This window comes from Adiantum capillus-veneris, chromosome 7, assembly GCF_014529385.1.
Source record: "Adiantum capillus-veneris isolate H3 chromosome 7, ASM1452938v2, whole genome shotgun sequence".
Taxonomy (NCBI): domain Eukaryota; kingdom Viridiplantae; phylum Streptophyta; class Polypodiopsida; order Polypodiales; family Pteridaceae; genus Adiantum; species Adiantum capillus-veneris.
Genome location: NC_140937.1, coordinates 158,496,353 through 158,640,531, shown reverse-complemented (window position 1 = coordinate 158,640,531; position 144,179 = coordinate 158,496,353). Strand labels below are relative to the sequence as shown.

Sequence of the window (144,179 nt, the reverse complement as noted above, 5' to 3'; positions counted from 1 at the left end):
ACCAACACGTGCCAAATCTGCTTCTTCCACAATGGGAAATTGGTTCCATCCAGCTTCTTGATATTGTAAAGAGCAGTGTCCTGTGATCTAGCCATAGCTACGCTTCACAATAGTTTACTTTCCTGGGAAAAATTCGGCAGAGTTTCCCCTGTAAATTGACCTCTGAACCAATATCAACCTATCAAATGAACCAAGAAAGCTTCAGATTCTGCAGAAATTTTGGCAGAGTCTCCTTTGTAAAATGGCTTTGGTGTACTAAAAACAGACCAAAAAACAGCTCAAAAAACCATTGTCTCTCTGACACTGTAAGCTGCGGGTAAACCTGTCCTGCACCTGTACTGTCTCTCACTGTCCTGTCACTGTCCTATAAGCATAGACTGTGACAATGGCTCAATGGCAGTAAAGCAAAGACGCAATCCCAACTGTCTAACTCACAGTCAATACATCCTAGCTGCCTATCTAAGGGTGCTGGAGGGATCGCTCCAAGACCTGTATCACCGAAAGGATCTCAACATTCGAGAATCCCCCAGCTCAATAAAACCTCACTCAACCCTCAACAAATGCTGCAGTAAATCTGACAGTACATAGAATTTCCACAAAGTCATACATCCACAAATTTCCCACTGTATGTTGTAACTGCTGCGGCGGTTGTTTGTTGCGTGACTCACAGCCAGCAAACCCTCAACAAACATACATCATCTCTAACAATACATCCCATGTGGAAGTACCTGCAATGTCAAGATGAAATCTGGAATATCAAGCAGCAAACACAAGCTACCTGATCAACTAGTGGATGTCACCTACAGACTGTGTGTAGATGCGCCCGTGTCGTATGTGACACGCCTCCAAGAACTGTGAGCCGTCCTTCGATGTGTAGACAGCCACAAATCAACACTTTGGGAGTGTCGATATCCTCAGCACCTACAGTCGTAGGCCGAAAACCCCAAATTTGCAGAGTCGGATCTGCACCCGTCGAGACCACGTAGTCGAAAATGGCTTGCGCAGACCTTTGGCCAAGCCGAACGGTGGCCGAGATGACCTCAGAATGAAATTCTGACAACACCGAGCCCTTTGGGCTCACCCACGAGATTTGGGGCCGTGTCTTTGCCTATCGAATTTCACTCCAATCTGAGCTGGTGACTCTAGCCTCCTGCAGTGCTGCCCCGAGCCTCCAATCTGAGCTCTGATACCAGTTGAAGGAGTACGAGCGGAAGTGCGACGCGAGAGAGAGTGCGAGAAGAAGAGCACGACGATATGGTGAACTCGCTCTACTGTAATGTGTAGAGCATAGTGAGTTCTTATTAGGTTTTTACAAAAGAATATGTGTACATACCTGGCGGCCCGCCCACTTACCTGGGCGACCACATTGGGCTTTATACCCCAACAAGAAGTTATGTGATCTGTATGAGAAGCAAAGTTCAGCGTCACATGTTCATTGGCTGAAAAAGTTAGTTGATGTGAAGATAGATGAGGGCATACCCATGTGCAACCATTTCAATGAGTTCAACACAATTTTCAGTCTGCTTTCTGTGTAGGGAGTCAATTTTAACGAACATGTTTTTGCCAGACAATTGGGATACTTTTCACACATCCATAAGTAACTCAGTACCTCCTAATGGTTTAACATGTGTTGATGTTGAGGACAATTTGCTCACTGAAGAGGTTAGCAGGAAGAATGTTGACGCTTCTTATGGTACGAGCAATGCTCTCGTTGTTCGTGGTCGATTACAGGAAAAAAGCAAGCAGAATCAAAGAGGAAAATCTCGTAGCAAATCACGTGGCCGAAAAGACATTGAGTTTTATCATTGTCACAAAAAGGGTCATATGAAGAAAGACTGTCGAAAGTGAAAACAAGAGAAAGGTAAAGACAATAAGCTGGAAGAAGGCAAGACTAAAGAAAGCAATGTAAGGACATAAGAGATCAACAATGTTTTTCTTGAATATTCTGATGGAGACATTTATCTCGCATTTTCCATGGATTCAATATTTTTGGTTGCCACTGATGACTATGCTTTATAGGATTGGGTTCTTTACTCAGGTGCATCGGTTCATGTGACTCCTCACAGGGAGTGGTTTAATACATATGATGTAGCCCGTAAAGGCCGTGTTCGTCTTGGAAATGATTTTGCTTGTGACATAGTTAGTGTCAGCAATGTGCAGCTGAAATTTCAAAATGGTTCTTCATTCATGCTCAGAATGTGCGACATGTGCCGAAGCTTACCAAAAGCTTGATTAGTAGAGGACAATTGGATGATGATCATGCACATTTGGTGATAGTTTGTGGAAGATCACCAAAGGTTCTTTAGTGGTTGCACATGGTTCAAAGTCTGGGACTTTGTACATGCAACATGTATCCAATTTTAAAAACCGTGTAATTTGTGTAATCGAGCAGCCGAGTGTCTCTTTGTGGCATCGTCGGTTAGGACATATGTCTCAAAAGGGAATGAAAATCTTGTCTCGCTTGTTTATGTTTGTGGCTTCAATTTCTTAGATTTTTTATTTTGTGAGCGTTGTCTTTATGGTAAACAAACACAGTCACCACACAAAAAGGGAAGCACTCAAAAAAGTGATCCGTTAGAGTTAGTGCATAATGCTGTGTGTGGACCTATGCCTAACGCATCCATGGGAGGCTCATTGTACTTTGTTACATTCATCGATGGCTTCTCAAGAAGAGTGTGGGTATATGCTCTTAGGAAGAAGGATGAAGTTCTTTCAAAACTTTAGAATTTTGTGGCATTAGTGGAGAATCAGCCTGGCAAGAAAGTCAAGTGCTTAAGGTCAGAAAATGGTGGTGAGTATGTTACTAAATCCTTTCAAAATTTCTATGATTCCAAAGGAATCATAAGAGAGTTGATTGTTCCATATAACCCTCCACAAAATGGTGTTGCTAAGAGGATGAATCGTACCATATAAGAGAAGTTGATAGCATGTTGTCTAATGCAGAGTTGCCTAATGGTTTTGGGCAAAAGCGTTAGCAACGACTGTCCATCTTATTAATAGATCTCCTAACAAGGCTTTAGATGAGAAGCTACCTGAAGAGCTTTGGTCTAAGAAGCCACCTTCTTATAAGCATCTTAGAGTCTTTGGCTGTGAAGCGTATTGCCATGTTTCAAAGGAGTTTCGAAGCAAGTTGGCTCCTAAGTCAATGGTACCATATACATGTGGTAGTGATGTGTGTGAACACACTTAGAACTGCCGGGGCATTTTTTCCCTCACTAGAAGGTTTTTCCCGTTGTCTATTGTATAAACGACCATTACTCTAGGGCTATCTATCTTTCCATTGCACACTAAGTAATATACTCTCTGTTGTGTGCCTTGAGATTCCTTCGTCTTTTCCAAGATTTGTGTGTTTTCCTACAACCCTAATTCCAACAATTGGTATCAGAGCAGGTTGCATCCTCCGCGGCTTAGTCGCCAACAGCTCCAGCACACGCCTGCTCACTTTCTTCAATTTCTGTAACCTTTGGCGAGCGTCCGCAGGTCGATAAATATTTTGGGAGATTTTTTATTCAGGCTCATTTTGGCCTCCGTTTCTACTACAGACAGTACTGTGCAGGCTGTTTTGTCATTTTGTACAAATTTTTTGTTAGTGCCATTTTCTGCATAATTGGTCCCTTACAATCTTCAATAGTTTTTGCTATATAGTACATGTTTTTCCTGCTTCATTCCTCCTCTTTTTGAGCAGTTTTCACATCAGGTGCAACATTTGCCATGGCTGTCAACAACACAGATGTGTTCAAGATTTTTGATGTTGAGGTTGGATGGGGACAATTACCCTATGTGGGCTTGTATGATGCAACATGTCCTTGTGTCAAAGGGTGTGTGGAATATTGTGCAGGGTATTGATGTACGTCCTGGTTTTGAGGATGTAGGCAATGTTGAGGATGTTGCAGGTTTTGGTGGCAGGATTGTTGCTCTTAGAGTTGTTTTGCCTATGGCTGAGCAAGCTCGTTGGGATGTAAAAGATACGTAGACTCATGCATTGATTGCGTTATTCGTGAAGAGCACTATTACTCCTCACATTCATTCAACGAAATTTGCAATATAGGCTTGGGATATTCTGGTTGGTCTCTATAAGTCGCAATGAGGCGAAAATTGCATTGTTGCGTAAAGAGCTGGAGTCGAAGATAATGCATGAGGAAGATGACATGGACACTTTCCTTGCTGGTATTAAGGATATCAATGAGCAACTTATTTCTGTAGGTGAAGTCATTTTTGACATTTCCCTTGTGCAGACTGTTTTTGATGTTTTGCCAGATTCTTGCTAGACTTTTGCTAGTACTTGGAGAATTAGGACCCAGGGAAATCCAAAAGTTGTCAAGTTTGATGCATTATGCACAATCACTTTCCAAAAAAAACAAGACTAAACAGCGTGCAGTTGAACGGATGTTTATTGCTGCTCAAAGACCCTAAGGTGGTAACAACAATGTAGCCACTTCTCATGGTTCTTCTATGAGTGGTAAATCACATGTTCCTAATGCTTCTGATGGCATCAATTCGTCTAAGAATTCTGGTGAAAAGGGCAAAAAGAAGATGTGTTTCCATTATTGTAAAGCTAATGATCACTTGATCAAGCAGTGTCCTAAGTTGAAGGCAAAAGAGGCTAAGAAGAAAGAGGTTGGTTCCACTTAAATACTGGTTCCGCTACAAATGCAGATATTGTTGAGTCTTTTGTGAAAAGAGATTGTGATACTAATGTTGATGCAGAATCGGATTTTAGTGTAGAGTGCACTTATGATCCTTCTGTCCATGATGCATGTTTGTCAGTTGCTGCAGATGCTCATGTGTGGTACTTTGACAGTGGTGTTACAAAGCACATTACCTCTCATCGGGACTTGTTTACCTCTCTCGAGGATGTCCCTCATGGGAATTCAGACACTTGTGCCAACAATGCCTCTTATTCGGTTCAGGGAGTTGGAAAGATTGTGCTTACTGCTGGAAATGGCAGTTCTTTCACACTTGTTGATGCATTGTATATACCTGGGATCAAGAAGAATTTTTTGTCTGTATCTGCATTTGCTAGACTTGGTCTTGTAGTTAAATTTATGGCTGACACATGTATAGTACATGATCTCAGTTTTGGTGACGAAATTGCTACATCTGGCATTTTATGTCATGGGCTATATATGCTCACTTTGTACAACAAGTGTGGGAAAAATTTTGCAAATACAATTGTGGATTATAAGGTTATTTCAGATGCAAAACTTTGGCATGCACGTTTTGGGCATCTAAATTTGTCCAGTTTGCTACATTTGTAGAAATCTGATATGGTTGCTTCTTTGCCGCCTCTTGAAGCACCTGTCAAACATGTTTGTGAAGGCTGTATTTTGGGTAAGATGTAGCATTTGAAGTTTCCAAAGGATGGCTTAGTTAGGGCTACATGTAGGTTGCAGCTTGTGCATAGTGATGTTTGTGGGCCCATGCAAACTCCGTCCTTGGGCAATTATCTTTACTTCGGGACTTTCCTTGATGATTACTCCAGGCATGCATGGGTATATCCGCTTAAATCAAAGTGCGAAGTGTTTATGTGCTTCAAACAATTCTTGGCTAAGGTTGAAAATGTCTTGAAATCTACTATTGGCACCCTCTATTCAGATCGAGGGGAGGAGTATATGCTATATGAATTTAATGCATTTCTGACTAGTTGTGGGATAAATATGTTCGAAACTAAAACGTAGCTAAATAGATTTTTGAGTAGATTACTTAATGGAGAGAGATAGATTTCACACACAAGAGATTATAGAGTAGAGAGAGAGAGAGAGAGAGTACACACGATATACATGGTTCACCCAATGTGGGCTACGTCCACGGGAAAGCAGCCACTCAATGGCTTTAGCACTTCAAAAGAAGAAGTAGTTTACAAAGGGATTAAACCCTTGATAGAGCTCCCGCCTTGCTTCACTCTCACCACCTCACACTCACCTTGTTGCATCAACTTCACACTCTATAATGTGTGTAGAAATGGCCTCCTTTTATAGGCCAAAAGGGTTGCCCTCTCTTATGAGAGACAGCCATGTGTAGCCGCTCTTGTGCGAATAAGTCCAAATCGGACCCTCCAACCCGTCCATGTGTGGCCGCCCTTGAGAAGACAAGTCCGCTTTTAAATTTGGCCACTGGCCATTGAATTCAGCCACCGGCCACCGGCCATTGACTTCCGACCACCGGCCACCGGCCATTGACTACCGGCCACCGGCGAACCGATCGGTTGTTTTCCGACCACTTTCCGGCCGCCGTCCGGACATAATATTCCGACGAAAAGGAATATTCCCCTGATTCTTGTCCGTGAAAATTTTGGTTTCCGGTGAGTGATTTTCCTTCACGCACGATGGCTTCTCCTCATAATGGGGGCCTTACAAATGTGCGCTTTTACCACAGAAAATTACAAGGGTAAATCAAGCTCCATACTTAACAATCTCCCACTTGAAGACTGATCTCCAAACCAAACTTGTGACTGCTTTCCATTCTGGCTTCTTATCCTTGAATGCCGATATAAGATGAGCAAAAGCTCAACTTCTCCTTGTTGACCACCTTTGTAAACATGTCTGCAAGATTTTCACTTGTATGCACCTTTCCTAGCTTTAGCTGTCCCTCTTCCAAAAGAGTGCGTATGAAGTGATATCTCACCTCAATGTGCTTTGTCCTTGAATGAAAGGCTGAGTTCTTCGCAAGATGGATAGCGCTTTGGCTATCATTGTACAAGACACAATTGTCTTGTTTGAATCCAAGCTCTTCTAAGAATCTGTGAAGCCATAGAATTTCTTTGCTTGCCTCCGTCATTGCTACGTACTCTGCTTCCGTGGTAGAAAGTGAAACCACTTTCTGCAGCTTTGAAGCCCAGCTTATTGCTGTGCCTCCAACCGTGAACACATAGCCAGTAGTGCTCCTTCGAGTATCTTTGTCACCTGCCATATCTGCATCAGTATACCCTTCTAGAAAAATATCAGTTCCTCCAAAATACAAAGCATTTGTTGTTGTCCCTTTTAGATACCTAAGTATCCACTTCACAGCTTGCCAATGCTCTTTACCTTGGTTGTCCATGAACCTACTCACAACTCCCACTGCATGTGCAATGTCTGGCCTTGTCCAGACCATAGCATACATTAGAGAACCTACCGCTGCAGCATATGGAACTTTAGACATATAGGCTATCTCCTCTTGTGTCTTTGGACACATATCCTTCGTTAGTTTAAAATGACCAGCCAAAGGTGTAGAAACTGGTTTTGCATTTTGCATTGCAAACCTTTTTAGTACCTTCTTGATGTAATCTTCTTGAGATAGCTTTATTGTCTTCTTCGTCCTATCCCTTGATATTTTCATACCAAGTATCCTCTTTGCAGCACCTAAATCTTTCATTGAAAAAGATTTGGACAGCTCCTCTTTTAGGTCTTTGATGTCCTGCATGTTAGCACTTGCAATCAACATGTCATCAACATACAACATTAGGATGATGAATTTTCCATCTCCCAAATTCTTCGTGTAGACGCAGTGATCCGAGTTGCATCTTGTGAATCCATGATCCAACATCCATCGATCAAACTTCAAGTACCATTGTCTTGATGCTTGCTTTAAACCATACAAGCTCTTCTTTAATCTGCAAACCATTTTCTCCTTACCTTTTACTTCATACCCCTTTGGTTGAAGCATGTAGATTTCCTCCTCCAGCAATCCTTCTTGACGTGGCCCTTCTTGCCGCAGTTCCAACATTCAAGAACTGACTTTGTGCGTGACTTGCTCCACCTTGAGCGATCACGACCCTTTTGGTTTTTGAACCTCTCCTTAGGCCTTCCTCTTGTTTCCACTGATAGTGCAGCACTTGATGATTCTCCTGTGCTTCTCCTTCGCATTTCCTCGCTTAGGAGAACACCCACAACATCATCAAACTTAAGAGTATTTGTGCCAGAGATAGAATTACTTACAGCCATCACAAGGTTGTCCCAACTATCCGGTAGAGATGATAGTATAAGGAGAGCTCGCACTTCGTCATCGAAATTGATTTTCACTGATCGAAGTTGACTTATGTTTGTGTTAAAGTCATTTAGGTGTTCTGCAACTGAACCATTCTCTGCCATCTTTAGATTGAACAAGCGCTTCATAAGAAATACCTTATTGGATGCCGATAGTTTCTCGTAGAAGTCGTCAAGTGACTTCATCAAGTCCTCCGTGGTCTTCATCTCCGAAACATTGAAGGCCACCATTGACGCCAAGCTTAACCGGATTGTTCCCAGTGCCTTTCGATCAAGGACAATCCATGCTTCATCTTCCATTGTTGCGGGCTTCTTCGCAAGACCGCCTAGTGGCAAATAGAGGTCCTTCTGGTAGAGATAGTCTTCAATCTGCATCTTCCAATGTTGGTAGTTTTTGCCGTTGAACTTCTCAATCTTGAGCTTCCCTTCCTCCGCCATAACTGCCACTCAATTCAAGGAATCCTTTCCTTGAGATAATTTAGCTACGAGCAAACCTTGCTCATATACCAGTTGTTAGAAAATAAGACGTAGCTAAATAGATTTTTGAGTAGATTACTTAATGGAGTGGTGGAAGTTTGAATGTAAATTCCAATGAGGCAATTGTACAGCCTATGGGGGTTTCTGAAAATATTAGAGATCAGTCTATTATTGATGCAGATGTACATGATGTACTTGATGAGGAAAGGGTTGAGAATGAGCAAGCTAGAGGTATGCCAAAATGGTTGGTGCATACTTTGTGTGACAGTAAATTGGATGCACCTTTGTCTAGTCGTACTCGTCCAGGTTCTTGACATGCATCTTATACATCAGATTGTTATGCTTTGGCTGTGTGTAGCTTATGTGATGTTGAGGAACCTCTATCTTTTGATGAAGCACAAAATTTAAAAAAAATGGATGGCTGCCATGCAATCAGAATATGCTACATTTATAGAAAAATGACACATGGACTTTATGTGATTTGCCTCCTAGGCAAAAGACCATTGGTACAAAGTGGGTTTACAAGTCGAACACAAGCCGGATGGTGAGATTGATTGCTATAAGACTCGACTTGTTGCAAAGGGTTATGCACAACAAAAAGGCATAGATTATGAAGAGACTTTTTCTCCCACTTGTCGTATGACTACTACTGTGTGTATGTGCATTGGCGGCTCATTTTGGTTGGGATGTACATTAGTCAGACATTGTTATTGCTTTCTTGAATGGTGACATATTTGAGGAAGTTTATGTAACACACCCTCGCGGTTTTTTCATTGAAGGACATGAAGATAAATTGTGCAAATGTAAAAAAGCTTTGTATGGGTTGAAGAAACCTCCTCGTGCTTGGTATGAGAAGGTTGACACACATTTGGTCAATGAGGCTTTTGTAACAGTCCAACAGAATGCAAATTGTATATAAAGTGTGAGGGTGATGTACTTCTCATTGTGGTTCTCTATGTGGATGATTTGCTGATCACTGGACCAAATGAGAGACATATTGCTAAATTTAAGGCTGACTTGAATGCTACTTTCAAGATGAAAGATTTTGGGATGTTGCATCATTACTCGGGCATACAATTTAAGCTGTGTGATGGTGGTATTGCCTTGTTTTAGACAAGGTACATAGAGACATTACTATGTAAGTTTGGACTTGAGGATTGCAAACCTATTGCCACTCCCATGGAAACAGGTTTGAAATTGAATCTTCATGATGCTGGTGATCCTACCGATGTCACTCTTTACCAAACTACTATTGGCTGCCTTATTTATGTATGCAACACGAGGCCAGATAATTAGTTTGCAGTCTCAGCATAGCCCAGGGTCTAAGCATTGGTAGTCTGTCAAGAGGATTTTTTGCTACTTAAGTGGCACTTTACATCTTGGCTTGTTTTAGGGGGGATCATTGATGCTAGACTTACATGCTTTTTTAGACTCAAATTGGGCTGGTTGTTTTGACACATGAATGTCCCCGAGTGGTTTTTGTTTTATGCTCAGCAGTTCATGTATCTCATGGTTGAGCAAGAAGCAACCTACTGTGGCCACTTCTAGTTGTGAGGCTGAGTACATGGCAATTTTCACATCTACGGTTGAGTGTATCTGGCTCAGACGCCTTATGGATGATTTGGGTGTTGGAGAGGACACTGCAAACACTATCTACAATGACTTGCATAGCACATTAGCAGTCGTGAGGAACCCAGCTTTCATGCTCGTACAAAGCACATTGAGGTGCATTACCACTATGTCAGAGACAGGCTCTCTCTCAACAGAAGAGATCAACTTGGCTTATGTGCCGAACAACATAGGACAACTTTGTTGATCTTTTCACAAAGGCATTGTCTTGTGAGAAGTGCAAAGCTTTCCGCAAAGCTTTGGGCTTACTCCTCTTTGTGGACTGATCATGTCCTCAGGGCATGGCACTTCCCTATACTCTATGTGACAGCTCTCGTTCCCTGCATCACTCCCAGGGGGGATTTGTTACCATATACATGTGGTAGTGACGTGTGTGAACACACTTAGGACCATCGAGGCATTTTTTCCCTCACTAGGAGGTTTTTTCCCCCCATGCATTTTATATACACCTATCACTCTAGGGATATGTTCACAATAGGGTTGAAGTGCCTAATGTTAGACAACAAGGCAAGAATCCTCCTGTACTACAAGATGTTGCTAAGGGACAACATGCTCAACCAATTATTAGAAGGTCAACAAGAGTTTTAAGGCCTCTTGATAGATTTTCTCCCTCATTGGACTACATTATGTTGAAAGATTGTGGAGAGCCTTCCTGCTAAAGAAAGCCATGTCCATGGATGACAAGGCGAAGTGGGAGAAATCTATGCAATCAAAAATGACTCCTTGCATAAGAATCAAACTCAGAAGTTGGTTCAGTTGCCTAAAGGTAAAAAGGCAGTACCATGCAAATGGATGTATAAGCAAAAAAATACACCTCATGATAATAAACCCAAGTACAAGGAACGACTTGTTGCTAAAGGATTTAAGCAACAGCAGGGTATTGCCTTTGATGATATATTTTCTCTTCTTGCCAAGATGAATACTTTGTGGTGTGTACTTGTGTTGGTTGATAAAGAAGACATGAAACTTGACCAGGTGAATGTCAAGACGGTGTTCTTGCATGGTGATCTTCAAGAAGAAGTGTATATGCAACAGCCATAAGGTTTTGTTGAGAAGGGAAAGAATTTTTGAGAACCAATTCATCAATGGTACCTATTTTTGAAGTGGATGTGCAAAAGATAGTAACTAAGTATATTTTGCAGCATCAGGATGATGGGTTGAAGTCTTTGACTCAAAAAGCATTGATTGCTCACGGTGGTAAGCAGTCAACTACCAAATTGGGTAATGAGTAGTTGAAGAATTTGCAGATTGGAAACAAAGAAGAATTGGAAGCTATTGAAGCAGTAAAGAAAGCAGAAAGAGCTTTTCAACATCCGATGGAAAGAGCTGCTCTACGGTCACTCAGGATGAACTGCGGGAACTGAACCTGAACACTCAGGAGGAACCACAAACAGTGAAGGTGTCAGTTAAACTAGATGAGGAGTTTGGGTAGAAACTAAAGCCTATTCTTGCTAGAATTCAAAGATGTTTTTGCATGGAAATATACAGATATGAATGGAGTAGATGCTAGATTTTGTCAACACAAAATTAACTTGAAAGCAGATGCAGTTCCAGTTGTACAAAAAAGGTACAGGATGAATCCTAACTATGCCAAACAGGTTAAAGAGGAGATTGATAAACTGTTGGCTGTGGGTTTCATTTACCCATTGGATGAGGTTACTTGGTTGTCACTAATTGTTGTAGTTCCCAAGAAGAATGGAAAGATCAGGGTGTGTGTAGATTACAGGAAACTGAATGCTGCTACAGTAACTGATCCATTTCCATCACCTTTTTGTGATACACTATTGGATGCTGTAAACAACTAGACATGAGATTTATAGTTTCCTGGATGGTTTTAGTGGATACAACCAAATCTCCATGGCACTTGAAGACAGGGAGAAAAAAACTTTTTTCACTTAGTGGAGAGTTTATGCTAGCAATGTGATGACATTTGGCTTAAAGAATGCTCCACCAACATTTCAAAAGGTGGTACAATATGTGTTTGCTGAATTCCTTACAACATTTATGAGGGTTATTTTTTTGGTGTTTTTGGAAAGAAGCAGGAGCATCTTGAGCACTTGAGGTTGTGTTTTCATAAATGCAAGGAATTTATACTATCATTGAACCCAACCAAGTGTGCACTTGCAGTTAAGAGAGGAGTTCTCTTGGGACATGTAATTTTTGAAGAAGGAGTGTCTATAGATCCAAGGAAGGTGGAAACAATCAGTAAAGCACCAGAACGAAGGACAATTAAGCAATTGGGTAGATTTTTGGGTCAAGTGAAGTGGCATAACCGATTTTTCAGATATTTAACACATGTCTGTACACCACTAGCAAAGCTTACAAAGAAAGATGTAGTATTTGAATGGGGAGAAGAGTAGGGTAGAGCATTCAAGATTTTGAAGAAGATGTTGACTGTAGCAATTTTAATTGTTCCTGATTGGAAATTACCATTCCATATTTTTGTGGATGCATCTCATGTGGTAGTGGTTGTAGCATTGATGCAAGAAACCAAAAGAGGTTGGTTTAGACCAATTTACTATGCAAGCATGGTATTGACACTTGCAGAGAAGAATTATACAGTGACTGAGAGAGAATGCTTGGGAATGATCTATGCATTGCAAAAATTTAGACATTATCCTTTTATCCAATAGGGTAATCTTCCATGTAGATCATTAGGCTCTTTCTGTTTGGTGAACAAACCACATATGTCAGGAAGGTTGGGCCAGATGGATACTACTCTTGTAGGAAGTTGAATATGTGGTACTCCTGGGAGACTTCATGTCTTGGCTGACTATCTCAATAGATTGGATATAGGTGAGGACGATTCCTCAGGAGTAATTGATCAATTACCTAATGCAGAATTGTTTTTAGTTCAAGTGAATGACCAGTCAGGGGATTGGTATGATGATATGTTTCAGTTTTTTATTGAAGTGGTGTTACCTGAAACAATGATCAAAGATCACAACAAGAGAATGGCATTGAGGAGTAAACCATTTATAGTTATTGCAGGACTCTTATATAAGAGAGGAATTGATGAGGTGATAAAGAGATGTGTCCCTCAGTTTGAGCAGAAAGAAGTATTGGTAGAAGCTCATGCAGGTAATGCACGATGACATTTTTTAGGTGAGGTAATTGCAAGGAAAGTATTCCAAGCAGGACTTTGGTGGCCAATAGTAATTAAAGATGCTCAGGAGTTCAGTAAGAATTTTTTGTTGTGCCAAAGAGATGGCAGGCCATTGAATGTGGATAGAATGCCATTGTAACCTATTTTGCCTTTGGAGCCATTCCAAAAGTGGGGAGTAGATTTTGTTGGTCCAATCAAACCACCTGCAAGATTTACACAGAGCAGGTATATATTAGTTGCAAATGAATACTGTACAAAGTGGGTAGAATCAGTTACTTTAAGAGATAATAAAGCAAAAAGTGTAGCCAAATTTTTGTACAGAAACATTATGACCAGGTTTGGTTGTCCCATTGAGCTAGTTTCTGATATCGGGGAGGACATATTAGTAATAAGGTGATCAGTAAATTGACTGAACTGCATATGATATTCCATAAGAAGTCAACAGTGTACTATCCCCAGGCCAATGAACAAGCAGAAAGTACCAATAAGATTTTGGTCAAGATTATCAAAAAGCTGGTCAATCAAAACAAGACAAACTGGGATGAGAAATTGGACTTAGCACTATGGGCTTTTAGGACAGCATATAAAGTGACTACTGGCATGACACGATTTAAGCTAGTGTATGGGTTAGAAGCAGTGGTGCCTATGGAATTTATAGTGCCGAGCCTCAGGGTTGCAGTTCAAGAAAAATTATCCCCTGAAGAGTCAGTCAGTTACATGAAGGAAGCTTTACTAAGTTTGGAAGAGGACAGAATCCATAGCCAGTATATTGAAGATATTATCCAACAAAGAAGACAAGCTTGGATTAGCAGAAATATCAAGTTCAAATTTTTTTCTTCAAGTGATTGGGTGTTGGTCTATAACAGTAAATTGGGATTGAGTCCAAGCAAACTCAAACTCAGGTATGTGGGGCCATTTCAAATAGTCAGGCCAGTGGGACCAAATACTTTCATACTGTCTGATCAGGAAGGTAAAATGATTGAGAAACCCATTAATGGATTTAGACTCAAACCATTTTTTGGACAAATTGTCGGGAATCAATGGGGACATCCTATTAATGACGAATTTGGGATAGTGACTAGTTATGCATGCAAAGGGGCGTAATCACCACCCTGTGTACAACCAACCTTTGCATTTTATGACGAGGGTGAACATGTCGATAGTTCGTAATTCATCTACAAAAGCTGGTCCAAATACAAGAACAGAGGATACACCTGCACTAACGCGTTTTTCAAGGAAGACCCGCTATCAAGGTCCAATGGTGCCAGACCCAAGTTCGGATGATGAGCCAAAAATGATTACTCCTACCCGCATGGTACAGCGTGCAAGGGAGGAAGTATTTTTTTATTACACTTTTCTCGACTTCAGGTGATTTAGAGAATACTGAAGCAAATACTGCATGGCTTAGAAGGATTGACTTGCTTGATTTTTCAAGATTGCCTTGGGTAAGTTGGAGAAATCACCAGATGGCCACAGTATTCTTGAAGCACCTGCAGACAAATAATGGACATGTTTTCAAAGAAGAATACTTGACTGAAGATTAGTTGCCAAGGTGTTCGATCTTTCTAATGCAAATGACAATGAAGTCAGTAAGGCAACTAAAAAGGATATGACCAAGGCCTTTGGTCAGTCTCAGGGAGAAAGGCATTATTATCAACTCTCAGGCATGAAGAATTCAGTCAAATTACAGCAGGTGAGGTGGTTTATAGAGAGAGTCTTTTTGCTGGTGAAATCAGAATACATCAGTAGGGAAAACTATGGCATTTTGTTGGCAACTGAAAGTGGTAGAAAAATGGGATGGGCCAATATCTTATTTGATATAATCAAGTTTGAGATCTATAAAAAGCAGAGAAGGAAGGAAATAACTACTAAATTTGGGCCTTATCTAGCTGCCATCTTTTAGTATGTTAATATAAAAAGTATTCTGCAGGGGAGACAATCCCAAATTCCAGCACAGATGACTGAAGATGTAAGATCTACAATGAGAAGGGAGAAAAGACAAAAACTGCAATTGGTTATAGGTCTTTGCAAATGACTAAAGATATTCAAGATCTTTTATCTGCAAATTATTCAAAACAGGATTCTTTGGATGCACTGAAGGATAAAATGGATAGAGAGTTTGGGAACTTGTTTACAGACATTGCAGTGGATTTGATTGAAAAACTTGTTATGTCTACAAATGCTAAAATAGGTTTCAAGATTAGAAGATTAAAGGAAAATTTGGTAGGGGAGGAACCTGTAACAATGTATGGGGATCCTATTTTGGAGAGGCCTACAATTTCTAAGGCTCAGTTTTCTATTGTGTCATTAGATGAAGTGCAAACTGCACTAAAGCTGGTTAAGGAATATGTCGATCTCTTGACCTTACATTCTTGAGTAGAGAGAATGATGGTCTGCATATTGAACTAAAACAAATTAAAGAATGACTTTAAAGGACAAAAAGACACAGACTAAAATAGAAGTTTTGAACAAGAAGGTTCAGGAGTTGACTATGACTCAAGAACTCATGCGAGAGGAGTTGGACTCTTATAAACAAGTGGTGGCATTCAAGGAAAATACTTTTAGTCAAAATTTCTCAATGGAGGGAGGAGTGGTTTCAGGTACTGCAATCATAGTTAATTGAAATGTCTACTGTCAATGCTACCTTGGAAAGCAGTAATAGGGTGTTGTTAAACAGGGTTTTAGTTTGCAGGAAAGTTGAAGAAAAGATTAGACACGTGTCTAATGAAGAGCTAGATGTGGATGGAGCAAGGTAGCTACCACTTTCAGATTAGTAGTTTCCAAGACCACTCTCAGCACAAAGTGGTGGCTACTAGTGTTAGGGTGATAGCTACCTTTGGTAGACAATGTAGCTACCACTATGAAATTGGTAGTAGAGGTTAGATTAGTAGCCACCAGTACAAGACTGGTATGTACCAACCTCACAGTGGTAGTTTCCATGCTATTACTAGTAAAGATAACTACTAGTTTAGTAGTGGTAGCTACCAGTATGGTAGTGGAAGCTACCATACTTGTAGCTACCAACCTCATAGTGGTAGCTACCATGCTATTAATGATAAAGATAGCTACCATTAGGTAAAATTCTCCCATGGAAGTTCTACTGATAGTAAGGTAGTTACCACTATCAGCAAGGTATCTAGTAGTCTAATAGTGGTATCTACCCTTATGGTACTGGTTAGTTCCCTTATGGTAGTACTGATAGCCACTATTACACTAGGAGCTACCATGGTGATAGTGGTAGCTACTAGTCTCATAATTGTAGAGCTTCCAGGTCTGTCTTGATCAAGGTAGTTACCAAGATGATAGTGGTATCTACTAGTTTATTATGGTTGCCTTGGTAGAGTTACAACCACTACTAGCTTGGTAGCCACCTTTACACAATTAGTTGGCATGCTACTCCTTGGAAATGTTACTGTTAGGCTCTGATTATGTTAACTACCACTATCAGCTTGGTAGCAACTAAACTAGCAACCAACTAACATGATAGCATTGATAGCTATCAAGATATGATTGGTAGCTTCCAAGATAGTATTGGTAGCTACTTGCATATACTGGTAGCTCTCAATGTTATCCTGGTAGCCTACCTTTGTCATGTTGTAGCCATATATGTAACTTGAGGGAGTGTCCTTAATTCCTTAATACTTGTAATGACTATAGAGGCTAATCTTGCCAGAAATTTGGAGGTTGTAGGAGGTAACAATTGTGAAGAACAATTTTGGAGGTGCACGTACAAGTTGAGAAGAAAGGTGTGTGAGACAAAGATAATTTTGTTATGTCCTTATGGTTTTGTTATGTCCTTAAGGTAGATAATAATGCTTGAAGTTAAATCCTACTCATTGTTGCTTCTTTCCTGTAGATGAGGATGCCAAAAAGCCTACAGAGGATGGCCAAGATACATCAAAGGACCATGCGGAGGAAGAAGCAACAAAAAACATTTCCAAGGAAGCTGGAAGAAAAGGTGCTACTTCCATAGTGAGAACCCATTTTTGGCATTTTTCTTAAATCCTATCACCCTTTTTGTTGTTGTAATAGTTTACCATTTCCTATGTATTTTGAAAGCCAAAATTCAAAATTTTTAATGTCCCTAACTATCATTGTTTTTTCTCTCTTTTTTATTGTTTTTAATGCTCATATATTGCCACTAGCCTCAATGAAATCTAAATCACATAATTGGTGTGGTAGTAAAGGATACAATATAAGACTATGGTAATTGTGAAGAACAATCTCCGGAGGTGCACGTACATGTTGAGAAGAAAGGTGTGTTAGAAAAGGATAAAGGTGAGAAGGAATATGAAGCAAAAGATGATCCTTCACCAAAGAAGACTATTGTTGTTGAAGCCATAGACACCAGTCCTTCCATCTTGTAGACCATGCGGATGATGAAAAGGAAAAGAAACAAAAAGATGATAGGTGGTAATTTCCCTTTAAGGCAGATAAGAGTATTTAAAGTTCAATCCTACACATTGTTACTTCCTCATTGCAAATGAGGCTACTATAAAGACTACATAGAAGGTAGAAGGGCCAACAAAGGCATCAAAGGACGACCTGGCATAGACAGATATAAGAGAAAAAAGTTCCAAAGATGTTGGAAAAAAGGTGATATTGCAACCAGAGTTAGAAAAAGACTCCAAACTTAGTCTCTGTATTTTTGCTTTGCTACCTGTCCCCATTTTTGGCATTTTTCCTAAAGCCTAGCTTTGTAATAACTCTCCATTTTCTATGTATTAAGAAAGCCAAAATTGAATTTTTTGATGTTCTGTCTATCATTTTTTTTATCTTATTGCTATTTTTTATACTCAGATGCTGCCAAGATCTTAATCAAATAATAGATGTAATATTAAATTCTATAACATCAGTGAAAGACCCTCCTTATATAGATACTTCATTTAGGGTTGAGGAAAAAGTTCCATGTGCTAGCACTCTTGAGGAGAAAGAGGATAAGGGCACGAGTTTTGGTCTAAGTTGGGATTGTTGGAAGCTCACAGTATTGTGTTCATTGCATAAGGCACTTAATGAGGTGGGTCATGGGCTAAATATGGCCAGTATACGTGAATTATTGAAGGAAATCAAAGCTTTCACTGTTGGAAAGTCTAAAGCTACTTAGGACAGTGATGATTCATCTGTGGATTGGTGATAAAGTAGTGGTGATACATTTGGGAGTGATGGTGATGCAGGTTGTGCAAGTGGTGATACAGGTGGTGATGCCTTTGGGTGTGATGCAGTTGGTGATGCATCTGAAAGTGTTGGAGAAAGTGAAGCACTTGGTGCAAGTGGTGATGCCTTTGGGGCTGATGAAGTTGGTGATGCATGTGGGAGTGTTGCAGATAGTGATGCAGGTGGGGCAAGTGGTGATGCATTTGGGGCGAGTGGATATGTGAAGCACAAGGCTGGGACGGTGTATTGACCATGGGAGGATCCAAAGAATACATTGTTTGAGTAGGTAGGTGCCAAGCTAATAATGTTAGCTACCAATCTTCCATTGCTTCACTACCATAAAAGATTTGTAGATACCATTATAAAAAAATTACAATGATGGCTATCACTATCATAGTGGTAGCTACCACTCTGTTGGCGATCAAGCCAAACGGGCACCCTTCGAGTCGACCCCTTCTTCCATGAGCCTAAAATTTCCATATCTCTTCATTTATTTTTCGAAAAGCCTTGTAATTACTTGTAGCCTCTGATTATAAATGGGAAAGCTTTCGGAAGCTAAGTTGTAAAGTATGCAAGAGAGTCTGAGTCTTGTAAATTCAACCATTGGCCAAGAAATGCCTATGTATAAAGCCTAATTTGTAAAGTGGAAAAGGAACACCTTATCATTATCAAGTTTTGAAGTGAGCACACAATTAAGAGTGACTACTCTCTTGCAACTTGTAATCATCACATCTTGATGTAAGGTCTCCGACCCCGAGCTAAAAGAACACCATTGTACCATGAAACAATCATAATGGAAAAAGTTACTATTTTTAGCAGTTTTTCAAAGTCTGTCAATGCCATGATGTTTAGAATGTCATAAAGCTTCCAAAAGTGAATTAAAATATTTTTTGTGGAAATTTTCCAAAAAATAGTAAGTTTTTGGTCACCCAACCCATCAATTTTGACTGTCTCGAAAAACTGCACCCGTACCCCAAATTTGAAAAAATGCATTTTTTGGACGCCGATGGGCTGCTAAATATGGCAAGTACCCACGTTAATACGCCTTAGTTAGAGCTTAGTATAGCAAGTTCCGGCATTAAATTTTGATTCGTATTGCCCGTCTTAGGTTAAAATTAAATTTTTCTAAAGTTGTGCAGGGAGGCACCGGGACTCGGAGGTTGTGTGGGAACTGGCTCCAGGCCACTGCAGACTAAGTTTGGCAGTAAGAGGGCGCCCTCACACACTCACACGGCTCGTGCGCTACTTTCCCAGCTTGAGAGATAGTGAGTGAGTGAGTTAGAATAGCAAATGGGACACTTTGCAGCCCATGCACCCCATGCAAGTAACCCTGCTCATGAAGGCTTGAGTGGACTCCAGACCAGCATAGCAGGTGATTTCAAAATTTTGAGCTTGTGAGCCTATATAAGAGCATGCTCACACACACACAAGCACATATATATGCTCACACACACACTAAGTACACACACACAGAGACACTCCTACACACACACACACACACACACACACCTTGAGGAGGTGCTGCTGGCAGACATAGTCTTTGGAAGAAGAGCTAGGAAGGAAGGTGCTGCCCGTTTCTCGTCTCAAGGAGGCCCTTGCATCAGAATTTCGAGAGGAATTCAGCCATAAACTCGGTAATTTTCGATTTAATTCATGCTTGTTGTAATTCCCTCTCTAATATCCTCTTAATTCCGCATCTAGTATGCATAATCATAGTCAAAATACTCATTAGATACTCTCTAATTCTCCGTATCCATGATCTATTGCATAAATCTTAATCTAATTAGTAATCATGCAAGCAATTATCACTCTCAATCATAGTTTAATGCATGTTTAAGGAATCATCCACTAGTCACCGTTATGATTAAAAATCAAGTCAGCTTTGAGGTGGGAATGGTCCATTGCATTCTATTACTCCATAATGTGTAAATAATTAAATTAGAATCGATTGGATTTAATTAGGGGAAATTAATCCATCATTAATCATTAGGAAGGGAGAAATCCTCTCATCTATGCATACAGTAAATATGCAATTCTCTACTTGCATTAAGAAGTGATTAAGCACGTCTATTTCATCTCTAGTAGAACTGATTAAGTAAAAATTTGAATTATTTAGGCCAAGTAATTAACCTTAGGGCCTATTCCCATAGAACAAGTATGGTGCTATCGGGATTCTCTATGTCTTGAAGTAAGTCTAATCTCTCATACAATGGGATTTGCATATTGAAACTAATCTGTCATCATGGTTGTATGTTACTCTCGAATGTTAGCTCTCTTTTTCCAAGTTGTCAATTAAGTAGTGAGTATAAAATGGCCTCGGTAAAGAGAACTCGTTTCGGTGGTTCCCACAACCGCGAGGCGGGGACAAGCAACACTAATGGAAAGGGAAAAGCTCCCATGGTCGACCAAGTACCGGCCATCTCACGAAGCAATGACGAGGAAATTATGGAGGTAGGTCAAGTTTTAATTCAAGTTTGTTAAAGCAACATTGCATTCGATAAGGTAGGATGAAAAACACATTTCCCAACATGTTGGAAATCAACGAAAACCACGGCATTTAAATTAATTGTATTTTATATTCAAGTAGGAAAGAATGCTTTGGAATATACTGTCTGAAGTAGGAAAGATTGGTTGCTAGGGAAAATTTAGCTCAGCTAGTTCATTTTCAATTCCAATGCTGATCTAGTCCGAACCCCCTCTTGATCACAGGGGGCAGCTCGCGAAGTTATTTGCAGGAGCTAGAGTTCCTGGTTAAGGGCTCTTGAATCCACGACTGCTGGTTAAGCGGTGGACAACCTAGTTGTATGGGCAACTAGGCGACAACGGGTGGAGTAAACACTCGCTGAGGGATTTCCTGCCTCTAGAGCATTGGAACTTTAAATGAATGAGTTTTTGAGTGAATTTTTACTAGAATTATTGTCTTGGTGCCGCTTTGCAATACTGGTTGAAGGGTTGTATTAAAGAACTTGTGAATCGAAAAAATAAACAAAGAACTTATATGTTGAACAACCATTGTGGTAGTAATTAGGTAACAAAGGAAGTGTGAGTATGGGGTGGAAAGTGGGGGCTTGGCTTGGGTTGCCAATGCCTACGAGAAGGGTGGTCCCGATTGGTCGAGAACTCTCCGTCCCCATAGTACTATAAATTGACGCTAGTATTACTCATTGCCCCAAGAGCGGCAAAGTCTCGAGTGTACGTGCCTCTGAAAGCTATGTGGAAAAAGGCACTCGAGACTTCTCTCCTCTTGGAAGGTGGGTTTGACGATCGATAATTGATTAGACACGCTTCCCCTGCGAGGTGGAACTAGATCTCGATGCTAGTAGGCTCGAACTTGATTCACTTGGTGATCAGAGATCGTCGGCTAGTTGAACCCAAAACCATGTTGTTTGTTTCTGTTGTAGATCTAGTGACCATCAGGTTTACCATCAGATCCATCGTTTGAGATGACGGGGTGGGGACCTCACACTTGACCTCTGGTAATGGCATTTCAATTTTGAAACTTGCAGTATGCTCCTTGTTCTATGCTCCTTCATTTAAGTACATTCATTGTTGATTTTGCTAAGATTTTAGACTACACATATATTCTAATTTGAGTGCAGTAATGATTATTTTTTGACATTCCGACCATATGAGAGTGTTCCTAGACCCTAGGGCGACCTTTTTGGTATGTTTTGTTGCAATTTCTAGGATCTTGATCATGATGGATTCTTATTTTGGTACCTCCTTGGTATGTGACCAAACTTGGTAGGTTAGTGCCTCTAAGTGTCTTGGGTATCACCCTAAAATTTTATAGCATTTGGATTCCATTTGAGTGTCGAAACAAGTTGATGATTGAGTGCGGTGACATAGGACATAGGCAAATTTCCAAATTTGAGAGATCGATAGATTTGCATGTGCTAGAGATAGTGTTATTTTGTATGTTCACTTCTTGAGGTTGACACCCTCAACGAGTCTCCGTGCCCCATCTGAGTCGCTTCCCTAAGTATTGGCATTATGCTAGTGCCAGATAGCTATGCTACAGACGCCCGTCTTACGGTGACCCAGTAACATCGGCACGTCGTTGCCGGGGATAGTGATCCTTAGGTGGTGAGTGACCTAGGCATAGCTTTTTTACTTTGAGACCTTGATTTTGATTTCCAATTAATTAAACTTTAGCAGGCAGGCAGCTAAATATGGGGTTTTGTGCTTGGCAGAGTCTAGAAGCTGAGGACTTGCTAGATCTACTCTCGAGAGGTAAAGAGGGTTATGAGTGAGGTAGCCAAAAGAATTTCATTTTTTTATTTTCTCATTACTTTCAGAGTACTGTATCATTTTTTGTTTCGACTCAAATTTGTACCGTTTTGTCTATTTTTGTTTTCTGTTTCAATTTAGAGTAAGGTAAGTAGAAACTACCTCCATCAAGTTTAGGCAAAAAGATCATAGGAAAAAAGGGTGAAAACCATATTTTGGGCAAAGTGACCATAAACTCTGAAAATTTGAGAATTTGATGGTGAGAACTTCAAAGCTGATCTAAACTCAAAAAAAAAAAAGCAAAAATGGCATAACCAAAACTTAGAGAGTGAATATGGAATTTTTCATGTTGTTTGGTGCAGGAACATGGATTGTGATCCATGGCCCCCTGACACAAATTGAGTAGAATTTGATACCAAGGAGTTATATTGGGTTCTAAATCCCTAGATACACCCTTTTGGTAGAAAAATTGACACAAAAACTAAATCAAATCAAGTAAATTGGGCAAAGACTCCAAAAAACTTTGGAAATAGACAAAAATTGAGGCCTTTTGACTTTTTGGTGTCCAAAGTAAGTGAATATCTGACCTCTACAGGGTCTGGACATACAACTAACTAAATTCCATGACCAGATGTTGTAGAAGATGGATCGTGATCCATGACCCCCTAAAGCATTCGAGTCTAAGATTTGAATGGTAAAGATTTGATACCATTTGGAACAACTTTTGTGAAGGCCATCATAGCAAAAAATAACAAAAATTTGACCAAAACACTAAAATATAGGTTGTAAGTCAAAATACTACAAGCATCCACAAAATTGGCTTTTGTCAAGGTGAAAGGGCCTCAAATCCAAAAATAAATAGATATGTGGACCCCATAGACTTCAAGTAACAAACTAACCAAATTTGGGATCCATACATGGTGGAACATGGATCACGATCCATGTCCCCTTGCTAGATTTTGGGGTTGCAACCTCATAGACTTATAGCAAAGACCAACCTAAACATTTTATCCAAAAACAAGGATAGCAAAAGACATCCCAAAGAGGCTCAAACAAGGAGAAGTCTGTTGTGTGTGTGTACTTTTGGTACAAGTTTGTTAGGAATAGCATGAAAGTTCTGGTTTGTTAATCTTTGTTCAGTTCTGTTAAGCCTTGTTAAGCTATGTTCACTAGTTCTATCAGCTCTGTTTTAGTTTTGTTTTGTTAGTTATGCACTGTGTTAGTTCTATTATGTAGTTTCGTTATGTCCTAGTTCTGCTAGGTCTACACGCACGAACTCAGTTCTGTGTGCAGCACACAGATCTATGCATGGACATAACCATACGCACCTTTGTGCGCCTACGACAAATGACCACGAAGGCATATCTAAAAACCTTATCCCCAAATTTAAAAAATTAAAAAATTAAAAAGAAATTTTTTATAAAAAAAAAAAGAAAAAAGGAGAAGAAAAGAAACATTTTTTTTTAAAAGAGAAGAAAAGAAAGAAAAGCATGTATTAAAAGAGAGGAAAAGAAAGCAAAGCATGTATTAAAAGAATGGAAAAAGCATGTATTAAAAGAATGATTGGGATCATTTCCCAAACCCAAGCCCAAGTCAGGCCTCAATCCTCAGTGTTATGATATAGTATAGGTCCATGACTATATATATATTCTCTCCCCACAAGAGGGAGTGAGGGCATATGGGACAAGTCCTCCACCCTCCCCTTCACACTTGCACCCTTGGACTTTCCATTTTAAGCCTTGTTCCCAACTAGAAATAGAATATTTTGAGGATTTCAGGGGGCAAAAATCTTGGGATGTAAAGTGCACCACATCCCTTTGATCGAAACGCTCGTTTTGAGCTATCACACTCTATATTCCATAGCTTGGTCAGAAAAAAGTACCAAAAAATCAAAAATTTGAGAGTAAAATCAGGTTGCAAAACACCCAAAAAACTAGGTGATCAACCTTCACAAAAACTCACCAATACTTCTAGTGTGTCAAGGTCACATGCACCTACGCTTTGGTCGTGTGCTAGAGCACGAGCATATAGAGAGTGCCTCTGTTTACACGGGCACCCATTATCCCTCTACATTAGGCTCTAGGTCCTCACAGGGAACCCAAGGGAGTACTACTCAAGACCCCCACCTAGCAGCTAGTGACTCTTCCTCTAACTCAGACGTGATGGAAGGTTATCCTATACAAAAACTTGAGGAAGAAGGACACGCGCCCACCGGGGCTCCACAACCTAGTGCTAGCATGTTTAGTCGGTTTATGGAGACATTTAGTAGAGCTACTCGCTCTGAACCCGAGGCTAATGAAGCGTATGAAGGGGATTGAATTTGGATTTGGGTTTGGACTTGGATTTGGATTTTTGCTATGATGATTTTTTTTGTGCTAGTGTTTATGAGATTGGATTTTAAATTAATGAGAATTGATTACTAAAAGATGACTATGAACAATGATATCTTGATACATCAGGATATGACACATACTGTTTATTCTCGTGGTATGGGACACTAGAATCTATAGTATGTAGATGAGAATTGATGACTGAAAGATGACTATGACCAATAATAACTTGATACATCAGGATATGACACATACTGTTTATTCTCGTGGTATGGGACACTAGAATCTGTAGTATGTAGATGACACTACGTAGGCATAAGCAAATGCATTTGTTTAAGTTATGATTTTTTTACATAATACTTTTGATACATAATTTTAACCATTGTTTTTTATAAGTATGATTTGCAGATTCTTATCTTAGCAATTGAGGGCAATAGCTTTCCTAATGGAGACGTATGTAATGAAAATGGATAAATATGTATTTACTACAGCTGACGGGGGACAAAAGCTATGGACTATGTGAAAGGATAGCAAGTTTATGGACATTTTATTAGTAAAGTGCTCTTTATGAGCACTGGTCAATTTATGTCTAAAGGGACAAGTTGTAATTTCTTTCAGCATTCAAGAAATTTTTAAGTAAACACATGCAAGAGGAAAATGCTAACTCTTGCACGGGGAGAGATTACACCCAGTGTCTGTGTCTTTCTTCTCCTCTCTTGTCGTGCTTGTGGATCACTCGACTCTAAGAAGTGCACTTGCAGGCACTCTTATGCTCTATCTCTCTCTCTACCTCTCTTAGATCATATATATTCTTGATTTGGTGTATGTGCAATCTGCCAAGTATGCAGATCCATTGATTTATTATTATTCATAGAATGCTATTTTGTGTATCTGACAAGCACGCCTCATTTTTCGTCTATAGCAAAATCAATTCAACAAGTGTTCTCATCTTTTGAGTCTTAGTTTAGTCTTAGTATGAAGTTTTTGTCTTAATTCTAGGATTAGCACCACCAATCCTCACATGATGAACCATAAACTTCCTCGGCAATGCTCAATTGTGCTGAGTAGAATCTACTATCACAAAATGATAATTAAGCATAATTATCACTTTACCGGATGGAGCATAAGAGAGCAAAGTCAACCAAAGAACAACAAGGCTGACTAGACCTAAGCAGAGCACAACTAATCCAAGTGGGCTATAATGCACTGCAATTTCCTCGTGAATCAAATTAACATGGCATTTGTATGGATGATGATGTGGCAATGCCAATTATTCTTAAAATGTTAGTGCTTATGAGCACTTGGTTGTAGAAGACAATGACTTTTGAGTTTCTTTTGGCCCAAGTGCCTATAAACTAGAGGCAAGGCCCTAGTCATACACAGATTGAGTGAATGGTCTCACACACAAAGGGCATTTTTAACAAGATAGTTCATCAATATGATAAAGGAATACCGCTTGGGTCACCTATTTGGGGACCAACACTCTCCAAAGGGGAACCTCTGTGTCACAAAGTGATGACATGGTATTACCTAAAGGAGAGACTCTGGTAGAGAGGGGTCAAAGCTCTATTGAAAGATGTAGAAGAAGTTTTTTCAACTTTCAAGTTTTGCCGAGTGGCCTATTTTTAAAGTTCAATTCCCACCAACTTATGGGACCCTATTCGATGGGGCCTAGGGACATAAGGCATTAAAAATAAAGCAGTCCCACTCTCTCACCTCCAAAAATTGCATAGAAGGCTAATTACATGGCAGTTGTATGATGCTCGTGATTTGCATTTGCGTTGGGAGTTCTTGGTGCTAGCTTTTGAGGTGGGATGCTTATAGAATTGAGCTTTTCATGTAAACTTCTTCTGGAAGGCCCATGGCCTATAAATAAGTTGTCAGGGCCTCTCTCCCATAGATTATCTTTGGAGAACTACGGAGAGAAGAGGGCCCTTGGACATTATACTTTGTGAAGCATAATAATAAAGAAATATCGAGAAGGGAAGCCAGTCTTTGGGGCTAGTCTCTCTGGGCGCAGAACTACACCATGCCATGTCGTCTCCCTCTTGTAGTTTTGTTGAGTTCTTTCAAGTTTCTCACGTGTGTTGCATTAGATTCTTGACTTGGAGTGTCCAAGTTTATTACAATGGTATCACAACTCAGTTGATTCTTCTTCTACAAAGGACCCGATCCCTTTACTTGTAGCACACATGGATTCAATCTCGCCAGGAGGAAACTATGGCACCCGACCACTCTGGTTTGGGATAGAATAATGAATATTCAAATGAACATCGTCCACCTTTTGAAGATTTGAAAGAGTAAAACATGTCTCCACTTATTGAGTACAAAAAAATTGGAGATGTAGCATCAATAGCAAGTGATGCTTGTGCCCAACATATGCTTCACCCACTTGACGAGATACATTCCCAATGGCATGCCTCCATCCGTTCACCTCAAAAGTCAACCTAGAAGAAGACAACAACACTAGGAACACCAGCTCAAAAGGTGTAATCAGAGGATGAATTTGAGAAGGCAGCAGAATGGTGAGTCGGTAGACTCATGAAGACTAAGAAGCAACCGTGGAAATAGAGTCGACTAACAGACTATCCAGACTACTTAGGTCGGAGATCTACCTTTGAGAATGCCCAAAAGACAAAGAAACGTGTGAGATTCAAGGGTGTTTCCATTTCATCCTCATCCTCTTCTGACATATCAAAAAAAAAAAATCTTCCTCTAATTTTACTGACAAGGATAGAAAGAGCAGGAAGAGGAGAAAGACTTACAGACATAGCCAGGCAAGAAGAAGGCAAAGAAGAGCAAATGCCACAAAAGATCTCGGAAGTATTTTGATGGTTCGGTCAAGATTTCTTCCTCCTTAGAAAGTTTGCTCTAATGAGCCGATGTTTTCAACAAAGAGAAAGTATGTATACATAGCCAATTAGTATGATTTTCATGAGGATAAGGACAAGAAGCCTAAGGATTTCAAGGAGGGTGGAAGTTTGATACATTTTTTGATTTTAAGAACACCCACAAGGCCCTCACTTTCATCCAATAGTTTGACATAGCCTATTCCAAAGGACGCTAATCAAAGCATTCCAAGATCCGGAGGGCGGCATCTTACCTCAAGGGGAACGCAAAAACTTGGTGGTCTATCTTATTCCTACAAAGGGAAGCACCAATGAAGTGGCTATAGTTTAAGCAAGTTTTTACTTTGTCATAGCTCACGTAGGAATACGAAATCAATGTGATCACAACTTGGAATCATATGAAGATGGCCAAGGAGGACACACAGGTATCTATTGACAGAGATTCTGGGACTTTTCTACCAGCCTCTTCATTCAAGAAGATCGCCTACAAGCAGCAGATTGAGAAATTTTGTTGTGGCCTACCTAAAGAGATACGGGATTATTGCCTGTTACAAAGTCCGAGTCCATGCAATGACTAATTGGACATGCCAAGCAAGGGTTTGCAATGTACGGGGACACTCTTAAGTACCCTACCAAAAAATTGGTCACAGTTCGGACCGGAAAAGAATCAAACAATGGTAACAAAAGGAAGGGCAAGCAACAAAAAAAAGAAACCTTCACGCCCTTGATTGTCAATGGAGCAGCACACCAAATACTTCACAAAGGGTAAATGTTACAGTTGTGGGGAACAGGGGCATGAATTTTCCACGTTCCCCCACAAAGAACCTAATGAACAGTCAAAGGATAAGCCAGAGAGATCCAAAGCAGTAGAGGAGCAAGCAAAAAAATGAAAGACAAAAGCAAGATTGATAGCAGATTTTGTGGGGATCGACCTTGAACAAATGGACAAAAGTACAAAGCTCTACAGAGCATGGAGAAAATTAAAAGATCAAGAGGCCCTCACCTTCTTTGATGGAGGAGCCAAAGCCAACTTCATCTCAATTGAATTATCGGCTCAACTTGGAATCATGCCAAACAAAATGGGACCATTGTGCTGAGGCAATTTTAGCAGCACCGAGATGGTATGTTGCCATTACACCTATTATAGGCAAATTTATATTGCATTGTCAAGGGTATTTAGGGCACAAGGACTTTTGCCTCATGCCCTTGAAGGGTTGTGCTGTCCTTTTGAGAATCCCCAGGCTCCATAAGAACAATGTGGTGGTCGACTACAGGGCAAGGAAAGCAGAGATATACTTCTTGATGTCAATTTAAAGGGTGAGTTTGTCCCACTTGTATTGGCTTTGGCCATTTTCCAAATTAATGAAATCCATTTTGTTTGTTTACTCAATCTACTTACATGAGTTAGATGACAAGAAAACATGACAAATCTGTCCGACCTTGACGACAAGACTTTTTGCAAGCTCAAGGTGATTGTTTCTCTGAAGGCTTACCAGGAGATTTACCTCAACATCCTAAAGATCACACCATTGACTTGATTCCCAATAGCACGCCACTGAATCGGCCACCTTACATAGTTAGCAGGGCCAAAATGAGGAAATTATAAACCAAGTGAAAGAGCTTCTAGAGAAGGGTCTCATTCACCCCAGTACATCACCCTATTGTTTTTCTAGTGTTGTTAGTTTTAAAGAAAGATTGATCTTGGAGAATGTGCATTAACTACAAGGCTCTCAACAAAATCACCATCAAGAACAAGTTTCCAATACCGAGGATTGAGGATATAGTGGACAAGCTTCAGGGTTCTACTGTTTCAGTAGAATCGACTTGAAAAGTGGATATCATCATATCGAGATCACTCCTGAGATGTATACAAGATCGCATTCAAGACATCCTTTGGATTGTATGAGTATTTGGTGATGTCTTTTGATCTCACAAATGCTCCTACAATATTCAATAAGATGATGGACATGATTTTTTGAGAGTACACGTCATTCATGGGCACCTTTTTCAACGAAATAATTTTATTCTCCAAGAGTGAGGCAGAGCATGTACACCATCTGTTACAGGTTTTCCAAGCATTGCGACAACATCGATTTGTGGTTAATGGGAAGAACAACGAGTTTTTCTTGCCAAAGATACACTTTCTAGGACACATTGTCTCTGTGGAGGGTGTCAAAATGGACTCAGCCAAAGTTGAGACCATTTGAGACTGGCCAAATTTGAAGAATGTTCACGAGATTCGAAGCTTTTTGGGTTTGTGCTCTTACTATCGGTGATTCATTCAAAAATTTGTAGAGATTGCTTCTGCTTTGCATGTTTTCATGCAAAAAGGGGTTCCTTTCACATGGGGACCATATGAGATTACAGCCTTCAAGACTCTCAAAGAAAAGTTGACAGCTTGTCTAGTGTTGGTATTGCTAGACTTGCTTGAAGTTTACTGTGATGCTTGTGGTTGCAGTCTAGGAGCGACCTTAATGCAGGAGGGCCATGTTATTGCTTGCGAGGTCAGAATGTTTTCACAACCAGAATGGGTTCCACATATTTATGAGAAAGAGCTTTTGGAAATTATCCATGCTCTTATTCAGTAGCAACACTTTTTACTCGGAGCCAATTTTATAGTGTTCACCATCCATCAGAGTTTGCGATACTTCTTGCCTTCAAAATAGCTTTTGAACAAGCAAATGCGGTGGGCAAACATCTTGTCGCAAGTTCATTTTCAAATTGTACATGTTGAAGGACAGAAAATATATGGTGGTAGACACATTGTCTTGCAAGCCATTGATTTTGGCTATTTCAGCAATTCATCGTCACAACTTCAAGGATATGGTAGATCACTATGCCACAGATCTAGATTTGAAGACATCTTTGATTGATTGCAGAGTGGGAAGGTAGTTGCATGCTATTCCCTTAAGGAAGGTATTTGAGGTGGAAGAATACGTGATGTGTTACTCAAGCATTACAGAGTAAGGTTTTGACAGAGTGCAACTGTCCACCTTTTTTATGTCATGCGACATAGAAACCACCTTGAAATGTGTGGAGCGTTTCTTCTATTGGCCAAGGATAAAAAAGGATGTGGACAAAATTGTTCGCAGTTGTTTAGTATGACAAAAGATCAAGTTCAATAGGCATAAGGTTCCAAGTCTTCGACAACCTTTACTGATACTTAGTCGACCATGGACAATGGACTTCATCTTTTATCATCCCAAGATTAAGGATGGGCATGATGGAATTATTTGGACAGTCGTCGACAGACTTAGCAAGCAGCCTCATTTTGTTCCGATCAAGAAGATAGTTAAGCTCAATCATTTGGCTAAATTGTTTGTCTCATAGATTTCTCGACTACATGGTATGCCTGAGTCTATAATTTCAGATAGAGATTCCAACTTTACCAACTTGTTTGGAGGGCGATCTCGAAGAATATTGGTACACGGCTATAATTCTCGTCCTCTTTCCACCCACAAATAGATGGGCAATCAAAGATAGTGAATTCAGTGGTTTTGGAATTGTTAAATTTATACATCTCTAATTAGAAGACTCAATGGGAGAAGTATTTGCCCTTGGTGGAGTTTGCCTACAATAATACAGTTCATATGTCTACGGGGAAAGCACCATTTGCGATTATCGAGGGTGTTAAGAAGGTTCCACCTATTCTAAGCACCAAAGATGAGATTTTTTAAGTAGATCAGTACACTCGGGATTTGAATGTTGCTTTCGCTAAGGTGCATGTGGCTCTTGAGAAGTCTGAAGTATGGCATAAGAAGGCGACAAACAAGCATCGACGTGACTTGCAACCAAAGGAGGATGCAGGTTGAGAAGGCACACCTACAAAAAGAAAGGGTAAGGAGTGACTTTTTTCAAAGTTGAGTATGCAATACTATGGCCTTTCTAGATTCAGGAGAAGATAAATGATGTATCTTTCAGACTAAAGTTGCCAGACACTTGGAAGATTCACGATGCATTTCATGTGAGTCTATTGAAACCTTTCAAAGGTGAAGTGCTGGTGGATAGGGAGCTAGAGGAGCAACCCAAAGTGGAAGAGACAAAGGAGATTCTCATTCGAGAGCAGGTCCTGGCTCACAAGAAAAGAAAATTGAAAGGTAAACTAGCACGTGATATTTAGTCAAGTTTAGAAACTACTCGGCTTTGGATGTAAAGTGGATGGGGGCGGAGCACCTATTAGATACTACTCACATTTTAGAGCTTTACCTTGAAGCTTTTGGTCTAGCACCGACTATTCCAAGAGTTATCAATAAATCAGTAGGTTGAATCTGGTGCGATGAGGACTACAGAAGAGGGGAGTTACTCTACTCCTTTGTGACATGCTACCTCGATGGAATAAAGTCACTAATTTCTTTGAGCTTTTAGGGATACTGACCGGCTGACAATATTGTGTTGTATGATGCTATGTAAAGAAGCACTGTGAAATGGGCAATATTTTGTTGTATGATTGTATGTAAAGAAGTGTTGTGAAGTGGGAATTCCTAAAATGAATCTGTTACATGTGCTCTTTCATGTGTGTGTATTGTTTGAGTGTATGTTTTGAAAGACAAAGTGATTGCAACAATTTTTTCTTTTTCACCTGAGAGGTGACGTGGATATGCCTTAGTAAAACGAGGTTTAGTCAATCACGACATCTGTTAGTGTTGGAAATAGGGTTGCAGGGAAACACACATAGCTTGGAGAAGACTAAGGAAGCTCAAGGCACACAACAGAGTGTATTACTTAGTGTGCAATGGAAATATAAGATAGCCCTAGAGTGACAGGCATATATACAATGAAGTGGGGGGGGAAATCTCCTAGTGAGTCAAAAATGCCCCGGTGGTCCTAAGTGTGTTTAGACACATCACTTCCACATGTCTGTGGTAACAAATCCCCCATGGGAGTGATGCGGTGAACAAGAGCTGGCACATAGAGTATAGGGAAGTTCCATGTTGATAGCCGATTTTTAGAAATCAAAGAAAAAAGAGAAAAAAGTTATTTTTTTTCCTCTACCGGAGCCTTGGCAACACCGTCGGAAGGCTCGGCAATGACCTAGCCAACCTCACGGCCCTAGCTCGTCCATGCCCTAGCCTAGTAGGCCGCCATCTCTCTCTCTCTTCCTCTTGTTTATTCCCCTGGCGGGCCGTCGTAATTCTCTCTCTCTTCTCCACTATCTCTCTCTCCATCTCTCCCCCCCATCGATCCAGCTCTCTTCCCCTCTCTCGGAGAAAAGGCCCTGCGGGCATCGAATGAAATATCCCACTCTCTCTCTCTCTCTCTCTCTCATTTTCTCTACACACCTCCCTCTTCCCCTCTCTCCATTCTCGGCACACACTCTCTCTCCCTCATTCACTCCTCTCTCTGACAACTCGCTCTCTTTCTAGCTCGTGTTGGCGGCCCACGTGGCGCATTGCTCGGCCATCCTCTCTCTCTCTCTCTCTCTCTCTCTCTCTCTAATATCTCTCTCTCTCTCTCTCTCTCTCTCTCTCTCTCTCTCTCTCTCTCTCTCTCTCTCTCTCTCTCTCTCTCTCTCTCTCTCTCTCTCTCTCTCTCTCTCTCTCTCTCTCTCTTATCCACACCCCGTTGACCCTCAATGACTCCCCCCACCTTACTTGCCACCCTCGGCCAGGAGCAGACTCGAGTCCCCCCCCCCCCCCCCCCCCTCTCGCTTTCTCTCTTGCACTCCCTCTGTGTCGAGCCCACAGCCGCATACAAACTCTCTCTCTCCCTTATTCTTATCCACACACTCCCCATCACCCTCTCACACTCCCTCCCTCGCTCTCTATGCAAGCCAATAGCCCGAAACTATCTCTCTCTCTCTCACCCCCACACCCCTCACCCTTCCCTCGGTCTTGAGCCACCATGCAAGACAGGCCAGGATAATATTCCCTCTCTCTCTCACCACACACACACCCTTACCCCACTTCATTGCCAAAAAAAAAAAACCCCTTCCCTCGCTCTCTTGTCGGCTGGCCCATCTCTCTCTCTCTCTCTCTCTCTCTCTCTCTCTCTCTCTCTCTCTCTCTCTCTCTCTCTCTCTCTCTCTCTCTCTCTCTCTCTCTCTCTCTCTCTCTCTCTCTCTGCCGCCCCCATTTCTAAAGCCCATGCAGGCGCAGATATTATCCCTCTCTCTCCCTTATCCACACACACACACACCCACCACCTCACCCCTCCCTCTCTCCCTCTGGAGCTCACCACAGCCAGCAAGGCGGCCCATTTCTATCTCTCTCTCTTTCATTCCAGCTTGTGAAGACACGCAAAAACAAGAGCTCTCTCTCCCTCTTATCCACACACACACACCCGCCCCCCCTCACACTCTCTCTCCCTCACCCATCTCCCTCTCTCTCTCACTCTAGGCTCTCAGCCTGAGCAGGCCGCTATTTCTCTCTCTCTCTCTCTCTCTCTCTCTCTCTCTCTCTCTCTCTCTCTCTCTCTCTCTCTCAGGCCTGTACAGGCGCATCCAAATCCTCTCTCTCTCTATCACCCACACACACACAGACACCCCCTTGCTATAACACACACACACACACACACACCATTCCCCCCCCCCCACTCATCCTCGCGTTCCTTGCTGCTGCAGGCCGCCAGCCAAAGAAAAAAATAAAAATAAAAAAAAATAAAAAAAAATAAATATATATATATATACACATAATCTATATACCACCCGTTCCCACGCACATTAGCCGACTCACACATATACACACACACTCATGCTTACGCACTCACACATATACACATAGCCTGCCCACATGCATCATACATACACACGCACACATATACGCACACAACACAAGAACAGCATCAAAAAGAAAAAACCCGAACGACATCGACATCGACAAAGAAAGAAGGCGGCCAAAGCACGCGTCGCCGACACCAAAACGAGCAAAGGTGCCGAAGGCATGCCCCGTCCAACAGCGAAAGGGGGTAACTCAAACATCTCGGCTTCTCATGACAAAAACCGACTCCAGCAGCACTAAAACCTCACACCGACCACTCGAACCATCGACAAAACCCGTGTAAATACCCTAAAACCCCCACTCTTCCCCAATAACCTAGCCATGGCTAGTGGATTGTAAAAAAAACTCCCCCCAACCCCAATATTTCTCTCTCTATCTCTACCTTCTCTCTCTCTATCTCTCTTACTAGAGAGGCATCTAGGCCTTCTACTACGACCAGAGAATATTTGCAATGACTAGTGGGTAAGGACCACCTCTCAAGCCTATATAAAGAGGCCTCCGCTTAGCACAAAATAGACACACAATACACAGGGGAGAGAAGACAGCCAAGAGAGAACACTCAAGGAAGGAGGGGCATACTAGCTCCATGCACTCTACATTGTAAGCACCACTAAGCACGTAGTGCACCCATGCTTGAGAGCTAATGGAATCATGTTTGGTTGCAAGCTTTGGGCACTTAGCATTGGCAACATCACCATTCTCAACATCACCATTCTCCCATGATTTACCAAACCACGATCACTCTATGCACGTGAAGTAGTCGCTACTCTTCCACCAAGCAACATGAGCATGCTTGGATTGAAGGTATCAACGCCACGCCACCTTCGCCCGCTCTCAATGTTGGTGATTGAGGTCGTTGATGGCTGCATCATCTTGTTGTTCTCCCTCAACTAACCCTCTGCTAACTCCAACCTGGCTGTGCACCATATGGCGCTCGTATCTCATGTTGCATCCCAAATGCCAAGAGCCAAGTTTGTAGTCGTCAAGACCACCACTTGTAAGTATCTTCATCACCAATAAAAGGGGTGTAATGTTGTCTTGATCTTTGGGGTTCATCCTCTATTCTGAATTCCCATAGTTACGGGATGTTTCGTCTCTTGTATATCACCCTACTTGTGCTCCATCATGTGCAATCTTTTCCGCCAGTCAGTGTGCCCTGTTCCGCTCTTTTCACATATCTCTCTCATGCATATACTAATGATTTGTGATGAGGCATTTCTCTACATGTGAACGATTGTTACACCACCATTTCGTGTTGACTACCTAGAGAGCATTTCACTTTTGCTACCCTAGGTCATGTATGTTTGCGTCCTAGCCGCATTTATGCTAGGTGGTGCCCCTTCCTACCTATAGGATTACTCCTACCTTGAGATGATGCTTGGGGATGTTCAGGCTATGTGTGGTGTAGAGACCACCCCATATGGCATGTCATTTCCAGCTATCAATGGCATGAGGACATGATCAGTCCACAAAGGGGAGTAAGCCCAAAGCTTTGTGAAAAGCTTTGAACTTCTCACGAGACAATGCCTTTGTGAAAAGATTTGCAAGGTTGTCATGTGTTGGCACATAAGCCAAGTTGATGTCTCCTCTTGAGAGGATCTCCCTGACATAGTGGTAATGCACCTCGATGTGCTTTTTGTGAGCAACAAAAACTGGGTTCCTTGCAACTGCCAATGCGATCTGACTGTCAGTGTAGATGATATTGGCAACAATGTCCTGTCCAACACCCAAAGCAACCATAAGGAGTCTGAGCCATACACACTCACCCGTACCTGTGAAGACTGCCCTATACTCATCCTCACAACTGGAAGTGGCCAATGTATGTTGCTTCTTGCTCAACCATGATATACATGAATTGCCGAGCATGAAACAAAAACCACTCGTGGACACTTGCGCGTCATAACAACCAATCCAATCTAAGTCCCAAAAAAGCATGTAAATCTTGCGGCAATGACCCCCCTTTGGATAAACAACCCAAGATGTAAAGTTCCACTCAAGTAGCAAAAGATTGACTTGACAGCCTACCAATGCTTGAACCCTAGGCTATGCATAAATTTGCGGACCTTTGAGACTGCAAACTGAATATCTGGCCTCGTGTTGCATACATAAAAAAGGCATCCAACACCAGTTTGGTAAAGAGTGACATCGATAGGATCGCCAACATCATGAAGACTCAATTTCAAACGTGTTTCCATGGGAGTGGCAATAGGTTTACAATCCTCAAGTCCAAACTTACATAGAAATGTATGTATGTAACTTGTCTGACACAAGGCGATACCACATCACATTGCTTAAGCTGTATGCCCAAGTAATGATGCAACAACCCCAAATCTTTCATCTTGAAAGTAGCAGACAAATCAGCCTCATTCGGACCACTGATCATCAAATCATCCACATATAGAACAAGAATGAGAAGCACATCTCCCTCACACTTTACATACAATGTGCTTTTTGTGGACTGTTATGAAAACCTCGTTTGACCAAATGAGTGTCAGCTTTCTCATACCAAGCACGAGGAGATTGCTTCAACCCATACAAAGCTTTCTTTACCTTTGCACACTTTATCTTCTTGCCCTTTAATAACAAAACTGTGAGGCTGTGTTACATAAACTTCCTCAAATATGTCACCATTTCAAGAAAGCAATAACAATATCTGATTGTCATAAGACTAATATCTAACCAACCCAAATTATTTTCTCATATTAAACTAACCACTTAATGTGGGAGGATAAACGGGAACAAGGGTTAAGATATAGATGTGCTTATAGATCTATTTGAACACGGGGCCAATGGTAAAGGGGCCCAAATGAGAAATGGTCTATCAAAGAGCAAGGTTAACCAATGGAGCAAAAGACCTTAGGGTTATCTTCATTAAAGCCTCCAAAGGTAAGTGTTAAAAGCCTTAAGACATAGTCTTTAATTTTTACTCTTTAGTCAATTAAGGTCTAAGCAGGGAAGGGGGCATCTTGCTTAAGCTAGGGCTGTGCTTAAGCAGGGGGGATGCCTGCTTACCAAGATCAAATATCTTGCTACAAAGAGGGGGGCCAACCCTACAAAGGAGGGATGTGTGTAGTAAGTATGTACCTCACCAAGGACCCATACTCTTATGAAAGGAAAGGGGCCACATGTCAAGTGTAGAGGCACATTGCTCAAGCAGGCAAGGGCTGTGCTTAAGCAAGGACTGTGCTTAAGCAAGGGGGGTGCTAGCTTAACCTCACAAGAGGGAAAGAAGGACACTTGTCAAGAGACTACACATCTATCCCCAAAGGGAGCCAAGCTCTCATTGGCTAGAGGGCTACATGCCCCAATGAGCTTCAGGGGAAGCCTTGGAAAGGGGGTCGACCTAAAATCTCTCTCTCTCTCTCTCTCTCTCTCTCTCTCTCTCTCATTTGAGCATCCCACGAGCTCTCTCACTCTCATTCTTCCCTTTTCACACTCTTGTGAAGCAAGAACTCCATCTCCTTCTCCAAGCTTGAGAAGTTGAGTACCTACTACCACAAGCTCTTGGCTAAGGATTCAAATCCACACAAGAGAATGCTGATGCTTGCTTATCAATCTCTCTAATCTCCATTATCACTATGCTAAGCTATGCTACAAGAGCTAGGAGTGAATATGTGCAAGGGGTTATTGCTTTCTCGTAGAGCTACTTCTACTTCTCTCTTCTTCCTCACTCCCTGCTAGCTATACTCACCTTTCATGGTGTTTGAAGTCTTGGTATTGAGGCTAGGCATTTTTCAAGTTCAAGCTAATCATGTTTATTGTTGTTATGCTAATACTTGGTGAGTGAAGCTTGCCATCTTCACCTCATCAAGAAGGTCTCAAGGAACACAATCAGTTGTATTGTAAACAAGTCTTCCATCATGGAAGAATCTATAATACAAATGCCTATTGGAGGGGGGACCGGCTCCAACTAATCCGGTCCTCTATTGATGTCAATTCCTCTAAACTCTTGCTCTCTTTTACAAGTATTGTTCATGCCATGTTAATGAAGTAATGTGTTAGTGTTGCTCTCTCCATCCAAGCACTTTCTTTCTCAATCTACATCTACACACAAAGGAATGCTCAAGGAAATGCTCAGTATGTTATTCACTTTCCGCTCCAACTCAAGTTAAAAGGCTAATTCCATTACATTGGTATCAGAGCATTTGGTTTCTCTTTTCTTGCTTAAGAAGAGAGGTCCTTAAGTAGCCTATGAATGGTTGATGTTGTTAATTATATTAGGGTAAGTGGAACTGGGATCTATTATCGGTTTTGTTGAGCCCACTATGTGGGGTATGGTGCACACCTCGGGAGCTTTGGACTTAATAATGAAGTCTTTTTAGACTTGCCTACGGCTTTACCATTATTGAGCCATAAGAAGTCCGAAAGGAGCTAGCCCTCGGGAACTCTGCTATGTTAGACCTACTCCTCTACTCTCTATAAATAACCACTTTGAGCCGTGGGTTTAGATACTTAAGAGCCGATTTTCGAAGGCTAAGAGGAGTGGCAACTAAGGTTTTGAATTGCCAAAGCATACACTAAGTATATACATAAATTTTGTTAACATGGCTAACAATAATCAAGAGAGTAGAATGAACATTGATAGCTTTGATTTTGTACATGAAGGTGCTAATGATGATGCTCCCATGTTTGTGAATTATCTTGTCACTAGGTTGCAGCAAGCTATGGGCAACCCTGCTTTGCAAGCCGAAGTTACTCTCAACAACTTCGTGCTTATGGAATTTCCCTTCCTCTCCAAGAGGAGAGAGAGCTTAGGAGGCCTCTTGAAGAGACCCCCAAAAGAAGACTCTCTTCCATACGAGAGGAGGAATCCAAAGAGCAAGAAAGCAATGAAAATTTAAGTTCCTCTAAAGATGTGGCTCCACGAAGATAGCGGTCTAGACGATCGCCTACTCTTCCCAAGAGGAAAAGATCAACACACGGTCCTTCTCCTCGTCATTCCGAAACAGAAGAGAGGAAACAAAGGAAGAAAAGGGCTAGGAAGAGGTCACCCTCTTCTCCTTCATCTTCACCTTCCTCCTCTTCCGATGAAAGCTATGGATATTCTCCTAGAGAATACAAGAGGGGAGGACATCGCAAATCATTCCCTGCATGGACAAGGTCCCAAAAGTTAAAGAAGTCAAGCAGGGAGAAAAGAGTATCTCTTTTCTCACTTATGATGGCACCTTTGGTGCTACCGACAAAGTGTTGGCCTTCATCCAGCAATTTGATGCGACCTTTGGAGATGAGGGCTTTACAGAGTCCTCCAAGCTATGCCATGTAGCTATGCACTTTCAAAAATCAGCTCGTCAATGGTGGGCTAGCCTTAGTAGCAACGAAAAAGCCCCAAAGACATGGAAACCTCTACGAGTTTCCATCATGAAGCAATTCCTTGCAAGTGATCCAAAGGACAAAGTGCTTACCGAATGGCGCAACTTGAAGCTTCTCTCTCATGAGTCTATCCACAAGTATGTAGACAAGTTTTGGGATTTACATCTCAAGGCTATTACTGTCTTTCAAAAGATAGACTTTGCTGATCAAAGACAACAATTTTGTGCGGAATTACCTGAAGCTATGGCCAAATCCATCAACTCTCAACGGCCTGGTACTATTAGCGAAGTAATCCATCACACCATGGTTGCTTCACGTATCAATTTCCATCAAGGGGTTGGACGTAATGTCAAACCCATGGACAACAAAGGCAAAAATGATGCAAAGGGGGAAGACCAATGTTCAAAATTATTCTCAAGGCACTTCCAACAACAACAACAACAATAATCAGTCCAAGGAGAAGGGAGTTTACAAAGGTAAAAACAAACTCTCTCCTAAAGAGCTTGAAGCTTTTCGCAAGGTCCATAAGTGTTTCAAGTGTGGGGAGCAAGGACACGGCTATCGTTCTTGCCCCAAGAAGAATACTCGCAATGGGACTCCTAGGGCTTCCACCATCAAAGCTCCAAAAAAGGATGCTCATTGCAAAGGCTCATCGCTCTCCTATGCTTGGGGAAAGGTAAGAGAGCATGATGCATTCATCTTGTTTGACCCTGGCTCTACTCACAACTTCATATCAATGGAGTTGGCCACCAAGTTGGGCGTTCAAGCTTTCGAGATGGGAGATATGGTAACGGCTACCGCAGCTTTCAAGGGACATCAAGCCTTTGATACTCCCTTGATTGGGAAGTTGAGGCTTCATGTCCAAAGCTACGTCGACAAAGAAGACTTCTTCATCTCTCCTCTCCAACATGAGGATGTTATCCTAAGGGCACCATGGTTTGATCGCATGGCTCCCAATATGAAGTTCCCTAAAAGGATAATTTACTTCACTTACAGGGGAAAGAATATGTATATAGATGCTAGTGAGCGTGGTCGCACTATTCCACTTGTAAATTCTCCTGCTTTTGATAAATCAATGAAGAGCACAGTTTCTGCGTATATGATTTTTGTCAAAGAGTCTCCAAAAGATCCTAATGTTTCATCAAATGTAAATGGTAGGAATCAAGAAGAGTTAGACTTGTCTAATTTTCTAAAAGGATTCCAAGATATGTTCATCGATGATATCCCTATGGACTTACCTCCAAAACGAGGGGATGATGACCATCGCATTGAGCTCCTTCCTCGAAGCTCACCATCTAACAAGCCTCCTTATCGAGTCTCACAAGCTCAACAAGAGGAGATCATGAGGCAAGTACAGGAACTGGTAGACAAAGGGATGGTGAGGCCTAGCTCCTCTCCCTTTTGTTCTCCAGTCCTTTTAGTGCAAAAGAAAGATGGTACATACTGCATGTGTGTAGACTATCGAGCATTAAACCATATCACTATCAAAAACATATTTCCCATGCCTCAGGTAGAAGATCTGTTTGATAAGCTACAAGGTTCTACCTACTTCAGTAGGATTGACCTTAAGAGTGGCTATCATCAAATAAGGATAGTGGATGAAAATATCTTAAAGACCGCGTTTCGTACAACGTTTGGTCTTTATGAATATCTAGTCATGCCTTTTGGTTTGACTAATGCACCGGCTACATTCAATCGTCTAATGGAGATAAATTTTAGACCATACCGCAAATTCACTGGAGTGTTCTTTGATGATATCATCATCTACTCCAAGTCTTTGGAGGAACATAAACAACATCTCCAAGTGATTTTTCAAGCATTGAGGAAGAATAAGCTTTTTCTCAACCAAAAGAAAAGTGAAATTTTCCTTCAAGAGATTCAATACTTAGGTCATATTATCTCTCAAGATGGTATCCGTATGGATCCATCAAAGTTAGAGGTAATCAAAGCATGGCCTAACCCAAGGAATCTACATGAGCTAAGAAGCTTTATTGGTATGTGTGCAAACTATAGACGCTTCATAGCAAAATTCTCCCAAGTAGCAGGACCACTACATGACTTAACTAAGAAGAACGTTAAGTATGTATGGACTACTAAGGAGCAAAATGCTTTTGACAAGCTCAAGGAGAAGCTTACCTCTCAACCAGTCCTCATGCTTCCCGATCTCTCAAAGCCATTTGGGGTCCAATGTGATGCTTGTGGTGATTGCCTTGGAGCAGTTTTGCTTCAAGAAGGACATTCCATACCATATGAGAGTCGACGAATCAATACTGATGAACGAGTCTTGGGCATTTATGAGAAAGAGCTTTTAGTTGTTCTACATGCCCTAGACACATGGAAGCACTACTTATTGGGGACTCCATTTATTCTGTGACGAACAGACCACCAAAGTCTCAAGTATTTCATGACGCAAACCAAGCTCTCTGACAAACAAATGAGGTGGGTAAATTTTCTTTTGCAATTTAATTTTCATATTGCTCACATTGCTGGTAAGCACAATCAAGTGGCTGATGCACTTTCACGATGGCCAAAGTTAATGTAGTGTCTATAGCTACTCACAATTACCTATCTTCTATAGCTACTCACAATGACCTATCTTCTATGATAGACGAGTATGCTACTGACCCTGATTTGAGAGACATAATATCAGCCCGTGCTTTGGGGAAGAAAGAGAAACCATTCACCTTGCAGGATGGTTATCTTCTCCACGGCAATAGGCTATGTGTTACCCATTCCCTTCGTGAGAAAGTTATGTATGAATCCCATGCTCCTCCCTATGCAGGGCATAGAGGTATTCAACGTACTCTTCAAGGAGTAGAGACGTATTTCTATTGGCCTACCATGAAAGTGGACATACAAGAGTATGTTTCAAAATGCGTAGTATGCCAAAAGACCAAGTATGATAGAGGGAAGCAACCTGGATTACTCCATCCATTGCCTATCCCAAATTCACCACGGGAGAGTATATCCATGGATTTCATCTTTGCGTAACCCAAGTCTATCCATGGAAATACGGGAATATGGACAATAGTTGACAGGTTTAGCAAACAAGCACACTTTATTCCTGTAAAAAAGACTATTAAGGCACACCAAATGGCAACTCTCTTCATATCACAGATTTTCAAACACCATGGATTACCCACATCCAGTGTGTCAAATAGAGATTCTAGAATGACAGTAATTTCTGGAAGGGTCTCTTTGAAAATCTAGGAACAAGATTGAACTTCTCTTCGGCCTACCATCCACAAACGGATGGCCAAAGTGAGATAGCCAATCTTACGATACTCGATCTACTAAAGACTTATGTTACAGAAGTAGATCAACGCTCACAATGGGAAAAGTACTTACCACTTATAAAGTATGCTTACAATAATACTGTACATTCTTCTACGGGAAAGGCACCTTTTGAGATCATTGAGGGAAGACCAAAAAGTCCCTTGCTACTCAAAGTACATGGGAAGATCTTCGCCGTCGATGAGTATAGCAGTGACCTATAAGAATCGTTTCAAAAGATTAAGGAGGCTATATCCATCTCTCAACAAAGGCAAAAAGCTGTTGTGCTGACAAGCACAGACGGGCCTTAACATTCCAACAAAATGATCGGGTCTTACTTAAGTTTCCTAAGGCTCGATTAAAGCAAACGACGGGCAAGAATCCTACGGGCCATCAAAAGTATTATGCTAAACTAGCAAAAAGATACTATGGTCCTTTCCAAATCTTGAAGCCTATCAATGAGACGCCTTACCAACTCAAATTGCCCAGCCATTGGCTCATACACAATGCTTTTCATGTGAGCCTACTCAAGCCCTACAAAGGAGAGCCACCAAGTGAACCAATTATTGAAGACCCTCCCGAAGTTGAAGACCAAGAAGAGGTGCTACAACCCGAAGCTATACTTCGGCATGAAGACAAGGTACTACGGCATGGTAAGATTATCCGACGGTATCTTATTAAATTAAAAAATTATCCCTTTGAAGATGCTAGATGGATACAAGGAATACAGCTTAAGGATAGTATGAACCTTGTCAATGCTTACAATGCTACATTAGAGTAAGCAAATGTACAAATTTCTTTTAAATGACTCATGTTTTTGTCTCATAAGACTAATTCTCTTTTTACTATGCACAAATTTAAATAGTATGCATGCTTAGAATCATGTTTGTGATGACGACGTCTCTCAAACACCAAGTAGAATTTGTCACTCTACTTTGGGAGAATGAAATGGACTAAAGAGTAGACATGCTTGCGGCATCTATGCCTCCCAAGCACCAAATGGATTAGTCATCCATCTTGGAAAGATGTCGTAGGGTAAAAAGGGATCCTCTACCCGCTAAGTAAAATTGACTAATGACTACGACTTTATCTCTTCTACCTCATAGTCGAGGAAAACTATGATTTCAAGAGAGAGGTAATGTCATATCTAATATCTAACCAACCCAAATGATTTTCTCATATTAAACTGATTACTTAATGTGGGAGAATAAATGGGAACAAGGGTTAAGATATAGATGTGCTTATAGATCTATTTCAACACGAGGCCAATGGTAAAGGAGCCCAAATGAGAAATGGTCTATCAAAGAGCAAGGTTAACCAATGGACCAAAAGACCCACACTCTTATGAAAGAAAAGGGGCCACATGTCAAGTGTAGAGGCACATTGCTCAAGCAGGCAACGGCTGTGCTTAAGCAAGGGGGGTGCTAGCTTAACCTCACAAGAGGGAAAGAAGGACACTTGTCAAGAGACTACACATCTTGCCCCAAAGGGAGCCAAGGGCTAGAGGGCTACATGGCCCAATGAGCTTCAGGGGAAGCCTTGGAAAGGGGGTCAACCTAGCCATCTCTCTCTCTCTCTCTCTCTCTCTCTCTCTCTCTCTCTCTCTCTCATTTGAGCATCCCACGAGCTCTCTCACTCTCATTCTTCCCTTCACACACTCTTGTGAAGCAAGAACTCTATCTCCTTCTCCAAGCTTGAGAATTTGTGTGCCTACTACCACAAGCTCTTGGCTATGGATGCAAATCCACACAAGAGAATGCCTATGTTTGCTTATCAATTTCTCTAATCTCCATTATCACTATGCTAAGCTATGCTACAAGATCTGTGAGTGAATATGTGCAAGGGGTTATTGCTTTCTCGTAGAGCTACTTCTACTTCTCTCTTCTTCCTCACTCCCTGCCAGCTCTCCTCACCTTTCATGGTGTTTGAGGTCTTGGGATTGAGGCTGGGCATTTTCCAAGTTCAAGCTAATCATGTTTATTGTTGTTATGCTAATACTTGGTGAGTGAAGCTTGCCATCTTCACCTCATCAAGAAGGTCTCAAGGAACACAATTAGTTGTATTGTAAACAAGTCTTCCATCATGGAAGAACCTATAATACAAATGCCTATTGGAGGGGGGACCGGCTCCAACTAATCCGGTCCTCTATTGGTGTCAATTTCTCTAAACTCTCACTCTCTTTTACAAGTATTGTTCATGCCATGTTAATGAAGTAATGTGTTAGTGTTGCTCTCTCCATCCAAGCACTTTCTTTCTCAATCTACATCTACACACAAAGGAATGCTCAAGGAAATGCTCAATATGCTATTCAATTTCCACTCCAACTCAAGTTAAAAGGCTAATTTCATTACACTGATTGATGTACATCCCATCCAAAATGAGCTGCCAATGCACATAGAAAATGCACACAGTAGTCATATGACAAGTAGGAACAAAAGTCTCTTCATAATCTATGCCTTTCTGCTGTGCATAACCTTTTGCAACAATTTGAGCCTTATAGCGATCAATCTCACCATCCGGCTTACGTTTCTTGTAAACCCACTTCGTACCAATGACCTTTTTGCCAGGAGGAAAATCACATAAAGTCCATGTGTCATTTTCTATAAGTGCATCATATTTTGATTGCATGGCAACCATTCAATTTTTAAAATTTTGTGCTTCACAAAAGACAGAGGTTCCTCAATATCACATAAGCTAGAAACAACCAAAGCATAACAATCCGATGCATAAGATGCATGGTGAGAACCTGAACGAGTACGACTAGACAAAGGTGCATCCAATTTTGTATCACACAAAGTATGCACCATTTTGGCATAGCTCTAATCTCCTTATTCTCTACCCTTTCCTCATCAAGTACATCATGTACATTTGCATCAATATAATAGGTTGATCTATAACATTTTCAAAAAACCCCATAGGCATATTTATACCACTAAAAAGAAGCAACAAACTATCGTAAATGTCCGATGAGCTAACATAATTGTCTCTATTACATGACAGCAAGGGCTGACAAAATCTTCCACAAACACAACATCACGTGAAACCAAGATATGCTTTGTTTGGTACAACTTGTAACATTTTCTTTTAGCACTATAACTAACAAAAATGTATTTGATAGCCTTATGATCTAATTTTTTGCACTACATTTGTGGCAACAAAGCATAACACAAATAGCCAAAAACGCCCATGTGCTCAATAGAAGGATTTCTATCATGTAGCGCTTCATAAGGAGTCATATATTGCAAAGCTTTCGTAGGACACCTGTGAGGACATAAGTGGCACACATGGTAGCCTCAAGCCAAAATGAATGTGGCAAAGCTTGACTCTTGACCATACGTCGTGCCATCTCCGTAAGTGACTTGTTTTTTCTCTCAGCAACACCATTTGGCTGAGGTATAAACGGCACTCTACATTGGTGTTTTATCCCATGACTAGCCAAAAATGCATTAAATCCATGAGACATATACTCCCCCCCTCGATTGGAACGGAGGCTGCCCATAGTACATTTCAAGACATTTTCAGCCATAGCCAAAAATTGCTTGAAGCACATATACACTTCGAACTTTGCTTGAAGTGGATACACCCATGCATGCCTAGAGTGATCATCAATGAAAGTCACAAAGTAAAGGTAAGTGTCCAAGGACGAATCTTGCATGGGCCCACAAACATCACTATGCACAAGCTATAACCTGCATGTGACCCTTATTGAACCATCCTTTTGAAATTTGAAATGCTGCATCTTACCCAAAATAGAGCCTTCACAAACATGCTTCAATAGGCAGCAAAGAAGCAACTATATCCAATTTTTGCAAACACAACAAACTGGAAAAATTCAAATGCCCAAAGCATGCATCCCAAAGTTTTGCATCTGAAACAACCTTTGAATTCACAATTGCATTCATAACATTCTACCCACACTTGTCATACAAAGTGAGCTTATACAGCCCACAACATAAAATGCCAGATGCAACAATTTTATCACCAAAATTGAGATCATGAACTGTACATCTGTCATCTACAAATTTGACAACAAGACTAAGTCTAGCAAGTGCTGATACAGACAAAAGGTTCGTGTTGATCCCAAGTACATGCAATGCATCAACCAATGTGAAAGAACTGCCATTTGCAGCAACACCACAATCTTTCCAACTCCCTTGACCGAATAAGAGGCATTGTTAGCACAAGTGGTTGTATTCCCATGACGGACATCCTCGAGAGAGGTAAACAAGTCAGGATGAGAGGTAATGTGCTTTGTAGCACCATTGTCAAAGTACCACACATAAGCATCTGCAACAACTGACATACATGCATCATGAAATAAGGGATAATAAGTGCACTCTGCACTAAAATCCCATTCTGCATCTACATCAGCATCACAATCTCCTTTCACAAAAGACTCTACAATAGCTGCATTTGTAGTGGAACTAGCCTCTTTCTTCTTAGTCTCTTTTGCCTTCAATTTTGGACATTGCTTGATCAAGTGATCATTAGCTTTACAATAATGGCAACACATCTTCTTTTTCCTTTTTTCACCAGAATTCCTAGATGAAGTGCTGCCAGCAGAAGCATTAGGAACAGGTGCCTTTCCACTCGCATAAGAACCATGAGAAGTGGCTACATTACTGTTATCACTTTTTCTTTGAGTAGCAATAAAGGCATGTTCAATTGTATGCTGTTTAGCCTTGTTTTTTCTAGAAATCGAGTCTTGCAACAACAATGTGCATAATGCATCAAACTTGACAACTTCAAGATTTCCTTGGGTCATAAGTCTCCAAGTACTAGCAAAAGTCTGGTAAGAATTTGGCAAAGCATCAAGAACAATCTACACAAGGAAATTGTTAAAAATGACTTCGCCTGCACAAGTAAGTTGCTCATTAATATCCTTGATACTAGAAAGGAAAGCTTCCATTTCATCTTCCTCATGAATAATCTTCGATTCCAGCTCTTTACGTAGCAATGCAATTTTAGCCTCATTGAGACTTGCATAAAGACCAACTAGAATATCCCAAGCTTGTTTTCCAGATTTTGCTGAACGAATGTGAGGAGTAATAGTGTGCTTCATATACAACGCAATCAATGCATGAATATACGCATCTCTTACATCCCAACGAACCTGCTCAATCGTAGGCAAAACAGCTCTAGCAACATCAATCCTGCCACCAAAACCTGCAACATTCTCAACATCGCCTGTATCCACAGAACCAGGACGTACATCAATGCCTTGCACAATATTCTAGTCACCCTTTGACACAAGAACATGTGGCATCATGTAAGCCCACATTGGGTAATTGTCCCCATCCAATCTATCCTGAACAACAAAAATCTTGAATACATCCGTGTTGTTATCAACCATGGTGAATGCTTGCACCTAATGTGAAAACAACCGAAAAAGAGGAGAAACAAAGTGGGACTAATGCATGCTATATAGAAGAACCCAAAGAAGACTGTAAGGAACGTGTTATAAAAACGACACTAACAAAAATTTTGCACAAAATGACGAAATAGCCTACGTAGCACTGCCTATAGTGGAAACGGAGGCCGAAATGAGCCCTGATAAAAAATCTGAGGAGACAGAGCTCCACAAGTAAACCGAAGTATTTGTCGATCTGCTGATGCTCACCAAAGCTCATTGAAATCTAAGAAAGTGAGCAGGCTTGTGCTGACGATGTTGGTGACTAAGCGAGAGGATGCAACCTACTCAGATACCAATTGTTGGAAATACGGTTGCAGGGAAACACACATAGCTTGGAGAAGATGAAGGAAGCTTAAGGCACATAATAGAGAGTGTATTACTTAGTGTGAAAATGGGAAGATAAGAGAGCCCTAGAGTGATGGGCGTATATACAATGCACACGGGAAAAAACCTCCTAGTGAGGGAAAAAATGCCCCGATGGTCCTAAGTGTGTTCACACATATCACTACCACATATATATAGTAGATATCAGTGCGGTCTAGATGTGATTGCTAAATAAGTTACAATGAGCACAATTCTCATCTAAGATCTCGACGGGATAGTTAGGTGAATGTGATGTGAATGTTCAATGGCTATCGTCTTCGTGCAAGTGTTGGATAAATGTGGTCTAGTGCATCGGTGCTTAGAGTCAGTGTCTATTGAACTAATTTTTGTCCTTTGTCTGTTTTTGCAAGCATAATTGAGGGTGATTACAATTATTTCAAGAGGGGGGTTTGTCACAAAGTGATTATGTGGCATTACCTAAAGGATGGACTCTGGGCAGAGAGGGGTCAAAGCCCTAGTGAAAGATGGAGAAGAAGTTTTTCCAGCTTTCAAGTCTTGCCGAGTGGCCTATTTTTAAAGTTCAATTCCCACCAACTTATCGGACCATGGACCTTGTCCGACGGGTCCTAGGGAAGACATTAAAAATAAGGCAGGCCCACTCTCTCACCCCCAAAAATTGCATACAAGATTGATGATGTGGAAGTTGTATGAATGCTGACGATTTGTGCTATTGTCGTGGTAGGCCATATAGATTTTTGAGATTTTCACTTTGAGTTCTTGGCACTTGCTTTTGGGGCAAGATGTTTTTAGACTTGATGCTTTTCATGTAAATTGCTTTTGGAAGGCCCAAGGCCTATAAATAAGTTGCCACCGCCTTTCTCCCACAGGTTAGTTTGGGAGCACTACGAAGAGAAGAGGACCCATCAGACATTGTACTTTGTGAAGCATAATAATAAAGGAATACCGAGAAGGGACGCCAGTCTCTAGTCGGGGAACTACACCGTGCCGTGTCGTCTCTCTCTTGCAGTTTGTTTAGTTCTTTCAGTTTTCTCACGTGTGTTGCATTAGATTCTCGACTTGGAGTGTTTGGGTCTATTACACTCCACCTCTTTTTTGTCACCTTCAAGTCATCAATATGTGAAGTCTTTCCATTATTTTCTTGTTGTATATAGTCACTTGCAGTGATTTCCCATCGGCAAGTGGTGTAGGCTGGTTACAATGGTATTCATCCACCGATTGAGAGCTCAGTAGTTTGCTTTTTCACCGAGCAAACCAATGCTTCTAGAAATTACAAATGGAATAATTCTAGACTTTGAAAATATACAAGGGTTCTTGTCAACAAACTATAGAAATTGCTTTAAGCCATGTCTCCATTCGCCTTTCATTGTGGTAGCTTGGAAATATTTAGTCATAAGCATTCCCTTCAAGGTGTAGGACACCTCAAAACCCTCCGAAGTTTCTAGCTATTCTCTATTTATGCAATGAAATGGGTTAGACATACAACACCCAAATGTTAAGGACTTAAAAGTCTTAAGTACTTTGGAGTTTGGGCACGCCCACACAACTGACACTATCTCCGATAGTAGTGTTCGTGAAAAATCAATTTCACAAACATAAAAAAATCCCTTTAGGATAGATTCAAAGAGGAAATTTTGTAAAATAAATGGCATTTTTTGCAATTTCACTTCTCCTTCTCCCCCTCTCTTCAACAGGCTGATTTTGTTTTTCAACCGGCTCAAAGCTAAGTTGAGGCACACTTTTTGTAGATATGTTCAAAACTTCTCTGCATGATGACAACTCCGTTTCTTTTCAACACCTAATCTTAATAACAACCCTACATGAGACCTCCTGAAAGTCGAGGGGTCCTTCTCGCTTCTGATTTTCTAGGTCCTGCTTATTTGTGCCTAAGCCCTTGTTTGTGGGTGGGCTCCCACAACACTATCTAACATGCAAATTAAATGAAGTGGGGCGTTGGGATCGACGAATGGGGACTTGTCGCGGGGATCTCGAGGACAACGGACGAATGAGAAAAAAGTCAATGCATTGACCCACAACCTTCCCTCGTCGAAGACTCAAACTCGAGACCTCCTGGTAGGTAGCCCGACGCCCTAACCACGCGAGCACATGGGGTTGCTTGTCCCCAAGGCAAAGCCAAGTGAACTCGGACATGGGCAAAAGTAAACATGGATCAAAAAAGTAAACATGGAAAAAAAAAGTAAACGAGGATAAATCGGACGACGTCCGAGCTTCGCGGGAAATATGCTTCACTTCAGCACCGTAGATCCCACTGCTTGCACTTCATTCAATTTGCCTATTAGATAGTGGTGAGGGGTTGGCTCCCTCAGGACTAAAGAAGACAAGGTCTTGAATGAAGACCTGTCATGGGATCCACTAAGGAGAAATGCACACACAAAAGCAGCGGCGCACGACGCCGTTGGATTTCTAAAAACTCAAACAGATTTTGTAAACTCGTACATCTATAGAGTAAACACGAACAAACATAAGTATATGTGGACACGCATCCAGTTCATTGAAATGTATACACACACTTGGTTAGAACACGGGGCTGCCACAACACCTGCCTAGGATCGAGTCTGGGGCCAAACACTCGATGCCAGAATTTTTGTCGCCGTCTAACCTCCTCGAGATGCTCGCCCTCAAACAGATTTTGTAAACTTTTGTCGCCGTCTAACCTCCTCGAGATGCTCGCCCTCAAACAGATTTTGTAAACTCGTGTAAACATGGACAAACATAACTATATGTGGACACATTTATGGTGAACAGGGCCAGAATTTTTGTTGCCGTCTGACCTCCTCTCCTCGAGAACTCGTGCCATTTAATCACGAGGGGTTGGCTCCCCTCGTACCATCGTCCTTTAAGGTGTCGACCCTGAAGGCTTGCTGTAATCAAGCAAGTATCAACTGTGATGCCTGCTTCAATGGTTTTTATTTTTGTTTTCCTTGTTTATTGTCCTTTTTTGGTTTTAGCAGGCAGCGGACTGCTTTATTGAATTTTTATTTTCTCATTTGTTGTCTGTTTCGGTCTTCTTGCAGCTCCAAAGCCTCATAGGCCTCTGCATATGAATGGTGCAACCATTGAAAGCTTATGACTCTCCCAGGAGCAATCAATGATACCCATTGTGCATCCCTTGCCATGGTAGGCAGGAATAATAAACAAAACTGATGATTTGGAAGGTTGCATTATGAACCAAGTGGTTTGATGGATTTTAGGTGTGGATATGCACTCAAAAGGACCTTTGTATAGAGTCGACTACAGAACTTATCACATATCAATTTTGTACTAGTTATATAATTATGCAGAAAAGAAAAGTGTCTGAACACGAGTACTTGCAATGTGAAGTGCAGTCAATTAATTATGCAGCCCCTGCTACACAAATATCTTTTTTCTGGAGAAGTTCCAATTGTTATCCATCTGATTTTGCAGGTTCCTAGACCATTGAGTTTCCAATCTTCCTCCTCATGCGAAGCCGGAAGTCCAAAAGAAGGCACAAGATGGAGGAAGCATGTCATTTTTAAGGGGTAGCTTTCCCTACAATGCTAGTGAGCACATACCGACTGGCAGAGGGGAGGCCGGGAACCATGGTGGCAGCAGCATTGCTGGGAAGTCATCAAGGGACCTTTTATATTCGTCAAGGCTCTAGGGAAGGGGTGGCATAGGTAGCGACATTCTGCATTTTGACTGTCATTTGCAGGGTGGTTTTCATTCGCATGCTGATGTGTCGCATGTTGGCTACTGACTTGGCAGTGATTGAATGGTGAAGCATTGACGTTCTTAAGAGTCATATAGGTGAATGAAGGGCCTCCAATCTTGGACCTTGAGGAGATGGTAATGCGTACCTAGACCAAGTTGAGCTCTAGGGAGGACAGCCGTGACCTCATTGCTTAGGTCAGTGAGAGACATGCTAGCATATAGAGGGTTCTCACAAACCCAGCATGTGGACCTTGCAGTGGACAAACTTGCGTAATGCTGATGTGACATTCAGTTCTGCAAAACCGCCAGAAATCATGGACTGAGGCCCTGCATACAGGCTTGCGGCAGTTTTTGGCATCTTCCCACGTGCAGATTTTGGAGCCTTTGCCTTTAGCAAGTTTTGCTTTTTGGGGTGCCCTATTGTACACTTTATAAGGATCCCTGGGGTCACTCTCTGGCAGACAAATGGGAGCAAAGTTTCAGAATGAGGACCCTCCGACAGTTGCTCTTTTTTGAACCGTCAATCAAAGGGCGCCAGACTTTGGGGCCAGTGCATCTGGAAGTGGAACTCCGCCACTCTCTCTCTCTCTCTCTCTCTCTCTCTCTCTCTCTCTCTCTCTATTCAAGTTCAGTTGTCGCAGTTTTGTTTGTGTGTTGCTATTGATTTCTCGCTTAGGTAGGTCCAAGCCTATTATTGTGGTATCAAAGCAAGGACGATTCTTCTCCTACGAAGCATTTGATCCTTTTTCTGTAGCACACGTCTTCTAGCACCAGCAGAGAAGACACCATCCCATTGACTACACGGGAAGTTGAAGAGCACTCCACTCCCAATGGAGAAACGGAAGGAAACAACAAAAGTTCAAACAGAAGCAAGCCTCCTTCCAAGGAATCAGAAGAGGACAACGACAAGTTTTCGGTAGGATCTTGATAAAAAGGAGTACAAGCGTCAACTTCAGCTTGACACATTGCAAAATGAATGATTAAGTACTCCAAGTCATGATCTATGTGAAGTATTTGAAGAATCATAGGTTCACTCTTAATGGCAGAAGGCCATCCATTCACCTATCAAGTCAGCCATGAAGACCAAAGCAAAGCCAGGTGCAAAAAAGGAGAAACTGTACTTGCAAGAAGAGTTTGACGAAGCTCTTCAACAAAAGATCAGTCAAATGATGAAAGCCAACAAGCACTCTGAGAAGAAAAGAAAATCAAAGGATTCTGCGGGTCACTTGGACCGGAAATTAACTTTTGAGGTGGCTAGTGGATCCAAGAAGTGTGCTTGCTTCAAGGATATCCCAATTCTTTTTCGTCTTCAAAGAGTTCTGACGGCTCCTCTCCTCTAGTTCCAATGAGGATGAGAAAAGGCGGAAGAAGCAGAGAAAGACCAAGAAAAGCAGAGCCAAGAAGAAGTCTAGAACGCACAGTAAGCAATCTAGCAGTTTAGAGGAGTTCGTATCCTCTTCAAATAGTTCAAATAGTGATACCCACTCTTTTGGTACCATTTATGGTAGGAAGCAGAATCATCTATTGAGAGCCACACAAGTCGAGCATTAGGGTTTGGCACTTTTTCGGGCTACAAGGATTCGCATGGAGCCCTTTCTTACAAACAACAGTTTGATACCCCTTTCTCTTGGGGCAACTTCACTGAAGCCTCCAAAGTATGAAAGTTGACAACTTTTCAGAAAGAAAATGCTTAGAGATGGTGGTCAACCTGTTAGAGTTTTGGCATCTCGAGTGAACTGCCCAATGTGAACCTATTATTTATTTTGGCTTTTAGGTATTTATTTTACTTATTTGTCAAAGTCTGGGTAGGGCAATTTACTGAGGTTGCTATATAAGCAACCCCTTGCCTCCATTGTATACACATTCATTTATTCATTGCCAAGGTTGATTGGTTCAAGAGACTCACTCTCTCTCTCTCTCTCTCTCTCTCTCTCTCTCTCTCTCTCTCTCTCGTGCTCACTCTCCTTGATCTCTATGCTTTTGCATCGTTGACTTTGACATGGTATCAGAGTTGTTGGTAAAGCTCCGTGCTTGAAGAGCCTTGGTGGAAGAAGGGCGGCTTTGAGAAGAAGCGGATTACCCTCGTTGTCGGCATTCACCCCTGCAGTCTCCCTGCATTGCAAAACGTTGCTGCAAAGGACCTTCCTAGCCATCGTTAACGTTTCTGGCGTTTTGTAGTTGAACCCTCTTGGCAGCAATGGCGTTTTAGAATGCTAGTGCTCGACCGGCGGCATGGTGGTGTCGTGGTCCCAGTAGCGTCTTGAAACACTGGCCTTTGGCGGTCCTTTGACGATGCTCGGACAAGCTCCCCCTGCGAGTGTTGAAACGCTGCGTTGCAGCGGCTATCCCTTTTTTTCCCGCGTCACCTTGGCCACACTGCCAGCGTTTTGGAACATTGTGGCTAGCTTGCCTTGGTGACTCCGAGGCGCAGAGGGGTTAGGGCGAGTCTCTTCTGGAAGTTTGGAGCGAGGTTGATTGGATTCAAGGGGCAGGAAAAGTCTCTTGCAGAGCAGCTTGGGAGGAGTTCAAAGCTCAAGCTTTTGAGCGAAGCTTCGTGGATTGGCTTGGAAGGAGCGGCTCAGTAGAAGTGGAGATTGGAGGCTATTGAGAGCCCTCCTTTGGCACGGCTTGAGGTGGAGTTTGGAGCCTAAGAGAGAGATAGCTTGGAGGTTTATTTTTGTGGCTTGGTTTGTGCGGCCACCCTTGGAGTGCGAGAAGGATTCCTAGAGTTCCAGATCTTACAACTTCATCATGCCCCCCCCCCCCCCCCTTCCTCGAATGCGAGACATCGACCAAAACCAACTAGCGGCTATGGATAATAGGTCAACCATCCAGCTAGCGGTCTATGCAACGACACAATTCTCAAAGAAACTGAGAGATTGTTTGACTTGAGATTGTGAAGCCAAAAGCAAATGTACAAGTTCGCTAGAGGATAGAGGCAAAGACAAGCTTGACAAGGATGGCAGTACTAGTACTCAATTAGCTGCCTCGATACCCACGGGGTCCGACCACAATCGTTATAAATGTGACATGATGCTTTGTTTGGCTTGGGAGTTTGAAGCCAAAGGCGAAAGCAGGAACTCATAGATAGACAAAGACAAAGGCAATCTGGACAACGATTATGGTAATAAAGATTTGATAGAGGAGATCGGCATGACACACGTGGCGGCAACCAGGATGGCCTCGATGTCAGATTTCTAGTCAAAAGTGCCATTGCCGCCACTAGAGGCTTGTGAGTGAGAGGGGCAAACAGTGCTCCGTATAATTAATTTGGACCCTTGTGTTGGAGTTCAAGTTATCGGTGTTTGAATCCAATAGGTCGGAGTTCAAGGCACATGCATCTGGCAGGGAATCATTCAGACGTACCTAAAACACTATGGATGAGTGCACCAATCGATTGTTGTTGGTCCGATTATGGACAGGATGTGTTTCAAAGTTCATTATTTGGAAAATATTTTCGGACGTGATGTGTTCACAGTTCACAAATGGGGATTCTTGGACGTAGTGTGGTCTACAGTTCAAAGTTTCTAAAAAGGCAACTGATGCTCAAGATGACATTTTTCTAAGGTACAAAGTTGAGGGTAGCAAATCCGAGGTGTATCCAGAATTACCTGGTAGCTTCTTCATCCACTTGGTTTCACTATTTATGTCCACTATGAGCTGCAGGGAGGGTGAATTTTGGCATCTTAAGTGAACTGCACAATGTGAACCCATTATTTATTTTGGCCTTTAGGTATTTATTTTACTATTTGTCAAAATCTGGGTAGGGCAATTTGCTGAGGTTGCTATATAAGCAACCCCTTACCTCCATTGTATACAATATTCAGTTATTTATTGCCAATGTTGACTCTCTCTCTCTCTCTCTCTCTCTCTCTCTCTCTCTCTCTCTCTCGTGCTCACTCTCCTTGGTCTCTATGCTTCTATACACTAAAGCTCTGAGTGCGTGGGTGAAGTTCAAGAAAGTGTTCACTTCGGTATGGTTAACTGAGTAGTACAAACAGGATGCGATTACGGATTGGAACCATCAAACGATGCGGAAAGACGATTCTTTGCCTACGCATTGTAACCGACTTGGACACTCCAAGTCAAGAATCTACCGCAACACGACAGGAATTCACTTCAAAACAGTTCACAATTTGATTCGACACCAGCCCGACGAAGTTCCATGCCAAGAGATATTGGCCCCATAGACTGGCGTCCCTTTCGGTATTTCTTTTTGTATTAAATCTGTGCTCAAAGTACAAGGAAGTGGGAGGGTCTCACTCTCAGACTCTACGTCCAGATCCTCTGCAAAGGGAGCTCCCTTGGGTTCTTAATAAAGGTTACAAGGGTTGCTAAAATTAGAGCCCCAAAAGCTTCATAAAGCAATGCCTCTTAAACTAGGCTTGAAAATAAAGCAAGTTTTCTCCCAAAATCTCCTTAAAAATTGCGTAGGCTTTTCTTATTGCTTTTCCCAGCGTAAAACGTGGAATCCCGTACAGCATACCACGTTAACAGATTTCCGTGTTTTTCGCTGCAAATTGCGGGCCTACCACGTCAGCATTTCAACGTGCTTTACTCCTGAGACTGCCACGGGGGTGTGTGTACTGCTGCCCTAATGCAATTGTGTCCAGGGCCATGCCATGCCACGTCACCCATTTGTGACATACCCCCCTCTTGAAAGCATTGTAATCGCCCTTGATTACGCTTGTAAAACAGACAGAGGCCATAAATTGTCTTAGCAGACACTGACTGTTAGTACCGACGCACTAGGAACACACATCTAGCACATGTACCAATCGATAGTCACATCACAAGAATCACTCGCCATCACAGGACATCACATGACAAATTACACTAAAAAATTCATTCGGATCTTAGACCATGATTAATTGGCAACATATTTAGCAATCGCATCTAGATCCACTTGGAACCTCATAGATGCCTGATTGACTAATCCCTATTGCAACCATGTCTATCGAGATCTTTCAGACCGAAATGCTGCAGTCATTTCGTCTATTAGTTCCTGCACTTAAACAAGTCAAGAACAAGTCAGTATCGGGAATTCCAGTTCATAAAGTCATTACAGCAGAATATTGTCAGCTCACAATATCCCTGAAACTCAAAAGAGACATCAACGACTTCAGTATCAAAAATCGAGGCAATCTATTGACAAAGGAGCGGAGCGACTCTCCTCTTGTGCATACCCGTTGCACCAGATTCCGCCCAAGTTGAGTTCGGGGTTCCATTTAGAATAGACTATGCTAAACCAAATGCTTCAAGGTAAAGATTCACAATCTGAGGAGTATTTGCTAGGTCCTCCTTCTCCATCCACTTCGCATCCAATGCAGGATAGTTCTTGAATTTAACCAAGAACCTTCTTATCGCTTTACCCTTTATCTTTCTGTCTTTATGTGCCAATATCTGTTGTGGAACAAGGATCTCCTCGTTTTCTTCCACTTCAGGCTGCTCATCAGGCTCCCCATCTTCGGGCACATCGCCTTTAAAAGGCTTCAAGAGACTCACATGAAAGCATTGTGAATTCTCCAAGTATCGGGCAGTTTCAGTCTAAGGGAGACATCATTTATCTTTTCGGAAATCTGGAAAGGTCCGTAGTATCGCATATCAAGCTTTGGAAAAAGCCTCTCCTTTCCCTTTTTCTTTCTCAGGCGTGCCTTCTCAAAACGTAAGAGCATCCAATCGTTCTCCTTCAATTTCAGATCGCGACGATGGCGATCTGCTGTCTTTTTCTGTCTTTCTTGGGATTTCTGCAAAGCCTCGCGGACCTTGGCAAAAGCTGTGTCCAAGTCACGCGTGTACTCATCGGCTTTCAAAATCTTATCTTTTGTGCTTAGGAAGGGTGGAACCTTCGTAGCACCTTCAATAATCTCAAATGGCACCTCCCCCGTCGAAGAGTGTATCGTGTTATTGTAGGCAAATTCCACCAAAGGTAAATACTTTTCCCATTGAGTCTTCTGATCCGAGATGTAAGACTTCAATAAATCTAGTACCAGTGAATTGGCAATCTCTGATTGCCCGTCAGTCTGCGGGTGGAACGATGAAGAGAACTGCAACTGAGTGCCAATGTTCTCCCAAATAGCCTTCCAAAACAAACTCGTGAATTTGGGGTCCCTATCGGAGACAATCGTCTCAGGCATGCCATGTAATTTGAAGATTTGGGCCACAAACAGTCTTGCTAAGTGATCCGGCTTGATTGTTTTCTTCACTGGAATGAAATGAGCTTGCTTAGTCCAGATACCATCGTGACCACTCTGTGTTCTCGGGAGATAAAAAATGAAATCCATTGCAATACTTTTCCAGGGGCGGGTGGATTTGGACAAAGGCTGTAACAATCCCTGTGCTTTATGCCTGTCAAACTTGACCTTCTGGCATACCAAGCAACTGTGTACAAAATCGTCCACGTCCTTCTTGAGTCTCGGCCAAAAGAAGTCTCTCTCCACACCTTTCAAGGTGGTAGCTATACCGCGGTGACCCGTAAAAGGTGGATAGTGGCATTCGGTTAAAACCTTTTTTCTCAATGGTTGTGTAATGCACAACATGGTTTTCTTCATCAAGTAGCCATCCCGGATGGAATATCCCGCTACTACCTCCCCATTCTGTATCCGAGTGAAAATATCAGCAAAATCTGTATCTGTGGCATACTGATCGACCATATCGTCGAAGCTTCTATGATGTATCGCGGAAATAGCTAGAACCAACGACTTCTGGGACAAGGCATCTGCCACCAAATTCTTTTGTCCCTGCACATGGACAATCTGGAAGCGAAACTGTGACAAGATGTTCGCCCACCGCATCTGCTTTTTCGATAGTTGCTTTTGTGACAAGAAGTAGCGTAAACTCTGATGGTCTGTGAAAACAGTAAAATCCGCTCTGAGTAGGTAATGCCGCCACTGAGTAAGAGCATGGATAATCGCCAAAAGCTCTTTCTCATAAATCTGTGCTGTCAATTCCGGCCTTGAAATCAATCGGCTTTCGTAGGCAATGACATGGCCTTCTTGCATTAAGACCGCACCCAGACTACGACCACAAGCATCATAATGTACTTCAAATGACTTCTGCAAGTCCAGCAAAGTCAAAACTGGTCCTGTAGTCAATTTCTCTTTCAGTGTCTGAAAGGCAGTCAACTCTGTGGATCCCCACGAGAAAGGGACTCCTTTCTATGTCAACATATGCAAAGGGGAAGCAACCTCTGCAAACATTCTAATGAACCGCCTATAGTACGAACATAAGCCCAAGAAGCTTCTAACTTCATGGACATTCTTTAAGTCGGGCCAATCACGGATAGTCTCTATCTTGGCCGGGTCCATCTGCACTCCTGTTGCTGAGACTGTGTCCCAAAAAGTGTATCTCGGGTACGAAAAATTCACTTTTCTTCGCAGTAATCACCAACTTGTGATATCGTAATGCCTGAAAGACCTGTATCAGATGTTCTCTATGTTTTGCCTCATCCTGGAGAAAACAATGATGTCGCCAAAGAAAGTGCCAACAAATAGTTTGTACTCTCTAAAAATCATGTCCACCATCCGGTTAAATGTCGCTGGAGCATTGGTTAGCCCAAAAGGCATCACGAAAAACTCAAATAACCCAAAAGTCGTCCGAAAAGCTGTTTTGTAAGGTGCAGCGGAAGTGAATGTTGAACTTTGCTCAAGATGAGTGCTCCGAACTGTGTTCAAGGTTCCTTTTACTTACGGAAGGGAGAGCCTTCCGTTCCTTTAGTGAGAGAGTGCAAGTGACCACAAACAAGTGGATAAACACTGTGAATGAAGGTATTGAGACTGAGAGATAGAGAGAGAAGAATACGACACCAGAATGTTGTCAAACCCTCCCCACTCTCTATGGCGAGAGCGGTCTACTTATGATTGCACAAATCTCTACAATGCTTGGACTTGCCGACGATGTCGACTACGATGAGGACGACGACGAGACGGGCTGAAATCTGAAAATGCTGACGGCTGAAATCTGCAAATCTTTATCTGCTGAATTTTGACTCTATGTCGATGACGACGGCGATGATGACGATGCAACAATGACGCGCTGAAAACGCAGATGCAGCATCTGCGTTTTCCGGGCTGAAACTGCAAACTGCGCTGGATTTGATTGGGCGACGAGGATCTGCTACGGGAAGGTGAGATCTACGAGGTTTGGGGCTTCTACTACGATGTCTGACTACTGCAAACTGAAAACGTTGGTGCTACTATAGATCTTGTCGCGATGAAACTGCAAAACGCTAGGGGCTGATGTGCAATTCAAAACGTTGGCTGATTTGGAGTCTTCTGCAAAAACGCTAGTGGATCTGGGGTCCTGTTGTCGCCGGTTTTCTTGCAAATGCAAAACGCTAGGCTCATCTGCTGTTCTACTGTGGTCGGGAATCTGCAAGTGCAAAAACGTTGGCTGATCTGGGTGCAAAAACGCTAGCTTGATGCAGATGGTGCAAAATGCTAGGGTCCTGGTAGGGGTCCTGTTGAGAAGGTGCCTGTTGAACAAAGGTGCTCCTGCTGCCTCTTCTGCCCAAAAGTGCTAGTGTTAGGTTTGCTTATATACTTTGCTAGTCAAATTGCCCTACCCAGTTCCCAACAAAATTTACTTAAAAATAATAAGTGAAAATGTCAAAAATAGGGAAAATAGGTCTATGTACTGTAAAAATGCTCCTGATGGGTTGTGACTGAAATCTGATGATCATGCTGTGTGCAACCAGAGGATATGCATCTACTCTAAGTGTTTGGACATGCACGGTCTGCGAACAGACTCACAAAAGTGCCAGATCACTTCCTAATCTAACTGAACTGAACCCATGCCATGAAGTAGCTTGTCCACGTACACATAGGGTTAGATGTGCACGTGACATCCCCTCCTTTTCAAAGTGAGATACTGGTACCGAACTGTATGGCGTCGAGGGAGATCGCCAATAGGGTTTGGAATCCTCGAAAGGACTCTTCGCCTGCCCACTTAGATGCATGGGTCATGCGATACTTGAACTTCATAAAGGTCTGCAACGCTTGCTTCTCTGGGCCGCGCCGAAAGCGACACAAAGTCATCTGTGGCTCCTTCAATGCTTCAACTTCGTCCATAGTCATGCATCTACCTTTTTCAAGAATCTCCGAGGTTGAAAATTCTTGAAACCACTTCCAACACGAAAACATGAACATACCTATTCTGTCACGTGACACATCCCAACCCTATGTGTCCGTGGACAAGCTACACCACAACAGGGTTTAGTCAGTCCGATCAAGCTAGATTAGCAATGATCTGGCACTTTTGTGAGTCTATTCGTAGACCGTGCATGCCGAGTCACTTAGCATAGATGCATATCCTCCGGTTGCACACAGCATGATCATCAGAATTCCCATCAGAATCCCTCAGATTCAGTCAGGGGAATTTTCCAGTGCATTTAGCCTATTTTTCTATTTTTGGTTATTTTCACTTATTATTTTTAAGTGACTTTTCAACAAAAGTAGGTAGGGCAATTTTGCTAAGTTAATATATAAGCAAACCCAAGTTAGCACTTTCTGACAGAAGAGGCAGCAGGAGCTTCCCGCTCAACAGGCAACTTCTCAGCAGTACCCCCCTCAGCAGTAGACCCTCGCCATCCACTCTTTCCCTTTGGCGTTTCCTCCCAGCAAGCCATCGCCTACAAGTCCTCTTGCCTGGCGTTTTCCAACCTCAGCAGATACATCCCAGCCAGCGTTTTTCAGCCTTGACAAAAACGCCACTTCAACGTTTTTTCAGCCTTGTCAAAAACGCCAGCTCAACAGTAGCAAAAACGCAGAATTCTGATGTTGGATTCTCGCAGTTTTCAGCCTATGACACAGCAGTAGATCAGCCCCAAGATGGTTGCAGATGTTCCCCCATTTTCAGCCATAAAAACGCAGCCAAAACAGTCATTTTCAGCCACCGAAACAGTCCCGAAATTCAGCGATTAGAAGATCTCAGATTTCAGCCATCAAGTCGTCGTCGTCGTCATCGGCATAGTCCAAGTTGCATCAATCCATTGCATTCGCATTGTACACCTTTGTGCAATCATAGTAGACCACTCTCGCCGACGAGAGAGGGGTCTTTGGAGGAGGGTTTTACAACCCCTCGGGTGTTGTATCTCTTCTCTCTCTCCTTCTCTCAGTCTCATTCACTTGCACGCACAATATCCACTCACTTTGTTCGTGATCACAGCACTCTACAAGACGGAAGGCTCTCTCCTTCCCTAAGAACTAAAAGGAACCTTGAGCAATAAAGATCACTAATCTTGAGAAAATACAACATTCATTCCGTTGCACCTAACATATTCCATGTAAAGTGACTAGAAAAAAACTATTCTTTCGAAAAAACTGTGCATTCAATGCAGATAAACAAAGTGACGGAGTGCCAAACCGTTCATCAAACACACGCAAACAATGGGGTCGAATCTTGACTTTCTGATCTAAATGAATCAACTATGGCAAATCACAACGGAAATGCTGATGCTTGATGCTCAATCCGTCTTGTGCTCTTTCTTAGACTGTGTCATGCCAAGGAAGAGACATGGAATGTGAATTCCTTGAATGCAAACATTTCAGCTTTCCATGAGTAATCCGCATACATCCGTGCTCATTCATGAGTGAATCATGCTCATCGTACAATATGGCATGCCTGTGAAAAGGGATCACATAAGGACGGTGACTAAAATACAGGGAAGCATCACGAATGAAAGACTCGAACAATGCGTACTGACTAATCATTCAAACCCATAATACTTCCTGTGGGGGTTCTTGGGTCTAGGCTCGAGAGCCAAGATCGGTGCTTCGTGATTGATTGAATCCTCCTGTGGGGGTTCTTCGTGATTGATCAAATCTGCAATGAGGTTAGCTTCACTAGAAAAAGGATCAACTAAACCATCATCCTTGTGAACAATCACATCATCTTCCTGCAAATCATCATGCTTGTGAGAAATCACATCGTGATCATGCAAATCATCATGCTTATCATTATCATGCACATCATGTGTGTGTCGTGCTTGGGAGAAGAAGAGACTGAGAGAGTCTCCTTTTCCGGATTCGTTTCAATCTTCGCCTACACATTAGAAATGAGAGATGAAGAATGAACAACTTGCTCTCCATGAATGACAAGGGGAGAGTCACTTTTGACATTGAAAATGAACGTATTTTCCGTCCAATCAATGAGAGGGTTATGCTCACGAAACCATTGAATGCCCAAAAGCATATCATATCCTGAAAGAGGAGAGACTGCAAATTTTCTGCGGGAAGGACACTTGTTGACAGCGAACGAAACATCAAGGCACTCTTGCGTGACGAGAGAGTCCATACCGAGAGAGAAGCCTGACACCTTGAAAGGAGATGTCTTGCGAACCTCCAAGTGTGCTCTTTCGACAAGAGAGTCAATATTCAAATCATGCATACTGCCTGGGTCAAACAATATGACAAAACGCACGCTGACCCTTCACATGACCATAACACTTAATGAGAGACTCATCAATGGGAGGATCATGAGAGACTTGGGTCACACCCGTGTTCTCAATTATTGCATTGACAGAGGAAGTGGGTTCTGTGGGTTCTTTAGATTCATTAGATTCAAGCTTAGGACATGTTCTTTTTATGTGACCCTTGATGTGACAATGAAAACAACGACCTTCCTTAAAATAAATGCTTTGTTCTTCCGACGTGATGTATCCTCCTAAAATTCCTTGTTTTGCCTTTTCATATGGAGTGAGCTTAGGCGTAGCAATTGTGTTAGCGTTACCCTTAGGTTCATTTGGAGAATTCTTTTTTGAGAGACTATTGGAAGATTGGTTAGAAGAGTTACCGTTCTTACCATTTTTACCGTTCTTACCGTTTTGAGAAGTCTAAGAGGTACTTGTGGAAGTCTTGTTTTTTTTAGGCTTTTCCTTGTTGTGCTTCATCTCCTGTGCGAGAGCAATCGCTACCGCCTTGTTGAGATCGATTGGGTCGAGGACTTCGACATCAAACCTAATATAGTCGTCCAACCCGAAAATGAAAGCCTCTTTGCGCTCATCATCCGATTTGCGTAATTGGGTGCCGAGCTGCAAAACATGATTAGAAAAAAACATAACTGGCTTACTATTTTGCTTGAGACTGCGCCAATCGTCTTTCAACCGTGCGAGATACTGTGGGGGCATAAACCGCGCCTTGAGCTTGTCTTGGAAGTCGGCCCAATTGAAGGAAAGGGGCGCGTCATCCTCGACTTCCTCTAGGTGTGCGGTCAACTGTGCCTCTTGCCATGCGTGGTACCAATTAATGGCATCACTGGCAAGGTACATAGCTGCCGTCAAAACCTTGCTATTTCCTGTCTTCTTAGTTGTCGCAAAATAAGCATTAAAATTGATGCAACCAAGAATGAATAATCGTAGCATCTCTTACCATCATACTTACTGAAAATCAACTTCTCTGTGACTGGGTTGTTGGAGTCCGAATCTCGGCTTGCGCAACTTGATGAACCACCAACATCTTTGGCCGGCTCGGGTTTCGAGGTGAGATCTTGTCGGACCAACTCTTGCATGCGTAGGTCTCTTTGCACCTCACGCTCCGCCTCAAAGGCCACTCGTCTTTCTTTGGCCGCCAAGAGCGCTTCATCGCGCTCATGCTCCAAAGCTGCCTTTCTTTCTGTTTTTCTTTCTTTTCGTTCCTTGTCCGCCAAGCGCGCTTGTTCACGCTCACGAATCATCGGTTCCTCTAAGAATGCATGTCTTTCTTGGCGCTCACGCTCCAAGGTAACGCGATTTGCTTCTTGTTGTTGTGCCATCATGTCCATCATCGACTTGACCAAAGCCTCCATAGGATTTGGTGCAAACCGTGGCGCAGATGGGGAAGGGGAAGGGTCAGAAAAACCTCCCGGTGGGGAAGATTCTTCTTCGCCTTCTTCATGCTCATCACCTTCATGCAAAGTATCCATTCCGCTTCGGGTGATGACCATACATTGAGATCTTTGGTTCTTAAGTTCACGAGGAACTTGGGTTCTTGTGGGTCTTGGGTTCTTGAGGGTCTTGCGGTTCTTGAGGTTAAGGAGGTTTTTGAGGTTCTTGCGATTCTTCTTTCGCTTGCAATCTGTGCTAGAGAAGGATCTTCTCTTCACCCGAGTTTTGCTCTTTTCCACGGGCGCACCCCTTGGCGGCCTTGTGCTCACACCAAGGTTGCTTTTTCCCACCTCACGTCGATTGGCCGGCTGCTGAGTGCACGGTCCGCTCTCAATGAGTGAAAAGAGGCACAAGGGGAGGCTGGGCAAGCCCTTCTTTCTTGGGTTTCCTGTCACTCTTCAAAAACACGATTAGGAATTGACACGCCCAAGAGAACTTGGGTTACGTGTGACTGCAACAAGAAAAAAAAAAAGTTTGTGGTTCTTTCCTTGAGTGATACAGAACACTGCCAAAACTCTGATACCAATGTACGGTGCAGCGGAAGTGAATGTTGAACTTTGCTCAAGATGAGTGCTCCGAACTGTGCTCAAGGTTCCTTTTACTTCAGAAGGGACAGCCTTTCGTTTCTTTAGTGAGAGAGTGCAAGTGATCACAAACAAGTGGATAAACATTGTGAATGAAGGTAATGAGATTGAGAGAGAGAGAGAGAAGAATACTACACCAGAATGTTGTCAAACCCTCCTCTGAAGGCCCCACTCTCTATGGCGAGAGCGGTCTATTTATGATTGCACAAATCTCTACAATGCTTGGACTTGCCGACGATGTCGACGACGACAAGAAATCTGAAAATGCTATTGGCTGAAATCTGCAAATCTTTATTTGCTGAATTCTGACTCTATGTCGGTGACGACGATGATGACAACGATGCAACGACGACGCGCTGAAAACGCAGATGCTGAAATCTGCGTTTTCCGGGCTGAAATTGCACTGTGCTGGATCTGATCGTGCGGCAAGGATCTGCTGTGGGAAGGTGAGATCTGCGAGGTTCAGGGCTTCTATTGCGATGTCTGACTGCTGAAACTGAAAACGCTGGTGCTACTGTGGATCTTGTCGCGATGAAACTGCAAAACGCTAGGGGCTGATCTGCAATTCAAAACGCTGGCTGATTTGGAGTCTTCTGCAAAAACGCTAGTGGGTCTGGGGTCCTGTTGTCGCCGGTTGTCTTGCAAATGCAAAACGCTAGGCTGGTCTGTTGTTCTACTGTCGTCAGGAATCTGCAAGTGCAAAAACTCTGGTTGATCTAGGTGCAAAAACACTAGCCTGCTGCAGATGGTGCAAAACGCTAGGGTCCTGGTGGGGGTCCTGCTGAGAAGGTGCCTGTTGAACAAAGGTGCTCTTGCTGCCTCTTCTGCCCAAAAGTGCTAGCCCTAGGTTTGCTTATATACTTGGCTAGTCAAATTGCCCTATCGAGTTCCCAACAAAAGTCACTTAAAAATAATAAGTGAAAATGTCAGAAATAAGGAAAATAGGTCTTGTACTGTAAAAATGCTCCTGATGGGTTCTAATTGAAATCTGATGATCATGCTGTGTGCAACCAGAGGATATGCATCTACTCTAAGTGTCTGGACATGCACGGTCTGCGAACAGACTCACAAAAGCGCCAGATCACTTCCTAATCTAACTGAACTGAACCCATGCCATGAAGTAGCTTGTCCACGTACACATAGGGTTAGATGTGCACGTGACAGTCTTGTAGACATCTCTTGGCGCGATTTGGATCTGATTATATCCGCTCTTCAAATCAATCTTGCTAAAACACGAGGATCCCTGTAGTCGGTCAAGAATATCATCAATCCTAGGAATCGGAAATCTGTTCTTGATAGTGATTTTGTTGAGAGCTCTATAAACGATGGACATTCTCCAAGATCCGTCTTTCTTCAAAACCAACAACACTGGAGAGCAGTATGGTGAAGTACTCGGCTGGACAAGACCCTTTTCTGCACTTGGTTCATAATTTCTTCGTTCTGGGCTCGGCTCACGCGGTAAGGTGGCCGGTTCGGCGGTGTGCTTCCAGGTATCAGATCAATGGTATGATCCTCAAGACGAGCATGTGGTAACTCGCCTGGCAGGCCCTCTGAAAAGCAATCGGCATGAGTGTGGAGAAAATCTTGGCGTTCTTGATCAAGTTCCGACAAATTTGTCCTATGTTCATCATTCAACTCTTTCAAAAAGATCGAGTAAACAAACAGACTGGATTTCATTAATTTTGAAACGGCAGAAGTGAATACAATAGGGACAAACTTGCCCTTAAGTTTCACATCAAGTACAATAGTTCGGCCCTTCTCTGTAGTCAAAGTCGCTTTTCTCTCCCAATAGTCAACCACGGCGTTGTTCTTATGTACCAGGGAATTCCCAGGAGGATATCACAACCTTCGAAGGGGATTATGTAGAAGTCCTCGTGGCCCAAATACCCATGACAATGCAACCGAAGTTTGCCAATGACAGGTGTAATGGCTACGTCCCTGTCGGGTGCCGCTAGAACTGCCTCTGCTAATGGTCCCATCCGCAAGCTGTGCCGCCAATTCAGGTGAAATGAAGTTGACCTTGGCTCCTCCATCAAAGAAAATCAGGGCTTCTTGGTCTTTCACTTTGTCCCAAGCTCGGCAAAGTTTTGTACTCTCGTCAATCGTGCTTGGGTCAGTATCCATGCAATTTGTAGCCAGTCTTGCTTTCATCTTGCCTTTTCGTCCACGTTCCTCAGCTGCTTTCGAACCCTCACGCCTTTCTTCATCTTTGTCGTTTTGTTCTTTTGGTGCCTTTTTAGGGCACTTCGCGGAGATGTGCCCAGTTTCCCCGCATCCAAAGCACTCCCCTCTTTGATGTAGTTAGCTCTCTCTCGAAGAGTGAGCTTGGGTCATGCATCCTTTTGGGTTGCTCTTCTTCTTTCTACTTTCATTGTTCGAAGTCTGTTCGGTCCTTCGCGTCATGAATTCATTTGTGGGGTAAGTTAAATTGCTTGAATAAATGGCAAACCCCGTTTCACATGACTCATCAGTTCCTGAATGGAATCTGACTTTTGCTCTAAGCAGTGATCTCGGATCTCTGTAGGAAGTCTCAAGGTAAACCGCTCAATCTGTTCTTTGAACGAGATCTTCTTAAATGAAGAAGCTGGTAGAAAAGAGCTCCAGAATCTCTCGCAATATGCGTCCAATGTATCTTTCTTGGTCATTTGAAGATGGTTCCAAGCAGTTCGTATGTCGCGCTCGTACTCCTGTGTCAGCCATGAAGAAATAAAAAGCCTTTTAAATTTCAGCCATTTAAGTGGCGCTTTCTTCTTCAATAGAAGAGTGGACCACCAAGTTCGAGCATTTCCCTTGAAGTAAGAGGTAGCCCTCCGAATCTTGGAGTGCTTTGAATAATGTCCTTCAGAGAAAGCTATGTCAAACTGCTGTATGAAGGCCAAAGCCTTCGAAGCATCTCGAAATCCAGAAAACGTGTCAAATTTAATTGACTGTCCACCTTCTTTAAACTCTCGGACTTTCTTGCTTTTATCTTCCAAAAAGTCATACTGGTTGGCTTTATAAAAATTCTTCTTCCTTACATAAAATCTGTTGTCGTCAGAGTCCGAACTATCCGAAGACGAGGCGAGATTTAGACTTCTATGCCTTTTTCTTGCCCTTTCCAAAGCGTTGCTTTTTTGCTTTGCTTTTTCCCTTTTCTGTCTTCTTCGCTCGAGTCAGAAGAGCTAGAAGAACTGTTAGAAGAAGAAGAAGAAGAAGAACTGGGTACTCCTTCAAATCAAACATGCTTCTTTTGCTTTCTTGCCGAGGCAATTCCTTTCTTCTGCTTTTTGTCGTGCTTTTTAGCTTTGTTCTGCGCGTCAAAAAGTTGACTAATCCGTGCATCAACCACCTCTTCCAATTCTTGCTCTGTAAACATCCTCGGCGTAGGAGGTTGTTTGAGCTCCGGTTTGAGGGGTGGCTCCGTGGTTTGCTGCCACTGTGAGTGCACCTCGTCGAAGGAGGTTTGGGTCAAAAATTTTGCAAGTTTAGGGTCCTTCGCAAAATTTATCATCAACTTTGTTGCATCATCGACCAATCTCCAATGTTCCATCTCTTCAAATTCCGCCTGAGTAGGCCCAGGCGGGCCGTACTCCTCGCGTGAATCTTCTTCGTGATCTCTTCCCGCATCTCCGGATGCAGAGGAAGTCGACTGTCCTTTGTTTGAATCCATAAATGCCGCGTAAAAAGGATCGGATTTCCCGGTAGAAGAGAAATCGGCCGCGCTCTGATACCACTGTAACCGACTTGGACACTCCAAGTCAAGAATCTACCGCAACAAGACAGGAATTCACTTCAAAATAGTTCACAATTTGATTCGACACCGGCCCGATGGGAGTTCCTTGCCAAGAGATATCGGCCCCAAAGACTAGCGCTGCTTTTGGGGGAAAACTTGCTTTATTTTTAAGCTTAGTTTAAGAGGCATTGCTTTATGAAGCTTTTGGATTTTGAAGCTTTTGGGGCTCTGCTTTTAGCAACCCTTGTGACCTTTATTAAAAACCCAAGGGGGCTCCGTCTGCAGAGGATCTGGACGCAGAGTATGAGAGTGAGACCCTCCCACTCCCTTGTACTTTGAGCACAGATTTAATACAAAAGGAAATATTGAAAGGGGTGCCAGTTTTTGAGGCCAATATCTCTTGCACGGAACTCCGCCGGGCCGGTGTCACGTGACACATCCAACCCTATGTGTCCGTGGACAAGCTACAACATGATCAGGGTTCAGTCAGTCCAGTCAAGTTTAGATTAGCAGTGATCTGGCACTTTTGTGAGTCTATTCGTAGACCGTGAATGCCCAGTCACTTAGCATAGATGCATATCCTCTGGTTGCACACAGCATGATCATCAGTATTCCCTTCAGAATCCATCAGATTCAATTAGGGGAATTTTCCAGTGCATTTAGCCTATTTTCCCTATTTTTGGTATTTTTCACTTATTATTTTTAAGTGACTTTCCAACAAAAGTAGGTAGGGCAATTTTGCTAAGTTAATATATAAGCAAACCCAAGTTAGCACTCAATGGCAGAAGAGGCAGCATGAGCACATGCTCAAAAGGCACCTTCTCAGCAGAACCCCCCAAGTGACCTAGCGTTTTTGCTCCAACTGCAATAGCCTAGCGTTTTTGGACCAGATCAGCTAGCGATTTGCACTTGCAGGTTCCGGCGACAGCAGGACCTCATATCAGCCCTAGCGTTTTGCATTTGCAGAGCCACGGCGACAGAAACACAGATTTTCAGCCATAGCGTTTTTGCATCTGCTAGCAACCTCAGCGTTTTGCAGATCTATCGCAACAGAATCAGCCCTAGGACCAGCGTTTTCAGTTCTCAGCAGTTACTACCCGCAGATCAAGTCCCGAACCTCTCAGATCTCACCTTCCCGCAACGCAGTTTCAGCCCAGAAAACGCAGATTTCAGCATCTGCGTTTTCAGCGCGTCGTCGTCGCATCGTCGTCATTGACATAGAGTCAGAATTCAGCAGATAGAAGATTAGCAAATTTCAGCCCATAGCGTTTTTGGACAGCAGTAGAAAGATTGCAAATTTCAGCCCTTAGGTCGACTTCGTCATCCCCGTCGTCATTGTCGACATAGCCTAGACTTGCATCAGTCTCATGCATTCCATTTGTACCAGATTGTGCAATCATAAGTAGACCACTCTCGCCGACGAGAGTGGGGCCTTCGGAGGAGGGTTTTACAACGTCTCTGGTGTTGTATCTCTCTTCTCTCTCTATCTCTCAGTCTCATACACTTGCACGCACAGTGTCCATTCACTTTGTTGTGATCATAGCACTTTCCATTAAGAACGGAAGGCTCTCCCTTCCATAAGAACTAAAAGGAACCTTGAGCACAGTTCGGAGCACTCATCTTGAGCAAAGCGCAAACAATCATTCCGCTGCACCTAACATTGGTATCAGAGCTTTGGTAGTGTTCTGCATCACTCAAGGAAAGAACCACAAGAATCACAAGATTTTTTTTTTTGCTTGTTGCGGTCGCATGAACCCAAGTTCGTTTGGACGTGTCGATTCCTAATTGTGTTTTTGAAGAGTGACAGGAATCCCAGGAAAGAAGGGTTTGTCCAGCCTCCCCTTGTGTCTCTTTTCACTCATTGAGAGCGGACCGTGCACTTAGCGGCCGGCCAATCGACGTGAGATGGGAAAAAGCAACCTTGGTGTGAGCGCAAGGCCGCCAAGGGGTGCGCCCGCGGAAAGGAGTAGAACTCGGGTGAAGAGAGGGTTTGTCCAGCCTCCCCTTGTGTCTCTTTTTACTCATTGAGAGCGGACTGTGCACTTAGCGGCCGGCCAATCGATGTGAGATGGGAAAAAGCAACCTTGGTGTGAGCGCAAGGCCGCCAAGGGGTGCGCCCGCGGAAAGGAGTAGAACTCGGGTGAAGAGAAGATCCTTCTCAAACACGGTTTGCAAGCGAAAGAAAACCTCAAGAACCTCAAGACCCTCAAGAACCCAAGACCCGCAAGAACCCAAGTTCCTCGTGAACTTAAGAACCCAAGACCCACAAGAACCCACGACTTCAGAATGGTCATCACTAGAAGCGGAATGGATACTTCGCTTGGAGGTGATGAGCATGAGAGAGGCGAAGAAGAATTTTCCCCACCAGGAGGTTTTTCTGACCGTCCCCCTTCCCCATCTACATCAAGGATTGCACTCACTCCCATGGAGGAGTTGAAGCAGTTGTCTATGGAAAGGAAGTTAGAAGGCGAAGAAAGAGAAGCAGAAAGAAAGGCCTATGAAGAACAAAGGGCAGCCATAGATTGTGAATACAAAGAAGGAATGGCCGCCATAGAGCGTCAGTACGACTTGAAAGCAATACAAGAACAGAGCGACCGACAAAACAAAGAGTTCTGGCGACTCTATTCTCAAGTTCAAGAACAGATGCAAGCGATTGGGGGAAAAGAGACTCTCTCTGTAACAAATTGCTGACCTGTCAAAGAATGGAAACCCTAATTTCTGCTAGAAACCCTAATTGCTAAAACCCTAACCCTAAAACTTGCAAACTCTAATTCTGAAAACCCTAACCCTAAAAATTGCAGAAACCCTAAACCTAACCCTAAGGGCAACGTTGCAGTTTTCTGAAAATTGCGCTGGCATGATGACGTGGCAGGCTGTACGGATTTCCGCGTTTTGCGTTGGCAGCTTTTTTTTTTGGCTTTGCTTTTGGACCAGAAGCTTTTAAGTTTGAAGGCTTTTTACTGTAAACTGCTTTTTAGGCCAAGGGCCTTTAAATATGAGGCTAGGGCTCATTCTCTGACATGCTTCAGTACGAAGGTGCAGAGTCTCGAGTACCGGCTTGTACTGTGTTGATGCAATATAAAGAAATACCGAAAGGGACGCCAAGGTTTGGGGCCAATACTCTTTGGGGTGGAATTCCGCTACTCCGTGTCGCATGTCGTCTCTCTCTCAGTTCAGTTGTTATTGAAGTGTTAAAAGCTTGTTCAGTCTGTTCTTTTCTATTGGCACGTGGTGCCCGCCTTGTGACACTCTCAGTCTCTTCTTCTCCCAAGCAGGACACACAGGATTTGCATGATTGTGTGAAGCATGATGATGATTTGAATGACACTGATAAGCATGATGATTTGAATGACAATGATAAGCATGATGATTTGGATGCCAATGATTTTCATAATGATTTGGATGACAATGACAAGCATGATGATTTGCATGATCAAGATGTGATTTCTCACAAGCATGATGAGTTGCATGAAGAAGATGTGATTGTTCACAAGGATGATGTGTTAGTGGGTGCTTTTTCTAGCGAAGCTAACCTCGTTGTAGATTCAATCAATCACGACGAACCGATCTGGGCTTTCGAGTCGAGGTCCAAAGAACCCCCACCGGACGATTCGATCATTCAGGAAGAACCGATCTTGGCTCTCGAGCCTAGGTCCATAGAACCCTCACAGGCAGTATTATGTGTTCGCATGATTGATACGCACGCATTGTTCGAGTGTCTCATTCGTGATCGTTTCCTGTATTTTAGTCAGCCTCTTTATGTGATCCCTTTTCCTAGGCATGGCATTGTATGTTGAGCACGTTTCTCTCATGGATGAGCACGAATGTATGCGGATTTTTCATGAAAAGCTGAAAAGTATGTATGTAAGGAAGTCACATTCCATGTCTCTTCCTTGGCATGACACAGTTTCCGAACGAGCACATGAAAGTATGAGCACCAAGCATGGGCATTTCCATTGTGAATTGCCACAGTTGATTGCTTTAGATCAAAAGAGAAAGATTCAGTCTCATTGTTTGCGTGTGTGTGGTGAACAGTTTGGCACTCCGTCTCTTTGTTCATCTACATTGCATGCACAGTCTTTGAGGAAGACAAGATTTTTTCCACTCACTTTACATGGAATAGGTATGTTCATGGTTTTGTGTTAGAAATGGTTTCAGGAATTTTCAGCCATGGAGATTCTTGAAGACGAAAGAAGCGTGACACTAGACGAAGTTGAAGCATCGAAGGAGCCACAAAAGACTTTGTGTCGCTTTCGGCGTGGCCCAAAGAAGCAAGCATTGCAGACCTTTATGAAGTTCAAGTACCGCACGACCCACACATCAGAGTGGGCCGGCGAAGAGTCCCTTCCAGGATTCCGGATGCTATTGGCGATCTCCCTCGACGCCATACAGTTCGGTACCAGTACCTCACTTTGAAAAGGAGGGGACACATCCAACCCTATGTGTCCGTGGACAAGCTACAACATGATCAGGGTTCAATCAGTCCAGTCAAGTCTAGATTAGCAGTGATCTGGCACTTTTGTGAGTCTATTCGTAGACCGTGAATGCCCAGTCACTTAGCATAGATGCATATCCTCTGGTTGCACACAGCATGATCATCAGTATTCCCTTCAGAATCCATCAGATTCAATTAGGGGAATTTTCCAGTGCATTTAGCCTATTTTCCCTATTTTTGGTATTTTTCACTTATTATTTTTAAGTGACTTTCCAACAAAAGTAGGTAGGGCAATTTTGCTAAGTTAATATATAAGCAAACCCAAGTTAGCACTCAATGGCAGAAGAGGCAGCAGGAGCACATGCTCAACAGGCACCTTCTCAGCAGAACCCCCCAAGTGACCTAACATTTTTGCTCCAACTGCAACAGCCTAGCGTTTTTGGACCAGATCAGCCAGCGATTTGCACTTGCAGGTTCCCGCGACAGCAGGACCTCAGATCAGCCCTAGCGTTTTACATTTGCAGAGCCACGGCGATAGAAACACAGATTTTCAGCCCTAGCGTTTTTGCATCTGCCAGCAACCTCAGCGTTTTGCAGATCTATCGCAACAGAATCAGCCCTAGGACCAGCGTTTTCAGTTTTCAGCAGTTACTACCCGCAGATCAAGTCCTGAACCTCGCAGATCTCACCTTCCCGCAGCAGTTCCTCGCCGCACGGTCGGTTAGCGCAAGGTTTACAGTTGCAGCCCGGAAAACGCAGATTTCAGCATCTGCGTTTTCAGCGCGTCGTCGTCGCATCGTCGTCATCGACATAGAGTCAGAATTCAGCAGATAGAAGATTAGCAAATTTTAGCCCATAGCGTTTTTGGACAGGAGTAGAAAGATTGCAGATTTCAGCCCTTAGGTCGACTTCGTCATCCCCGTCGTCATCGTCGACATAGCCTAAACTTGCATCAGTCTCATGCATTCCATTTGTACCAGATTGTGCAATCATAAGTAGACCACTCTTGCCGACGAGAGTGGGGCCTTCAAAGGAGGGTTTTACAACGTCTCTGGTGTCGTATCTCTCTTCTCTCTCTATCTCTCAGTCTCATACACTTGCTCGCACAATGTCCATTCACTTTGTTGTGATCATAGCACTTTCCATTAAGAACGGAAGGCTCTCCCTTCCATAAGAACTAAAGGAACCTTGAGCACAGTTCGGAGCACTCATCTTGAGCAAAGTGCAAACAATCATTACGTTTGGCAACTTTTTGACAATAGCTTCTGGATCAATTGCTTTTGAGTTTGAAAGATTTTCATGTAATTGCTTTTTATGGCCAAGGCTCTATAAATATGAGCCAAGGGCTCATTCTATGGCATGCTTCAATGTGAAGGTGCAGGGATTCGAGTACTGGCATTGTACTCAGTTGAAGCAAAATAAAGAAGTACCGAAAGGGGCGCCACGGTCTGTGGCCAATACTCTTTGGGGTAGAATTTTGCCACTCTGTGTCGCATGTGCTCTCTCACTCTTTTTCAGTTCCGTCGTTATTGAAGTGCTAAAAGTCTGTTTAGTTTGTTCTTTTCTAGTGGCACGTGGTGCCCATCTTGTGACAATGGTATTATAGCTTTAGGCGTGTGCTTTTCTAAAAGCATACTGGTCCCATCAAAGAGCAGAGAGAGCAAAGTGGCGCTTTCAAAGTCTATTGGAATTTTATTTGAGGAATCTTTGTGTCCCGATCTTGGACATATCAGCCACTCCCACCCTTACTTCATCGTGCGCTCCCGTCTTCATAGCTCTGTCTTACAGGGAATAAGCCATAAAGATCACTTGCGAGAGAAGGATCCAAGATTTGTTTCGAGCTGTTGTTTTTCTCAGAGGTAGTTCCATGCAGTGGTCGATGTCTATAGCTACCAAGCGGATCACTCCAAGGACTTGGCAAGCTTTCAAGATTTTTTTTGCCCGAAGTTATATGGTTACTAGCAGCTTCTAATAGAGTGGGGTATCCTAAAATGCTTGCCATGGAAACCCTAGCAGATTATAACTTGAAATTTCTCGAGATCTCTCAGGTGGTGTCTCTTCTCGAGCTGATAACCTTGGAGGTACGGTGTGATTGCTATGTCTTGGGACTACCATCACCGCTAGAGGAACACTGTCTGTCCAAGAGCTGATGGACCATGCTGTGGTCGGCTACGACCTTATGGAAGGTGCAGGTTTTAGGATGGAAAGTCGGTTGACTTTTTGAGCTCGACTGATGTCTAGATTGCTTTTTAAGTTTGAATTTGTTTGAGAACTTGTTTGGTGATCCTGTTTGAAATGGATGGTATCTGTTTTGAACCTGTCTTAGTGCCGATTTGAACTATTTGACTCTGGTTTTAAATACTGGTGGCAATGATTGGTGATTTTACTCTCGGGTCGAGTACTAAGAAATGATGTTTGAGACTGCTTGTTCATACTCATGGCGCGGACCTGGATGGTTATTTACGGGGGGAGTATTAGGAAGTTTGAGCAGTGGTTACTCTCAGCACCTCCAAACGATGCAGGCTACGATCTAAGGGGTGTTTGGTTGTAAAAGACCTCTATATCTCTCTGCCCGGACCTTTTTATGTCACAGGCTTGGGCACCCCAAGCAGAGAATTTGACACGACACACGAGAGACTCACTTCAAATACTTCAAAACTTTATCACAGTTTCACAATTTGAGTCGACATGGCCTGACGTAGTTCTGTGCCTAGAGGTATTGGCCCCAAAGACTGGCGCCCCTTTCGGTATTTATTGTATATTAATGCTTGATCAAAGTTACAACTCCCGCGGGTCCTCGACTCTCGGACTCTGCGTCTAGAGGCACTGCAGAGTGAGAGGCCCTTGGGGGTTCTTTTTATTCTTACAAAGGGATGCTAAAAGTAGAGCCCCCAAAAGCAGTGAAACTTAAAAGCAAGCTGCCCCAAAAGCAACTGGCTCAAAATCTAACAGTAAAAGCAGCCAGCGCAAAAAGCAAAACTCCTTACCATCTACCACGTTAGCAACGCAAATTACGGGTGTGCGTACAGTTTGTGACGTCAGCACCGTACTGTCTGCCACGTCAGCATGCCACGACATCTGTCCATACGGCTTGTCCACGTCAGCAGCCAAGTTATCATTTTGTGACTTTCAGGTTATGTGGGAGGAGTGATGAGGGAGTTGTTGAATATCTCTCGGCCCGGACCTTGTTAGGTTATGCGGGAGGAGCGTTCATCGGCGACTTAATGTTTCTATGTCTTGTAACATGCACATGTGAGCATTTGTGTTGCATTGTGATGTGCCAACCATTGAATATTCCTTTTTGGATGAGATACTTCTAGGAAGTCAACAACCCAGGATATCAAGAGTCCCGATTTGGATTGAGATTTCGTATTGGATGAGATTCTTCTGGGAAGCCAACGACCCAGGAAATTAAGGGTTCCGATTTGGAATGAGAAAACTGATTGTCCCTCGGAAATTTTTGAGCTAATTTGAGTTGTTTTGCAGATATGCTGTAATCGCAAACGATTACCTTCTTTCAAGAAGGGGGGATGTCACAAATTGCTGACGTGTCAAGCGGCGGCACTCAAGCCACTGGAGAACAGAACCGACTTGCAGATCTCGGCCGAGGGGCCTAAACCCTAGAAGAAGCAGAAGCAGCAAAAGAAGTTTCACCAACACACAGAATTGCGTAAAGGCTGAAGACGTGGCAAAGTTGTATGGAATCCCACATTTTACGTTGACATGATGATGTGGCAACTGTATGAACGCCCGGATTTCACGCTGACAGGTGCTGACATGGCAGTGTAAGGATTTTCGTAATTTTCGCTGGCAGTTTTTTGACATTATGCTTTTGGACCAATTGCTTTTGAGTTTGAAAGATTTTCATGTAATTACTTTTTATGGCCAAGGGTCTTTAAATATGAGCCAAGGGCTCATTCTCTGATATGCTTTAGTGTGAAGGTGCTGGGATTGGAGTACTGACATTGTACTCGGTTTAAGCAATATAAAGAAATACCGAAAGGGGCGCCAAGGTTTGGGGCCAATACTCTCTAGGGTGGAATTCCACCTCTTCGTGTTGCGTGTGCCCCCTCTCTATTTTTCAGTTCAGTTGTTATTGAAGTGCTAAAAGTCTGTTCAGTCTCTTCTTTTCTATTGGCACGTGGTTCCTGTCTTGTGACAGGTGCTGACGTGGCATTGTACGGGTTTTTGTAATTTACGCTGGGCAGCTTTTTGACAACATGCTTTTGGACCAGTTGCTTTTGAGCTTGAAAGATTTTTATGCAATTGCTTGTTATGGCCAAGGGTCTTTAAATATGAGCCAAGGGCTCATTCTCTGGCATGCTACAGTGTGACGGTGCAAGGATTGGAGTACCGGCATTGTACTCAGTTGAAGCAATATAAAGAAACACCGAAAGGGGCGCCACGGTTTGGGGCCAATACTCTCTGGGGTGGAATTCCACCACTCCGTGTCGTGTGCTCTCTCTCTCTCTCTCTCTCTCTCTCTCTCTCTCTCTCTTTTCAATTCAGTTGTTATTGAAGTGCTAAAAGTTTGCTAAGTCTGTTCTTTTCTATTGGCACGTGGTGCCCGTCTTGTGACATTTGATCGGATGTGTTTCTGCTGCGGTACGCCGGGTCATAGCAGAAACGCTGCTGGCTGAAAAACGCTGATGAACAAGGCTGAAAACATTGATCAAAACGCTGAGAAAACGCTGGAGAGGATGGGGCACCGCTGGTCTGTTGCAAGTGCTTATGATCCTTTGGGTCTTTTGCTATCTACTAACACTCCAAGGTCACTTATATAGTCGGCAAAGGTTGGGTCGAGCAGCCCCCAATTCAGCCCCCACGATTCTGGTATATGAAAAGTCACTTTAATAATTAAAGTGACTGCAAGGGTTGGTTCATATGCACTTTGGGAAAAAGGGTTCATGCTGGGTATTGAGTACTGATGCTAGTGATAATGGGTTGTGCAATCAAAGGGTATGCAACTACTTGAAGTGCCTGGTCATGCACGTCTTGCGTATAGGCTCACAAAGGTGCCTGAACACTTCCTAGGCTACCCTCGTTTATAAACGCCACGGGTGAGAGTCAAGGGATCTACGGTGGAAATTGAATCCACCGTTGGTCCCATCTCTGCCGACCGTTCCGGCCCCGTTCCCATTCCGGCCCCCCTCCTCCTCCCCGTTCCCGTGCCGTTCCGGACCCTCCTGTTCCCGTTCCCCGTTCCCGTTCCGGGTAACTATGTCTGATACAAAGTCAGAGTAACAAGATGACAAAATGACAGAATGACAAAATGACAAAATGATAGAATGACAAAATAAATACTATGGAATCCTAAACTGCTAGGTGTGAACTAAGCAGCTAGCTGGGATAGCTAGATCACAGGAGATCCAGCATCGGTTGTTGGTGGATCTCATCAATCTCCTCCATGGTCAGTAGTCTGACTGGGTGTCATGCATGTCGAGCCAAAGTGACCCGAGTCCTCTGATGCAGCCTCCGTCGATGTTGTGTAGTCCTTCGCAGTCGTGGGTGTCTGGATCTCCCCAACTCGATCGCTCGGTCGATCAGTGTGCCTCTGGTGTAAGGTGACGAGCTCTGCTGTGGTAGTAACTCCTCCGGGTGTCCAGTGGCAGCTCTAAAGAAGTCTGTGATCTGTCTTTGAGACTGGCTAGCCTCTCCTCTCATCAGGCTCTCTCTGTGTCTGTGCAGCTTGAGCAAAAACAAACCCAGGCATCTTTGATCCTCGTAGCGCATGACTCTAGAGAATGGTCCAAAGCCCTCTCTGAACAAGCAATGGAAGCGACCTCGTATCTCGTAGTAGACGGGGCAGTGGCATATGTAGTGCAACTCTGTCTCAGGCTCGATGTCACACAGGGGGCATGTCCTGGCCTCTGCTGGTACTCCGCTGTATCTCCCAGTCTCGATCCGCAGCTGGTGTGAAGATGTGCGTATCTGGCCAATAGCACATCGCACCCCATGAGACAAGTGGGTGTCCATGTATCTGGGCCTCGTCACAAAACCATCCTCCGTAAGCTGGAGGGGATGCTCTCTGTAGAAAGCCATCTTCGTGCCCAGCTCCTATGCTGGCTGTATCCATGTCCTCTTGGTGTCTAGCTGAGTCAAGTCCTGGCGAATGAGCCTGGTGATCTCGGACTGTGTAAGAGTCAGAGAGGGCGTATCCAGTGAGTATTGGAAGGGAGGCAATCTGTCTATGTTGAACCCATGCGCCTGAAACCATGATGTCATCTCCCCATACCAGCATGTTGTATCTCCCTGCATGGCTAACTGTCGAGAGGACTCAAGTGCAAGGCGTGCATATTTGTCTCTGGGAAGTTCCCACATGCGGTGTATGAAGGAGACAGATCTGGTGAGCGCCTCAACCACTAGTGGTGGGGCAGCTAGCTCTGCTCGTACAATAGCACGTGGTACTGAAGCCTTGGCTCTAATGAGCCGCGAGATCATAGACACCAGAGGCTTCTCCATGTCCCCCCATCCATCACTGCGGCCAGTCCTCCCGTGATGATCTAGTGGAGGTCCCCAAATCTCAGCTCCATAAAGCAATGCAGAAGCCACCAAAGTGTCAGAGAGCCAGAGCTTCATCCGAGGCTCTTGAAACTGAACCTGTGAACACATCCTTTCCAATCTACCCAATGCTGCATGGGCTCTTGTCAATCTAGTCTCTGCTACCCTTCTCAATGAAAATGCTGGCCCACTAAATACCACTCCAAGGTAAGTGTAAGCATCTGTATACTCCATCTTCTCCTGGCCGTATGTGAATGCGGGCACTGACCTCCTGATCCACTTTGGGGTGGTATTAAATACCATAACCTTGGTTTTACCAAGGTTGACGGACATACCACTTTCCTGGGCAAACCTATGCAAAGCATCCAAGTGACGTTGCATCCCCTCCGGAGAGTCAGAGATCAACAGAATATCATCAGCATATAACAATAGTGGAATCCATATCCCTGCCAACTGTGCACCTCTATCACCAACTCTCTCGATGTAGTCAGAAACCTCATCCACATACATACCAAATAGAGTAGGAGAGAGCGGGCAGCCCTGCTTCACCCCAATAGTGGAGTAAACCGGTGTGGATAGACCCTCTGGGGTGCGTACATGCCCCACTATTGACCTGTATAATGCCATGACCCCCCAAATGAGCTCTGTGGGTACTCCCATCTGTTGTAATCTGCGCATCAATCTAGCTCTGGGCACTGTGTCAAATGCTTTGCGGAAATCCACAAAGCTACAATAGATCCGTCTCCCACGCGATCTACCCTCCTCAATGATGGCTCTGAGTGTCAAGATATGGTCAAGAGTAGAAAAACCCCTCCTGAAACCTGCCTGTGCGGCTGCGTGTATCCCCTCCCTCTCTGCCCATCTACTCAGCTGCTGCTCAAGAATAGATGCGTACAACTGTGCCAATGTGTGTCCAATCATGATAGTGCGATAATTCCCAGGCTCCATAGGGTCTCTTGACTTGAAGATAGGTACAATAGTAGATAAGCTCCAAGTATCAGGCAAGCCCTCACACATGGCACGTTTAAACATAACTGCTAGAAGCTCTGCTAGTAAATCTTTGGCATGCGTGAAATGCTCAGCCACTAAGCCATCATGATCATATGCTCTCCCAGTCTTCATCGTGTCAATGGCCTTCCTCACCATCTCAGCAGTGAAAAAAGCACATGTGTGTGGGCATGGATCGGGGGGGTTGGGAAGGGGGGGCTGCTCAGGAACTGTGTACAGAGATGATGCATAACGGCCCCATGCCTTTGTAGAAGTGATGGCGGGGGGGAGGAGTGCTCATGAAAAGGCCGCCATGCCTCACGTGAGTCCTAACTCAAGAATAGCTGGTATAGATCCTGCTCTAGGCGAGCCAAAAATGCCCTCTTCTTCCGCCGCGCTAGGCGTCGGAAGTCAATCTGTGACTGTCTGTGAGTGATGTCCCCCAAAAGCACCTCCCTCTAAAGTCTAGCTCTAATGTCTCGACATTCCTCATCATACCAGCTGTTCTGGGGCATGCTCCCCGAACGGCGTGTCTGCGCAGGTTGGGTATGTGGGTATGCCTCTGCTGCTGCATCATGTAGTGTCTGTGTCAGTATAGTACTAAGCTCCTCTAGAGGTCTCCCTGGCTCCTTTGTGCATAGGCGTCTGTAGATCCCATCTATGTATACAGAGTCTCGTCTCCCGCGTGAAGGTGTAGCGAGTAGGGGCTGCTGCTCGTAGCCTGTGTGCTACACTAAACTGAAAAGAGATGGTCAACGACACAAGAGAATGGTCCACTGCCACCCCAACAGGTCTGGGTCCAACCGTGAGATCCTGGATACTAGAGATGAGGCTCGGCTGTGCCATGACATAATCCACTGTGCTGGCTCCATGTCTGTGTGGAAAGCATGTAAAACCCCCCGCAGCGGGAAATCTCTGTAGGCCATTCAAGATGGCCAATCCATGTGCAGTCCCCATGTCTATCAAGTGTCGTCCATATTCAGTGTGTTCTCCATCCTGTAATAGTTTGGATAGGCCCGTCTCTGCAACATCCAACTCTCTCAGCATCTCCTCTGAAGTATCATAAAATACTGTCTGATGATGGGTAGTCCTAGCATTGAAATCCCCTAGAATGATGATGTCACCATCTCTAGAGAACTCCCATATATCATCATCCAAAATAGAGAAGGGGGATTGTCCTCTGGGTGGTGCATAAACTGACGTACTCGGGGGAAAGTAGCAATTGCAATGGCGAAGAGTCCTCAGCTTACCGAGCGCACAAAGCATATCAAGCTCGCATATCACTTCATCAAGGAGCTAGTAGAAGACAACTTCATCCACCTCAAATACATCTCTACCACAGAGAATGTCGCCGATTTCCTTACCAAAGCAGTTCCTCCTGAGAAATTGTGGAAAGTGCAATGCACTTTACACCTAAGCGGAGTTCAAACCTCACCACATATACCTTATCCCAACAACAGCTAGATTGCTTATCCAAGCCTATAAAAGGAACTCCTCTCTGTATTGTTCAAGAGCAGTTGTATGCAATTCAAATTTGAATTTCCCCCTCTACTTGGTGTCAACTCCCCCTTCCCTTCTCTCTCACACCTCTCTCTCTTCTCTACCTCCATCTCTTTGTCTCTTCTCTCCTTCTCTACTCTCTCACTCTTATCTTCTATATATCACTCAAGTTCACATGGTATCAGAGCTTTAGAACTTGAGCTCATAAGTACTCTAAGAGCCTTCTCTCGAAGCAACGGCCTAATTTTTACGCCCATCTCTCACTTCCAAGGTTCACTCGGCTAGCATGACTAGCGCCTCGTTACCTATGGTTGCAACCACCAAGTCAAGGTACTTCACCATTTACAAGCTCAATGGGAACAATTACAACGTGTGGAAGCTGAGAATGGAGCTATATTTGAAGCAACTTGGCCTCTAGAAGATTGTTTCTGGAGATGAAATAAGACCAAGTGAAGACGAGTATGCCTCCGACACGGAGCTACACTCGGCATGGGTTTCAAGGGACATTACGGCTCAAATGGAGATCATACTCCATTGTAAGGATATGCAAGTCCAAATGGTGCGGACTCTATCCACGTTCTTTAACAACAATTATGAGCACATTGATCTTGTTTACCAAGTCTCCCTGTTCAAGAGGCTTGTAAACAATACTATGCAAGAAGGCCAATCTGCAGTCAAGTTTCTTGACAATTGGCAGCCACTGTTAGATGAAGTACTCATCTTTGGAATGGAGATTTCAGAGAAATTTCAATGTATGCTTCTATTGGTGGCTTTACCCGCAAGCTGGAGAGCCTTTGTTACTACTCAAGCCCTATCCCAGATGCAATTGCAAGGCCTTGTATCCAAAATCCATCAGGAAGAAGCTTTGAGAGACCAATCTAATGGCTCTACTCCAGTGGCTCTAGCCACTCATATCAATTTCAGAAAAGGTGGTCCTAACCACCATTACAACAATTCAAGGCAACTGCATAAAGGTGGTTCTAACCGCCCTAGAAATGCGCCTTATGGTCAAGTTAAATGCCACAATTGCAAGAAGTTCGGACACATTGCAAAGGACTGCAGATCCAAAACCAAGCATCATGGTGGTAATCATGGAGGATTCAACGGACATAAAGCAAATGGAAGCTATCATCACAAAGCTCATGCTCATTTCACTAATGTTTCGAGCTATGATGGTGATACACACCCTACTTCTATACAACTTTTTGCTGCAAGCTTCGGCTCCTCTAAGCCACATCACAACTCTTCTATCTGGTATCTAGACATTGGAGCTACACATCACATGACATATCATTTTAATTGGCTTGCACACTACACTCCTCTACAACACCCACTTGAAGTCCTCATGGGGGATAGCAACATTCAACATGCTCGAGGATATTGTACTGTTGCCATTACCCTACCAAATGGCACTACAGCTCACTTAGACAAGGTATACTATGTACTTGGTCTAAAGCAGAATCTCATCTTAGTAGGAGAACTCACCTCCAAGGGCATTACTGTCACAAAGTGATGACGTGGCGGACAGCAGAAACCCTAATTTCTGCCAGAAACCCTAAAATTCCTGCAAACCCTAATTTTTGCCAAAAACCCTAAATTCCGGAAATCGCGGAGGCGGATTATTAAATTAAATTTTTTTTTTTGGGAAAATGATGAGCGACGCGAATTTTGCTTTTGCTTTTTAAAAAAAAAAAAGAGAAAAGACTCTAAGAGAGAGAGAACTGATGCTTTTGATTTTTAAAGCTTTTGGGGCTCTGCTTTTGGGCATCCCTTGTAACCTTTAAATTAGTGGTGAGGGCCTCACCTCTCAGAGCATCTGGACGCAGAGTCTGAGAGTGAAACCCTAACCGCTCTCTTGTACTTTATGATTGATTAATACAAAAAGAAATACCGAAAGGGGCGCTTGTCTTTGGGGCCAATATCTCTAGGCACGGAACTCCGCCGGGCCAGTGCAAATCTATTGTGATCTGTGAATTGTTTTGAAGTGGTTTTTTGGTGCTGTCGCGGTTGATTCTTGACTTGGAGTGTCCAAGAATGAGGCAGAACACAGAGATCATCTGCTTCAAGTCTTTTAGGCATTACGAGATCACACGCTAGTGATTAATGCATAGAAAAGTCAATTTTTCCTACCATGGATACACTTTTTGGGACACATTGTGTCAGCAGCAGGAGTGCAAATGGACCCGGCCAAGATAGAGACTATCCGTGATTGGCCCGATTTGAGGAATGTCCATGAAGTTAGAAGCTTCTTGGGACTGTGTTCGTACTACAGGCGGTTCATACGAAAGTTTGCAGAGGTTGCTTCCCCTTTGCATACCTTGACACAGAAAGGAGTACCTTTTTCGTGGGGACCCACAGAGGTGACTGCCTTTCAGACATTGAAAGAGAAATTCACTACAGGACCAGATTTGACTTTGCCGGACTTGCAGAAGTCATTTGAAGTATTTTGTGATGCTTGTGGTCGTAGTCTGGGTGCGGTCTTGATGCAAGAAGGCCATGTCATAGCTTACGAGAGCCGTTTGTTCTCTAGGCCGGAGATGACAGCACAGATCTATGGGAAAGAGCTTTTGGCGGTTATCCACGCTCTTACTCAGTGGCGGCATTACCTACTCGGAACGGATTTTACTGTTTTTACAGACCATCAGAGTTTGCGCTACTTCTTGTCACATAAGAAGCTTTCGGAAAAGCAGATGCGGTGGGTGAGCATCTTGTCACAGTTCCACTTCCAGATTGTCCATGTGCAGGGACAGAAGAATGTGGTGGCAGATGCTTTGTCTCGAAAACCGTTGGTTCTGGCTATTTCCGTGATACATCATAGGAGCTTCGAGGATATGGTCGATCAGTGTGCCACAGATACAGATTTTGCAGATATTTTCACACAGATACGGGATGGGGAGACAGTAGCTGGATACTCCCTTCAGGAAGGCTACTTGATGAAAAAGACTATGTTGTGCGTTACACAGCCGTTGAGGGAAAAGGTTATGACTGATTGCCACTGTCCACCTTTTACGGGTCACTGCGGCATTGCTACCACCATGAAAGGGGTAGAGAGAGATTTCTTTTGGCGGAGACTGAAGAAGGATGTGGAAGAGTTTGTGCGCAGTTGCTTGGTATGCCAGAAGGTCAAGTTTGACAGGCATAAGGCACAGGGATTGTTACAGCCTTTACCCATACCCACCCGCCCCTGGGAAAATATTGAAATGGATTTCATTTTTTTTTAATCTCCCGAGAATACAGAATGATCACGAAATTTTCCGATTACATGGCACGCCTGAGACGATTGTCTCCGACAGAGACCCCAGATTTATGAGTTTGTTTTGGAAAGCAATTTGGGAGAACATTGGCACGCAGTTGCAGTTCTCGTCATCATTCCACTTGCAGACTGACGGGCAATTTGAGATTGCCAATTCAGTGATTTTAGATTTATTGAAGTCTTGTATCTCGGATCAGAAGACTCAATGGGAAAAGAACTTACCTTTGGTGGAATTTGCCTACAATAACACGATACACTCTTCGACGGGGAAGACGCCATGTGAGATTGTTGAAAGTGTTGCGAAGGTTCCATCCTTCCTGAGCACGAAAGATTAGAAATTTGAAGCGGATGAATATTCGCGAGATTTGGATACGGCTTTTGCCAAGGTTCGCGAGACTTTACAGAAGTCTCAAGAACGACAGAAAAAGGCAGCGGATCGCCATCGTCGCGACTGGAAACTGAAGGAGGATGATTGGGTGCTCTTACTTTTGAGAAGGCACGCCTAAGAAAGAAAAAGGGAAAGGAGAGGCTTTTTCCAAAGCTTAGTATGTGATACTACGAACCTTTCCAGATTACTGACAAGATAAATGGTCTCCTTCCGATTGGAACTGCCAGATACTTGGAGGATTCATAATGCATTGCATGTGAGTCTCTTGAACCCTGTTAAGGGTGATGTGCCTGATGATGGGGAGCTTGATGAGCAACCCGAAGTGGAAGAAAACGAGGAGATCCTTGTTCCTGAACAGATTTTGGCACATAATGATACGAAGAAAGGTAAAGTCCGAAGGCGGTTCTTGGTTAAGTTCAAGAACTTTCCTGCATTTGATGCGAAGTGGATGGAGGAGGACCTAGCAGATACTCCTCGGATTGTGAAACTTTACCTTGATGCTTTTGGTTTAGAGCATAGTCTACTCCAAATGGAACCCAGAATTCATCTTGGCCGAAGATCTGGTGCAATGGGATGCACAAGAGGGGAGTTACTCCACTCCTTTGTCAACAGATGCCTCGATTTTGATACTAAAGTCACTGATGTCTCTTTGAGCTTCAGGGATACTGAGAGCTGACAGTATTCTGCTGGATGACTTTATGAAATGGAATTCCTGATTATGATACTGATTTGTTCTTGACTTCTTGTGAGTGCAGGAACTTATGCCGAAATGACTGTAGCATTTTGGTCTGATTGATCTCGAATAGACATGGTTGCAATAGGGGTTAGTCAATCGGACATCGATGAGGTCCCGATTGGACCTAGATGTGATTGCTAGCTACATTGCCGATAAATCATGGTCTAAGATCCGAATGAATGTTGAATGTCATGTGATGTCCTGTGATGTCTGGTGATGTCCTGTGATGTCGTGTGATGTGACTGTCGATTTTGTACATGTGCCAGATGTGCGTTCCTAGTACGTAGGTACTAACAGTCAGTGTCTACTAAGACGGTTTATGGCTTTTGTCGGTTTTGCAGGCGTAATCGCGGTCGATTACAATGCTTTCAAGAGGGGGGTATGTCACAAAGTGATGACGTGGCGGACAGCAGAAACCCTAATTTCTGCCAAAAACCCTAAAATTCCTGCAAACCCTAATTTTTGCCAAAAACCCTAAATTCCGGAAATCGCGGAGGCGGATTATTAATTTTTTTTTTTTTTTTTTTTTTGTGGAAAATGATGAGCGACGCGAATTTTGCTTTTGCTTTTTAAAAAAAAAAAAGAGAAAAGAATCTCTAAGAGAGAGAGAGAACTGATGCTTTTGATTTTTAAAGCTTTTGGGGCTCTGCTTTTGGGCACCCTTGTAACCTTTAAATTAGTGGTGAGGGCCTCACCTCTCAGAGCATCTGGACGCAGAGTCTGGGAGTGAAACCCTAACCGCTCTCTTGTACTTTGATGATTGATTAATACAAAAAGAAATACCGAAAGGGGCGCCAGTCTTTGGGGCCAATATCTCTAGGCACGGAACTCCGCCGGGCCAGTGCAAATCTATTGTGATCTGTGAATTGTTTTGAAGTGGTTTTTTGGTGCGGTCGCGGTTGATTCTTGACTTGGAGTGTCCAAGTCTGTTACAATTACAGTTTCTTTCACGCATGATAAGTGCATCCTGCATACAATTGACACAAATCACAAGCCTTTCTCTATATCCTGCCCCAAGGAAGGACGCTTGTATTCTCTCGGCTCCAGCAAAGTCCAAGCCAAAGCACTTTCAACAGTCATCAATTTTCCTAAGCAAGAGGAGACACTTACTTGGCACTACAGGCTAGGTCATGTCTTGCAACAAGTGCTCAAAGATATGCAACAGAAGGAGCTAGTGGTAGGTTTGTCAACCACAATTACACCAATTACATTTTGTGAAGCATGCGTATTGGGCAAAGCTAAACATTTCAAGTTTCCAATGTCAAAGTCCCATACAGCTCAACCTCTTGAGCTTATCCACTTGGATTTCTGTGGCCCAATGCAAACAGAATCACTCACTGGCAACAAATACTTCCTAATCTTCATCGATGACTATACAAGGTACACTCATGTCTTTTCTTGGTAGATAAAGCTGCAACATTTATCAAATTTCAGGCTTTCAAAGCTGTCGTGGAAACACAACTGGATCGCAAAATCAAGGCACTGAGGATAGACAATGGTGGGGAATACAGAAGCAATGAATTTCAACAATATTGTGTATCAAATGGTATTCGACGGGAATTTACAATTCCGGATCACCCTCAGCAAAATGGAGTCGCCGAGCACAAGAATCGCACTTTAGTCGAAGTTGCTCGCTCAATGCTAGCCCTCGCTCGACTTCCTATTACATTCTGGGAAGAAGCCATAGCTACCGCCACCTACATTAAGAATAGAGTCCTCTCATCCGTCAATCCACACAAAAGTGCTTACCAGCTATGGTTCAACCACTTGCCCAAAATAACCCATCTCAAGATCTTTGGTTTCCTGGCATATCCTCTGCTCACCAGTCCTCAACCCAAATTTTCTCCTAAGAGCATCCACACTATCTTCTGCAGATATGGCGACACTCATGGCGTTAAGGCATATCGCCTTTACGATTCGAAAACCAATATGTTTTTGTTCTCAAGGTCAGTGGTATTCTGTGAATTTCTTCTCTTTAATCATCCCGGTGATGCTCCGCCCTCATCAACCACTCAGCCCCTTCTGCCTACCCCAGATACACTATGCGGTAAGTACCCTACGGCTACTACATTTAACAACTCACTGAACCATAGTGTGAACGACCACTTAAGCACTTTAATTCAAAATCAAAAGCCCACAAGCTTAAAAACGAAAACTGCCGAAACTAATAAGCTGGCGCAACCTGTCTCTGCAAGTATTCTAGCGCTACCCTTAGCATTAGATTTCTATCGTTCTGCACCTAATCAACTTGCGCCACTTGATGGCATGGCCACACACACTCTAAAGTTCTCAAACACACTACAAGAAGGCCACACACACACACACACCATTTGAGCCCTCTGTATCATGCCATTCCTCTCCTCATGAGCTCCACTTCTCAAGCTCCATTGCACCATCTCCTGCTCCAAGCATAATCAGCCCCTTACCTCATTCAAAAACGTCCCCAAACAGCCCTCATTTCATCCCCTCAGCTTCTCCTTCCTCGCTTCTAAGCATGGCACACACACCTATTGTCGTCATCCTCCTTCTCAACCCCGCCTACTTCTACTACTCGTAGAAACACCATCACTCCCATCACTATTTCCTCTTCTTCCTCAGCCCTTAAGGCATCCGATCATCATTCTATTCAACCGTCCAGATCAGCCCCAATGGATGATGAAGGGATATCGCCTCCCCTTCGCCCTTGACACCGATCTCTCGAAGCCATCTACAAACCAACTTCCTTCGCCTCATTCTTGCTTCAAGAAGAAGAAGACCTCTCCATCAACATCCCCGACCCGCTCGAAGAGAACACACTCTGAGTCAAAGACGCCATTGCCTCTCTCGAAGGCGAACAATGGATTGAAGCCATGAAGGAAGAGCTTCAAGCACATGAAGAAGCTCAAACTTGGACTATCATGCCAAGGCCCGACGACGCCAATGTCATTGGTTGCCGATGGATTCTCAAGAAGAAACATCACCCCAATGGTTCTGTCGAACGCTACAAAGCAAGGCTTGTCGTGAAGGACTATACGCAACAACATGGTACAGATTTCACTGATACTTACTCTCGCGTCATGGGTATCACATCATTTCGCATACTTGTTGCATTAGCCGCTTTCTTTGATATTCCTCTTCATCACATTGACATTCGCACTGCCGTTTTACATGGATGGATAGATGAAGTCATTTATATGGCTCAACCGCCCTACTTCTATTGTGATGATCCTTGTATCTATGTATGCAAGCTACATAAGCCTATATACGGTCTCAAGCAGTCTGCACGACAATGGTTCAAGCGCTTGCATGCTTTTCTTATCAAATGGGGATGGGTTCAATGCACTTCTGACCCAAACTTATTCTATCATACTCTCTTTCATGGATGGGCAATCATGGGTGTCTATGTCGATGATATTCCTATCATTGCTAGTGATGAGACATATGTCTCACATGTTGTGGAGATGTTCAAGGAGGAATTCCCAGTCCATGACAATGGCCCTATGACCTACTTTTTGGGCATAGAGGTCAACAAGGATCCAAATGGCCGATTCAGCAAGCTTTCACAACGGAAATACATTGAAGACATATTGGGTGAGTATGGTCTTCTCTCTTCTAGTGCACAACTCTCTACACCACTACTTGTCAAGCATAAATTATTCACTTCTCTGCCACCATCTGATGATGATACTTATTCTATGTCAAGCTTTCCCTACGCTCGCTTAATCGGCCAGCAAAGGTACCTCGTATCATGCACGAGACTTGACATTAGCTTTACAGGTCATGTATTATCTTGCCATATGAAGGCACCTCACAAATGCCATGGTCTCGTTGCCAACAGATCACTACGCTACTTACACCACACTCGCCATCATTCTCTCACCTATTATAGTCAGCACCACTCATCACCACTGCAAATCAAAGGTTTTGTTGATGCCGACTGGGCCGGCCAAGACCCGAATATGCATAGCATCTCTGGGCATGTATTTCTTCTTGCAGGTGGTGCTATTTCTTGGGGAAGCAAGCGCCAAACTTCACTTGCTCTATCATCTACCGAGGTAGAGTATATAGTGGCATCCCTCACTGCTCGTGAAGCATTATGGCTTCACCAACTCCTAGACGAATTGCCGATTCCATGTGCCACTCCACCAATCATTCTACATTGCGACAATTAGTCAGCAATTGCAATGGCAAAGAGTCCTCAGCTTATCGAGCGCACAAAGCACATCAAGCTCGTGTATCACTTCATCAAGGAGCTAGCAGAAGACAACTTCATCCACCTCAAATACATCTCTACCACAGAGAATGTCGCCGATTTCGTTACCAAAGCAGTTCCTCTTGAGAAACACATTCTTTGCTCAACAAGAGCCGGTTGATCCGTTGGGGCTGATCCGGAGGGTTGAATAGAATGATGATTGGATGCCTTGAGGGCTGAGGAAGAAGAGGAAATAGTGATGGGAGTGATGGTGTTTCTACAAGTAGTAGAAGTAGGCGGGGTTGAGAAGGCGGATGATACGACAATAGGTGTGTGTGCCATGCTTAGAAGCGAGGAAGGAGAAGCTGAGGGGATGAAATGAGGGCTGTTTGGGGACGTTTTTGAATGAGGTAAGGGGCTGATTATGCTTGGAGCAGGAGATGGTGCAATGGAGCTTGAGAAGTGGAGCTCATGAGGAGAGGAATGGCATGATACAGAGGGCTCAAATGGTGTGTCTGTGGCCTTCTTGTAATGTGTTTGAGAGCTTTAGAGTGTGTGGCCATGCCATCAAGTGGCGCAAGTTGACTAGGTGCAGAACGATGGGAAACTAGTGCTAAGGGTAGCGCTAGAATACTTGTAGAGAGAGGTTGCGCCAGCTTATTAGTTTTGGCAGTTTTCGTTTTTAAGCTTGTGGGCTTTTGATTTTGAATTAAAGTGCTTAAGTGGTCGTTCACACTATGGTTCAGTGAGTTGTTAAATGTAGTAGCCGTAGGGTACTTACCGCATAGTGTATCTGGGGTAGGCAGAAGGGGCTGAGTGGTTGATGAGGGCGGAGCATCACCGGGATGATTAAAGAGAAGAAATTCACAGAATACCACTGACCTTGAGAACAAAAACTTATTGGTTTTCGAATTGTAAAGGCGATATGCCTTAACGCCATGAGTGTCGCCGTATCCGTAGAAGATAGTGTGGATGCTCTTAGGAGAAAATTTGGGTTGAGGACTAGTGAGCAAAGGATATGCCGGGGAACCAAAGATCTTGAGATGGGTTATGTTGGGCGGGTGGTTGAACCATAGCTGGTAAGCAGTTTTGTGTGGATTGACGGATGAGAGGACTCGATTCTTAATGTAGGTGGCGGTAGCTATGGCTTCTTCCCAGAATGTAATAGGAAGTCGAGCGAGGGCTAGCATTGAGCGAGCAGCTTTGACTAAAGTGCGATTCTTGCGCTCGGCGACCCTATTTTGCTGAGGGTGATCCGGAATTGTAAATTCCCGTCGAATACCATTTGATACACAATATTGTTGAAATTCATTGCTTCTGTATTCCCCACCATTGTCTGTCCTCAGTGCCTTGTTTTTGCGATCCAGTTGTGTTTCCACGACAGCTTTGAAAGCCTGAAATTTGATAAATGTTGCAGCTTTATCTACCAAAAAATAGACATGAGTGTACCTTGTATAGTCGTCGATGAAGATTAGGAAGTATTTGTTGCCAGTGAGTAATTGTGTCTGCATTGGGCCGCACAAATCCGAGTGGATAAGCTCAAGAGGTTGAGCTGTATGGGATTTTGACCTTGGAAACTTGAAATGCTTAGCTTTGCCCAATACGCATGCTTCACAAAATGTAATTGGTGTCATTGTGGATGGCAAACCTACCACTAGCTCCTTCTGCTGCATATCTTTGAGCACTTGTTGTGAGACATGACCTAGCCTGTAGTGCCAAGTAAGTGTCTCCTCTTGCTTAGGAGAATTGATGACTGTTGAAAGTGCTTTGGCTTGGACTTTGCTAGAGCCAAGCGTCCTTGCTTGGGGCAGGATATAGAGAAAGGCTTGTAATTTGTGTCAATTGTATGCAGGATGCACTTATCGTGCGTGAAAGAAACTGTAATGCCTTTTGAGGTGAGTTCTCCTACTGAGATGAGATTCTGCTTTAGACCAGGTACAAAGTATACCTTGTCTAAGTGAAGTATAGTGCCATTTGGTAGGGTAATGGCAACAGTGCCATACTCTTTACCATGTTGAATGTTGCTATCCCCCATGAGGACTTCAAGTGGGTGTTGAAGAGGAGTGTATTGTGCAAGCCAATCAAAATGATATGTCATGTGATGTGTAGCTCTATTGTCTAGATACTAGATAGAAGAGTTGTGATGTGGTTTAGAGGAGCTGAAGCTTGCAGCAGAAAGTTGTATAGAAGTAGGGTGTATATCACTGGTGAAATGAGCATGAGCTTTGTGATGATAGCCTCCATTTGCTTTATGTCCGTTGAATCCTCCATAATTACCAACATGATGCTTGGTTTTGGATGTGCAGTCCTTTTACATGGATGGCTAGATGAAGTCATTTATATGGCTCAACCGCCCTACTTCTACTGTGATGATCCTAGTATCTATGTATGCAAGCTACATAAGCCTATATACGGTCTCAAGCAGTTTGCACGATAATGGTTAAAGCGCTTGCATGCTTTTCTTATCGAATGGGGATGGGTTCAATGCACTTCTGACCCAAACTTATTCTATCATACTCTCTTTCATGGATGGGCAATCATGGGTGTCTATGTCGTTGATATTCCTATCATTGCTAGTGATGAGACATATGTCTCACATGTTGTGGAGATGTTCAAGGAGGAATTCCTAGTCCATGACAACGGCCCTATGACCTACTTCTTGGGCATAGAGGTCAACAAGGATCCAAATGGCAGATTCATCAAGCTTTCACAGCGGAAATACATTGAAGACATATTGGGTGAGTATGATCTTCTCTCTTCTAGTGCACAACTCTCTACACCACTACTTGTCAAGCATAAATTATTCACTTCTCTGCCACCATCTTATGATGATACTTATTCTATGTCAAGCTTTCCCTACGCTCGCTTAATCGGCCAGCAAAGGTACCTCATATCATGCACAAGACTTGACATTAGGTTTACAAGTCATGTATTGTCTCGTTATATGAAGGCATCTCACAAATGCCATGGTCTCGTTGCCAAGAGATCATTGCGCTACTTACACCACACTCACCATCATTCTCTCACCTATTATAGTCAGCACCACTCATCACCACTGCAAATCAAAGGTTTTGTTGATGCCGACTGGGCCGGCCAAGACCCGAATATGCATAGCATCTCTGGGCATGTATTTCTTCTTGTAGGTGGTGCTATTTCCTTGCAAAGCAAGCGCCAGACTTCACTTGCTCTATCATCTACCGAGGCAGAGTATATAGGAGTCTCCCTCGCTGCTCGTGAAGCATTGTGGCTTCACCAACTCCTAGAAGAACTGCCGATTCCATGTGCCACTCTGCCAATCATTCTACATTGGGACAATCAATGAGCAATTGCAATGGCGAAGAGTCCTCAGCTTACCAAGCCCACAAAGCACATGAAGCTCGCGTATCACTTCATCAAGGAGCTAGTAGAAGACAACCTCATCCACCTCAAATACATCTCTACCACAGAGAATGTCGCCGATTTCCTTACCAAAGCAGTTCCTCATTCCTTTCTCAACAAGAGCCGGTTTGGAAGCTCCCTAGCTTCATCTTCAACAACATTCATTGTATTTCAGCATAGTTTTATTTTGTACTCGCATTTGAGGGGGTATCTCCTCACAAATGCTCTATGCTTTCTGTTATGGTTTCAGTGTGAGGGGGGATGTGGAAAGTGCAATGCACTTTACACCTGAGCGGAGTTCAAACCTCACCACATACACCTTATCCCTACAACATCTAGATTGCTTATCCAAGCCTATAAAAGGAACTCCTCTCTGTATTGTTCTAGAGCAGTTGTTTGTATGCAATTCAAATTTGAATTTCCCCCTCTACTTGGTGTCAAATCTCCCTTCCCTTCTCTCTCACACCTCTCTCTCTTCTCTACCTCCATCTCTCTGTCTCTTCTCTCCTTCTCTACTCTCTCACTCTATCTTCTATATATCACTCAAGTTCAGGCAGGGAGACCATGGCAGCCTTCATATGTCGAGATAATACATGACCTGTAAAGCTAATATCAAGTCTTGTGCATGATATGAGGTACCTTTGCTGGCCAATTAAGCGAGCGTAGGGAAAGCTTGACATAGAATAAGTATCAGCATTAGATGGTGGCAGAGAAGTGAATAATTTATGCTCGACAAGTAGTGGTGTAGAGAGTTGTGCACTAGAAGAGAGAAGACCATACTCACCCAATATGTCTTCAATGTATTTCCGCTGTGAAAGCTTGATGAATCTGCCATTTGGATCCCTGTTGACCTCTATGCCCAAGAAGTAGGTCATAGGGCCGTTGTCATGGACTGGGAATTCCTCCTTGAACATTTCCACAACATGTGAGACATATGTCTCATCACTAGCAATGATAGGAATATCATCGACATAGACACTGATGATTGCCCATCCATGAAAAAGAGTATGATAGAATAAGTTTGGGTCAGAAGTGCATTGAACCTATCCCCATTTGATAAGAAAAGCATGCAAGCGCTTGAACCAGTGTCGTGCAGACTGCTTGAGACCGTATATAGGCTTATGTAGCTTGCATACATAGATAGTGGGATCATCACAATAGAAGTACGGCGGTTGAACCATATAAATGACTTCATCTAGCCATCCGTGTAAAAAGGCAGTGCGAATGTCAATGTGATGAAGAGGAATGTCAAAGAAAGCGGCTAATGCAACACGTATGCGAAATGATGTGATACCCATGACGTGAGAGTAAGTATCAGTGAAATCTGTACCATGTTGTTGAGTATAGCCCTTCGCGACAAGCCTGGCTTTGTAGGGTTCGACAGAACCGTTGGGGCGATGCTTCTTCTTGAGAATCCATCGGCAACCAATGACATTGGCGTCATCGGGGCTTGGCGTGATAGTCCAAGTTTGAGCTTCTTCATGTGGTTGAAGCTCTTCCTTCATGGCTTCAATCCATTGTTCGCCCTCGGGAGAGGCAATGGCGTCTTCGATTGAGAGCATGTTCTCCTCGAGCGGGTCGGGGATGTTGATGGAGAGGTCTTCTTCTTCTTGAATCGAGAACGAGGCAAAGGAAGTTGCTTCGTAGATGGCTTCAAGAGAGCAGTGTCGAGGGCAAAGGGGAGGTGAGATCCTTCATCATCCATTGAGGCTGATCCGGAGGGTTGAATAGAATGATGATTGGATGCCTTGAGGGCTGAGGAAGAAGAGGAAATGGTGATGGGAGTGATGGTCTTTCTACGAGTAGTAGAAGTAGGCGGGGTTGAGTATGATGATGAGACTACAATAGGGGTGTGTGCCATGTCTAGAGGCGATGAAGGAGAAGTTGAGGGGTTGAAATGAGGGCTGTTTTGGGTCGTTTTTGAATGAGGTAGGGGCTGAAATGGTTTGTTGCGACTGGGTGAGCTAAAGAGGGCTTCAGTTGGTGCTCGTGTAGGATGAAAGTAGCACTTTTATCTGCCAAGAAATAGACATAAGTGTACCTTGAATAGTCGTCGATGAAGATTAGGAAGTATTTGTTGCCGGTGAGTGATTGTGTCTGCATTGGGCCGCACAAATCCGAGTGGATAAGCTGAAGAGGTTGAGCTGTATGGGATTTTGACCTTGGGAACTTGAAATTTTTAGCTTTGCTCAATACGCATGCTTCACGAAATGTAATTGGTGTAATTGTGGTTGGCAAACCTACCACTAGCTCCTTCTCTTGCATATCTTTGAGCACTTGTTGCGAGACATGACCTAGCCTGTAGTGCCAAGTAAGTGTCTCCTTCTGCTGCATATCTTTGAGCACTTGTTGCGAGACATGACTTAGCCTGTAGTGCCAAGTAAGTGCTTAGGAGAATTGATGACTGTTGAAAGTGCTTTGGCTTGGACTTTGCTAGAGCCGAGAGGATACAAGCGTCCTTCCTTGGGGCAAGATATAGAGAAAGGCTTGTGATTTGTATCAATAGTATGTAGGATGCACTTATCATGCGTGAAAGAAACTGTAATGCCCTTGGAGGTGAGCTCTCCTACTGAGATGAGATTCTGCTTTAGACCAGGTACATAGTATACCTTGTCTAAGTGAGCTGTAGTGCCATTTGGTAGGGTAATGGCAACAGTGCCATATCCTTGAGCATGTTGAATGTTGCTATCCCCCATGAGGACTTCAAGTGGGTGTTGTAGAGGAGTGTAGTGTGCAAGCCAATTAAAATGATATGTCATGTGATGTGTAGCTCCAGTGTCTAGATACCAGATAGAAGAGTTGTGATGTGGCTTAGAGGAGCTGAAGCTTGCAGCAAAAAGTTGTATAGAAGTAGGGTGTGTATCACCATCATAGCTCGAAACATTAGTGAAATGAGCATGAGCTTTGTGATGATAGCTTCCATTTGCTTTATGTCCGTTGAATCCTCCATGATTACCACCATGATGCTTGGTTTTGGATCTGCAGTCCTTTGCAATGTGTCCGAACTTCTTGCAGTTGTGGCATTGAACTTGACCATAAGGCGCATTTCTAGGGCGGTTAGAACCACCTTTATGCAGTTGCCTTGAATTGTTGTAATGGTGGTTAGGACCACCTTTTCTGAAATTGATATGAGTGGCTAGAGCCATTGGAGTAGAGCCATTAGACTGGTCTCTCAAAGCTTCTTCCTGATGGATTTTGGATACAAGGCCTTGCAATTGCATCTGGGACAGGGCTTGAGTAGTAACAAAGGCTCTCCAGCTTGCAGGTAAAGCCGCCAATAGAAGCATACATTGAAATTTCTCTGAAATCTCCATTCTAGAGATGAGAACTTCATCTAATAGTGGCTACCAATTGTCAAGAAACTTGACTGCAGATTGGCCTTCTTGCATAGTATTGTTCACAAGCCTCTTGATCAGGGAGACTTGGTAAACAAGATCAGTGTGCTCATAACTGTTGTTGAAGAACTCCGAAATAGCCTTAGAGGTGGATAGAGTCCGCACCATTTGGACTTGCCTATCCTCAAATGGAGTATAATCTCCATTTGAGCCGTAATGTCCCTTGAATCCCATGCCGAGTGTAGCTCCGTGTCGGAGGCGTAGTCGTCTTCACTTGGGTCTTATTTCATCTCCAGAAACAATCTTCCAGAGGCCAAGTTGCTTCAAATATAGCTCCATTCTCAGCTTCCACACATTGTAATTGTTCCCATTGAGCTTGTCAATGGTGCAATACCTTGACTTGGTGTTTGCAACCATAGGTGACGAGGCGCTAGTCATGCTAGCCGAGTAAACCTTGGAAGTGAGAGATGGGCGTAAAATAGGCCGTTGCTTTGAGAGAAGGCTCGTAGAGTACTTATGAGCTCAAGTTCTAAAGCTCTGATACCATGTGAACTTGAGTGATATATAGAAGATAGAGTGAGAGAGTAAAGAAGGAGAGAATAGACAGAGAGATGGAGGTAGAGAAGAGAGAGAGGTGTGAGAAAGAAGGGAAGGGGGAATTGACACCAAGTAGAGGGGGAAATTCGAATTTGAATTGCATACAACAACTGCTGTGGAACAATACAGAGAGGAGTTTCTTTTATAGGGTTGGATAAGCAATCTAGCTGTTTTAGGGATAAGGTATATGTGGTGAGGTTTGAACTCCGTTTAGGTGTAAAGTGCATTGCACTAGAGAGAGAGAGAGAGAGAGAGAGAGAGAGAGAGAGAGAGAGAGAGAGAGAGTTTGCACTCTATCACAGGAACATGAGTGAAGTTGAAGACAAAGAGAAGCAGGTGGCCTTGATGAGGCTTGCCCTTGAGCAGGTACCCTTTTGCTCCCCACCAATGTATGTGTGATCGCCTCAGCGTGGATGTTGAATATGTTTGATTTGCTGTGATAAATTGCTTTATTGATCATTTAGTTCCTTCAGTTCTTTTAAACGCTGCTCATGATTTCTTTTTTGATGTCAAGGCTGTGGAGGCATTGCAGCGAATGGAAGTCCCGATTGGGTATGAGTTCTTATGTCTTCTGGAACTTCTGCTCCAATTGCATGCATTGTTATTCAAGTATGTTGGTTGTGCTTTGAGCATAGTTTGTCCTAGACTCCTACTGTTAAGAGAGTTAAGCCTCTTGAAAATTATGGCCTCATTAGCGGAGGTCTTCCAATGCAAAACACATCAATAGGCATGCAAACCAGAAAATCTATAATGTTTGCTGCAATTGTATTCCATGCATGCAATTTCACCACCTCATCTAAGGCCTGTGTTCTTTGCGAATTGCACATTACAAAACCGTCAATCTAAGGCCTATGCTCTTCGCGAATCGCACATTACAAAACTTTAATTCTTCTATCTTAAGACTAGTTGCTTGATCACACAGGTAAGCTTGTAACATTACAGAATCAACAAGAATACTCCACATCTGTAAAAATCTTCTTAGAACCTTGGTTTCTTGGTTTCATGCAAAATTTACATGTTTGGTCAACATTTTTGTGATTCTGTAGTAATTGGTTATATTAACATCATGCTTTGGATTAAGGTGAATTTATATAGTTGAATGCTTCCTGTTCACAGCTGCGTGATTGTGAAGGATGGAAAAGTTATAGCTTCGGGAAGCAACAAAACAAATGCATCTGGAAATGTAGTTCTATTTGAGCATGCGAAGCAAAAATAGACACGGGTAGCCTTGAATGCTTATTGTTTTACTTTGCTTTTTGTAAGCTGTAGGCTACACGGCATGCAGAGATGGAAGCCATAGACAAACTCTTGTTTCAATGGCAGCAAGCAGGCCTCACTCAGAAGCAAGTGGCAGACAATTTTTGTAGTTGTGAGCTGTTTGTCACATGTGAGCCCTGCATCATGTGTGCTGCAGCTCTCTCTATTTTAGGTTCGTTTTTGTGGAGACAGCATTGGAGTGTGCTTGATTAGGAAGTTTGACTTCTCATGTGTCATTTGTTGGCAGGAATCAAAAAAGTTTTCTATGGTTGTGGGAATGATAGGTTTGGAGGTTGTGGATCTGTTCTTCCCATACATTCTGTAGGGTGTGGGCCTTGTGGTGACAGGTGAATCGAAAACTTATACTCGTAATTTTATGCACAACCTTTTCTGTATGATCATGCTAACTGCAAGATTTTAGCACTCTATAAGAAAAGAAGGTTCTCCAATTATACTTGAATGCTGTTGGTAGTGTCTTTGATCAGGACAAGGATTATAATGATGGTAGCAATGGTGTTGATGATTATGTTGTGAATGAAGATGGCACAAGCTTGACTGATCATTTAGGTAGTTACTGTGTTGCCATATGTTTTTGAACAGCTGGAAGTAGAATGATCATAGAGGGCTTGCATTATACATTATTTGCTAGTTAATGCGATATGTTTATGCATGAATTTTGGAGTGTGGTGTTTTTTTGTTGTAGTTTATTACCTGATTACAAAACCCAGAGTATACAATGTGCTGGAGGAATTTTGGCAGACGAGGCAGTTGCTCTTCTACGTGGCTTTTATGAGCATGGAAATCCAAATGGTGAGTTTTTTTTTTGGTCAACGTGTGTGTGCATGTAGAATGGAACTCTCTCGACTTACATCAGTTTCTTGTATGTTTTTTGGTCTGCCCCAAAGGGGTAAGGCCTTAGTCCCCTTTTTGCTAATGAAAAAAGGGAGGTTATTTTAAAACTAGATTTTGTAGACTGATTAATTTTTGATTGGCGCATGAATTTAGTGGACATTTATTTTCTTTGTCGGATGGGTTCGTGAATGAGATCTTCAAGATATACATCAAGAGATGCACCCCGCCATATCTTGAAGATATGAGGTGTTGACATGGGCAAATCTCATGCAAGTTTGGCAGAGGCAATCAGGGCATCAAATGAGGAGTTACCGGGTGCAGACAGCAAGGAGGTGGAGAAAGGTGAGGTCGATGATGATAGGGCGACAACGTTGGTCTCGCTGCAATGCAGAGCACGGACAGGTAACGAGCAGGGAAGGCGGCCTGTGAGCAGTTGGCTTTGTGGAGTGACAAAGGGGCGATAATGAGGAGCATGAAGGGCGTGAATAGGCGCTGATGTGAAGCCGGCGGGGCGATATTTGCAGTAGAGCAACAATAGGAAGGGGGGGGGGGGGGGTGCGTTGGACGCAGAATTGGTAGCTCTCTTGAGGGCAGAGCTACTGGATGGATGCACGAGGGGTTGAGAGCAGCGATGACACTGTAGGGCACAGGTAAGTGGGAGGGCGCAGTGGAGGAAGCAATGTCGGCCGCAATGCAAGGTGAGGTTGAGCAGCAATGGGGGCGCCTGATCTAGCCCAAGTGGTTGTTGAGAGAAGATGGGGTTGCAAGCAACGACAACATAGCAGGGTTGAGAGCTTGACGATGGTGGACAAACGTAGGGGAGAGGAGAGAGCAGGCGAGAGCATTTGAAGAGAGAGAGAGGGAAGGCATGGCACGTGGGAGAGAGAGATGGTCCGATTCAAAGCAATGAAACTCTTACTGGCTCGTGCAAAATAAAATTGTTATCCCCTAAGATTCCCTTCTTAGCACTAAGACCTACTGCAACAGCCCCTGACAAGCAACCTCAGAGTGAATTTCTTGGCCCTCATAGGTTCTCGTGCCTCAATAGAGTTTGCGTGAAACCCCGGTCCTCACAGGTTTACGAATCACTTGCACCTTGTGCTGCCTCCCTCCCCAATTACTTGCGCCTCACCATCAGCCGTGATTGCTGCTACTAACTCTGCCCCAATCGCAGCCTGCACTCAACAGTTCGCAGGTGTAGAGATTGCAAAACCATGCGCAAGCCTCTGGGGAATGCACCCCTTCCTCCGGCTCAGAGAGAGAGAGAGAGAGAGAGAGAGAGAGAGAGAGAGAGAGAGAGAGAGAGAGAGAGAGAGAGAGACAAAACAACAAAATAGTGCAGACTGGGGAGCGCATGGGGGGCTGCGAAAAAGGAGGAGAAGAGAGATGGAGACACGTGCATTCTGCTGGTTGGTGTATGAGAGATTTGATTTGGTATTAACGTCCGCGGGGGGCCAGAAATGACCCATGGGACCTCAAAGTGATACATAGTCTCCCCTCACGAGGGTGTAGAGAGAGAGAGAGAGAGAGAGAGAGAGAGAGAGAGAGAGAGAGAGAGAGAGAGAGAGAGAGAGAGAGAGAGAGAGAGAGAGAGAGAGAGAGAGAGAGAGAGAGATGAAATGAAATGAAATGTTATATTAACGTCTTCAAAAGGCCAAAGTGACCTATGAGACTAGAAAGTTACAATGCGGTGTATCTCATACAAAGTCAGATTAACAAAATAAATTAAACTAGGATACCAAATATAAATACTGCGGGATCCTAAACTAAGCAGTACAATGTGAAGACAATATGGGAGGGGAGTAGAGATCCATCTTCATAGAGATCAATCTTCATCTGCACTCTGGACGACGAAAGAGTATGGCTCGAATCCTTTGCTGTAGCCTCCTTCGAAACTGTGTAGCTCCTCTTCTCCATCGGGGTCGTCTAGATCTCCCTAGCTCCAATGCTCGGTCTATGAGAATGCGAGTAGTGCGGGTAGGCCTCTTCACTGTTGGCTGCTCCTTTGTCTGTTCTTCTGGGTGTACAATATCTAGTGTAAAGAAATCTGTGATCTGTCTCTAGGGTTGTCTCTCTTCAGCTCTCCTCAGTAAAGTTTCTCTATGCCTGTGTAACTCAAGTAGATATAGCCCAAGACATCTTTGATCCTCATAACTCATGACCCTAGATAGAGGCCCAAAACCTTCTTTGAATAGACAATGAAAACGGCCTCGTGTCTCATAGTACACTGTGCAATGACATATGTAATGTACTTCTGTCTCTGGCTCTAGATGGCATAAGCGGCATATCCTGCTATCAGCTGGTGTCCCTCTGAATCTACCAGTCTCAATCTCGAGCTGATGTGAGGACGTGCGTATCTGGCCAATGGCACAACGCAAACCATGAGAAAGATGCGTGTCCATATAGCTAGGTCGAATCACAAACCCATCCCCCGTGAGGTGGAGAAGATGCTCTCTATAGAAAGCCATCTTTGTGCCCAACTCCTGTAACGGCTCTATCCATGTCCTCCTCGTGTCCAGTTGGATCAGATCCTGACGAATGAGTTTATTAATCTCTACCCGTGTCAGGGACCTCAAGGGTGCCTGTAGAGAGTATTGAAAAGGAGGCAACCTATCCATGGTGAAACCATGTGTTTGAAACCATGATGCCATCTGTGCAAACCAGCATGATGTATCCCCATTAAGAGCTAATTGTCTGGAGGACTCTAGAGCCACCCTGGCATATTTGTCTCTGGTAGTATCCCACAGACTGTGTACAAAGGAGATTGATCTGGTAAGCGCCTCAATTTCCATAGGGGAGGCAGCTAATTCCGCTCGAATGATATCATGCGGTACGGAAGCCTTGGCTCTAATCAGTCGAGAGATCATAGATACCATGGGCTTCTCCATACGCCTCCAACCATCCTGGCCTATAGAAGGTCCCCAAACCTGCACCCCATAGAGAGAGAGAGAGAGAGAGAGAGAGAGAGATGAAATGAAATGAAATGTAATATTAACCAGAGTTACCGGGGAACGCCCCCTAGCCCCCGTTCCGGCGTTCCGGGGGGCAGTTCCCTTCCCGAACGTTCCGAAACGTCCCGGAACGTCTGACGTTCCAGGTGGCCAGTGCAAACCGGAATGGCCGTTCCGGAACGTTCCGGAATGCCCCCGGAATGCCCCTGGAACGGCCAACGGCTACAAACAAATTTGGCAAAAATTGGAAAAATTGAAGTAAATGCTTGGGCTTCTTTTTGAAGTGTGCAAGGCCTCAAGGACTCATAAAATGCACCCCCCTCCCCCTTTCTCTCCACAAGCTAATCCTCAAGGGTCAAGCTCTCTCCCTCTCACACTCTCAAGATCTCTCCCTCTCAAGACTCACTCTCTCAAGGCTCAAGGCTTCAAGCCTTCAAGCTCTCTTCCTCTCCCTCCCACTCTCTCAAATCTCTCCCTCTCCCTCTCACTCTCTCGAGTCTCTCCCTCTCACTCTCTCAAGCTCTCTCTCTCTCTCTCTCTCATCTTCATCTAGTCATAGCAAGGTTGAATGGTCTTCAAAACGAGTTTTTTGTGAGTATTAGAGTCAAAGCACTCTAATACTCCTTGTATTTAAACACAAGGAGCTAAAAAATGCACTATTTGGGTGTTTTTTAACCTCCCGTTCCGCGCCGTTCCCGTTTCGGACCCCTAGGCGTTCCCCCGTTATGCGGGGATCCCGTCGCCGTTCTCGTTCCGCGTTCCGGGTAACTATGATATTAACGTCTTCAAAAGGCCAAAATGACCTATGAGACCAAAAGGTTACATGTGGTGAATCTAATACCAGGTCTAGGTACAAAAAGTACAAAGAACTGAAAAGAAAATAGTGGGTAGGGGTGGGGTGAAAGCTGATACAAAGGGAATACAAAGGGTGAGCTGATACAATGGACCTCTCTGCTAGTAAAGACATCAGTATGCTAGTAAAGGGCATACTGATCGAACGAGCGACTGAGTTGGGAGATCCAGACGCCCACAACTGCGGAGGACTACACAACATCGACAGAGGCTGCATCAGAGGATCCAGGTCACTTTGGCTCGACTTGCACAACGCCCGGTCAGACTACTGACCATGGAGGAGATTGATGAGATCCGCCAGCGACCGATGCTGGATCTCCTATGATCTACCTATCCCAGCTAGCTGTTTTAGCTCCTTAGTCCACACCCAACAATCTAGGATTCCATAATATTTTATTTTGTCATTTTGTCATCTTGTTACTCTGACTTTGTATCAGATCCACCACATTGTAACTCTCTAGTCTCATAGGTCACTTTGGCCTTTTGAAGACGTTAATATAACATTTCATTTCATCCATCTCTCTCTCTCTCTCTCTCTCTCTCTCTCTCTCTCTCTCTCTCTCCTTGGCCAATTTGCGTCGCCAAAAGCTGAAAAATCGGCGCCGTAAAATCCGCCGCAAACCCGAAAATCCGTACTGTTGCCATGTGGCATTTCTGCCGCCCGAATTAGGGTTTCAGCCACATTTAGGGTTAGGGTTTCCAGAATTAGGGTTTCTGTAGATTAAGGTTTTTGGCAGAAATTAGGGTTTGCAGGTTTTAGGGTTTTTGGCATAAATTAGGGTTTTTGCTCTCGGTAGCCACGTCATCACTTTGTGACATACCCCCCTCTTGAAAGCATTGTAATCGCCCTCGATTACGCCTGCAAAACAGACAGAGGCCATAAACCGTCTTAGCAGACACTGACTGTTAGTACCTACGTACTAGGAACACACATCTAGCACATGTACCAATCGACAATCACATCACACGACATCGTAGGACATCACTAGACATCACAGGACATTACATGACATTCAACATTGATTCGGATCTTAGACCATGATTTATCGGCAATGTAGCTAGCAATCACATCTAGATCCAATCGGGACCTCATCGATGTCCGATTGACTAACCCCTATTGCAACCATGTCTATTCAAGATTAATTAGACCAAAATGCTTCTGTCATTTCGTCTATCAGTTCTTGCACTTAAAAGAAGTCAAGAAGAAATCAGTGTCATAATCAGGAATTTCATTTCATAAAGTCATACAACAGAATATTGCCAGCTTTCAGTATCCTTGAAGCTCAAAGAGACATCAGTGACTCTAGTATCTAAATCAAGGCATGTGTTGACAAAGGAGCGGAGTGACTCCCCTCTTGTGCATCCCACTGCACCAAATCTCCGGCCAAGCTGAATTCTGGGTTCCATTTGGAGTAGACTATGCTAAACCAAAAGCATCGAGGTAAAGTTTCACAATCTGAGGAGTATTTGCTCCTCCTCCATCCACTTCGCATCCAATGCAGGATAGTTCTTGAACTTAACCAAGAACCGCCTTCGGACTTTACCTTTATTCTTCGTATCCTTATGTGCCAAAATCTGTTCAGGAACAAGGACCTCCTCGTTTTCTTCCACTTCGGGTTGCTCATCACATTCCCCATCATCAGGCACATCACCTTTAAAAGGTTTCAAGAGACTCACATGGAATGCATTGTGAATCCTCCAAGTATCTGGCAGTTTCAATCGGAAGGAGATATCATTTATCTTTTCAGTGACCTGGAAAGGTCCGTAGTATCGCATACTAAGCTTTGGAAAAAGCCTCTTCTTTCCCTTTTTCTTTCTCAGGCATGCCTTCTCAAAACGTAAGAGCACCCAATCATCCTCCTTCAATTTCAAGTCGCGACGATGGCGATCCGCTGCCTTTTTCAGTCGTTCTTGAGACTTCTGCAAAGTCTCGCGAACCTTGGCAAAAGCTGTATCTAAGTCTCGTGTATATTCATCCGCTTCAAAAATCTTATCTTTTGTGCTTAGGAAGGGTGGAACCTTTGCAGCACCTTCAACAATCTCAAATGGCGCCTTCCCTGTCGAAGAGTGTATCGTGTTATTGTAGGCAAATTCCACCAAAGGGTAGGTACTTTTCCCATTGAGTCTTTTGATCTGAGATATAAGACTTCAATAAATCTAGAACCACTGAATTTGCAATCTCAGATTGCCCATCAGTCTGCAGGTGAAACGATGACGAGAACTGCAACCACGTGCCAATGTTCTCCCAAATTGCCTTCCAAAACAAACTCGTAAATCTGGGGTCTCTGTCGAAGACAATCGTCTGAGGCATGCCATGTAATCTGAAGATCTGGGCCACAAACAGTCTCGCTAAGTGATCTGGCTTGACAGTTTCTTCACTGGAATGAAATGAGCCTGCTTGCTAAATGTGTCAATAACACTTCAGATACCATCGTGACCACTCTGTGTTCTCGGGAGATAAAAAATGAAATCCATTGCAATACTTTCCAAGGGGTGGGTGGGTATGGGTAAAGGCTTTAGCAATCCCTGTGCTTTATGCTTGTCAAACTTGACCTTCTGGCATACTAAGCAACTGTGCACAAACTCTTCCACATCCTTTTTGAGTCTTAGCCAAAAGAAGTATCTCTCTATCCCTTTCAGAGTGGTAGCAATGCCGCGGTGACCCGTAAAAGGTGGACAGTGGCATTCAATCATAACCTTTTCCCTCAACGGCTGTGTAACGCACAACATGGTTTTTCTCATCAAGTAGCCTTCCCAAATGGAGTATCCTGCTACTGTCTCCCCATCCCGTATCTGTGTGAAAACGTCTGCAAAATCTGTATCTGTGGCATACTAGTCGACCATATCCTCGAAGCTCTTATGATGTATCGCGGAAATAGCCAAAACCAACGGTTTTCGAGACAAAGCATCTGCCACCACATTCTTCTGTCCCTGCACATGGACAATTTGGAAGTGAAACTGTGACAAGATGTTCGCCCACCGCATCTGCTTTTCCGAAAGCTGCTTCTGTGACAAGAAGTAGCTCAAACTCTGATGGTCTGTAAAGACAGTAAAATCCGCTCCGAGTAGGTAATGCCGCCACTGAGTAATAGCATGCATAACCGCCAAAAGCTCTTTCTCATAAATCTGTGCTGTCATCTCCGGCCTTGAGAACAATCGGCTCTCGTAAGCAATGACATGGCCTTCTTGCATGAAGACCGCACCCAGACTATGACCACAAGCATCACAATATACTTCAAATGACTTTTGCAAGTCCGGCAAAGTCAAAACTGGTCCTGTAGTCAATTTCACTTTCAATGTCTAAAAGGCAGTGACCTCTATGGATCCCCACGAGAAAGGGACTCCTTTCTGTGTCAAGATATGCAAAGGGGAAACAACCTCTGCAAACTTTCGAATGAACCTCCTGTAGTACGAACACAGTCCCAAGAAGCTTCTAACTTCATGGACATTCTTCAAATCGGGCCAATCACATACAGTCTCTATCTTGGCCGGATCCATTTGCACTCCTGCAGACAATGTGTCTCAAAAAGTGTATCTCTGGTCGGAAAAATTCACTTTTCTTTGCATTTATCACTAACTCGTGATCTCGTAATGCCTGAAAGACCTGAAGGAGACGATCTCTATGTTTTGCCTCATTCTTGGAGAAAAACAATGATGTCGTCAAAGAAAGTGCCAACAAATGGCCTGTACTCTCGAAAAATCCTGTCCATCATCCGGTTAAATGTCGCAGGAGCATTGGTTAAGCCAAAAGGCATCACCAAAAACTCAAATAACCCAAAAGTCGTTCGAAAAGCTGTCTTGTAGACGTCTCCTGGCGCGATTATGATATGATGATATCCACTCTTCATATTAATCCTGCTAAAGCACGAGGATTCCTGTAATCTATCGAGTATATCATCGATCCTAGGAATCGGAAATCTGTTCTTGATGGTGATTTTGTTGAGAGCTCTATAATCGATGCACATTCTCCAAGATCCGTCTTTCTTCAAAACCAACAACATTGGAGAGCAATACGGTGAAGTACTAGGCTGGACAAGACCCTTTTCCAAGAGGTCTTTCACTTGGTTCATAATCTCTTCATTCTGTGCTCGGCTCACACGGTAAGGTGGCCGGTTCGGTGGTGTGCTTCTAGGTATCAGATCAATGGTATGATCTTCAGGACGAGCAGGTGGTAACTCGCCTTGTAGGCCCTCTGACAAGCAATCGGCGTGAGAGTGGAGAAAATCTTGGCGTTCTTTATCAAGTTTAGACATATTTGTCCTATCCTTATCGCTCAATTCTTTCATAAAGATCGAGTAAACAAACATACCGGATTTCATTAATTTAGAAATGGCCGAAGCCAATTGTCAAGTGCAGCGGAATGAATGTTTGAACTTTGCTCAAGATGAGTGCTCCGAATTGTGCTCAAGGTTCCTTTTGTTCTTATGGCAGGGAGAGTCTTCCGTTCTTAGTTGAGAGTGCAATGATCACAAACAAGTGGATGGACACTGTGCGTGCAAGTGTATGAGACTGAGATATATAGAGAGAAGAGAATACAACACCAGAGACGTTGTAAAACCCTCCTCCGAAGGCCCCACTCTCTATGGCGAGAGTGGTCTACTATTGATTGCACAAATTGGTACAAACTGAATGCATGTGACTGATGCAAGTCTAGGCTATGTCGGCGATGACGACGGGGATGACGACACCGACCTAAGGGCTGAAATTTGCAATCTTTTATCTGCTGTCCAAAAACGCTATGGGCTGAAATCTGCTACAATCCAAAACGCTGGTTTTGGGGCCAATTCTGTAGGTCTTTGTCGCTGAAATTCTGCAGGTCTTAGGGCTGAAAACTGATGGTCTTTTATGGCTGAAAATCATCTGCTGAAAATGTCCAAAGGTTGAAAACTGGGGCTGCTTTTGCTAGGATCAAAAACGCTAGGCATGGGCGTTCGTTTGGCGATGGCAAGGGCTGAAAACGCTGATGTTTGCAGCTTTGCGGGCGATGAAGCTACTGTTGAAAACGCTAGGCCTTATGAAAAACGCCAGGCATGGGGGTTCTTGCGGTGACTACCTGTTGCAAAAACGCTAGATGAGGGAACTCCTGGCGATGATGCTTGATGGAGAAAACGTTGGATGCTGAGTCTTGCTTGGAGGGGAGAACCACCAAGGTCTTGCTTGAGAAGTTGCCTGTTGAGCTTGGCTCCTGTTGCCTCTTCTGCCAATTAGTGCCAGTCTAGGTTTGCTTATATACAATACAAACTTACTCAAACGGCCCTACCTACTTTCCAACAAAAGTCACTTAAAAATAATAAGTGAAAAATGTCAAAAATAGGTAAAATAGGCTAAATGCATTGAAAAATTCCCCTGAAGGATTCTTTTGGATTCTGATGGGAATGCTTATGATCATGCTGTGTGCAACCGGAGGATATGCATCTACACCAAGTGTCTGGACATGCACGGTCTGCGATCAGACTCAAAAAAGTGCCAGATCACTTCTAAATCTAGACTGACTGGACTGAACCCTTGTCGTGCTGTAGCTTGTGCACGGACACATAGGGTTGGATGTGTCACGTGACATCCCCTCCTTTTCAAAGTGAGGTACTGGTACCGAACTGTATGGCGTCGAGGGAGATCGCCAATAGCATCCGGAATTCTGGAAGGGACTCTTTGCCGGCCCACTCTGATGTGTGGGTCGTGCGGTACTTGAAATTCATAAAGGTCTGCAACGCTTGCTTCTTTGGGCCGCGCCGAAAGCGACAAAGTCTTTTGTGGCTCCTTCAATGCTTCAACTTTGTCGAGAGTCATGCTTCTTTCTTCTTCAAGAATCTTCATGGCTGAAAATTCCTGAAACCATTTCCAACACAAAAACATGACCATACCTATTCCATGTAAAGTGAGTGGAAAAAATCGCTCTTTTCTAAAGACTGTGTATGCAATGTAGATGAACATAGAGACAGAGTGACAAACCGTTCATCAAACATATGCAAACAATGAGATCGAATCTTTTCTTTCTGATCTAAATCAATCAGCTTTGGCAATTCACAACGGAAATGCCCATGCTTGGTGCTGATACTTTCATGTGCTTGTTCTACGAATGTGTCATGCCAAGGAAGAGACAGGGAATGTGACTTCCTTGAATGCATACTTTTCAGCTTTTCATGAAAAATTTGCATACATTCGTGCTCATTCATGAGTGAAACGTGCTCAACGTACAATATGCCATGCCTAGGAAAAGGGATCACATAAAGACGCTGACTAAAATACAGGAAACGATCACGAATGAAACACTCGAACAATGCGTGCGTATCAATTATGCGAACACATAATACTTCCTTTGAGGGTTCTTTGGACCTAGGCTCGAGAGCCAAGGTCGGTTCTTCCTGGGGGGGTTCTTTGGACCTAGGCTCGAGAGCCAAGATCGGTTCTTCGTGTTTGATCGAATCTGCAATGAGGGTAGCTTCACTAGAAAAAGTATCCACTAATACATCATCCTTGTGAACAATCACATCATCTTCATGCAACTCATCATGCTTGTGAGAAATCACATGTTGATCATGCAAATCATCATGCTTGTGAGAAATCACATCTTGATCATGCAAATCATCATGCTCATCATTATCATCCATTCATCATGCTTATCATTGTCATTCAAATCATCATGCAAATCCTGTGTGTCATGCTTTGGAGAAGAAGAGACTAAGAGAGTCTCCTTTTCCCGAATCTCTTCAATCTTGTCTTGCATATTAGCAATGAGAGAGGGAGAATGAACAATGTCCTCTCCACGATGACAATGGGAGAATCACTTTTGGCATAGAGAGTGAAAATGTTAGCCTCCCAATCAATGAGAGGGTTAAGATCACGAAACCATCGAATGCCCAAAATCATATCACATCCTGAGAGAGGAGAGACAAAAAATCTTCTATTGAAGGCAGCTTGTTGAATTGTAAACAACACACCAAGACACTCCTGCGTGATAAGAGAGTCCATACCGGGAACAAAGCCAGAGACCTCGAGAGGATATTTCTGACTAATTTCTAGGCGGGCTCTCTCAACAAGAGAGGGACTAATCACATCATGCATACTACCTGGGTCAAACAATATGACAAAACGTTGCCCCGACACATGACCATAACATTTAATGAGAGAATCATCAATGGGAGGGTCAAGAGAAACTTGGGGCACACTCGTGTTATCAGTAATTGCATTGACAGAGAAAGTGGGTTTTGTGGATTCTTTAGATTCATTCGAATCAAGCTTAAGACATGTTCTTTTTATGTGATCCTTAATGTGATAATGAAAACGACGACCTTTCCTAGAATAAGTGCTTTGCTTTTCCGACGTGATGTATCCTCCTAAAATTCCTTGTGCTACCTTTTCATCTGGAGTAAGCTTAGGTTTAGCAATTGTGTTAGCCTTACCCTTAGGTTCATTGGGAGAATTCTTTTCTGAGAGACTGTTGGAAGATTGGTTAGAAGAGTTACCGTTCGTACCAGTCTTACCCTTCTTACCGTTTTGAGGGTTCTGAGAAGTCTGAGAGGTACTTGTGGAAGTCTTGTTCTCCTTAGGCTTTCCCTTGTTGTGCTTCATCTCCTGTGCGAGAGTAATCGCTACCGCCTTGTTGAGATCGATTGGATCGAGCATCTCGACATCGTACTTGATATACTCGTCCAATCCATAAAGGAATGCCTCTTTGCGTTCATCATCCGACTTGCGTAATTGGGTACCTATCTGTAAAACACGATTAGAAAAAGATATAACCGGCATACCATTTTGCTTGAGAGCGCACCAATTGTCCTTCAATCGTACGAGGTACTGAGGTGGCATAAACCGCGCCTTGAGCTTGTCTTGGAAATCAACCCAATTGAAGGAAAGGGGCGTGAGTTCGTCGGCTTCCTCTAGGTGCGCGGCTAACTGTGCCTCTTGCCATGCGTGGTACCAATTGATGGCATCACCGGCAAGGTACATAGCTGCCGTCAAAACCTTGCTATTCCTTGTCTTCTTAGTTGTTGCAAAATAAGCTAAGTAAATTGATGCAATCAAGAATGAATAACCGTAGCATCCATCTTACCATCATACTTACTGAAAGTCAACTTCTCTGTGACTGGGTGGTTGGAATCCGCCTCGTGGCTTGCGCTACTTGAGGAACTCCCACGATCTTTGGCTGGTTCAGACTTCGAGGCAAGTACTTCTCGAACCAATTCTTGAGTACGTAGTTCTCTTTGAGCCTCACACTCGGCCTCACAGACCGCGCGTCTTGCTGCCGCTTCCTCCTTTCTTTGTGCTTTTCTTTCTTTTTGTTCGTCGCGTTCCCGTTCCAAGGCAATGCGAGTCTCTTCTTGTTTGGCCATCATGTCCATCATTGTCTTGACCATTGCCTTCATAGGATTTGGTACACTTTGTGGCGTAGATGGCGAAGGGGGAGGGTCGGAAAAATCTCTTGGTGGGGAAAATTCTTTGTCGCCTCTCTCATACTCATCACCTGTATGCGAAGTATCCATTCTGCTTCCGGTGACGACCATGCACTATGATCTTTGGTTCTTAAGTTCACGAGGAACTTGGGTTCTTGAGGGTCTTGAGGTTCTTGAGGTTCTTGAGGTTTCCTTTCGCTTGCAAACCGTGTTTGAGAAGGATCTTCTCTTCACCCGAGTTCTACTCCTTTCCACGGGCGCACCCCTTGGCGGCTTTGCGCTCACACCAAGGTTGCTTTTTCCCACCTCACGTCGATTGGCCGGCCGCTAAGTGCACGGTCCGCTCTCAATGAGTGAAAAGAGACACAAGGGAGTCTGGACAAGCCCTTCTTTCTTGGGATTCCTATCACTCTTCAAAAAACACGATTAGGAATCGACACGCCCAAGGGAACTTGGGTTCGTGTGACCACAAGAAGCAAAAAATTCTTGTGATTCTTGTGGTTCTTTCCTTGACTGATACAGAACACTGCCAAAGCTCTAATACCAATGTAAGGTGCAGCGGAATGAATGTTTGAACTTTGCTCAAGATGAGTGCTCCGAACTGTGCTCAAGGTTCCTTTTGTTCTTATGGAAGGGAGAGCCTTCCGTCCTTAGTGAGAGAGTGCAATGATCACAAACAAGTGGATGGACACTGTGCGTGCAAGTGTATGAGACTGAGAGATAGAGAGAGAAGAGAATACGACACCAGAGACGTTGTAAAACCTCCGAAGGCCCCACTCTCTATGGCGAGAGTGGTCTACTATTGATTGCACAAATTGGTACAAACTGAATGCATGTGATTGATGCAAGTCTAGGCTATGTCGGCGATGACGACGGGGATGACGACACCGACCTAAGGGCTGAAATCTGCAATCTTTTATCTGCTGTCCAAAAATGCTATGGGCTGAAATCTGCTACAATCCAAAACGCTGGTTTTGGGGCTGATTCTGTAGGTCTTTGTCGCTGAAATTCTGCAGGTCTTAGGGCTGAAAACTGATGGTCTTTTATGGCTGAAAATCATCTGCTGAAAATGTCCAAAGGCTGAAAACTGGGGCTGCTTTTGCTAGGATAAAAAACGCTAGGCATGGGCGTTCTTTTGGCGATGGCAAGGGCTGAAAACGCTGACGTTTGCAGCTTTGCCGACGATGAAGCTACTGTTGAAAACGCTAGGCCTTATGAAAAACGCCAGGCATGGGGGTTCTTGCGGTGACTACTTGTTGCAAAAACGCTAGATGAGGGAACTCCTGGAGATGATGCTTGATGGAGAAAACGCTGGATGCTGAGTCTTGCTTGGAGGGGAGAACCACCAAGGTCTTGCTTGAGAAGTTGCCTGCTGAGCTTGGCTCCTGTTGCCTCTTCTGCCAATTAGTGCTAGTCTAGGTTTGCTTATATACAAACTTACTCAAACGGCCCTACCTACTTTCCAACAAAAGTCACTTAAAAATAATAAGTGAAAAATGTTAAAAATAGGTAAAATAGGCCAAATGCATTGGAAAATTCCCCTGAAGGATTCTGATGGGAATGCTTATGATCATGTTGTGTGCAACCGGAGGATATGCATCTACACTAAGTGTCTGGACATGCACGGTCTGCGAACAGACTCACAAAAGTGCTAGATCACTTCTAAATCTAGACTGATTGGATTGACTGAACCCTTTTCGTGCTGTAGCTTGTCCACGGACACATAGGGTTGGATGTGTCACGTGACACCGATACAATAGGGACAGACTCGCCGTTCAATTTAATATCAAGTATAATGGTTTTGCCCTTCTCTGTAAATCAATGTCGCTTTGCTCGCCCGATAATCGACCACGGCGTTGTTCTTGTGGTGCCAGGGAATCCCTAAGAGAACATCACAATCCTCCAAAGGCATTATGAAAAAGTCCTCATGCCCCAAATACCCCTGACAATGCAACCGAAGTTGCCAATGACAGGTGTAAGGGCTACGTCCCTGACGGGTGCCGCTAGAATTGCCTCCGCAAGTGGTCCCATCCGATCGGGAGTGATCTCGAGCCGCACCGCCAATTCCGGTGAAATGAAGTTGGCCTTGGCTCCTCCTGCAAAGAAGATCATGGCCTCTTGATCTTTCACTTTGCCCCAAGCTCGGCAAAGTTCTGTACTCTCGTCCATGGTGTTGGGATCGGTACCCACACAATCTGGAACCAGTCCTGTTTTCATCTTGCTTTTTCGTCCACGTTCCTCACCTGCTCTCGAACTCTCAGGCCTGTCGTTGTCCTTATCATCATGTCCTTTCGAGCCCTTTTTAGGGCACTTTGCGGAGATATGTCCATGTTCCCTACATCCAAAGCACTTCCCCTCCTTGATGAAGCGAGCTCGCTCGCTCCTGAGGAGTAAGCTTGGGTCGTGCATCCTTCTTCTCTGTGTTGCTCTTTCTCTTTCTACTTTCATTCCTAGAAGTCTGTTCGGCTCGTCGTGTCATGGCCTCATCGGTGGGGTAGGTCAGACTGCCACAGTGAATGGAAAAGCCCCGCTTTGCATGACTCATCAACTCCTGAATAGAAGCTGACTTCTGTTCCAAGTAGTGATCTTGGATCTTTGTAAGTAGACCCAAGGTGAACCGCTCAATCTGTTCTCTGAAGGAGATCTTCTTGAATGAAGAGGCGGGTAAAAAAGAGCTCCAGAATCTCTCACAGTAAGCATTTAGTATATCTCTCTTGGTCATCCGAAGATGGTTCCAAGCAGCTCGTATATCGCGTTCATATTCTTGCGTCAACCAAAAAGAAATAAAAAGCTTTTTAAATTTCAGCCATTTAACTGGCACAGTCTAGTGTAAAAGAAGCGTGGACCACCAAGTGCGAGCATTCCCCTTAAAGTAAGAGGCAGCTCTCCGAATCTTGGAGTGCTCTAAGTAGCGTCCTCCCGCGAAAGCGATGTCAAACTGCTGTATAAAAGACAAATCCTTCAAAGCATCTGAGTATCTTGAAAAAGTATCAAATTTGATTGACTGTCCACCTTCCTTAAACTCTCGAACTTTCTTGCTTTTATCTTCCAGAAAGTCACACTGGTGACTTTATAAAAATTCTTCTTGTTCGCATAAAATTATCCGTCATCGGAGTCTGAACTGTCTGTAGACGACTCCTCTGTAGAACTGTCAGTCATTGGGCGAGATTTAGACTTCTTTTGCCTTTTTCTTGCCCTTTCCGAAGCGTTGTTTCTTGCTTCGCTTTTTGCCTTTTTTGTCTCCTTTGCTCGAATTTGGAGAGCTAGAAGAACTGTCAGAAGAAGAAGAAGAAGAACTGGGTACTTCTTCAAATTGAACACGCTTCTTCTGTTTCTTTGCTTTATCAAATGTCGACTGACGACCCAAATAACCCGGGAAGTCAGTGCCTTTCTTCTGCTTTTTGCCATGCTTTTTGGCTTTCTTTTGTGCGTCAAAAAGCTGAGCAATCCGTGCATCAACCACCTCTTTTAATTCCTTCTCTGAATATTGCTTGTGATCAAAAGGTTTCTTGAGAGCGGGTTTCGGGGGTGGTGTAGTGGTTTTCTGCCACTGCGCATGCACTTCCTGAAAAGAAGTCTCGCTCATATATTTTGCCAATTTCAAATTCTTCGCAAAACTGAGCATCATCTTTGTTGCATCGCCGATCAATCGACGACGCTTCATCTCTCTTTGCTCCGCTTGAGTAGGCCGAGGCGGGGCATACTCTCTGCCGGAATCTTCGTTGTGATCCCTGTCCGCATCTCCAGATGCAGAGGGAGTCGACTGATCCTTGCGTGAAGCCATAGGTGCCGCGGCAAAAAAATTGGGGATCAGATTTCCCTTAGAAGAGAAATCGGCCGTGCTCTGATACCTCTGTAACAGACTTGGACACTCCAAGTCAAGAATCAATCATGACAACACCAAATAACCACTTCAAAACAATTCACAGATCACAATAGATTTGCACTGGCCCGGCGGAGTTTCGTGCCTAGAGATATTGGCCCCGAAGATTGGCGCCCCTTTCGGTATTTCTTTATGTATTAATCAATGATCAAAGTACAAGAGAGCGGTTAGGGTTTCACTCTCAGACTCTGCGTCCAGATGCTCTGCAGAGTGAGCCCAAAACCACTTATTTAAAGTTCTTACAAGGGATGCCAAAAGCAGAGCCCCAAAAGCTTCCAAATCAAAAGCAACTGTTTCTCTCACAAACCCTCTTAAGGGCTTTCCATAAAATAAAGCAATGGAACTCTCTCTCTCTCTCTCTCTCTCTCTCTCTCTCTCTCTCTCTCTCTCTCTCCTTCTCCTTGGCCAATTTGCGTCGCCAAAAGCTGAAAAATCAGCGCCGTAAAATCCGCCGCAAAACCCGAAAATCCATATTGCTGCCACGTGGCATTTTTTCTGCAATTAGGGTTTCAGCCACATTTAGAGTTTCAGCCAGCAGTTAGGGTTAGGGTTTCCAGAATTAGGGTTTCTGCAGATTAGGGTTTTTGGCAGAATAGAGATTCATTGTCCTCCAAGGTAGGCACTTTGTCGGGACGGCTTCTATGTTGCGCGAGTATGGTATGGATCCTCTGTCGCAATCTGCATTGATGCTGGAGGGCCCCCTCATCCGTGGGCGACGGGACCGCCCCAACTCTATTGCCTGATCAAGCAGTATGTCTCTGGTGCCTCTGGTGTTGCTATGCTGTGGGGGCTGCTCGAATTCCTCTGTCTGTGACTGAAAGAAATCTGTAATCTTTCGTTGTCGATGGACCTCTCTCATTGTGCCTCTCTTCAAGAGGTCTTCTCCGTGTTTGCGAATCTCCAATAAGTATAATCGGAGGCATCTCTGATCCTGGTATCTCATGACTCTAGAAAGTGGTCCAAAACCCTCTCTGAATAGACAGTGAAAGCGGCCTCGTATCTCATAGTATACTAGGCAATGACATATGTAATGTAGCTCTGTCTCGGGCTCTATCTGGCACACCTGACATATCTTGGACGCAGCGGGTACTCCTCTAAATCTGCCTGTCTCGATCTCTAGCTGATGCGAGGATGTGCGTATCTGACCAATAGCACATCGTATCTCGTGGGATAGATGAGTATCCATGTATCCTGATTTGATTACAAAACCATCCTTTGTGAGTTGGAGAAGATTCTCTCTATAGAAAGTCATCTTCGTACTTAACTCATGTGTAGGCTGTATCGATGTCCTCTTCGTATCCAACTGAATCAAGTCCCGTCTTATGAGCCTGGTAATCTCTGCCCTAGTGAGGGACATGGAGGGTGCATCCAGAGAGTATTGAAATGGGGATAGCCGATTCATACTAAAGCCATGTAACTGAAACCAAGATGCCATCTGTGCATACCAACGTAATCTCTCTCCCTGCAATGCCAACTGTCGCGAAGACTCTAGTGCTAATTGAGCATACCTGCCTCTAGGGAGAGCCCAGATGCTATGCATAAATGAAACTGATCGAGTGACTGCCTCCACTACCAATGGAGGAGCAGCGAGCTCAGCCCTAACAATGTCATGTGGTACTGAGGCCTTGGTAATCATCCGAGAAATCATAGACACCAAGGACCTCTCCATACATCTCCATCCATCAGTATTGCTAGCTTTGTTGTGATGATCAATTGAGGGGCCCCATATCTCCACTCCATACAACATGGCCGAAGTGACCAGAGTTTCAAAGAGCGAAAGCTTTGTCCGAGGTTCTTGGAACTGAACCTGCGAACATATCCCCTCAAGTCTCCCCAATGCTGCATAGGCCTGGTCAATCGCGTATTTGTTGCACGCCTCAGGGAAAATACTCGACCATTGAAAACCGCCCCAAGATAAGTGTATGTATCTGCATACTCCACAGTCTCTCGACCATATGTAAAATGGGGGCGGACCTCCTTAACTACTGCGCCGTAGTGTTAAAACACCATTACCTTGGTCTTAACGAAAGAGAGGAGATAATTGCAATTGTGGCCGGCAACCCTGGCAGGCTAACGAAAGAATCTTGTAAGCTAAATAAAAGAATTTCTCATGTTTAAACAACTGGTACCCCTACCGTACTACTCGGCTACTCTTAAAATAAAATCAAAAGTAGGAGGATTTCCATCCTCCCCTATTTCGAACATTGGTTACCCTTGCTATGCACCCTTATCCCTCCACCCTCTGTGCCCACCTTTTCCATCTCCATAGTGCCCACCTTCATCTCCTGCACCTTTCCTGCATAAGCAACCCCTTCCTACTCGTCCACACGCCCCCATGCTAATCACCAACCTTTGGCCCTCATTCCCTAACCAATTTGTCCATACGTTGGTGAGCCCAATTGTCACGTGACACATCCAGCCCTATGTGTCCGTGGACAAGCTACTTCATAACAAGGGTTCAGTCAGTCTAGTCAGTCCAGATTTAGGAGTGTTCTGGCACTTTTGTGAGTCTGTTCGCAGACCGTGCATGCCCAGGCACTTAGAGTAGATGCATATCCTCCGGTTGCACACAGCATGATCATAAGCTTCCCATCAGAATCCATCAGAATCCTTCAGGGGAATTTTCTAGTGCATTTAACCTATTTTCCCTATTTTTGACATTTTTCGCTTATTAATTTAAGTGACTTTTGTTGAAAAGTAGGTAGGGCAAATTGAGTAAGTTTGTATATAAGCAAACCTAGGCTAGCACTAATTGGTAGAAGAGCAAGGAGAACACAGGCCGCTGGCAGCAGGTTCCCCCCCTCTCTCTCAGCAAGATCCCCCCCCCCTCCCCCCTGGTGGCGTTTTCCCTCCAAGCAAGACACCCCAGCCCCTAGCGTTTTCATCAAGAAGCATCATCGCCAAGACTCCCCTTCCGTAGCGGTTTCCCATCAGCATATCTTCATCGCCATAAGTCCCCCTTTGCTGGCGTTTTTCAGCAACTCATCATCGCCACAGTTCCAGTGCATAGCGTTTCCAGCAATGGCAACATCGCCCCCTTTCCTTGGCGTTTTCAGCAGCGATTAAGCATCAGAAATTTCAGCGATTAAGCATCAGAAAATCAGCGTTTGGAGAGCAGATAAAGAGCAGCAGGAATCAGCCCCAAACCAGCGTTTTGGTTTCCAGCAGATTTCAGCCATGGGCGTTTTTGGACAGCAGGGAAGTAGCATCAGTTTTCAGGCCTAGAGTCGGTCTCGTCATCCCCGTCGTCGACATCGACATAGCCTAGACTTGCATCAGTTTTCAGTCATCCACTTGTACGAGTTTGTGCAATCAATAGTAGACCACTCTCACCAACGAGAGTGGGGCCTTCGGAGGAGGGTTTTACAACGTCTCTGGTGTCGTATTCTTTTCTCTCTCTATCTATCAGTCTCACACACTCTCATGCACAGTGTTCATTCACTTTGTTAGTGATCATTGCACTCTCTCATTAAGAACGGAAGGCTCTCCCTTCCATAAGAACAAAAGGAACCTTGAGCACAGTTCGGAGCACTCATCCTGAGCAAAGTTCAAACACTCATTCCGCTGCACCTTACACCAATTTCGCTTGGCAGACAAAACCATAGAAAGAGAGAGAGTCTCCAAGCATTTGCAGGAGAGGGATAGAGAACGTGCGCCAACTTTGCACACATGTAGGTGCATGGAATCACACAACTGCAAGTAAAGGGGCTTGGGACTAGAACAACGCATGAGGGATGCCATCTCATGCAGCACCAACAAAAATCAAGGAACAACACTAGAATAGTGCATGAGATCTTAGGGACATTAATCATGGGCACGCATAGCGCCAATCACAACTCTCTATTGGACATGATGCACAACAAGTTAGTGCTGGAAGAGGGCAGCCTGGATTGTGGTTCCACGGCGGACTCAACTCTAACAAGGTGAGGAATGTGGGCCCACAGAGAGAGAGAGAGAGAGAGAGAGAGAGAGAGAGAGAGAGAGAGAGAGAGAGAGAGAGAGAGAGAGAGAGAGAGAGAGAGAGAGAGAGATCCAGCCTTTATGCTTACCTCGACTGGTTATTGCGAGGGACTTTGGCTATGCTACTACAGATTGCTTGGCAGGGGGATTCTCAGACACGGGATGAAGTTTTTTCTGTCATCACTAGTATTACACTATGGAATGTTTGGAGAGCTCGTTGTCTCCACATTCTAAGTGCGGCTCCACAGCTCCTTCAGGATACCCTCACTGCCATTTGGCTGGACATCATTCACACCTTGATTTGGTAGTGGGATTCTTCCTCAGGTACATCTCGAGCAGCCGAGGCTCGCCGATTTGCCTTCCTTCGGCGTTGGGCCCGATCCCCACTCTTCTTCCCACTTACAGGTGGCCAGATTACGTGGCATTATGCCCCTCCTCGGTGGTTTCTCCTCCACTCATCACACCGACCACCGTGAGATTGTTCTAGTCGAGTTGTCACTATAGTGGCTCTCCTCCTTACATTAAGCTTGTACACCCCACGTGATAGGCTATTTTGGCATCCGCTGGGGATTATATTGTACTCTGTAATATACAGCCCTGACTTTTTCCAAAAAGAGAGAGAGAGAGAGAGAGAGAGAGAGAGAGAGAGAGAGAGAGAGAGAGAGAGAGAGAGAGAGAGAGAGAGAGAGAGAGTGTGCTTTTAGGAATCAAAAAATGTAAGTGCCAGTTACACGAGCAACTACTCACCCAAAGATTTTTCCCCGCTTATGTGCGCGCGCGCGCGCGCGCGTGTGTGTGTGTGTGTGTGTGTGTGTGTGAGAGAGAGAGAGAGAGAGAGAGAGAGAGAGAGAGAGAGAGAGAGAGAGAGAGAGAGAGAGAGAGAGAGAGAGAGAGAGAGAGAGAGATATGAAATGAAATGTTATATTAACGTCTTCAAAAGGCCAAATGACCTATGAGACCAATCTGTTACAAAATGGTGAATCTAATACCATGTCTGGGTACAAAAGAACTAGAATAAAGATACTACTACTAGAATCCATCCTCATTTGCACTCTGGATATCGAGAGAGTATGGCTCCAATCATCTGTTGTAGTCTCCGTCGATGTTGTGTATCCCCTCTCCTCAATCGCGGCCGTCTGTATCTCCGTAGCTCTAGTGCTCGGTTGGTGAGAGTGCTGATAGTGGTCAAATGAGTGTGGGCCAAGATCTGCGGTGATGGTTGCTCCTCTGGCTGTCCCGTATCTAGTGAAAAGAAACCTGTAATCTGTCTCTGGGACTGTCTCTCTCTATCTCTCCCAAGTAAAGTGTCTCTATATCTGTGTAACTCAAGTAGATATAGCCCAAGACATCTCTGATCCTCATAACTCATGACCCTAGAGAAAGGACCGAAACCCTCTCTAAATAAGCAGTGGAAACGGCCCCGTATCTCATAGTACACTGTGCAATGACATATGTAATGTAGCTCTGTCTCTGACTCTAGCTGGCATAAGCGGTATATCCTGTTGTCTGCTGGTATCCTTCTGAATCTACTAGTTTCAATCTCCAACTGATGTGAGGATGTGCATATCTGACTAGTGGCACACCGCAAACCATGAGACATATGTGTGTCCATGTAGCTGGGTCGAATCACAAACCCATCTCTTGTGAGGGGGAGAAGGTGCTCTCTATAGAAAGCCATCTTCGTGCCCAACTCCTGTGGCGGCTCTATCCATGTCCTCCTGGTATCCAGTTGGATCAGGTCCTGACGAATGAGTCTAGTAATCTCCATCCGTGTAAGAGACATCGAGGGTGCTTGAAGAGAGTACTGGAAAGGGGGCAGCCTGTCCATGGTGAAGCCATGCGTCTGAAACCATGATGTCATATGTGCGTACCGGCATGAAGCGTCCCCTTGAAGAGCTAATTGTCTGGAAGACTCAAGGGCGAGTCTAGCATATCTATCTCTAGTAGTATCCCACAAGCTGTGCACAAAGGAGACTGATGTGGTAAGCGCCTCAATCTCCATAGGAGGGGCAACTAGCTCTGCTCGAATGATAGCGTGGGGTACAGAGGCCTTGGCTCTGATCATTCGAGAGATCATAGATACCAAGGGCCTCTCCATACGTCTCCAACCATCCTGGCCTAGAGAAGGTCCCCATATCTGCACCCCATACAACATAGCTGAGGCTACTAAAGTATCAAAGAGCCATAACTTTGTCCGAGGTTCCTGGAACTGAACCTGCAAACATATCCTCTCCAAGCCTCCTAAGGCTGCAAAAGCTCTAGTCAATCTAGTCTTTGCTACTCTCCCCAAAGCAAACCTAGGCTCAGTGAAGACAACCCCAAGGTAAGTGTATGCATGTATATACTCTACAATCCCCTGACCATATGTGAAGGTCGGTGCTGATCTCCTGATCCACTGTGGTTTGGTGCTAAACACCATAACCTTGGTTTTACCAAGGTTTACAGACAATCCACTATCCTCTGCAAAACTGTGTAATGCATCCAACTGTCGTTGCATACCCTCTGGTGAGTCAGAGATCAACACAATATCATCAGCTTATAACAACAATGGGATCCACGTCCCTGCCAGCTGGGCACCTCTATCACCCTCTCTGTCAATGTAATCAGATACCTCATCAACATACATACCAAATAGAGTAGGAGACAATGGGAAACCTTGTTTCACCCCAATGGTGGAGTGAACTAAATCAAATATCCCCTCCGGAGTGCGTACATGTCCCATCACTGATCTGTATAGAGCCATAATCCCCCAAATCAACACTATGGGCATCCCCATCTCCTATAGTCTGTGCATCAATCGAGCTCTTGATACCATGTCAAATGCTTTGCGAAAATCCACAAAGCTACAATAAATCTGTCTCCCATGTGACCTGCCCTCCTCAATGATGGCTCTGAGTGTCAGAATATGATCAAGAGTGGAGAAACCCCTCTTGAAACCGGCTTGGCCCTTTGCTCGTACACCCTCACCCTTTGCCCAATTACTCAACTACTGCTCAAGAATGGATGCATATACTGTGCCAATGTGTGCCCAACCATAATAGTGCGGTAATTCCTAGGGTCTGTAGGATCACCTGCTTTGAAGATAGGCACAATAGTAGACAACCTCCAAGTCTCAGGTAACCCTCACACATGGCACAATTAAACAACACTGCAAGAACCTCTACCAGCATAACTCTAGCATGTATAAAGTGCTTTGCTACTAGACCATCATGATCATATGCCCTGCTGGTCCTCATCCTGTCAATGGCTCTCTTTACCATCTCAGTGGTAAAGAAGGCACTGGTAGGTGGGCATGGCTCTGTAGGATCTGGAAGGGGGTCCTGTTTGGGAATCGTATATAACGATGAAGCATACTGGCCCCACACATCAGGAGAAGTAATCACTGGGGGAGGGGAGTGCTCATGCAAGAATTGCCATGCCTCTCCTGAGTCTCTACTCAAGAACAACTGATAGAAGTCTCGCTCCATCTGGGCCAAGTAAGCTCGTTTCTTCCATCGCACAAGGCGCCGGGAAGCAATCCGAGATTGTCTCTAAGTGACGACTCCTAAAAAATGATCCCTTTGAAGCTGGACTCTCATCTCTCTACACTCCTCATCAAACCAGCTATTCTGGGGCATGCTCCCAAAATATTGCCTCCGACCCGGTTAAGTGTGTGGTTATGCCTCTGATGCTGCACCAGAGAGAGAGAGAGAGAGAGAGAGAGAGAGAGAGAGAGAGAGAGAGAGAGAGACCAAAGGTGGTTGAGGAAGGAGCGCAATGAAGCTAAGTCGAGCGGGTGACAGTAAAGATCAAGACTATCTGTTATCCTTATCTTGGGATCGTCAACGTGACTTCTTAGCATCCGCTTCCTCAACATCAGATGGGTGTGTAGGTACATGATGATCCTAAGGGAGGCAAGGCAAATATAGGTTGGTGGTGTGAGCATGAATCAATAATGATGGCTCGCAAATCGAAATGCCAGCGGACAGGGGAAGCCAATGAGACTATCGACAGGTTCGAGGGCACAAGAAAAGAGCATAAAGGGAATCAACTAGTAGATCAGAGATTTTTTTAATAAAAATAATCCAGATTGAGGTGCCAAGGATAGGGGAGGCCAAGACGGCTACCAATAGGCCACACGGCACGGTTACAAGAAGAAGAGAAAGGTAAGCTAGGTCCACGGGATAGTTTGGTCAAGGGTACTTTTTGGCCCTCCATGCAAAGTGGACGGAGGAGGAGAACATCGCAAATTCTTTTCAAAGAGAGGTGTACCTTATAGCTTTTGGGTCATTAGTAGTGTCTATGCCAAAAGTTACTAATGAATCAACAGGTTGAATTGGGTGTGGTTCGAACTGCACAAGAGGGGAGCCACTCCACTCCTTTGTCACAGATTGCCTAGATTGTATAAAGTCATTGATTTTGCTTTGAGATTTTAGAGATACTGACGGGTTGAGAGTATTTTGCAGAATGATCTTATGAACAGATGTGCACTGAATTGGAAGTTTCCTTAATTGAATTGAAAACATGTGCTCTTTCATGCGTAGAGAAAGATGAAATGTTTGCAGCATTTTGTCTGAAGAATGATTTGAACTTAGTGCATCTAGACATCTGTTAGGGATCGGCGAGATCTGGATGTGATGGCTAAGTGAATGAAATCTGATTGAAATCTAAATGAGATTCTAGTGCATCAAGATGTCTATCTGGATGAGATGACCGGATACTCGATTCATTCTTCTTGAACTCCTCTTCATTCTTCTTGAACTCTTGAGTGCATCAAGAGTTCAAGAAGAATGAGATGACTGCACAGTGATCTAGGTGCACCAAGAGTTCTGGACGGAATGAGATGGCCATATTGAATGATTGAAACACGATGTTTAGTGTGAACTAAGTGTGTGATTTTGTGAATTGCATGCTATGTGGATGTATTGTCACGAGGTTGTAGCAACCACTAACCTTAGTTGTTGGCTTCTTTCCCTTGATTTTTCTTTAGTTTTTGGGACCCTCTTTTTGAAGTCACAAATGGCCGGACATTGTGTGGCCAATGTGAAACGGCCAACAGTCGAGAGTTTCAGCCGCAGTCGGGAAGGGCAGGTCGCCACTAGATGGTCGAGCCAATAGACATTGAAATCCGAGCAGTAGAAGGGTGTCTAGGCTCAGTTCAAAGTCATCTAGGCCCCTCTCACGACACTTATAAGTTGGTGGGTACTAGGAATTAATTCAAAAGAGGCAAAGTGGACACTTGCCGGCTCAATGAGAGAGGAGGCTGATTTGACTTCATTAAGTGACTACAGTGTGTGTGTGTGTGTGTGAGTAGTGGGTGCAGGTGATCACAGCTTTAATAGAAAGCTTGCCTTCTCCCTTGCTCTATGTAGCACGATGATTCCGCTCTCGTGAATCTCTCTCCCCCTTTGAATACAGATATGTGAAGCCCCTCTTGAGTAGGTCATTTTCAGCCCGGTAAAAGTGGGACAGTTCGTAGGAACTCGCATGTTTTATCTCAAGTTTAATAAGAATAAAGAAATAACGAAAGGGGCGCCAGTCTTTGAGGCCTAAAGGGTGTCACTCTTTGCTTGGTAGCACTCTAGTTGCCAAGCCGTGGTTTGTGTCGAGTGTTAATTCAAGTCATAGGTTTATTCGTGAAGTTCCTATGTGTCGTAAAGTTTCAGTAAAGTTTTTCAAGTAAAGAATCAGATGAAAGCTAAAGTCCATCCCTTAGGTGTAATGTCTTGTGGGGATGGTCATGGGCATGGGCATGGTTTGCTTGATTGAAATGTGAAAAGAAAGGATATGAATCTGATAGTAATAAGATTTAGTAGATCAAAACATCCGTGAAAAGATCAGCACGGTCTGGATGTGATTGCTAAATAGGTTACAATGATCATGATTTGTATCCGAGACCCTCAACAGAAATGTGATTGATCAGTGATTGATGTCTTTGTAGAAGTATTGGATTGATGGAGTCTGGTGCATGAGTACATAAGAGTCAGCGTCTACTGAAGAAAGTTTTTGTCCTATCACTATTTTGCAAGCGTAATCGAGGGCGATTACAATTCTTTCAAGAGGGAGCAATGCCACAAAGTGATGATCTGGCGTGCCCAACTGGAAGAGAGATGGCCGAGTGGACAAGAGAAACTGAACCGAGGAGGTCTTTGAAGAAGTTGTGGCCGAGTGGCCTAAAAAGGGATTACCTAGCAATTTAAAGAAATTGTGAACTAGGCCTAAAACCCTAAAAACCAAAAAGCTTGATCTTTAGAGGGTAGTCCCGTAAATCGCGCTGACTGCAGACGCGGCGAGGCAATACAAAATGCTGATGTGGAAGACTGTACAAAAGTTCGAGATTTGGTGTTGCAGTGCTGACGTGGCAGGCTGTATGGATTTCGGTAATTTGCACTGCCAGATTTTTCAATTTTGATGCGTGGCTTTTGGGGATAAGTGCTTTTGGGATGTGATGCTTTTGGGCTCTTGCTCTTGGACATCCCTTGTACTGTTTATAAGTGCCCCTAGTGTCATTTGGACGCCGAGTCTTGGAGAGAGTTGGACCCTGGGGAGTTGTACTTTGCGAGCATAATAATAAAGATGGCTACACCTCTTCATCGGATGGTTGCACCCTTACATTGAATGGTCATGTCTCTGCAGCGACCGACTAGTCACAACTAGAATCCTTCGCTGTCTCCGAGTCCAGTGTGACATGAAACGTTTCGGGGTTTCGTGCGTTTTGGGGTTTCGAGGTTTCTGAAACGTTTTGTTTCGGGGCTCAAAGAAAGCGAAACACATGTTTCGTTTTACGTGTATGTACCTATAATTATACATTGAATATACATATAAATTTACTTGCCAAAACATGTGAAATACCAAAATATGGATGTGAGACTTGAGTCACGAGTAAACAAGGTATCGATTTTGTGAAGCGGCTTGGCTTTAAAAATCCCCAAATGGGTGGTTTAAGGTCAACTGGTCAAAAGGGGACCCAAAAAAAAAAGTCGGCTCGTTTCGCCCGTTTCGCCGAAACGTTTCGGCCGTTTCAGCGTTTTTGGGTTTCAGAGGGCCGAAACGCGTTTTTATGTCACACTGTCTCCGACGCCTAAAACGCCGCCTCCTCATGTGTCCTGGTCTGCCACAATGCCAGCAAAAAGGATGTAACTCTTAGTCTAGAGTCATGTCTCTTTGTCTACAGACATGCCTCTTCGTTTGTGTCTTTTCACTTCCTATATAAAGGAGGCTATGTATTCAATTTAATCAATTTAACAAGTGTCCTCGTCTCTTGAGTCGTAGTTTAATCTTAAGTATGAAGTTTTAGTCTTAATTCTAGGATTAGCACCACTAATCCTCACACTGTGAACTATAAACTTCCTCAGCAATGCTCAATTCTGCTGAGCCAAATCTATTGTCACAAAATGATGATCGCAATATGTGAAGTCTTTCCATTATTTTCTTGTTGTATACAGTCACTTGTAGTGATTTCCCAATGGCAAGTGGTGTAGGCTGGTTATAGTGGTATTCATCCGCTGATTGAGAGCTCAGTAGTTTGCTTTTTCACCGAGCAAACCATTCCTTCTAGAGATTACAAACAGAATAATTGTGGACTTTGAACAATGTACAAAGGTTCTTGTCAACGAACTACAGGAATTTCTGTAAGCCATGTTTCTATTCGCCTTTCATTCTCCTTTCATTCTGGTAGCTTGGAAAGATTAAGTCATAAGCATTCCTTGCAAGGTGTAGGACACCTCAAAACCGTCCGAAGTTTCTATCTATTCTATATTTATGCAATGAAATGGGTTAGACACACAACACTCAAATGTTAAGGACTTAAAAAGTCTTAAGTACTTTGGACTTGCAGGCACCCCCACACAACTCACGCTATTTCTGGTAGAACTTCTCTGCATGACAATGCTGTTTCTTTTCAACAGCTAATCTTATTAACTGCCCTACATGAGACCTCCTGAAAGTCCAGGGGTCCTTCTCGCTTCTGATTTGCTAGGTCCTGCTAATTTGTGCCTAGGCCCTTGTTTGTGGGTTGGCTCCCCTCGTACTATCAGGCAAGGATCGCGCACCTATGGGCCTTCCATTTCCAAAATTGTCTCTCGTCGGCTGTTTTTAAGCCTGTTCTGCCAGCCTTTGATGTGCTTGCGTGTCTACCCTCGAGGCTTGCTGGAGTATTCACAGAGCTGTCCTCCTGTTTGTCCTCCAACTCTTACCGAGGTATGAGAATTTCCGTATTTTTACTAGTGGTTGCTCTGTGAAGCATGGTTATCTAGAAGAATTTGTTGACCTTTCTGTGTTCTCAAGAGCTTAGGGTAGAGGGCCTTGTGTGAACATTGAGTGTGCATTGTACATGGAGCTCTTGTTGTAATTAAGCAAGTATCAACTGTGATGACTGCTTCAATGGCTTTTATTTTTTGTTTTCCTTATCTTTTTTTGGTTTTAGCAGGCTGCAGCGGATTGCTTTATTAGTTTTTTATTTTCTCATTTGTTGTCTGCTTTGGTTTTCTTGCAGCTCCAAAGCCTCATAGGCCTCTGCGTACGAATGATGCAACCATAGAAAGCTTATGACTCTCCCAGGAGAAATCAATGACACCCATTGTGCATCCCTTGCCGTGGTAGGCAGGAATAATAAACAAAACTGATGATTTGGAAGGTTGCATTATGAACCAAGTGGTTTGATGGATTTTCGGTGTGGAGATGCACTCAAAAGGACCTTTGTATAGAGTGTACATAATCATAGCTAAAGTTTCTACATACAATTTTGTACTAGTTATATAATTATGCAGAAAAGAAAAGTGTCAAAACACGAGTAATTGCAACGGTCAATTAATTATGCAACCCCTCCTTTTTTCCTGAAGAAGTTTCAATTGTTATCCATCTAATTTTGGACGGTTCCTGAACCAATTACATTGATCTATAACCCCTTGTTTTAAATTTGGTTTGATATTGAGTTCCCAATCTTCCTCCTCATGCGAAGCCAAAAGTCCAAAAGAAGGCAAAAAATGGAGGGTAGCTTTGCCTGCAATGCCAGTGAGCACATAATGACTGGCAGAGCTGCTACCATTGCAGGAAAAGGCCACTAAGGGACCTTTTACGTTCGTCAAGGGGGGGCATAAGAGGCGACATTCTGCATGCCGACTGTTAGGTGGAAAACAAAATTGAGTGCTGACTTGGGTGGTTTCCATTCGCATGCTGATGTGTCGCATGTTGCTTGACTGTGTATTCTGGCAGCTGACTTGGCAGTGATTAAATGGTGAAGCATTGACGTCCTTAAGAGTCATGTAGGTGAAGGAAGGGCCTCCAAGCTTGGACCTTGAGGAGATCGTAATGCGTACCCAGACCAAGTCGAGCTCTGGAGAGGATGGCCATGACCTCATTTCTTAGGTCAGTGAGAGGCCTTCTAGTATATAGAGGGTTCTCACAAACCCAGATGTGGACCTTGCACTGGACAAACCGATTGAAAACCTTTAAACTTGTGTAATGCTGATGGCATCCATCCCCCCCCCCCCCCCCCCCTCCTCGTCGGATAGATCTTTTAAGTTCTCTTGGGTTAGTTTCCTACGACGTTAAAATACTCTCCTTCTGCTCTCTCTCTCTCTCTCTCTCTCTCTCTCTCTCTCGTGTCGGATAGCGCTTTAAGGTCTCTTGGGATAGTTCCCTACGATGTTAAAATCCTCTTCTTCTCGTGTGTGTTAATAAAAAGAGGAAAACGGTATAACCTTTCTATCACCTCTGTGTGGTAGATTGGTTATGCCATTTCCCTCTTGAATAACAGGTCTTGAGTTCAACTCCTCGTGGGATAGATCTTTGAGGTCTCTTGGGATAGTTTCCTACGACGTTAAAACTCTCTCTCTCTCTCTCTCTCTCTCTCTCTCTCTCTCTCTCTCTTCCAGTTCAGCTCCCACAATTTTTGTTCGTGTGTTGCTATTGATTTCTTGCTTAGGTGTCCAAGCTTGTTACAATGGTATCAAAGCGAGGATGATTCTTCTCCTACAAAGCATTTGATTCTTTTCTGTAGCACACATGGATTCTAGCAATGATTCCGTCAGAGAAGACACCATCCCAGGGACTATACAGGAAGATGAAGAGCACTCCACTCCCAATGGAGGAACGGAAGGAAACAATGGAAAATCAAACAGAGGCAAGCCTCCTTTTGAGGACTTAGGAGAGGACAATAAGTTTTGGGCTGGGGATCTTGACAATTAGGACTATAAGCGTCAACTTCAGGTTGACGCGTGTGCAAAACGAATGATTAAGTACTCCAAGGTCATGAACTATGTGAAGTGTTTGAAGAATCATAGGTTCACTCTTGATGTTAGAAGGCCATCCATTCACCTATCAAGACGGCCATGAAGACCAAAGCAAAGCCAGCTGCAGACAAGTAGAAATTGTTCTTGCAAGAAGAGTTTGACAAAGCTCTTCAACAAAAGATCAGTCAATGGTGAAAGTCAACAAGCACTCTGAGAAGAAAAGAAAAAAGGATTTTTTCGGTTACTTAAGGCCCAAAATCAACTTTTGAGGTGGCTAGTGGATCCAAAAAAGCGTGCTTGCTTCGAGGATGACCTCAATTCTTCTTCTTCAAAGAGTTTCAACATCTCCTCTCCTCTAGTTCAAGTGAGGATGAGAAAAGGCGGAAGAAGCAGAGAAAGACCAAGAAAACCAGAGCCAAGAAGAAGTCTAGAAAGCATAATAAGCAATCTAGTAGCTCAGAGGAGAAGTTTGCGTCCTCTTCAAATAGTTCAGATAGTGATACCCACACTTTTGGTACCATTTATGGTAGGAAACAGAATTACCTGTTGAGAGCCACGCAATACGACAACATTGAGAAGAAGAAAAAGAAAACCAAAGAGTTCAAGGATGGGGCCCGAGCATTAAGGTTTGACACTTTGGGGCTACAAGGATTCCCATGGACTCCTTTCTTACATACAATTGTTTGATACTGCTTTCTCTTGAGGCAACTTCGTTGAAGCCTCTAAAGTATGAAAGACGACAGGAAATGCTCAGAGATGGTGGTTGACCCTGTTTCTATACACTTAAGCTCTGTGAGCGTGAGTAAAGTTCAAGAAAGTGTTTACTTTGGTATGGTTGACCGAGTAGTATGAACAACAGCTTGGAACCATCTAAAGATGCGGAAATACGATACCTTGGCTACGTATTGTCATTGATTTTGGGATACCCAGTCGCTTCTTTTTGAAAGATTCCTTTTCTAGAAAGAATGGAGCGATTTTGTTGCGGATTTCCTAAAGAGGTCTGACAATACTACAAGAAAAAGTCTAAGAGCATTGAGAAGGTCCTGGTGTCAAAAGTCGACGATGCGGAAGCGTAGAGACCAAGGGGAGTGAGCACGAGAGAGAGAGAGAGAGAGAGAGAGAGAGAGAGAGAGAGAGAGAGTCTCTTGAACCAATCAACCTTGGCAATGAATATCTGAATGTGTATACAATGGAGGCAAGGGGTTGCTTATATAGCAATCCCAGTAAATTGCCCTACCCAAGACTTTAACAAATAAATAAAATAAATACCTAAAAGCCAAACTAAATAATGGGATCACATTGGGCAGTTCACTTGAGATGCCAAAACTTTAACACCCTCTCTGCAGCTCGTAGTGGATATCAATAGTGAGATCAAGTCGATGAAGAAGCTACCATGAACACCCCAGTAGTGGCCACCAACTGGATACACCTCGGTGTTGCTCTCCTCAACTTTGTACCTAAAAGTAATGCCATCTTGAGGATCGGTTGCCTTTGTAGAAACTTTGAATTGACTACGTCCAATAGTCCCCATTCATGAACTGTGAACACATCATGTTCAAAACATAAAACTCCAAGATAATGAATTGTTGGAACATATCCTATCCATAATCTAACCAACAACAATGGATTGGTGCACTCATCCATAGTGTTTTAGACGTAAGATTGGTTCCTTGTCAGATGCATGTGCATTGAACTCTGACCTACGGGTCCAAACACCAAACACAAGGGTCCAAATTAATTATAGGGAGCATTGCTTGCCCCTCTCTGCCACTCACAAGCCTCTCTCTGATTGAAGCTAGTGGTGACACTTGCCATTTGACTAGCAATCTGACGTCGAGGCCACTGTGGCCGTCGTCACGTGTGCCATGCCGATCTCCTCTGTCAATTATTTATTATCGTAATCTCTTTCCAACTTGCCTTGGTCATTGTCTATCTATGAGTTCTTGCTTTTACCTTTGGCTTCAAACTCTCGAGCCAAACAAAGCGTTGAGTCACATTCATGACAATTGTGATCGTACCTCGTGGGTACCGAGGCAGCTACCTGAGTACCGGTACTACCATCCTTGTCCAACTGACCTTTGCCGATGTCCTCTAGAAACTCTACCAGTTGCTTTTGACTTCACAAACTCGAGCCAAACAATTTGCCAAGTTCCTTGAGAACTGTGCCGATGCATAGGCCGCTAATTGGATGGTTGACGATCCATTATCCATAGCTTTTGGTCAATGTCGTGGGGCCTCGAGCAAGGTAGGGACATATTGAAGTTGCAAGACCTGGTAATCGGGTACCTTCTTGCACTCCAAAAAATGGCCGTACAAACAAAGCCAAAAAAGATCCAAGTTGATTCAATTCCGCCGCAAAGAGAACTCCACACGCAATGGGCTCCGCACAATCTGCTATCCCTCTCTGAAATCCAAAACTCTGTCACCGATAGCCGCTTCGCATGTTTGCCCTATGGTAGGCCTTGAACAAATCCAAAGCTCCACAATAGACTGTGCATAACAAGGGCTAAGAGTTCCGTCCAAGCTGCACAAAATCCGCTCCATGGTTTGGCTTATGCCAAACTGCTCCACAATCTGCCTTTTCAACTTCAATTTCCCACCTCTTCATCTCCCAAGGCTCACATATTTCATGTGGAAATCCTCGTACAAATCAATGTTCCACACAATCCCACTCCCAAAATTGCTCCAAACTCTCCTTCACAACTGCTCCAAAATCTCCAAGGACAATGCTCTCCTCAAGTCCTCAATTGGCACGAGGCCGCTTCAAGACTAGGCTGCAACACTTTCTCACTGTTGCCTAAGGCTATCTACTAACTCTAGTCAGCAGCGTTTTAAAACACTGGCTGCCTTAGTAAAAAAAATATGGCGGGCAGGGTCAAGAGCCGACTGTGAGCGTTTTAAAATGCTCAGCGCGAGGATGGAGCAAGTGCTTGCCACCGGCAACGTTTCAAAACGCTCGCTGAGTAGCTGTCTGGTGTCGTTGCACTGCAGCATTTTAAAATGTAGGAGGGGAATGGTCTCGTGGGTTGCAAAGGGGCATTGCCCGACAGGAAAGGGAGGGCAACGTTTTGGTGCAGCGTAATAGAACGTTGTTGCAGGGAGATGCCAGCTTCAAGTGCTCTTCTCTTCTCTTTGGGGGCTGCTCCTTTACACCAAGGACTTATTCGATTACCGAGCTACACAACGCTTTGATACCATGTCAAAGTCGATGATGCGGAAGCATAGAGACCAAGGAGAGAGAGAGAGAGAGAGAGAGAGAGAGAGAGAGAGAGAGAGAGAGAGAGAGAGAGAGAGAGAGAGAGAGTCTCCTGAACCAAGCAACCTTGGGAATAAATAACTGACAGTGTATATAATGGAGGCAAGGGGTCACTTATATAGCAATCCCAGTAAATTGCCCTACCCAAGGTTTTGACAAATAAGTAAAATAAATACCTAAAAGCCAAACTAAATAATGGGATCACATTGGGCAATTCACTTGAGATGCCAAAACTTTAACACATGGAACACGCAAATGATAGTTTCTCCACAGACTCCTTGACTTACGCAACGCACAAGCCAGTGTCCAAGTCAATGTGGAAGGATTCTTCCAAGGAGGAAAAGAAGGGCGAGAATCAGAAGAAGAAATCCATAGTCCCTAAATTGACAAAAGAGCATCGTTCTGAGTACTACAAAGAGGGCAATTGTTATGGCTGTGGTGAACATGGGCACATCTTTGCGTAGTGCCCCAAGACAAAAACAAAGGAAACACTTGATGGTAAATCAGAGATTTCCAAAGATTTAGAGTGATGTGGCGGTGGACAAGGAGCCAGAGCAGTAGCCATAAGGTCCTAGGGCACAAGGAAAAAGAGAGAGAAGGGTAAGCTGGTCCACAGACAATTTGGTCAAGAACGTGAACTATCCGGCTCTTGATGCAAAGTGGATGGAGGAGGAGAACCTAGTAGATTCTCCTTGGTTATTAGAGTTGTACCTTGAGGCTTTTGGATTTAGCATTGTCTATTCCTTAAGTGCACGTCAAATGGCCATGCTGAATGAGGTGCAGTGCGTGTTGCACAAGAGGGGAGCCACTCCACTCGTTTGTCACAATTTGCCTAGATGGGATAAACTCACTAAGTTCTCTATGAGGTTCTAGGGGTATTGACAAGCTGAGAGTATTCTGTGGAATGACTTTATGAAGAGATGCACATTGAAATTGAAATTTTCTAGATTGAATTTGTTATATGTGCTCTTTCATGTGTATATTATTTGAGTTGTGTTGAAAAGATGAAATGTTTGCAGCTTTGATGATTGATATGACAAACTTTGTGCATCTTCTAGAGATTGGTGAGATCTAGATGTGATGGCTAAACAAGTCATGAATGTGATCCTAGTGCATCAATAGTTTCTAAAGGATGAGATGGCTAGACTGTGATCTATGTGCATCAACAGTTCTGGACTAGATGAGATGACTAGATAGATTGTTTGCATCTGAGTGCTCATTGTGAACTAAGTGCTACATTTGTGGAATACATTGTGAATGTAATGTTGTGTGGGGATGGTCACTGGCATGTCTGCATGAAATGTGAGAAAGGATGTGAATCTAATAGTGACGAGATTTAGTACATCAAGACAATCGTGAACCGATCACCTCGGTCTAGATGTGATTGCTTAATAAGTTGTAATGATTATGATTCGTATTTAATATCTCGACGGAGCTATGATGTAACTATTTAGTGTCTGGTGTCTTTATGCAAGTGCTAGATGTGTGCAACTTGGTGCATGGGAGCATAGAATCATTGTCTAGTGAGCTAGTTTTTATCTTTCATCTGTTTTGCAGGCATAATTGAGGGCGATTACTTTTCTTTCAATAGGGGGGTATGTCACGAATGTGATGGCATGGCATGACAATAAAGAGGAATATGCCTAGCATCTAGACCCTTGCAGTGGACAAATCAGTCAAAATTTAAAAAACCCTAAAACTGCGTAATGTTGATTGTTGATATGGCATTCAGATCCACAAACGCAACTGAAAATCACGGGCCGAGGCTTGTACGGATGCTTACGGTAGTTTTTGGGAACTTTCCAGACGTTGATTTTGGAGCCTTTGCTTTTAGCAAGTTTTGCCTTTTAGGGTCCTGTTTTTTTAGGGCCCCTTATACACTTTATAAGGAGCCCTAGGGTTCACTCTCTGGCAATCCAAGCTTGGGAGCAAAGCTACAGAGAGAGGACCCTCCGGCCGTTTGTACTTTTTTGTACTATCAATCAAGAAAGAAATACTGAAAGGGGCGATAGTTTTTGGGGCTAGTACATTTGGAAACGAAACTTCGCAACTTCGTGTCGACTCTCTCTCTCTCTATTCAAGTTCAATTGTTCCAGTTTGCGTTTGTGTGTTGCCATTAATTTCTTGCTTAGGTGTCCAAGCTTGTTACAGTAACAATATATTATTTGTGAATGAGAGATGGTACAATGTACAATGAAAATAAAGATTATAGGGCTCTTATTAGCATATTACAAAGAAAGAGAATGCCATCTAGAGTATGACAATGTGTAGGGGAGAAGCGATGCTAAGGCTAGTTGTGTACCAAGCAATTGATCCATGAGTTCCAACATTCTAGATGAGTCCAAAGAATCACCAAAGTGGCATAGGAAGCTTCAATTTAGTCTATGGACTCTCACTCTCTACATTTGGTTAGTCGACTTCATGGTAACAACAGAAAATGGGATAGTCACGGTTGATCCATGGTTCAAAGAGAAAACTATCAATCCCTGTTGGTGAATTGTCAATTCATAGTGTCGATAAAGGTTTTCTAAGGGTTTTGGGATCAAAGAAGGTTCATTTTCTCAAAGGGTGAGTTGAGAGGGAGACTTGGAGTACTATTGGAAACCTTGCGGGAGCGAAGATCCATCCATTTCCTTACATGGAGGAGCATCTACATTTGTCTTCACACATCTATGAATCTTCTCACACATGGGAGCATCTACATTTGTCTACAAACATCTATAAGTCGTCTAAATAGATGCCTACTGTCGAAAAAAGCTACAATGAAGGTTTAGCCTCTTTTACATTTATTGGGGATGATCTTACTAGGTATCTACAACAATTATGTTAAATCTTGTGTTTGTTACTACTCTAGCATATGTCATAGAACTCAAGTGGTCCTTGAAGTGGCTAGAGAGTTCCAGTATAGTCTTTGCTCAATGAATAAAACAATGCTTTGGGATCTTGTACCCAATGTTTCAAAAATCACTCTCTTCTTATCAACAATGCAAGTTGAATTGAAGGCTGCCATTGTAGACCACCAATCATGGACACATTTCCCACAAGGGCTTCTCAGCTCCTATCTATGTGGAGATTTGGCTTTTCCTAGCAAACTTACCTACTTCCACTTTAGAAGATTGTGAACCCTTAGAGTCCTTGGTGGAACTGGGGAGTCAATCAAAGCGCCACTTAACATGAGCCTTTTGGACCCAAGTAAATGGTCATCCAATTTGGGTCTTGATGCAATGATTTTTCTTAACCCCATGGTTGAGTATCGTTCAAATTTCATATGAAATGTTAACAATGCAAACCTAAAGCGTGCATACAAGTTTCTTGATAACCAAGCACCTTGTGAATATATTTGGTTTGAATATGCTATTGGATATGCCCATAACCATCTGAAGCTTCTTCCGAACAAACAACCAAGAGTTTCATCTCGATTTATTTCAGTCTTGGCTGGAAGGATAAATTGAGGGAAAAATAAATTGGGTAGGATTCGACCTCACAACCTCCCCATCCCAAGACCAATGCGTTACCACTACGCTATTACACGCATTTTGATAAGCATGTAGAACGGTAGCATCATATTGCATAGTTTTGGTTGACGCAATCTTAGTTCACATCGAGTTTACACCACAATACTATAGTTCACAAACTTTGCAAAGTTCACATCTAGTTTACATGCAAGTTCACAACTAGTTCACATTTGTCCGAGTTTACAACTAGTTTACATCTGTGAATCAACGGTTGTGATCTTCGCCGGCAAGCGACGTCGATTTTCAACCGTAGATCCCCTCTAAAAATTAAGGGTGTAAATTAGAGACGAGGGAGGGCTACCGTACGGATGGCTGCTGGCTGTTCCTTAAAGGAGGTGCGACATGGGAGATGGGGAGGAGGCAGTTGTTGCACGAAATGGTTGTGGGTGATTGCCCGTAGGAAGGTGGGTTGGAGGAGGTGTTGTGGCGAGGGAGGGAGGGGAAGCTCTTGAAGACTTGAAAATTGAGGGGCTCGAGACTTCTACTTTTCAAGCCTCTTACATAAACTTGAAAGGGGCCAAGGTTATATATAATCTCTATAAGACCTTGTTTTTACAGCAATAGTTCTCTTAGAAATATGAGGGGACCTGGAGATATGTACTAGGCTCTAAACATTCACTCATTTTTTTGGGAAATTTGGTATGCATGTGTGTACCATAGACTTATGATAACTACAGGTCTAATTATCTCCTTATAAAAGCTTTGAATCCTCACTTAAATATGGATGATCTTGTCCTTACATCTGAACTAAAGGACAAAGTCAAATAGGACACAAATATTTTATTATTGAAAAATTTCTGTAAAAAACTGGATATATTCCTCAAAGAATAGATAAATACCATTCACCTTGAAGGACGGTTATCTTCCAAATAGAAATAGGCTATGTGTTAACCAGCCATACAAGAAGAAAGTCATGCATGAATCCCATACTTCTCCTTGTGTGGGGCAAACAACAAGGATTCCATAGTCTACTCTTCGAGGAGTAGAAATGTATTTTTGTTGGTCTACCATGAAAAGTAAACATATAAGAGTATGTTTCAAAATGTGTGGTGTACCAAAAGTTGAAATTTGATCGAGGAAAGAAACTTGGATTGTTTCAGTCGACAGGCTTAACAAGAAAACACACTCTATGCCTGTCAAAAAGACTATTAAGGCACATCAAATGAAAACCCTCTTCAAATCTTAAATTTTCAAGCATCATGCTTTCCAACATTCATAGTGTCGGACAAAGATCCTAGAATGACCACAGTAATTTCTAGAAGGGTCTCTTTGAGAATCTAGGAAGTAGATTAAATTTCTTTTGGTCTATCATCCACAAATGGATGACCAAAGTGAAATAACTAATCTAACGATTCTTGATCTACTAAGAGCCTATGTCATGGAAGTGAATCAACATTTTCAATGAGAGAAGTACCTACCTCTTACATAGTATGTGTACAATGACATTGTACATACTTCATTCATAAAAAGTTTATAGCTTATGATCGACTAAATGGGCATGATTTGTATATTAATTAAATCTCTTTGTAGTTCAAGTTTTATCCTTCTATTAGAAAACTTCCTACTATTCTTTTTTCCACTTACAAATCACCCAAACACAAGGTTAGATGGATCTTGGATGATTCCTAAGAAAGCATATACCTCATGTCTTAATCGCATATTGTTGGAACTAAAGAGATTTGTACACAAAAGAAAAGGACGTGCAAGGCCTTTCTCGAATTTGATTACATCCCTTTTTCGATTGAAAAAGATGCCATGGAAGTTGTGACTCACATACCCAAAAAAATGGTCTAAGTTATGATTAACTTGCCCAAGACAATTACACATATATGCCCAAGATTCTATGAGGATTTTTACACATTGGTTGGGGCACAACTACTTAATATTTTTGAAAAATTAAATCTACTTGACCTTTGACAATAGAGCTAAACCAAAATCTTTATCAACAAATTTCGTAAGGGCCTCAATAGAGTCTTCTTGGGCCCTTCAATTTGCCAAGCATAATGAAGGTGATTAAGAAATAGCCACATAGGGGAGTGTCATGTGTACAAAAATGTTGGGTTAGTTTTTGTGGACTACATCCTTTTAGCTCTTTTGGTTCCATGTGCAACAAACAAGATTGGCAATCTATTTGGTTTCTTTTTTAGCACCTTGTTCTTCTCTTGCAGAGCTTGGGTGTGTAGGGTCTCATGATCTTGCCGTATGAGCTTCAATCTCAGTATTGATGTGTGTGCCTTTTTGTTGGATGTATGTTCTTGATTCACTTTGAGAGTGGGGGGGTATTCTCTTGGGAAGTGGTCAAAACATAGGAAGATCAATGACAGTATTCACTCTGAATTCTGAAGAAGTTCCTTCACATGTAGCTTGTAAGACACTCATGACAAAAAGTGGTTGATGCAATTCTTTGGTTCTTCGTCATCGTCGGACAGTTGATTTCTGAGTAGTCTTGGTTGTGTGTATTCCTTAGACTTCCTGTAGTAGCTTGGAGATCTTGGCATGTGACTGGAGGTGCTGATTTTCAGGACTTTTCTTGAGGATGGAGCCTTTGAGAGTTGGGAAATGAGCCGGATACCAGTAGTTTATCACAGTTTTGATGCTATCTCTTGGATCGGTCAACAATAGTATCTTCTGCAAATGTTGGTTGTCCGACTTCTTGGAGCTCGATTTACTTTCAACGGGGACAACATTTTACTTCTGCGAGCTCTTTTGGGGTAAACAATTGGATTGTATATCGCAAGATACTTTCTACTACACAGATTTGTTGTAGATATCCTCATCCACTAAACCCTCACCTTACACTTGCATATTTCTCACTCTAGCTCTTAGGCATGTCTCCATTTCCAAGAACTTGGGGGGGGGGGGGGGGTTTAGAGTTATGACATCTCTTTGGATTCGAACAATCAGTCTTGATATCTTTCAAGGACATGTAGAAGGGAGTGAGGGATGTTTTGTGGTTGTGCCCGGACAAAGTGAGGTAGCTTTCTCATATCGGGGTATATTTAGCCATGTGTAGCTCAAGGTTTTGGCTTGTTTCCATGGCCCATAGGCTCCTATAGGCTATGAGATGTGATGATGCAAATGCAGAGCACCACCTTTTTGGTTTAGGAATAGGGGAGAAGATCCATAATCTCTAGAGGGCAGCCACACCATGGGCATAGGGGAAGAGGAGATCCATGAGGGAGGAGGTTCATGCATAGAGGAGGAGGAGATCCATAATCTCAAAAGGGAAGCCACACCATGGGCAGCCTTGATCCTTGTCCTTCTCAATTCGGAGCCTTATCTATTATCTATCTGCCTAAGTATTTGTCTATCTGGATCGGAGGCCAATTTATGTCTTCGTTGCATATTCTACTACCTATTTTGAAACAGGAGGAGTGCCCTTTCTGCCTTGCTACTCCTAATCAACCATGGGAGGAGAGTTGTTGCCACCTTGTTTCTCTTGCTCAACCATGGAGGGAAGGACCTCTCCGTCCCGCTGCTCCTGATCAACAATGGACAATGTTTTTCATTGTTTTGTTCCCGATGGCTAGTAGGAACGGAAACATCGTAGTTGGGGGTGTCCCGATGGCTAGTAGGAATGAAAGCACCATAGTCGAGTGCTATCACTTAACGAGCAATGCAAAGCGAGTGATGGACAAACAACGAGCAAAGAAAAGAAAGAAATATTACACATTTGGCCATGTTTCAACATTTTTTGAAAAGCCATTTCTTCACATTCTACATTGGGCCATGCATGTTCACATCAAGTGGCTTTCATCTTGATATGCTCATGTGACCTCTACAAGACTCATCCATGCATACATGATATTTTTTGTCTTAATGCACTTACAGTACTTGTATTAGCTTCAAATACAAAGCTATTTGACTAAGGGTATAGGTGTATTTTTGGAAGTCTCATAAATTTTTGTACCTACGATTGTTGCGACATACAAAAATAAAAGCTTTAATATAAGTTATGCTTTCTACCAAAACAAAATCTTGACAAAAAAGCGGACCAATTTTCTTGTATATAAGTAGAAAAGCCATTTGGCTCAATTTGTAAAATAATTGCAAAAATGTAAACGTACATGATATATCTTGAACGAGGTGAGGTTTCAAGCACTTCCAAGACTCTATCGATTATAAGCCTTTCATACATACCCAAGTTATGTTGCATCACTACAAGCTCCACATCCTTCCAGTAGAAGCTTCTGTCATCCCAAAGATGAGAGAGTTTAGAAATTCCTTTGTGGCTTGCCAAGCGTGCAACTTCCCTCCTGAATGTTACCGTATACATGTGGTAGTGATGTGTGTGAACACACTAGGTCTGCCGTGACATTTTTTCCCTCTTTAGGAGGTTTTCTCCCTCGTGCATTGTATATACGCCCATCACTCTAGGGCTATCTATCTTTCCATTGCACACTAAGTAATACACTCTCAGCTGTGTGCCTTGAGCTTCCTTTGTCTTCTCCAAGCTGTGTGCGTTTCTCTGCAACTCTAATTCCAATTATTGGTATCACAGCAGGTTGCGTCCTCCCGGGTTTAGTTGCCAGTGACACCAGGTTAGCCGCACCTCCCTCTAGCTCGGCCTGAGAATTTAAAATTCTCTGTTTTCGAAGCCGAGAACCGCATGAATCAACCATTCGGGGAGCCGGAGGTAAAGAAAAAAAAAAAAGCACTTTCCTTATTATCACTGCTGCCAAACCCCAAAGGGCGCATAAAATATCACGGACCTCTCTATCCCTATGGCGGGCCGTCGTTTTGTTTTCTCTCTCTCTTGCATCATTTTTCCACACTCTCTCTCTCTCTTACCCCCCCCCCCCCCCCCCTCGCTTGTCTTTCTCCCTCTGATAGGGCCGCCATACCTCAACCACCCTCTCCTCTCGTCCACACTCTCTTGGCCTCACACACACCCCTCTCTCCCCTCTTGTTTTCTTCCCACCGGCAGGCTGCGTTCCCTCTCTCTCTCTCACTATCTTACCCCCCCCCCCCCCCCTCTCACTCACTCTCTCTCTCTCTCTCTCTCTCTCTCTCTCTCTCTCTCTCTCTCTCTCTCTCTCTTCCCCTCGGTGTAGGAACCCGCCATGCAGTAATAATATCTCTCTCTCTCTCTCTCTCTCTCTCTCTCTCTCTCTCTCTCTCTCTCTTATTATTCCACCCCGTTGACCCTCATTAACTCCCCCTCCCCTTCCTCGCTCGCTGTCGGCCAAAAGCAGCCCGAAGCCCCCCCCCCCCCCCCCCCCCCCCCCTCCCCTCTCTCTTCCTCTTGCGCGCTCGCTGGACCAACTTGAAGGCTAAGTAGTAAAACAGCTCTCTCTCTCTCTCATAACCTCCCACCCACACACACTCTCACACACTCCCCTCGCGAGCTCACCATCACCCTCCCTCTCTCACACGCTCAGCCTATGCAGGCGCAATAAATAGGGCCATTTCTCTCTCTCTCTTAAACACACACACACACACACACACCCTCCCCCTCCCCTCATCCCCGCGCCCGCGTTCTCTCCCCCCTCAAACTCGTTCTCCCTCTCTGATTCCCTGCGCAGAAGCACGTAATATATATATATATATATATATATATTATACATATGATTTATAAAATTTACCCCCCTCGCTCTTGTTCCCACGCACCGCACCCTCTATACATGCACATACGCACACACATATACATACACATATGCACGCACACACAACACATAAACACAATCAAGCACTCGCCGATATACACAAACGTCTACACAAACTCGCCCATACACACACATGCACACACGCATTGCACGCACGCATATATGCACCCATAATTTAAAAAAAGCGAAGGAAAATACAACATCGATGCCAAAGAAAAAAAGAAGACGGCCAGCTCGTGTGCCGCCAACACCAAAACAAGAAGTGGCGCCGAAGGCACGCCTCGGCCGGCACCGAGAGGAAGTGACGCGTAGCATCTCGGCTTCTCGCGACAAATACCAATTCTGGAAACCTTAAACCTCACACCGACCACCCGAACCATCAACAAAACCCTTGTAAATTCCCCGAACTCCACTTTTCCCTAATAACCTAGCCAGTGGCTAGTCGATTGTAAAAAACTCTCCCCCATCCCACTCTTTCCTCTCTCTCTCTATCTCTACCTTATCTCTCTCTCTCTATCTCTCTT

The 144,179-nt window shown here is 43.6% G+C and overlaps 1 protein-coding gene across 11 annotated transcripts; it reads left to right on the top strand.

Moving 5' to 3' along the window:
• The first annotated feature begins 51,365 nt into the window (after positions 1 to 51,365).
• LOC147454918 (tRNA-specific adenosine deaminase TAD2-like) lies at positions 51,366 to 129,888 on the top strand. Of its 11 annotated transcripts, XR_015188707.1 has the most exons (10): positions 51,366 to 51,716; positions 51,829 to 51,931; positions 99,225 to 99,288; positions 99,437 to 99,531; positions 100,039 to 100,105; positions 100,192 to 100,351; positions 100,427 to 100,526; positions 100,665 to 100,746; positions 100,883 to 100,989; positions 129,541 to 129,569. XR_015188707.1 is itself a non-coding variant. In XM_086516737.1 (9 exons), the coding sequence occupies exons 2-9, from the start codon at positions 51,903 to 51,905 to the stop codon at positions 129,594 to 129,596; spliced, it is 621 nt and encodes a 206-aa protein (XP_086372863.1). In that variant the 5' UTR covers positions 51,390 to 51,716; positions 51,829 to 51,902; the 3' UTR covers positions 129,597 to 129,888. The 11 variants fall into 11 exon arrangements, 10 of the variants coding, with proteins under 10 accessions (XP_086372863.1, XP_086372867.1, XP_086372866.1 ...); XM_086516737.1 differs by lacking the exon at positions 100,665 to 100,746 and having other exon boundaries at positions 51,390 to 51,716; positions 99,437 to 99,474; positions 129,541 to 129,888; XM_086516735.1 differs by lacking the exon at positions 100,665 to 100,746 and having other exon boundaries at positions 51,396 to 51,655; positions 129,541 to 129,888.
• Positions 129,889 to 144,179: the final 14,291 nt, after the last annotated feature.

Excerpts from the sequence above, each read along its gene's own strand:
- LOC147454918 (XM_086516735.1), top strand. The coding sequence starts at position 51,903 with ATGATACCCATTGTGCATCCCTTGCCATG. Across the intron at positions 51,932-99,224 it reads ATTGTGCATCCCTTGCCATG|GAACATGAGTGAAGTTGAAG; the intron begins GTAGGCAGGAAT and ends ACTCTATCACAG. Across the intron at positions 99,532-100,038 it reads TTGCATGCATTGTTATTCAA|CTGCGTGATTGTGAAGGATG; the intron begins GTATGTTGGTTG and ends TCCTGTTCACAG.